This window comes from Tiliqua scincoides, chromosome 3 (genome assembly GCF_035046505.1).
Source record: "Tiliqua scincoides isolate rTilSci1 chromosome 3, rTilSci1.hap2, whole genome shotgun sequence".
In the NCBI taxonomy this organism is placed as follows: domain Eukaryota; kingdom Metazoa; phylum Chordata; class Lepidosauria; order Squamata; family Scincidae; genus Tiliqua; species Tiliqua scincoides.
The window spans coordinates 14,749,040-14,875,928 of record NC_089823.1 but is presented as its reverse complement, the minus strand read 5'-3'; the positions used below and the strand labels follow the sequence as shown (position 1 = coordinate 14,875,928).

General features: G+C 44.8%; 3 protein-coding genes across 6 annotated transcripts; 2 read left to right on the top strand and 1 right to left on the bottom strand.

The window, feature by feature from the left end:
• The first annotated feature begins 6,053 nt into the window (after nucleotides 1-6,053).
• MTMR2 (myotubularin related protein 2) lies at nucleotides 6,054-49,995 on the top strand. Its single transcript, XM_066619457.1, has 15 exons — nucleotides 6,054-6,127; nucleotides 12,815-12,920; nucleotides 26,973-27,048; nucleotides 29,174-29,268; nucleotides 30,636-30,746; nucleotides 34,470-34,571; nucleotides 35,518-35,601; nucleotides 36,955-37,104; nucleotides 41,035-41,223; nucleotides 42,277-42,462; nucleotides 42,973-43,179; nucleotides 44,299-44,391; nucleotides 45,355-45,468; nucleotides 47,349-47,525; nucleotides 48,428-49,995. Exons 3-15 carry the CDS (start codon nucleotides 27,003-27,005, stop codon nucleotides 48,587-48,589), a joined length of 1,716 nt encoding a protein of 571 aa, XP_066475554.1. The 5' UTR covers nucleotides 6,054-6,127; nucleotides 12,815-12,920; nucleotides 26,973-27,002; the 3' UTR covers nucleotides 48,590-49,995.
• Nucleotides 49,996-55,006: 5,011 nt separating this feature from the next.
• CEP57 (centrosomal protein 57) lies at nucleotides 55,007-78,793 on the bottom strand. 2 transcript variants are annotated; one of them, XM_066619785.1, is made up of 11 exons: nucleotides 78,687-78,793; nucleotides 74,169-74,325; nucleotides 70,107-70,286; nucleotides 67,302-67,423; nucleotides 65,915-66,031; nucleotides 64,688-64,765; nucleotides 63,267-63,383; nucleotides 62,050-62,130; nucleotides 59,887-60,113; nucleotides 58,570-58,714; nucleotides 55,007-56,412 (listed from the first exon to the last, which is right to left on the bottom strand). In XM_066619785.1, the coding sequence occupies exons 1-11, from the start codon at nucleotides 78,744-78,746 to the stop codon at nucleotides 56,194-56,196; spliced, it is 1,503 nt and encodes a 500-aa protein (XP_066475882.1). In that variant the 5' UTR covers nucleotides 78,747-78,793; the 3' UTR covers nucleotides 55,007-56,193. The 2 variants fall into 2 exon arrangements, with proteins under 2 accessions (XP_066475882.1, XP_066475884.1); XM_066619787.1 differs by lacking the exon at nucleotides 63,267-63,383.
• A 391-nt stretch (nucleotides 78,794-79,184) lies between these two features.
• Nucleotides 79,185-97,082, top strand: FAM76B (family with sequence similarity 76 member B). 3 transcript variants are annotated; one of them, XM_066619862.1, is made up of 11 exons: nucleotides 79,185-79,360; nucleotides 82,201-82,265; nucleotides 84,511-84,565; nucleotides 85,003-85,158; nucleotides 87,224-87,420; nucleotides 88,298-88,345; nucleotides 88,509-88,589; nucleotides 89,848-89,983; nucleotides 93,126-93,227; nucleotides 93,914-94,040; nucleotides 94,403-97,082. In XM_066619862.1, exons 1-10 carry the CDS (start codon nucleotides 79,214-79,216, stop codon nucleotides 94,001-94,003), a joined length of 1,077 nt encoding a protein of 358 aa, XP_066475959.1. In that variant the 5' UTR covers nucleotides 79,185-79,213; the 3' UTR covers nucleotides 94,004-94,040; nucleotides 94,403-97,082. The 3 variants fall into 3 exon arrangements, with proteins under 3 accessions (XP_066475959.1, XP_066475958.1, XP_066475960.1); XM_066619861.1 differs by having other exon boundaries at nucleotides 93,914-97,082; XM_066619863.1 differs by lacking the exon at nucleotides 79,185-79,360 and adding an exon at nucleotides 81,417-81,480 and having other exon boundaries at nucleotides 93,914-97,082.
• Nucleotides 97,083-126,889: the final 29,807 nt, after the last annotated feature.

Below are 126,889 nucleotides of genomic sequence, written 5' to 3'. Positions count from 1 at the left end.
AGAAGTATGCTTTTCTCTCCCGCTTGCGGACTTCCCAGTGGCTGGTGGGTCACAGTGGGAAGCTGGAAGCTGAACTAGGTGGGCCTTTGACCCGATCCAGCAAGATTTTTCTTATGTTCACAGTGTTCACACTGAATGTGGCAAAACGTATTTAACCATGAAGCTCGCTGAGTGGCCTTGAACAAACATCAACTGCCAAACATGAATTTACTTGTGGAACCCCCCTCCAGACAAAGTTGCCAGGCAACGCCATTACTGTCTTTTAGGGCCAAAACATTTATTCCACCGATTTCTGTTGCTATGGCCTTCCATGGACTCTACAATTTCTTTTTCTTTGAAAGTAGGCATGAAGGAGAATTGATCCAGCTTGGGGTCGTGGGAGGAGGAGAGTGTTTAACCCTTTACCCCCAAGTTGATTCCCTGGCTAGAATTGCCCACAGGTTTTTGCTGATATGATAAAAAAGCAGTTATGCATGTGTGTGTGTGGGGGGGGGGGTAAATGTTGGCAACCTTCAGTCTCGAAAGACTATGGTATCGTGCTCTGAATGGTGGTTCTGGAACAGCGTCTAGTGTGGCTGAAAAGGCCGGTTCGGGAGTGACAATCTCTTCCACATTGGGAGCAAGTGCAGACTGTCCCTGGTCTGTCTCCCTGGCTATGGGCCTTCCTTCTTTGCCTCAGACTGTTGGCCAAGTGTCTCTTCAAACTGGGAAAGGCCATGCTGCACAGCCTGCCTCCAAGCGGGCCGCTCAGAGGCCAGGGCTTCCCACTTGTTGAGGTCTGCTCCTAAGGCCTTCAGATCCCTCTTGCAGATGTCCTTATATCGCAGCTGTGGTCTACCTGTAGGGCGCTTTCCTTGCACAAGTTCTCCATAGAGGAGATACTTTGGGAACCAGCCATCATCCATTCTCACGACATGACTGAGCCAACGCAGGCGTCTCTGTTACAGCAGTGCATACATGCTAGGGATTCCAGCTCGTTCCAGGGCTGTGTTGTTTGGAACTTTGTCCTGCCAGGTGATGCCGAGAATGCGTCGGAGGCAGCGCATGTGGAAAGCATTCAGTTTCCTCACCTATTGTGAGTGAAGATTCCATGACTCACTGCAGTACAGAAGTGTACTCAGGACGCAAGCTCTCTAGACCTGGATCTTGGTATATTCCATCAGCTTCTTGTTGGACCAGACTCTCTTTGTGAGTCTGGAAAATGTGGTAGCTGCTTTACCGATGCGGGGTGTGTGTGTGTGTGTGTGTGTGTGTGTGTGATTTAAGTTGGGAAATAAATGCAATGGTTAAATCCCCCTCCACCCTGTGCTGTGGGCTCAGGCTGGATCAGTCCCTCCCACAGCAACATTTTGAACCAAATATATATATATATATATACTTGTAGAGTTCCAGTTATGTATGATATGTAGTTTGGCTCTCAGATGCCAGACCAGAAACACAATCCTAGGCATGTCTTAGAAGTAAGTCCCATTTATTTTAATTTAATAAATCCTACATGAACTCTTATAACTGAGTTCTATTGAATACAGTGGGGCTTAGTTCTCAGCAGACCTACATAGGATTGTACTGTCAGAATGCCAGAGGCTACACATATTTTGATATGCTGCACAACTGTTTTCCTACTGTATATATCCCTTATAGCAATTTAGAATTTGACATTTGTAAACAAGGCATAAAAATAGGCATTTCTTTAAGAGTCACAAAGACTGCAGAGTCTTTGCAATGTAAAGATGCAACACATCTTTACACTGCAATGGAAGATATAATACACCAGGGCAATGAAACTTCTTATGAGGAAGTCTCTTCAAGTTGCCAAGCAACAAACAGATATTGAAGGGTGGACAGTGAACAAAGCTTGGACAGGATCTCCTGTTTAAAGTGTAACTTGCTCTGAACTGGTGGGGTACAAGCTTGAAGCACAGTATATAAGACTGCAGTGGTGTTGCTAGCAGGGTGCGGGGGTGCGGACCGCACCGGGTGACACGCATAGGGGGGTGACACGCACTGGGAGGGTGAAATGCTAAAATCGTGGTGGTTAGGAGTAATACAATCATATTATATACCGATGGATGCAGAATTTCAAGAGGAATGCAATGCAAAAAACCACAGTAAAATATCTCCTTTCTATCAAAAGTTATGGCCAAAAAACTGGAGAACAAAAAAATGCATGGATCCCTATGGAAAGTGAAAGTGAGCTGTATTGCGCGTTTACTCATGAGTAGGCGAACGTGCCTTAGACCATTGGAAAGGGCAGGCTGAGAGGAATCCAACACCAGAATGGTCCTGATCCAAAGAATGCAGCCCCCCAAAACATCTGAGAAGGAAGTCCCTTCCTCCAAGCAGATGAACATATTGAGCCCTATGGAAAGTGAAACTAAGTCTCACGGTTGAGTTTACTCATGAGTAAGTCATTGTGCCTTGGCTGGTGTGGAAGACCAGGTGAAGGAGAATGCAGGGCTACCAGAATGGTCCTGATCCTATGCACCTGGAACAAAACAAGTGCTCCAGAAGGCAGCCTCCCCCCCCCATCCACTAAAAAGGATCAAAACAGAGGCTGCAGCTGATAAGGGGAACGTTTTTGAGACTTGCAAAGCCAGGTGGATCCTGACAGTGATCTGGTTTAAACAGAAGTTCTTAAATTGAACTGGGCACTGGGTAGGGCTGAAAACCTTACTGGTTTTGGAGGGGGGGGGGTGTTATTGCAGGCAGGCTACAGAGGAAATTCACTTGGTGGAACAGGGCTGGTTTCTGCTTATTTAATTATTTGTTTTACCTTTAATTATTTATACTTATTTATTTTAATTTGCTTGATGATGTTACTTCCACCATGACATCACTTCTGGTGGGTCTTGTACAGATTGTCATTCTAAAAAGTGGGTCCCAGTGCTAAAAGTTTGAGAACTGCTGCAATAAGGTGTTAGTAAGTTGACACCCTTGGGCGTGTGTGACATCACTAGTGACCAAAATCACTAAAATCATAATTTGGAAGAATAATACCATCATGTTATATATCAGTCAATGCGTAATTTCATGCAGAACGTGTTCTATCTTTGTCCTATCAAAAGGTACAGCCAAAAAACCAGTGGGGGCAGAGTGATGGTACATCACCACGCCACCACCTGTGGTATTGCCCTGCCCACTGCATGGGGGGGGGACACGCTGGCATCCCGCACCGGGTGACACGAACTCTAGTGACACCACTGTATAAGAGTACAGTATAGAGACTCCCAAAGCAATGCAGAAACTCTTTGGTGTCAAGAAATGATGTCCATGCAATCAATCAAATCCCATTTCCTTTTCTCCTCCTACTTCCTTTCATCTCCCTCTATCCAAAAAGCTTCATGTGGAGAGATTGCCAGGGCCTCCTGACCTCTCTTCTGTTGCCTGCATCCTTTTGCAACAATACCGTCTCTGTTTCCGACTTCCTTCCACTTCTCCCTTCCTTTTCCTGAAACCTCCCTGCCCAAGGCAATTGTTCAAATGTTACATTTTTTCTGTGAGGGAACACAAGGATATATATGGGAGCATGTCAGAAGCAGCCTTCTGCTGTGCTAAACCACTGGTCTAACTCATAAGAAGAGCCCTGCTGAATCCACCCAATAGTCCTGTTTTCCTGTTTCTCACTGTGACCCACCAGACAGCCTCAAGGAACACACAAGTTAACAAGATACCTGCATCCTGGTGCCAACTCCCTTGCACCTGGCATTCTGAGGTAGCCTACTTCTGAAACCAGGAGGTTGCACATACCCATTATGGCTTGAAACCTGTGATGGAACTTTTCTTCCAGAAATCTGTCCAATCTCCTTTTAAAGGCATCTAGGTCAGACGCCATCACCACATCCTGTGGCAAGGAGTTCCACAGATTAATCACATTCTGGGTAAAAGAAAAATATATTTTGTCTGTTCTAACTTTCCTGACACTCAATTTTAGTAGATGTCCCCTGGTTCTGGTGTTGGATGAGAGAGAAAAGAACATCCCTCTATCCACTCTATCCATCCCCTGCATTATTTTGTACGTTTCAATCATGTCCCCCCTCAGGTGCCTTTTTTTCAGACTGAAGAGCCCCAAATGCTGTAGCCTTTCCTTGTAAGGGAGTTGCCCCAGCCCTGTAATCATTTGACTACTCTCTTCTGCACCTTCTTCTGCACAACTCAGCATTGTCCACTGAATAGGAGTCACTCTCCAGGCTTTCAGACAGGTGTCTTTCCCAGTCCTACTGGAGATAGCAGAGACTGAACCTGGGACCTGCTGCACGCAAAGCAAGTACTGTATGTGTGAATCAGTGCAAAACAGCCAGGCTGTAAATATACTCAGCCTTGTCTGCTTGAAGTTCTTTATTAGTGAATGAATTTCTGCACACTCAGCTTTGTCTGTCTGAAATTAGTATTAACTGTATTAAAAATTATTTAAAAGTAGAATAATGATTTATATTTCTGTATTTTAAAACATTTATATCCTGCCATGTCCTGTTCTGTGAGGGAGGTTCAAGGTGGCTCAGTTTCAGATCATTCAGTACAACAGCAGTTGCATCCAATCAGTGGTGTAGCTAGAGGGGGTGCAAAGCCCTAAGTTTTACAGGGAGCCTTACTGCAGCATGCAAGCGGCCCCTCCCCTTGGAGCCATTACTGGCAGTGGGGGCAAAATGGAGGCAAATGCAAGGCATGGATAACATAGTTTTGCATAACAAAATTATACAAGGTGTGGATAGAGGAATGTTCTTTTCCCTCTCACACAACACCAGAACCAAGGGACATCCACTAAACTTATAAATGTCCTCCTGTTCCTTGTGAGAGGGCAGCACATAGCCTTCTTATAATTAATGAATAATGCAATATAGTATAGGTAATATAGTTTTAAAATTAATTATAAGTACAAAGATGGTTAAATTAACCACATGAAAGCAATACAGCTGTGCACCACTTATTGACAGAGATACATTCTCCTAACATGTTATTATGTGATTAGGTCATTAAGTGAACATTCAACTATTCCTAGTGCTTTTGCTGTGTAAACAGACACTCCCTGCCAGACATTAGCCGTCTGTACAAGCTGTTGGAGATAGATTGCCTCTTCTTTACATTAAGAGGCTCTTTGTTGTGTAAACAGACTCTGCTGGAGGCTATAGGAGACCTGATTGTCTCCATAAGAGCCTCTTTGTTGTGCTGTGACCACCGTCATATATGCGGTCTGTTGTTAAGCAAATGGTTGTAAAGTGGCACACGCCTGTAGATGAGTGTTTCCAGCTCTCATTTTCCTCATGTCCTACATTTTCTCTTAGATGTCCTACATTTTGGGGTGCCTTGTTCTCTTTCTGGTTATGACATCTGGTCGCCCTGAATCCTCTGCCTGACTACTCAGAAGTAAGTTCCATTTTAGCCCATGGGGCTTACTTCCAGGAAAGTGTGAAAAGGATTGCAGCCTCAGAGCCCAATCCTGTGCGTGTCTACCCAGAGGGAAGTCCCATTGTGGCCCATGGGGCTCCCTCCCAGGAAAGTGTGGACGGAATCGCAGCCTCAGAGCCCAATCTTGTGCGTGTCTACTCAGAGGGAAGTCCCATTGTGGCCCAGGGGGCTTACTCCCAGGAAAGTGTGGACAGAATCTCAGCCTCAGAGCCCAATCCTGTGCGTGTCTACTCAGAGGGAAGTCCGATTGTGGCCCAGGGGGCTCCTTCCCAGGAAAGTGTGGACAGAATCTCAGCCTCAGAGCCCAATCCTGTGCGTGTCTACTCAGAGGGAAGTCCCACTGTGGTCCGTGGGACTCCCTCCAGGAAAGCGTGGGGGACCGCAGCCTGCAGCCGCGGCCGTGCGGTCTCCGGTGCCGGCCCCTGCGCTGCCGAGGTCCGGGGAGCGCCGGCGCGGAAGGAGCGCCTCCCCTGCGCCTCGCCGGCTCCTTCTCCGAGGGGCGGAGGGCGCCTCGGCAGCATCAGCACCAGCCGCAGCATCCTCGTCATCCCGGGCGGCGCGCTGCACTGTGGGCTGACATGGCAGCTTCCTGCGCTCCTGCCGGCCGCCCGCTCCTCTGACCGCCGCCGGCCATGGAGAAGAGCTCCAGCTGCGAGAGCCTCGCCTCGGCCTCGGCCAGGCAGGCGCCCGCCCCCAGGCAGCCCAGCGTCGACTCCCTCTCCAGGTAACCGCGGGCGGCGGGGCTTGGTCTGGCAGGGGCGCGGGGGAGGCACTGCTGGAGGCAGAAGCGCCCTCGATCAATCAATGGAGACCCACCTGAAGCATCCAGACCGGCTGGGTGGCTGGATGTTCCCTGGACGGGTGGAGGGGAGGCACGTGCAGGTGAAACTGACCAGGCTTTCCAGAGGGCAACATGTTGGCCTTTTCTGTGCCACCCCCTCCATTCCCACCCCCATTCTGGTGCCACCCCGTGCAAGACTTTCTCCTGCGCAAAAAATGGATGGTGAGGATACTGACATGAGAGAGGTGCTCAGCCCAGGCTTCTAGGAAAGAGCAAGTCTCCTCTTGCCACCAGCGCTCAGGTTAAAGGGGCAGTAGCAGGAGAAACAAATCCATCCATCCATCCATCAAGGCTGCCATTGATAGATAGATAGATAGATAGATAGATAGGGGAAGCAGAGAAGAGGTAGAACGCCCAGATAGATTGTTTGGTACCATGTTCATTTTGCCCTTTTTCCAAGGCGCACTGAAAAGTACGTGCAACAGTCCCCTTCATCCTCACAACCACCATCCAAGGGAAGATAGGCTGAGAGACCAAGGGGGTTGCCAAGGGAGCAGCACAGCTGTGTGAGGATTTGAACCCCAGCCTTCCGGACTTAAGGCTCATGCTCTAGCCTCTTCTTAATATGCTGTGCAAATAAGATCCACACCCCACAGTCTTCCTCTCTTCCCTGCTGCATTTAAGGAGAATTGCTCTGGAATTATGAGGCTGATTGACATCCCTCATTTTATCTTTCTCTTTCCTTTCTCAGTGTTCTTCTTCACTCAATGGTTTTGAGAACTGTAGGTAGAGATGTGATGTTGTGTTGCTATAGAAACCACAGTCAGGAGAGCTTTATGCCTTGAGAGTGACAGCAGTGATTTAGGTTGAGGAGACATAGTCTCTAACTCATCTTAGCTGGAGATGCTGGGGACAGGGTTGCCACTTCCTTCTGTTGTGATAGTTTGCTCAAATTTATTTTGTTCTGTATGCGCTTCCCTGCCTGCATCTTTTTTTTCTGGTACAGGTGGTTCTGTGTACCAGATTGTGGGTGTTGATTTAGCAAAAAGCTGGTGTCAAGAAAGCCTTGCTTTTGGAAAGGAGGTTGGACTCGCTGGCCTCTGGATGGAGAGTCTATATAGCTTAGTGGTGTAATGGATGCAAGGTACCTCCAGCTAAACGGATCTCTAAACAGATAAGGCTGAGACTGGGAAAGGCCTCTGCCTGATACCAAGGGCAGGTGAAGAATGAGGTCAGGTGAAGCAGCTGCCTCAGGTGGTAGATTGGCAGAGGCAGTGTCTCATGTCTGCCTGTTACCTCCATGGCAGCCTTGTCAGACCTCCACCATCCTCCCATATTGCACAACCTCCCACACAACTGCTGCCACCATCATTTCTCCTGGCTGCCTCCTCCACACTCCCTGCTCTTTGCAGAGATCAGGACAGAAGAAGGAAGTGGGAAGCAGTAGAGACTAAAGTGGTAGCCTCGAGTAGTGATTTTCAACATTTTTCTTTTCAAGGCACACTGACCTCTATGGTCTTTGCTTCTCGTGATGTCATTTCCAGCTTCCGGGAGTCTCTTCCAGATTCTGCAACTCTTGTACTAGGACATATGTCTGTAGTAACAAATTATCTGTCCCTCTTCTCTCTGCTGGCTTGCCACGGTGCTCCAAACACCTGTGGTACACCTATGGACCTTTCACAGCATATCCATGTGTCATGGCACTCTGATTGAAAATTACTGGTCTAGAGCAACATTTGGGGGAGGGGGAGAACAAGCCAGAGACTGGAATGGAGTGGGGGGGAGAGAGAGAATGGGGAGGAGGGAAGAGTGAGTGAACCAAGAGTTGGAAGAACAGAGAGAGAGAGTTGTGAGGAGGGTGTGAGAGAAAGCATGAAGGGTCAAGTGGGGGAGGCAACCTACCATGCAGTCCCAGGCACTGTGGGGGCCTGGTCTGGGCCCCCTGAACATGGAGACCTGGTGTCAGTCAGAGTGGGCAATCTTAGATGTCTGTGTGGATCAGGTTTCATAGGAGTTAGCTCACTGCCGGCTCAACCAGGAGGCAAGGTGAAGCAGATTGCGGCAGCAGCAACTTGGGAGGAACCCAAAGGGGTGTAAGATTCAGGGTGCACTTCCCCCTGAGACTGCCACCGCTTCACTTCAGGCTGCCACTGATGTGAGCCTCAATGTCTGACTTCCCACTCCACCAAATGAGAAGTGGATCACCTCTCTCCTTAACTTGCTCTTTGTACAGTGTCCTCAAAGTCAGAAGTGCAGGCATCTTCTTGCTTTATTTACAGGGAAACCATGGAAGAGAAGCTCCTTTGCTTACAGCACGCCTTTAAATAAGTAGGGTCAGGAGCTTTTTCTCTTCTAGAGTACCATGGAGTTGGCATGGGATGCTGCTCCAGGTTGCGCTGCCCCTGGGTCAGTTTCATAGTCCCAACTACCCCTTCAAAGCTACCTGAAAAAAAAAAATGTCCCTCCCTGGGACTCCTGCAATGTGCCCTGGAATGTTATCTGTGCTTGAGACATTTGTAAAGCTAATGACTAAGTTAAAAAACTACAAAGAGTGCTTCCAAAATGCTTCCACCTGGATGGAAGGAGGCGAAGAGGAGGAGGTGGCTGTGATAGTGGTGTATCTGTATTCGAGAGCAGCATGGTTTGAAAACATGCCATCTGCCTTTCTATTTTGGGCCTGTGGATGATGTTTCATCTACTGAAGGCTTGACCGAAGATGCTCTTTCTCATGCATCTTGTCTGTTCCAGTTTTAGGCAACTGCAACTTGACTGCATAACCTATACACAAGCACATAAGAAGAGCCCTGCTGGATCAAGCCAAAGGCCCATCTAGTCCAGCTTCCTGTATCTCACAGTGACCCACCAAATGCTTCAGGGAACACACTAGACAACAGACACAACCTTCGTCCTGGTGCTCTCCCCTGCATCTGGCAGGGGTTAAGTTAGCCTGTGCGGTTAAGTGGGTGTTACCAAACTGTATAATTTGGCTTAAAAAAAAATAATGCCAAGCTGAGTAAAATGGACTGATGCTTCAATTATGCAAATCAAGCAATTTGATCTATATACTTTATTATTATTATACTTTATTTTTACCCCGCCTTTCTTCCCGAAGGGACTCGATATATAGATATAGATATAGATAGATAGTTTGGATAGGGAACATGGCCTGAAGTCACATTGCTGGTTTTGCATGAGCTGTGAAGCCATGAAATGTTCAGGTGCACTCAAGCAGGCAAAGGCAATATTTATTTATTTATTTTCAGAATCTATGTCCTGTCCCTCCTTGCATACAGTCCAGAGCAGCAAAAAAAAACAACCAAAAAAAAACACCATGAAAATAAGTGATAAAAATAACATGCAAAGCTTCGCTTTCCACCAACTGATTTAAAATGCCAATGAAGACATAAAAACATTTGGGTCACCAGCTCAAGATGGCAACAGAGGTAGCCTGTGGCATCTCTTATGAGAGGGAATTCCACAGGTGTGGTGCTGCCACTTGAAAGGGCCCCTCTCTGGTTTCTGCCAACTGGATATCAGTTACAGCAGTGATGTTCAACATTGTTCTTCTCACAGTACACTGATCTCTGGTCTTCTCTATGGTCTTCACCTCTTGTGATGTCACTTCCAGCTTTTGGGAGACTCTTCTGGGTTCTGGGCCTCTATTTCTAGAGCAATTGAATTAATGAATTGTATGTTCCTCTGCTGGCTGCAAGAGGAGGAGGAGCTGGGACAGGCAATTCGCTACTACAGACAGTTGCTTTAGAACCAGAGCCATGGAAGCTGGAAGAGTGTTTCGGCACATTAATGTGCCGCAGCACACTGGTTGAAAATCACTGGAAAGTCAGAGCAGAGGGCCTCCAACCTCAACCTCTGCAGAACTTGGTAGTTTCAGAGGGAAGTAAGTAGTCCTTATGGTAGCCTTTAAGCTTCCTCCAAGCCCATTCAAGAAGAAGAGGAGTGCTGGTGAAGGCTGGCAAAGATAAAGCCTCTATAACAATGCTTTTAAAAGTCATTCTCATAACTGGTGTATGTGCCGATGCATGATTATCCCCTGACCTCCTGGCACCTGATATGCCAAATGGTGCCCAACCAGTACCTGGTGATATGCTCGCCTCTGCCCCTCCCACTCCCTGCACTGGAAATGGAAGAAGGGGATGTGCCCATTCTTCCACATTTTATATTTCCGTTCCCTCCGCCTCTTTCTTTTCCAATTCAGGAAGGAGTAAGAGAGGCTGTGGATACTAGAAATGGTATAGCTCTGCTGCTGTTGCTTTGCAAAAGACAAACACAGAACAATATGTAATAGTATTACAATATCTTTTTTTTAGGCATTGCCTGTATACTCTCAAGCCTCTCCTCACAGCCTTAATGTCTAGCCAGTGGTTTTCAGACTGTGAGTCTGTGACCCACCAGTGGGTCACAACCCCATTTTTGATGGTTTGTGAAACAGATGGGACATATTAGGCTATGTGCATCAAGGTTTAAACAACCTGTTGCCCAGTCTGCTGCCCAATCACCATTATAGCCACCAAGGCTTGAGCGGCTGGCAAAGTGAAACTTTTCTTTTAAGTGGGTCCCGATGCTAAAGCGTTTGATAACCGCTGGTCTAGAAACATGCCCTTTAAAAAAAAAAAAATGGAAGCTAAAATTCTTTGGAAACCAAATTCTATAGCCTGTACTGACGGCTTGGGCTGTTGGTATGCTTTTGACTCATAAAAGGCATGATTCAGTCGAGGCTGAGGGTTGTTCCATAGGAACACTGGATTACATTTCAATGGCTGGTTGGCTTTCTGTTCTTGGAAGTGTAGCAAAAGATTCCAACAATCCATGCTTTGTTTACCAAGCGCCTTGCACAGACTGCAGGTCTTTTGTCATCCCCCCCTGTTATAAAAAAAAAAAAGAGTAATAGTGCATGAACACTGTTTGGGACACTGTAGGCTATTGTGTGATGATGGAAAGGAGAACGGACCCCCTTAGAAAAAGCTCACTCATAGCCTGAATAGACGGCGTCTTTCTTGATTCCTTGTGGGAATATATATCCTAGATATAGGCTTGTGTTGTGTGTCTAGATAAACTTTCCTATGAGGAAAGCCTACAGTGCGTGGGGCTTCTAGGATAGGAAAAGGGGAGGGCATAGTTGAGGCTTATAAAAGTATTCTCTCCACATGGTGTGGAGAGAGTAGATAGAGGGATACTTCCCTCCCTCTATCACAACACTAGAAGCTGAAGTCATTCGATGAAACTGAATTCAGAGAAAAAGAAGTGTTTTTGTTTACAGCATATAATTCGTTTATGGAATTCAGTGTCCCAAGCATGGTAGGAACATAAGAAGAGCTTTGGATCAGGCAAAGGATCAGATGCAAGGAATGGCACCAGGATGCAGATCTCTTGTAGTTTTGTGTGCTCCCTGCGGCATTTGGTGGGCCACTGTGAGATACAGGAAGCTGGACTAGATGGGCCTATGGCTTGATCCAGCAGAGCTATTCTTATGTTCTTAGGCCAAAGGCCCATCTAATCTAGCTTACTATATCCCACAGTGGCCCACCAAATGCCTCAGGGAACACGCAAGACAACAAGATACCTGCATTCTGTGGTGACTCTCTTGCATCTGGTGGTGATGGCCATTAGCTGAGATAGCTTTAAGAAGAGACTAAACAAATCAATGGAGAGCAAGGCCAGGAATGGCTACTAGTCATGATGATTATCTGCTACCTCCAGGTTCCAGGGACTACCTCCAGGTACCTGTTCTTCTGAACTAGGGCTGACCCAAGACTTCCTAGTCCCTGAGGCAGCCTGCCAAATGCTGCCCCCCTTCCCTGGTGATGAATCAGCTTCTGTTCCTCCAAGTCTCTAGCCTGAGTACAGCACACCAACCTATTTACTTGGAAGATCCTTTAAATTTAGGATTACCTTCTTATGCCCCCATCCTATCTCCCATTTCTGGCAGCAGATCTTGCAATTCACTGCCATAAGTACATTTACAATGGCTGGAAGGGTGTGCTTCCATCAGTCACCCCAGAGCTGCTGGCAAGAATGGCCAGAGGCTTTGCGTGCTCCCTAACGACCCGCCCAGGCTGCACCGGAACAGGTAAGGTGGCACCAGGGGCAGGTCATTGGCGGTTTGGAGGAGGATCAGGGTGGATCAGGTGAGGAACTAGGGGTGGTTCAAGGGAGAGGGTGAAGTGGATCTCAGTGGCAGCATTGTGCACCAGATCCTATAGCAAAGTAGCTGGTGTGGGTCCAAGGAGATCCACAGGGGATCAGGTGGCCCACCGGAAAGTGAACAAAAAAATATGTTTTTCAAAAGTAAGCTTTTTACTTACCTTCTGTTTGGCCAACTGGTCGCCCTCTCCCCTGCCATAGCGTGCAGCATGCCATGAACTGGCGAGGGATAGGATTGAGTTGTAAGTGTTCATTCACATTGGGCTGCCTCCTGGGCAGTAAATCCCATATTGTGCTCTGATGAGATCTGACACGTCTTCAGCAAATTTCTCCACATTACAATAGCTAAGGATTAAGCACCAATTTTTGCTGAAACACTTGATCAGGGCAAGGCAGGGGGAGATTTCTCCAGGATATTCAATTCTGAAGAAGCAAACAAGTGTCTTCCCCTCCCTTTTGTTTCCCTAGTGCTTCCACCTCTCATTCAGATCATTCAGCACGAACGAAATCTGCATCAGTTGTGTCATCAGATTCCATCTCCACCTCCGCAGAAAATTTTTCTCCAGATTTAAGGGTAAGTCTTAAAGCCGGTCTACAAATGCAGCAAAATCTTCTGGTATAAAATCTTCTCAACCATACCATTTTTCAGGTCTACTTCAAGTGGGCTGGCCATGTGTTTTAGTTCTCCTCCATGAGGAAAAATTTCCTGTACATATGTAGAAACTTGGCATTTCAAGATGTTGCGTTGTTAAAACTATTTATGCACCTCTGTTTGATAACAATAAAAATGTTCATAAAGTGGTTTACACAGAAAAATAAATCAATAAATGTCCTCATAGGGCTCATAATATATATAAAAAATGTAGTTGCTCTCCCCCTACTAAATGTAAGAAGATGCTTGCATGTTTACAATGTTTAAATTATTATATTGTTTTATTTCTTTTATCTGATATTTCATCTGTTTGATCAAGTACTGAGCTTTTGAAAAGACAGGGCATAAATGTTTTAAATAAATAAATAAAATGTTAGCCACATGTAGAGAAGCTGGTGGTCTTGCCCTGCTGAACAAGAACCAATAGTTCTTGGTCCTTGTGGGCTTCCTTGTGACCACTGATTTGGCGGATGGAATTCACTCGTGAGGTGTATCCACTCTCTGCAGGCGCACGTTATCTCACAATGGTCTCCTCCTGGTTTGCACAACCTGGATGGCTGAGACTACTGTGGCAACAGAGTCCCCACAGCTGTCTTTATCCTGGCACTGGTACTATATGCACTGAAGGAAAAAGAACAGCTGCCCTCTCTGTGCTGCTTTCTGTGATTCCTGTTACATGCCACATTGCGAAGTGGCCAGACATGACATGCTCCTATGGCTAATTCTTACTTAGACTTTTTCTATATGGTATGATGGCCGGATCCCAAAGGATCTCCTCTATGGAGAACTCGTGCGAGGAAAACGCCCTACAGGTAGACCATAGCTGCGATACAAGGACATCTGCAAGAGGGATCTGAAGGCCTTAGGAGTAGACCTCAACAAGTGGGAAACCCTGGCCTCTGAGCGGTCCGCTTGGAGGCAGGCTGTGCAGCATGGCCTTTCCCAGTTTGAAGAGACACTTGGCCAACAGACTGAGGCAAAGAGGCAAAGAAGGAAGGCCCATAGCCAGGGAGACAGACCAGGGACAGACTGCACTTGCTCCTGGTGTGGAAGGGATTGTCTCTCCCGAATTGGCCTTTTCAGCCACACTAGACACTGTTCCAGAACCACCATTCAGAGCGCAATACCATAGTCTTTCGAGACTGAAAGTTGCCAACAGTACAGGTCCTCATGTGGGGGCTGTACCACCTCAGTTTCATAGGGGAGCCATTTTATGTGAACTGCCATGACAAGAAAATTACTGTATTGGAAAGTATGTCCATTTTAGGGTTTTCTCCTTGATGTGGTTTGTTTTCACCTGAGAGCTGTTTTGCACAAATACCTCCCTCTGTGACATTGAAATGGTAGAGCCCCACGTGCAAGTCTTGACGTTCACTTTTCTCCTTTTTTTCAATGTTTTTGTGTTACTTTTTTTTCTATCTCACAGCACAATCTTGATTTTTTTCCCCCTCACTCAGCTCTATTAGTTTTTAGTAAAGCACAAGGCTGCAAAGAACAAATGCTCAGGTGTCATGTTAATGTCAGCAACCCAGATCCCAAAGTAGCTGAGCTGTGCTCCTAGTTGTACTCTGGTCTTTGGGGGCAGAACCAAAACTGGCCTTACTATCGGGCTTTGGATAATGTTACAAAATCCAAGTGGCACACATCTCCTTGGGAAGGAAGTTCCATAACCTTAAGGACATAAAGAGCCCCGCTGGATCATGCCATAGGCCCACCTAGTCCAGCTGCCTGTATCCCACCAAATGCCCCAGGGAGCAAGCAAGAGACCTGCATCCTGCTGCCCTCCCTTGCATCTGGCATTCTGATGTAGCCCATATCTAAAATCAGAAGATTGCACATACACATCATGGCTTGCAACCTGTGATGGATTTTTCCTCCAGAAATTTGTTGAATCCCCTTTTATAGGTATCTGAGCAAGATGCCATCGCCACATCCTGTGGCGAGGAGTTCCACAGACCAACTATATGCTGAGTAAAGAAACATTTTCTTTTGTCTGTCCTAACTCTCCCAACACTCCATTTTAGTGGATGTCCCCTGGTTCTTGTGTTGTGTAGGAGGGAAAAGAGCATCCTTGCTGCATTGTTGCAAAAGCTCTGTCCTGAATCACCGGTCAGTGTACCTGAGGTATCAGAGCAATGCAAAAGCCTCTGTCAGCTTTCCCTCCTCCTCCCAAGGAGTCAATTCCACCTCCAGAGGGTTCTGAAAGGCTATGTGAGTGGATATTGCACCCAAGAAATGACTTGAGGCCATGACTGGTTAATCAGGGCTTTATTGCCAAACATGGACACAAAAAAGGAACAAAAAAAGGCTGCTTCTCCTCCGGTCAGGATGTTCTCCTCCTGGGAAGGGTCTGCAGGAATAGCAGAGCGCCCAAGCTTTCTGCTGCCAGATGGTCTTATCCAGGTTGGACAGGGTTGAGAGCACTGTTGAGAGCACCTTTGCCCACCCCCAGGGCACCAGGGCTGTGGTAGTCCCAACTCTGGCCAAGTCTCTCTCAGGCTACTAAACTCTGCCCCCCCCCCGGGGTCAGACTGTTGCAGGAGCTCACCACCTTTCCACAGTCTCTATCACCTCCTCGGTCTGCTTCCCTCCTGGCTTTGGTTTTTCAGCACTCTGTTGGCCACTCCTGCTGTCACTGACTCTGTCTCCTGTCTCTGTCTGCATACCTCTTTGTCCTCCTCACCCTCTTCCAGCTGCTCCTCCCTTCCAGTTTCTCTCACCTCCTGCCTCACTCCTCTCACTCCTGTTTCCTCCTTTCCCATGTGCTTCCTTCCTTCTCCTCCTTTTACTTCCTCAGTATCCTTTCTGCAGTCCCCTGCACCACAACCCCCGAGGCCTACTTTTCAGGGCTGCCTTGTGCCACATCTCCTACTCCCCAGCTGATCATGCTCATTGGTAATCAGCTCCAGCTGCAAATGGGCACAGCCCAATGATGTTGCCCCCCAGCAAACCTCGTCCCAACAGGGTGGTGTCTCAGGGCCACTGCACCAGGCTCTGTGGGGTGTACATAGCTGCAGCCTCCATGGAAGTTCTCAGTGGCTGAAGACCGACCTTAATGTGCAGCTCTGACAGGCTAGAACGGCCATGTGGCATCCTCTTTAAATCATTCTGCTGTTGGACAGCTGTAATCAAGCAGTAAATGCTTCATGCGCATCTTCAGGAAGTATTAAAATGCATACAAGCAATTGCAAGGTGATCTGAGTTCAGGCTGTTCTGAATAATGCAGTGATTTGACCCCCAGTGTCATGTTTAGTTATAAAGAGGATAGTCATGTGACAGTGAGTGCCCAGAGCATGTGTTCGAAAGTCACATTGAAATATGTGCCTCTCTTTCCCCCTTGCTTTGCTGTAAATCATAGCTGATAGGTTTGGAAAGGACCTTGGATCATCTGGCCAATCTTCTTGCCAGCTTGGAAAATGTATAAGGCTGTGATTATGTTTAACATATGTCTTGTAGTACTTGGGTTCATGGTAAATGCTTGATATGTTTGTTAAAATTTGACTTAAGCTGTCTTTTCCTTTGTAATGGTTTCAAGTATGTGCAGAATTGGGGTTATTTGTACCGTAAATGTAGGGTAGCAGCAGCATTCTAGGACTGTAATTATAGCAGTGAAAACCTTCCCCCACCCCAGGGGAAAATCCTTAAAGCTCAATTGTTTCCCCCTGTCGCACTGTAGCCTGCAGCCACCCCAAAAAGACACACACTGCATTCTGTGTGTGTGTGTGGGGGGGGGATTACCCGTAGGCAAATGGGAGATAAATCAAAAACATTTTTACTTACGTCCACATAAGCCTATAGCCCACCTACGGGTCTCCTAGGATATACACCAACCTTTTTGGTGGCGTATATCTGGGGAGAGAAAAGGGGGTGAGGTTTTAGAATGAGGGGATAAAATCGTGTGCACTGGATCCACACCCCGCCCCCCCCCCCCCACAAATTGACTCCCAGTTCTTCTCCCAACTTGCCTCATTACTCCTAATCCCTGCCCATGAGCTGCCTCCTGTGCTGGTTTACCTGCATTCAAGCAGGTTGTCGGCCATGACAGCAGTGTGCCGATACTGCCACAACTTTGCAGCAGTGGTTTGGAAATGGCTGATGGCAGTGCACTTCATGCAGCCAATTTATGGCAGTGGGACAGCAGTAGTAAGTAGTAAGTAAGTAGTAAGTAAGTAAGTAGTAAGTAAGTAGTAAGTAGTAAGTACAACATGCCATGTAAGCAGCCCCTCTCACTTGCTGTTGGAGCCATTTCAGGCAGCGACAGTAAAGTGCTGGAAACACCATTCGGCATCTCAGCGCGTTGCTGCTGCTGCCTGGAATGACTCCAGCCATGAGTGGGAGGGGCCACTTGCACAGCACATTGTGGTGCCTGCAGTACTTACCTCATCCCTCCCCCATCTACGCTACTCAGTGCCTGCTTGGGCTTTCACCATCCCAATTAATTTGGTACCATCTGTGAACCTTGGCAACTTCACTCTTCACCCCCACCTCCACATATTGATAAGTTCAGTCATTTTGGTGCTTATACGGATCCTCTGGTCACCTTGCTGCTTCTTTCCCTCCACTGGGAACACTATCTGTTCATTCCTAGCCAGTTACTGATCCATAAGAGAACCAATCCTGAGATCCTTTATTTGCTACATTTCCGCAGGAGCCTTTGGTGTTACAAAAACTTTTTTGGATGTCCAAGCACCCCTACCTACATGCTTGTTGACCCGCTCAACAAATTCCAAGTGGTTGGTGAGCCAGCCTCCACAAGGCTTGCTCTTCTGTGTGTTTTCCTATTCTGCCTTTAATCATGGTTTCTACCAGTCTTCCTGATAACAGAAGTTAAGCCAATACATCCATAACTTCCCAGATCCCTTTTTAAACACCGATGGCGCATTGGCTATCCTCCAATTCTCTGGTAAGGATCTTTTAGTATTTCTCATTTGGCCAAAATTTCCACTCTTTAAAGGAAGTCTTTGTACCTTTTTACGGATTCCTGCTCTTAGTCTTGTTTGTACTTTTCCTAATCTGTTGTATATGGCCTGTGTTATGGTAGTTTTAAATAAGCTCCAGGCTTCCTGAAGGGATTTGGCCCTCCTGAATTTCCCCCTCAACTGCCTTTTAACTAATCCCCTCAGTTTTAGGAATTCCCTCTTCTGACATTAACTGTGACTCTGCTGAATTTTGTAGGTAGTTTTCTACTTCTATGTATGTCAGTTTAGATAGTGTTCCCCTACTGTTCAGCAATTCCTAAATCCCTAACCTGATCCTAGACACTTATTTACCTGTAATTGTTTCTTTTAAAATCTTGTATCCCATTGTTTCTGTCCAAAGACAAACCAAGCCGCATTACAAAGAAAATCTGGTCAAAATAAAATAAACAAAAAAATACCATAAAGCAATCAAATAAATAAAAATGGGAATCAGTACATAAGCAGTGTATAAAATTCAATCAGCTGGCAAAAGCAAAAACAACCAAAACCAGGCCAACTTGGAGCAGAATAGAACAAAGTCAGCTTTATTAATAACCCAGCCTTTCTATTTTAAAAATAATGTTCTGCCCTAAAGCTTTCCATAAGAGCAGATTTAGCCTTGGGCTTGAAAGTGTATAGTGCCTGTCACACTTCTCTGGGGCAAGTGGGCACACACACAAGCGGCAATCCTATGCCATTTATTGGAGGGATTGTCCCCTTCTTAACTGGGCAAGAGGCATCTTTTTCAAATGGTGTTCCTTTTATATATAGCAGGGGGAGAGGAACTGTTCCCCTTCACCCCAGCTAAGTATCTTTCCTAGTGGCTGTTTGCTGGGGTTCTTCGGCACCTTTTTAGATTGTGAGCCCTTTTGGTACAGGGAACCATTTAATTTGATTTATGAATAATAATAGTAATTTGAAGGGAGGTGACCCTTGGGTGTTCTGGGAGGCAATTTGAGACATAAGGGGCAGTGGCATTGCTAGTGGCTTATGGGCCACACCGGGTGACGCGCACAGGAGGGTGACACCACTAATGGCCAAAAATTTTTAAATCTTGGTATTTTTGAATAATATCATCATGTTCTATATCATTCAATGCATAATTTCATGCAGAACGCAACGAAACAAACCACGTTTAAATATCTCTATTCTATATAATGTTATAGCCAAAACCCAGAAGGGGTGGAGCAATGGTGCATCACCATGCCCACCACCTAGGACATTGCTTCACCCATTGGAGGGTGAGGAGGTCTGTCATGGGGGTGCATGGGAGGAAGTCTGTCATGGGGGTGATGTGCTGGCATCCTGTACCAGGTGTTGCAAACCCTAGTGTCGCCACAGATAAGGGGCAACAAGGAGGAAAGGGCAGTGCTGTGTGAGGATTATTGCTTTCATTTTTATTCCAAACTATAGCCAGGCTTTAAATGTGTGTAGTGGTCTTTGGCCACATTCTTTCCTCTCTCCATGTCCGCTGTTTGATCACATACCCATCTCCCTTATCTCTAACCCTACTCGTGCATTTATCTCCCTGCGGAGACGAATGCGCAAACAGTTCCTGGGAGGTGTCAATGACACATGTGCATAGCCCTAACCCTCCCACCATTCATTCCTGCATTCCTGGTGAACTCAGATCAGGGCTACTGACATTGAAAGCAGCAGACATGTGCATGTGGGATATTCCTATTTTCAAACATGGAAATGCCCTCAAATGTTACAGAGAAGGCCCGTCCTTGGTCTGTGCATAATGTAGAATAAGGTGTCGGAATGCTGAAGTCATAGAATGGAGCATGCCACTTCATACTGCAGGTGAGGAGGTCACATTTTCCTACAAGCTGAAAACTCACGCTGGGCTAGAACCTCTCGCTGTTGAGCAAAACTTTCCCCCCAGAACGTTTTTCACAAGGGTGTGCTGACCAGGCCATAATCAATCACTTATGGATATGCGGAACCCTAACTTTTCTGCAATGTGTGACATGGCCGTGATAACTGTGAAGGTCATCCAGTAATTTCTGTGACACATCAGTGCTCTGGTCACACACTGGGCCTTCTTTGCGTTTTCTTTTCCAAAGTCAGCACATTTCATAAGCTTTGCACTTTCTGTTTCTCTTTGTCCTGTACTGCCACCCTCCTCCCCCTACCCCAGTCTCCTGATGTGAAAGAATTCTGCTTATTTGAGCTGGATTCTCTCTTCATTCTATCCTTCTCTCTCCTCTATTTATAGCCTACTCGTCATAGACCCGTCAGAGCCCAGGTTACAATATATTGATTTAGTGCAAATTAGATGAGGGAAAGCCAGACTCGGTCAATCTTCTGTCTCCGAAGCAAGGAAAACGGAAGCCCCTTGAGCGAGTTCATGTTTCAAAAGACAGCCAAAGGAGAAGGTGATCTTAATAATGTTCAAGGTCCCTCGATGTTTGCATAAGCATTAAATGCACAGCGAGGATGCGGTCCTGAAACTATTTATGATTGTCATTCGTGAGGAATGGATGGCTTAAGGGAGTCAGGCAGTGGCCTTGATATGTCCTCCTGAGAGATGATCAGTTATTTCCTAGCAGGCTGCGGTATTTCTCCTCATTGTGAACCATCTGCAGGCTTCTTTTTGCACAGTGCAACGGGGTAAGAGATATTCTTCTCCCTTTTTTTTTTGTATCATAATTCCAAAGAGTAGCAATTGGGACTGAGTTTTAGACAGACCTGTTCAATGCCTGAACAAAAGTAGCTGGAGGATATTATCGTTTGCCAAATCTCTGCAGGTTTTGTGTGTCTTGGAACAAAGAGAATTTTAAACTCCTCTTTCATTAGCTTTTGCAAAATCCTTCTGCCCTCTCAGATCTGGGACCTCTGCTGGGTGTCAGCTCAAAATTCCTGAATTCATCTTTCAATTGTAAAGGCGCAATCCAAACTTTGGCACAGTCCTCTCTTCCCCTCCCCCTTTTATAGGGCCATTTCTTGGCGTACATCATTTACAGTGCAAACCTATGCGTGCCTACTCAGAAATAAATTTTACTGAGTTCCATGGGACTTACTCCCAGGTACGTGTGTATAGCATTGCAGCCTGTGTGTGTGTGTGTCCACTGCTTCATACATGCCAAAGATGCAATGAGCAAGGGTAGGGATCTGTTTTGTGCTTCCTTTCGCCATGCTTTGAGGTCTCAAACAAAGCAGTTCTTTGACTGCATCTATGCAGGTGTGGGGAATTCACCTGTTGGATGGGTGAGGGCTTCGGATTGCCTCAGGTACAACAGGGTTTCTGCTTTTTAAAAGAGGATTGATATGTGTTTAAAATCAGGTTTATTAATGGCAGTAATTCATCTGCCAGGAGGCATGGAATATAGTATATGAGCAGTGTTTGTCACTGAACCCTGGCAGCAAGGATGAGAGGTAGTGTAGATTTCCTTCCCAGGTAAAAGCATGATGATAAGAAGAACAGGAGTAAATAAAAAAGGATGGGAAGGCTAAGGCACTTCAGTGAATGCTGAAATTATTCTTGAGACTGGAGCCAGCTTGGAGTCAGGATCATTTGATTTTGAGCTCTGTTTGAATATTCAAGCTCTTGTATAATTGCACGGGCTGGGATGTATATCTTGTCATGAATAAACACCATTGACTTTGTTACAACAACAACAACAAAATGGTGCTTACTCAATTGGATTTTTCTGATAGTATGTTTGGGTTGGGTAGCTCCAGGAAGCTGTCGGTTGATGACGTGCTAGCAAGTCCCAATCGCACACATGCACATTTCATTGTGTACAGAGGATCTTAGAGATGTATCCGCTTAAAAATTTCGAGGAATAACTGATTTGACTACCGATAGACACATTTTCACTCTAGGCTGCCGTTTAGACTGCAGAACTTGAGCAGGAAGCACCAACCGCTTAAGTTTTTCTGTATCTCGCCATCTTCTATTGTTTCAAGGCATGGTGTTGGATTGTCTTTTATGCTTTTTTTTTTCTGTAGAATGGAATGGTAAAAGATGATCTGCATGATCTGATTGGCTGGCTAATCTGCCCGGTGTCATCTGTGAGAGTTCTTCCATATGCGCTATTGTGGAAGAGTCCATCTGCTGTTTCTATTTTGTTTTGTTCCCAGTTTTCTGAAACTCATACAAGCCAAAAGATTAAGCATGTCGTTTTCTGCAGGATTAAGTAATTTTACTGGCTTCAGTCATTCTGATGTGTTATTCACACACACACACACCCGTCTGTTGATTTAATCTTCAGGGAAAAGTTCCTTCGCTTCAATAAAGCAAGATAGTTGTCTGGTGGGGATGGTGGTTTTGGTTTGGTTTTTGCTGCTACCCCACTGAGTCATTCATGTTGCAATCTGTGTGAATCCTGCCCATTGATCATCAGGTGTGTTGCTCTGAGGCAGGTGCAAATATCCTGCAGTTTACAGGTGTGTAAAATCAGAGTGCGACAGTAGGGTAAGATGCCAAAGAAATGACTCCAGTGTGGCCTTTGTGTTGCAGTTGTGCTGTTAACTCCCACACACAGACTTGGCTGTATGTATGTAAATTTGTTGAACATAAGAGTCTATGTGTAGAATGACTGCAGTTTCTGACAACGAAGTGGCTTCCATGCAGGAACAGTGGCGTCACTAAGGTTTGCACCACCTTGTACAGAAGGCCTGTGCGCCTCCCCTATGCTGGACCTCCTTCCATGCAGTGGGCGGGGCAACACCCTGGTCGGTGGGTGTGGTGATGTACCATTGCCCTGCCCCACCGGTTTTTTGGCTATAACTTTTGATAGAATGCAGCTAGTTCAGTGTGGTTTGTGTCATTGCATTCTGCATAAAATTACACATAGATTGATATGTAACATGATGGTATTAGAAAATTCCAAGATTTAAAATTTTTTGGTGAGTAGAGGTGTCACTCCCCTGTGTGCGTCGTCCGGTGCAAACTGCAACCCCCTAGCAACACTATTGTGTAGGAATCATGTGATAATTAAGCAGACTGAAGGAGCTGCCTTAGGGGCCATTTTTAAATGCCTTTACACAGTGGCACATTATCAGTTATTCAATTATTGCATTTTTTTCCTTTTACCAGGGTAATAAACAGCCCAATATTACCTAAATCCCCATGTGGTGATGCAGTAGTGCAGATGCAGCTTCCACTGTATCCCATGGGGGATTTTGGACTGCTGGAGGTCTCCTCAGTGTAAGAGAACATTTGCTACTTGCCCCAGGTTAAGCCCAGCAGTCATTATGGGGCAACTTTACCCTGCGCTGCTCAATCGCTGGTGCAAGTCAACATTTCTCCGTGAAGGCAGATCAGGCCCAGGAAGTGGCTTGGGACTCGGTGTTCACTGCTGCTACCGATCATGACGCACTCCTGGGCCTGATCCAGCCTCCTTCTTGCCCAGTCACCATCCGTTCGGCCCACCCCTCCCCTGTTCCACCCTCCCCCAACCCCATTCAACCCCTTCCCTGTCTCCCTCCAACCCACTGTGCCAGCTCACCTCCCCTGGCGGGCATTGGGCATTCATTGGCATGCAGAACTGCCACTTGTCACTTCCGGCAGCACACAGCCTGTGCACACAGCCGACAGCCTGTGGCGACAGCCATAAAGAAGGTGTCACGGGCAGAATGTGTGTTCTGCTGGCGTAATCCTTCAATAAAATTTGGCCATAAGAGCCATCATTTGAATTTATGACTGCCCTCTAATAGTGGAATATCCGTCACAGTAATATTCATCTGGCATGCACTCTCCCTTTTTAAAGGCACCAAGTCAAAATAATCCTCTTTTTGTTGTCATTGTTGCTATTTTTTTTAATTTGCTGGAGTGAATTTTATTTATTTATTTAATATATTTATATCCCGCCATTCCCCACTAGGTTCTCAAGGTGGCTAACAATAGCAGCAAAATACAATAAACACAAGATATAAAATAAAGCAATAATCTACAAAAGGCAAAATTCTACAAATATAATAAACCAATAAAATACACAGATAAACCAATAAACCTTGACTTCCGACGGGCGGACTTCCCTCAAATGAGGAGGCTGGTTAGAAGGAGGTTGAAAGGGAGGGTAAAAAGAGTCCAGTCTCTCCAGAATGCATGGAGGCTGCTTAAAACAACAGTAATAGAGGCCCAGCAGAGGTGTATACCGCAAAGAAAGAAGGGTTCCACTAAATCCAGGAGGGTGCCCGCATGGCTAACCAGCCAAGTTAGAGAGGCTGTGAAGGGCAAGGAAGCTTCCTTCCGTAAATGGAAGTCTTGCCCTAATGAAGAGAATAAAAAGGAACATAAACTGTGGCAAAAGAAATGTGAGAAGGTGATAGGGGAGGCCAAGCGAGACTATGAGGAACGCATGGCCAGCAACATTAAGGGGAATAATAAAAGCTTCTTCAAATATGTTAGAAGCAGGAAACCCGCCAGAGAAGCGGTTGGCCCTCTGCATGGTGAGGGAGGGAAAGGGGAGATAAAAGGAGACTTAGAGATGGCAGAGAAATTAAATGAGTTCTTTGCATCTGTCTTCACGGCAGAAGACCTCGGGCAGATACCGCTACCCGAACGGCCCCTCCTAACCGAGGAGTTAAGTCAGATAGAGGTTAAAAGAGAAGATGTTTCAGACCTCATTGATAAATTAAAGATCAATAAGTCACCGGGCCCTGATGGCATACACCCAAGGGTTATTAAGGAACTGAAGAATGAAGTTGCAGATCTCTTGACTAAGGTATGCAACTTGTCCCTCAAAACGGCCACGGTGCCAGAAGATTGGAGGATAGCAAATGTCACGCCTATTTTTAAAAAGGGAAAGAGGGCGGACCCGGGAAACTATAGGCCGGTCAGCCTAACATCCATACCGGGTAAGATGGTGGAATGCCTCATCAAAGATAGGATCTCAAAACACATAGACGAACAGGCCTTGCTGAGGGAGAGTCAGCATGGCTTCTGTAAGGGTAAGTCTTGCCTCACGAACCTTATAGAATTCTTTGAAAAGGTCAACAGGCATGTGGATGCGGGAGAACCCGTGGACATTATATATCTGGACTTTCAGAAGGCGTTTGACACGGTCCCTCACCAAAGGCTACTGAAAAAACTCCACAGTCAGGGAATTAGAGGACAGGTCCTCTCGTGGATTGAGAACTGGTTGGAGGCCAGGAAGCAGAGAGTGGGTGTCAATGGGCAATTTTCACAATGGAGAGAGGTGAAAAGCGGTGTGCCCCAAGGATCTGTCCTGGGACCGGTGCTTTTCAACCTCTTCATAAATGACCTGGAGACAGGGTTGAGCAGTGAAGTGGCTAAGTTTGCAGACGACACCAAACTTTTCCGAGTGGTAAAGACCAGAAGTGATTGTGAGGAGCTCCAGAAGGATCTCTCCAGACTGGCAGAATGGGCAGCAAAATGGCAGATGCGCTTCAATGTCAGTAAGTGTAAAGTCATGCACATTGGGGCAAAAAATCAAAACTTTAGATATAGGCTGATGGGTTCTGAGCTGTCTGTGACAGATCAGGAGAGAGATCTTGGGGTGGTGGTGGACAGGTCGATGAAAGTGTCGACCCAATGTGCGGTGGCAGTGAAGAAGGCCAATTCTATGCTTGGGATCATTAGGAAGGGTATTGAGAACAAAACGGCTAGTATTATAATGCCGTTGTACAAATCGATGGTAAGGCCACACCTGGAGTATTGTGTCCAGTTCTGGTCGCCGCATCTCAAAAAAGACATAGTGGAAATGGAAAAGGTGCAAAAGAGAGCGACTAAGATGATTACGGGGCTGGGGCACCTTCCTTATGAGGAAAGGCTACGGCGTTTGGGCCTCTTCAGCCTAGAAAAGAGACGCCTGAGGGGGGACATGATTGAGACATACAAAATTATGCAGGGGATGGACAGAGTGGATAGGGAGATGCTCTTTACACTCTCACATAATACCAGAACCAGGGGACATCCACTAAAATTGAGTGTTGGGCGGGTTAGGACAGACAAAAGAAAATATTTCTTTACTCAGCGCGTGGTCGGTCTGTGGAACTCCTTGCCACAGGATGTGGTGCTGGCGTCTAGCCTAGACGCCTTTAAAAGGGGATTGGACGAGTTTCTGGAGGAAAAATCCATTATGGGGTACAAGCCATGATGTGTATGCGCAACCTCCTGATTTTAGGAATGGGTTAAGTCAGAATGCCAGATGTAGGGGAGAGCACCAGGATGAGGTCTCTTGTTATCTGGTGTGCTCCCTGGGGCATTTGGTGGGCCGCTGTGAGATACAGGAAGCTGGACTAGATGGGCCTATGGCCTGATCCAGTGGGGCTGTTCTTATGTTCTTATGTTCAATGTACAATTCAATGTAAAAACCAAACTTTGGCAACATATAAACCCGCAAGACAGACCACAAGCATATGATTTTAGTTTGCTTTTATTTGGAATTTATCGGTGATGGTTTTATTCTGTTTTGGTTTTTCTGTTTAGCAGACGAAAAGAAAAGTTTCACATTTAATCATTTTTAAAAGACCTTTACAAATTCCTTTTCTGTGGAACTCCTTGCCAGGGGAATTATTTCAGCCTCCCCTTTGGAGTTTTAAGCTGCCTCTCAAGTGATTTTTATTCCTCTTAGCTTTTAGCTAGTTTTGGCTTTTAATGGATTTTTCTGATTTTTATTCAGGCTTATAAGTCACTGCTGATGCTGATGATTTTTTAATGTTTATGTTCTATTTGTTGTCTTGTTTTAGACCTCTTTCTTATAATTTAGAGGTCTTATTTTTACCATTTCTATCATTTTAACTATTTACCTCTTAGGGATAATGCTGTACTTCAAAAAGTGGTACATCAGTGCATTAAATAATAATAAATGAATAAAATATTTTAATTAGCGAAGCTTTAAAAAAAAAAGACATCTGGATCCCTTTTAGTCGTGAACAAAATTTTGAATTAATCAAAAGGTTTTTCTTTTTTTGTAAATCATGAATGGAAAACATCACAGCCCTAATAGAATAAAATAATTTCTGTATGGCCAATGTAGGTGTCACTAAGCTGGCTTATGAAAACCCAGCACTAACGTCACTGCATTTGTTTCTGTCTTAGCTCCTTAGGGAATCAAATAAGTTGGCTGAGATGGAGGAACCCCCTTTGCTACCTGGAGAAACCATTAAGGACATGGGTAGGTGCAAACATTTGTGTTTGACTGAGTAGGTTGCATTTGTTGAAGAACCTTATAATGGCCAATGTTGTTGTTTTCCTCCATTTCTCTTAGCACTGTTGGCCCCTTCTTCCAAGGCATGTATATAGTCTTTCCATGCCCGATCTCGTCTGATCTCAGAAGCTAAGCAGGGTCAGGCCTGGTTAGTACTTGGATGGGAGACCGCATGGGAATACCAGGTGCTGTAGGCTTATACCATAGTCTTTCGAGACTGAAGGTTGCCAGCCATATTTGCCTCTAAGATTAGCCCCATGTTCCCAAGCAAAAAGCAGATCTGATCCCTATCTTCTGATAGCAGCCTTCTTGTTCAACTGGGCATGGTCACAAATGGCCTTCTACATATTCATAAATGTTCCATAAACCCATCCTCAGTGGGCCTTGGGGTTGCCATACTCTCTCTTGCCCTGCTGCCTCTCATCAGGAATCCAGTGTGGCCTTGCAGCAGCTAATGACCACATGCAGCCCTGATTAACTTGTTAGGGGCACAGTCCTAACCAGGTCTACTCAGAAGTAAGTCCTATTTTGTTCAATGGGGCTTACTCTCAGGGAAGCGTGATTAGGATTGCAGCCTAGGTGTAGTTCAGGTACAAAGTAGTACTTTGTTTAGAGGGCTTACAATCATGCAAACATTTGTAGGACTGCAGGCCAAATAACTGACAACTCGCTATCTTTTAATAGTGTCCCAAAACTCGTGACATCACCATACCTAGTAAAAGGACCACCCTAGTGAGCAGGTGAAAAGAAAGTCCGCCACGGAGCATGAGCTCTGGCAGTTAAGTGAATTTATTTCTTAGCACAAAAATCTCAGTCCAGTCTCTGGAGTGTTTGTTTGCAGGTCCTGGGTATGGAGAGCTTAATGTGATAAATATGTGCATTAAATACATGATGTTCTTGCAAGACTATCCCCTCACTGTATTCCCATTCCTCTTTTTTTTTTTTTAAAGTGGTGAGCAGCCCAATCCTATCCAGTGCTGGTGCAGTGGGGAAGCTGGGCCCAAGCTGTATCCAGCATTGAATCTGAACAGGCAGAAGGTCTACTCGCAGTAAGGAAACTACCCCATGTAGCGCCCCAGCTTGCTCAATGGGGCTGCTCAGATCTGTGCAAGCTATTTAAGTGGCACATAGCCAAGGAGCCTTGTGTAGGGCTTTCAGGGCCACGATAGGGATTAGGATGTGGCAGAGGCCTGAACAACCCCTTTCCCACCCCCTGCCCCCCAAAATCCCCTTCTGGCCTCCAGAACTCCCTCCTTCACCCAGCCCCCACCACTCCACTGCCTAGCACAGCACTTACCTGCCCTGGAGGCTGTTGGGCAGGATGCAGTGCCCAGGGGGTGGTACAGGCCTTCCTGCTAAAGCTGTTTACTCACTGGGTGTTGGAAAGCACTTTGTGGCGCTTTTACAACACCCATTGCTGGTGCTGCTGCAGCAGTGTCAGTGTTCACACACCATAGGATTGGGCTCTGATGTACTTTCTTGCACATATCGCATCTTTGCATCTGCACGTGTGCATAAACTATCTCTGCTGAAAATCAAGACGAACACTTGACTCATTCCTGCAACCCAAATGTTTGCTGAACAGAAAGTCCTTTCTCCCTTACTGAAATGCCTTTAATGTTCACAAATATCAATGACTAATAAAGAATTATATACAATCTCCTGAGCCCCACATGGCTACACATGTGGCTGGCTGTTAAGTAACTTCAGGTTGGGAAGAATGATTGAAGGCAACATTTGTCCTCGATGTCCAAGGAAAATAACTGCAGTAGGTTAGCCGTGTAGTCTTCAGGTCTGACTATAAAACTCTTAGGCTAAGGTTATACTTTCACTGTTTTCCTTGCATTTTTTCACGATGAGGTTTGAAATCCCCTGTCATTCTTCTTTGATGGTTATTCATATCACTATACCCTTCTTTTGGTGAAAAGGGAGAATGAATGAGAAGGGATGGGGAAGTTTTTTCCATGGGAGAAAATCCACAGCTGTATTTTTTTTTTTACCTCTGAGAAAGTGGGAAAAGAATTTCAAATCTCATTGCAACAGTTCCCTGTGGAAATATATCTATATAACTTTTATTAACTTTCTTTCCCAGCAAAAGATGTTACTCATATCTGCCCGTTTACTGGAGCTATTAGAGGAACCCTGACAGTTACAAATTACAGGCTCTATTTTAAAAGCATGGAAAGGGTAAGGCTCCGTAAGTTTCTTTTTATTGTTTCTTGCCTATTGTCCATGTTGAGGAGGGGCCAGAGCTCAGTGGTGGACCATAAACTTTGCCCAAAAAAGGCCTCAGGAACTTAGGGTTGAACTTGAGGGCTTTTTTGGGCAAAGCTTATGGTTCTTTGCATCTTTAGGGAGCAGGCAGGACTGCATGATGTGATGGTGCAGCTCATGGATGGGGAAGGAAGTGGCAAGCTCAGAGTACCCCTTCACCCCCAAGTCTGTCACCACCTATCTCTAGCCTGCCACGAACAGATCCACCTCAATCCATGTCCCTGCTCCTTCACCTCACTCCTTCCTCACATGGTCCCTTCTAAGTTTAAAGGGGCTGTGTGAGGAAGGAGCAAAGTAAAGTGGTTCACTGCTGCCTGTATGGTCCTTTCAGGTGCAGGCAGTGGCAACCCACTTCCTTACTCATTCCCCTCTCTCCTTCCTTGCAGTCTGTTTAAATACCCCTGGGGGCTGGGGGATAAGAATAGGCCCTCAGTTTGGCTGTACTTGTCGTAAGAGGCGACTAAACAGCCACCGGATAGATGGGACTCATTAGCCTGGGAAGGCAGCTCATCTGAGAGAAGGAAAACTCTGATCCCAAACCTCCACTGCCTTGTGGCTACATCCAGTTATGGAAAAGGCTTCAGGAGTCAACCTCGAGGCAAAATCCGGAGCCAGAGTCCCTGAGGCAGTTCATGGCTGAACACAGTCACGTTCTGGCAACTCCTACGACACTGCTGGAACCAACCTTATTGGCTTCTGCCTTTCCATTGGACCATTTCAGCGATGTGGAGAGGGGGGATTTGCTGCATGGGTAACAGCCTATCCTCCATACCTACTTTACCCAGGCTTCGCGTTCTGGAGAGGACACTCTGTTCCAGCACCACCATTCAGAGCACAATACCATAGTCTTCTGAGACTGAAGGATGCCAACAACAGTTTAAATAAAACAGGAAGTGGGGGGCAAGCTAGAAATTCCCAGCATGATTCGCACTCATGTTCTGTTGTAAAGGATTGTATGGGAAAAAGCAAGAAAAGTGACTGTTTATTTCTGGAGTGCTGGGGCAGGCTGGCACCAGCGAATCCAGGGTGGAATGAGGTGGTGGGCTGCCCTTGACAGAACGTCTATGAAAGATATCTACATAAGATCCTAGGGAGCTGCTGTCAATTTGTGTATACTAAGCCAGTGACCTGATTCAATAAAAGACAGCTTCTTAAGTTTATTAAATAACTAATTGTCTCTATGAGCTTGTGGCCACCACCATCCTCACAATCTGTATAGCAGCGCTTATTTGTTGCAGAAAGCTTCAAACATTGCATTAACACATTGCAACTTTCTCCAGGATCCTCCTTTTGTTCTTGATGGCCCTCTAGGAGTGATCAACAGAGTAGAGAAAATTGGAGGTGCATCTAGCCGGGGTGAAAATTCCTATGGGCTAGAGATTGTATGTAAGGTAAAGTGATTCATCTACAAATTACAAATCAAGCGTGGGTTCTTTATCCACAGGGCTGATCTAATGGTCTTAAAATTTTAAAATATTATAGAAATGTGTGTATTAAATTCCTCTTCAGTGACTTTATATAGGGCGTGCTGCCAAGAGGCTACCACAGTAGGAGCCAAACCAGAGATAACTAATCCAAGAGATGAAATTTTACTGCTTGGGCTATAAAGCCATGACTTCTCAGTTGCACTTAACATTTACAGATCTTGATGCAGAAAGCACCGATATGAGGCCTTGTAGCTACTGGGTCCATAAGGGTGATCTCATTGTGGTTTTATGGGTATTTGTGTAGTTTCCATGAGAACTTTTGAGTCAAAACACAAGATTTTAAGGTTATTGATGATGCCATCTAAACTACTGATTAATGTTCTAGGCCAGGATTCTTTTTTATTTAATTTCATTTATTTATGATAAACTCAAAAACTCAAACAGACCTTTATTGGCATATAATACAGATACAACAACAAAAACAGCAGATGCAGACCTAAGGTAATTAATATTAATACAAAGGCTATATGATGATCAAGGAGGTTCAGAGTATTTGCCTCATAAAGATATACTGTCAGTTAAGTGTTATCTCTTGATTCTTTTTGTCACCATTTGCTGTAAACAGACCACCACCCTCTCAGTTACGTTGTTGGAAACATCACTCAACAAATGCTGTATTTTAACATCACCAGGGTATTCCTTCTTAGATACTAGAATCGGGTTTAAGTATTTGGCTCTGATATCCTCATACATAGGGCATCGCAGTAGCATATGTTGGAGCTATTTATGATAATTAAGGGAAAAAGAAAGAAACAGCACAGTAAAAGGGAAAAAGGCAACAACATTAAAGATACATAAAAATAACTATAAGAAATACAAAAAGTTGTGTACAGTTGTGCGCCACTTAATGACGGGGATCAGGATTGCGATCCCTGTTGTTAAGCAGCGCTTGACACAATCTGAACTCTCCTCAGGGAAGGGGATGCTCCGCTCCCCTCGCCTCCAGAGGGATTTCTGAGCCTCCCAGAGGCAGCGCACATCTGAGCGCTGCCTCTGAAAGGCTCAGACTGAGGAACGGAGAAACCCAGAAATAGCACAAGAGACGCAATTTCCCTCAGTCTGAACCTTGCAGAGGCAGTGCTCAGATGTGCACTGCCTCTGGGATGCTCAGACTACCTTTTGGAGGCAAGGCCTTGCCTTCAGAGGGTGGGGGTGTGCATCCCTGACAACCACATGATCACATGTGGTCGTCGCATATGCAATCCCAGTAAGATCATGAGTCGAAACACAAGATTTTAAGGTTATTGAAGGAGCCATCTAAACTACTGCTTAATGTTCAGGCCAGGATTTCTGACCATATGGAAGAACCTATCATGCTTACAGCTTTATTGTGTGTTCAGCTCCACTTCATGTGGCTGCTGGGGTGGGTGGGTTAGTGAACATATCAGTGCCACAGTCACTGGATGTCATACCATTTCCCCGCATATATTTATGGAATGGTTGAGAGGAGGCGAGTGAACGCACTGTTTCTCATACTGTTCCTGTTGTGAAAAGGTATTGCAGTCCTGGGTTGGATTTGGATGGGAAAGAAGTATAAACAAATAGCGACATGCAGTTAATAGCCTGGCAGTCTGGAGTTAGTGGCATTTCACGGTAGCCCAAGTACTATGTTATGCCACTAAGGGCGCAATCCAAACCTTGACTTGGGCCAGCCAAAGTCCCTTGGGCTAGCCCAGGAGGGTCGCAAATGTGCCGTAAAGCATGTTTGCAGCTCTGTGGGAGGAAGCCGTGGCAGCGCATCTAGATGCACCTCTGCGGCAGCTTCCTCGCAGCCGCTTGTGTCCGTGTTGACACAAGCGGTGAAGGTAGGCGTGGGGAGGCTCAAGAGGAGGCAGGAGGGAGGCGTTTCTGGGTGGGGGGAGGGCGGGCAATGGATGGCCCTGGGTGTGGGCACGTGGGGAGCTGGAGGTGGGGCTGGGACCCAGCAGTTATGCTGGATCCCAACCCCTGTCCCTGCGGAGAACAGAGCGGTTTCAAGCCGCTCCGCTCTCCTCAGACTTGCGCTACCTCCAGAAGTGGCGCAGGTCCAAGGAGACCCATTGGGGCCAGCAGCCCTTACCCAGAGGTAAGGGGAAGAGTTTCCCCTTGCCTCTGGCTGAGCTGCTGCTGGCCAGAAACCTGCCTTGGATGCAGCGCAAGCCTCCTGGCCTGCCTACTCCAGCACAGGTTTGGATTGTGTCCTAAGGCTGCAATCCTAAGCACGCTTTCCTGAAAGTAAGCCCTATTGAAAAAAATACGACTTATTTCTGAGTAGACCTGGTTAGGATTGTGCCCTAAGAAACCTGCTATGTTGAGTCTATTGCTAGTTTGTAACTGGATTGGTAGGAGCTGACTAGGAGCTAGGCAATCCTAGTTGAGCTTAGTGCCGCTCAACTAGGAAGTGGAAGAAGTACTGTGGCAGCATAAGGCACTTTCCAGCTGTCACAAAACATGACATACTATGCAAGGCCTGGCTGTCGCCGCAAGTGGCAAGCGGCCAATTCCGCAGCACACAATAGACACCCACCAGACACCCAACACGTTCATGCAGGGGGTGGAAGGGAGGTAGAGTGTGAGTGGAATGGAGCAAGCAGTAGGCAGGATGGGAGTGGGGAGGGGGGGGAGGTTGGGACCAGGAATGGGGTTGGCTGCAGTGGCACATGCCAAAACCTAACCCTCTTCCCTATCTCAGTCCCCAACCTGGGACAACACAGACTTGCACCAGCTGCAGAATCATAGAGTTGGAAGGAAGGTCCAACTCCAGACTAGTCACCTAGTCCAATCCCCTTCCTGTAGCAAGAAGTCCTCCTAGAGCAATCTGCAGTATGTGCTTGTCACGCATCTGCTTGAAGATTTTCGGTGAGAGAGAATCCAGCATCTCCCTCGGCAATCTGTTCCACCGCTGATCCACCCTAACTGACAGGAATTTTTTCCTGATGTCCAGTCTGAATCTCTTCTCTTGCAGTTTGTACCTGTTGGTTCTAGTTCTACTTTCAAGGCAGCTGAGAACAAATTTGTCCCTTCTTCATATGACAGCTCTTAGAAGAGCGCCACCATATCTGCTCTCAGCCTCCTCTTCTCCAGGCTGAACATACCAAGTTCCCTCAACCTTTCCTCACAGGACTTCTTCTCCAGCCCTCTAATCATCCTCCTCTCTCTCCTGGAGTTGCTGCAGATTTGAGTAGACCCAGGAGGCTGGCACAGGCTTACCCCAGGCCAAGGGAACAAATGTTTGCTTGTACTGAGGAGACTTCTGGATGCTGAAACTCCTTTGTGGGCTGCAGCAGGCCCCACTTTGGCTCTGCTGCGTCACCTTGCAGAGAACTGTATTGGACTGGACTGTGTGAAAGTTTATTAGGAGATCCTCAGTGGCAAACTCAGTCATAGCAGACAGCCATCCCTAAAACACATTTTGACCAGCTTCTCCTGTAATGCAGAGCCACATCTTCCAGTCTCCCTCTGCAATGTGCAGCCGCATGAGAATGTTTGGCATGTTATGGGACATTTCAAATGGGGCTGTAGCCAGCCCCAAAAGTATTCTGCACATACTGAAAGTTTGCCCAGGATCCTCTGGAGCACAAAGTTCCACCAAGGAAATGCTACAGTTCTTTAGCAGACAAATTTAACGTTTTGTGGAACATTTCACAGGATGTTCGGAACCTGCGGTTTGCGCATAGACCTGAAGGTCGCACGAGAAGATCCATATTTGAAAACTTAATGAAATATGCATTTCCAGTGTCAAATCACCTGGTAAGTGCTTTCTACTGCTTTTAGGGCATCTTATTATCCAGGCTACCAAATATTATCATAGGATGAAAGTGCAAGGGGCCAGGCCTGAATTCAGAGGTGGGTTTGTGCTCAAATCATAATTGTGTGCCATATTCCAGACTGGTGCTGGTGATGGCAACTGGCCTAGAAGCCTTTAAAAGAAGACTGGGCAAATTTCTGGAGGAAAAGTCCATCACATGTTACAAGCCATGATGTGTATATGTAACCTCCTGATTTTGGAAGTAGGCTACCTCAATGCCAGGTGCAAGGGAGGGCACTAGGATGCAGTTGTGTCTTGTGTATTCCCTGAGGCATTTGGTGGGCCACTGTGAGATACAGGAATCTGGACTAGGTGGGCTTTTGGCCTGATCCAGCTGGGCTCTTCTTATGAGTCCAACTCCCCCTCCCAAGTTCTGCATTTTGATACCATTGTTACTTCTAACCTCCACATATCCAAAAACAATTCAACAAACAAAAATGCTTGAGCATGCCATGGTTCTTAATGGAGATGATAAAATGTACAGTTTCTTACATGGATGTGGACCTGGGTGTGGAAAAACCAAACCTGAAAGGCAGTCCAATGATACTTGTGAGAAAGGTTATTCTAGATTTGTACATTATCTTAGGAGAGTATTTTCCACACAAATCTCTCTTTAGAAACCCCCATCAGCTCCCCTCCCGTCCCCTCCTCCCCTCTTCTGGTGATTTTGTAGTTAATAGATCAGTGAACAAAGGAATATGTACATTGATGTGCTAATTACAACGTACAAACACAGCTTGGGTTGCTGCTTCTGTCTGCTTTTCTTTCATGCTTTAATAATATAGAAATTAAAAAAAGTCTTCAAGAAAATTGTTGTTTGAGATGCCAAATAACATGAAAAATGAGCTGAAAAGAACTAAGCATTCTCTCCCTCTCTTTTGTTTTAAGTCCCTTTTTGCATTTGAATACAAAGAGGTTTTCCCAGAAAATGGGTGGAAGGTTTATGATCCCATTCTGGAATATAAAAGACAGGTAAGTGCCTCCATTCTATCTCTGACGTGTTGCAGCGCCTACCTATGCATGGCGTATAATATATCCTGTGCATGACTAACTCAGGTTTGAGAGGGCCCTTGATAAAATGCTCTTCATTCTGGCCTCCATCCATCCATGTGGATCCATCCATGTGGATGTCCTCTGCACCCTCAAGTTCATGACTTATCCTGGCATTGTTGCTTAATGGTGGCTTTTGTTTTGTTGTTTGGGGTAGGGATTTTTGTGGCTGTGGCAGTCCTAAATCACCACTTCCATACCCCCTTATACTCTTCTCTTCCCTCCCTTTCCTGTACCCTCTGTGGGCTCCCCTCCATTGCCAGTGAATCTAAAAGGCCTGCCCAACCATGAGGTGAATTGAGGTGAGTTGGGACAGGCAACACGTTGGCCAGAGGGGGGCGGTAGCGCACAAGAGTGTGAGGAGAGCTTCTTCAGTGCTGCTATCCCTGCCACTTTTTCTAGTAGCATGGGTCGGACATTCACAAACACCAGAGGAAGCGGTGGAGGCAGGAATACTGACAGCGGGGAGGTTAGTGAAGCTCATGGGGCAGGAGTGGCTTACCCCCCTCCTCTGACACCAGTACTCCACTGTGCCATTCCCTCCACCAGCCATTAGAGGAAGCAGCAACACTGCTGAAAAACACTACCTGAATCCCCCCCAATTTTACCACTCACACCCCCAGCGCACATGTGCACCTCCCAAGCATGCATCACTGATGATGTGCACTGAGGGGGGGGGGGTCCATTTGGCCACCTGTCTTTTGCCAGATCCTCGTGTACTGCATGAGGAGCAATTACTTCCTCAGTCCAGTGCCACTGCCCACACCATTGCTGGGCAAAGATTTAGACCCCCTCCTACCCACTGTGACCCCATTCCAAATTATGGCCCACACTGCTGTCTTTGAAAAGGAAAGGGATGTCCACCATTCCATTCCAACCATGTTCCTTAATGGCCTTATATATTTCTTTACCCAGTGTGTAGTTAGTCTGTGGAACTCCTTGCCACAGGATATGCTGAAGGCATCTGACCTGGATGCCTTTAAAAGGGGATTGGACAAATTTCTGGAGGAAAAGTCCATCACAGGTTACAAGCCATGATGGGTATGTGTAACCTCGGAGTAGGCTACCTACTCAGTACCTCAGAATGCCAGGTGCACGGGAGGATACAGCTTGTCTTGTGTCCTCACTGAGGCGTCTGGTGGGGCCACTGTGAGATACAGGAAGCTGGACTAGATGGACCTTTGGCCTGATCCAGCAGGGCTCTTCTTATGTTCTTATGACCCGTAACCACTTCAGCACAAACAGTTTTCTAATCTGCTGCTCTTTCTAATGCAGGGGATTCCTAATGAAAGCTGGAGAATGACCAAGATTAATGAGCATTACGAGCTTTGTGACACTTATCCTGCCCTGCTGGTTGTCCCTGCCAATATTCCAGATGAGGAATTGAAGAGAGTGGCCACGTTCCGGTCACGGGGGCGCATCCCAGTAAGTAAGGCAGAACTTTGACTTGGTTCTGTCGGTACCTTGATAAAAGTGATGCAAGTGAGAGAGAACAACATGGAGCACAAAGAGAAGTCAATCCAGCAATGAGGGGATTGGGTTGAAAAACTGAAGACCAGTGGATCTAGCAAATCAGCCCACTGACAAATGGAAATTCCTAGGAGAAACTGGTTGGAAGGCTTTGGCTGGGGTCCAAAGTGTTACTTTGGGTGCACCCAATGACTTGAGCAGTTTTTGACTTAGTTTCTATTTGAACAGGAGGGTCCCATACTATATGAGCACCACTATGAGGTATATGTTAAAGCAGCATTTTTCAATGTTGTCCCCTGCCATCCCTAGTTACTGTCATCCCCAGTTACTTCCAGATTGGGAGGCCAGACACAACATGGCAAATATCAATAAGAAGCTCAGGACAGGAGGGCTTTTTAGAGTGCACACAGGAACTGCCAAGCTGAGCCTCCTTCTGTTGCTTGTTGCATTGTGTTGCTGGTCTCACTGCCAGGTGGTGGAGGTGTGGGGATCCCACAAGTACCAGCGGACACCATCTCAAGTACCACCAGTGGTATGAGTGTCACTGATTGAGAAACACTGTATTAAAGGATTAGGACTGAGGAAACCGGGGTTCATCCCCACTTAGCAATAAAGTTCACTGGGTGACCCTGGGCCCCAGTCACACACTCTCATTTTTAACGAAATCCCAAGGTTGTTATAAAATGGAGGGAATGGGAGAGAAAGAGCCATGTATGCCAGCATGAGCTCCTTGGAGACAGGATGGGATGAAAATGAAATTAAAAATGACGATTTAAATAACATATCGCAACGTGCTTTTGAAAGTCTTCACAGTTTTCAAAGCCACTTGCCAGCATGGCATGGAGGACTACCATTTGAAAACAACAACAACACAAATCTTGAGTCCCCTTGAGTGGGTGGAAAAAGTTGTGCACCTTTCTGGATTTCAGGTGTAGCTTTATTAGGGGGATAGATAACATTAGCCCATTTTTGTTCTTTGCCTTTTAGACCACAGTCCAGATGTCCGACTCATGACGTGTATTCCTCAGGGCTTTGAGCTTGAGCTTCTTGATCTCTCGCCTCCCACATCAAGGGCCAAACCACTTTGGAATGTCTTGCTATAGCAGTGCCTTGTGTTGCTGATACAAGGCTGGAATCCGACTGGATACAACAAAAATTAGTAGCTGTCTGAATTACAGGCTTAAGCTCAAACCAACTGATATTTATTGGGTTCCGTGGGACATATTCTTGGATAAGTGTCCAGAGCGGGGGTCTCCAAACTTTTTGGCCAGAGGGCCGCATCAAATACCTGATGTGGTGTGGAGGGCCGGGAAAAAAATTTAAATATAAAATTTAAATAAATATATTAGAGATGGAACTTAGATGAGTGAATAAATGAATGGGCTCATTCATTCAACCTCTCTGGCCCTCAGAACACCCTCCAGACACAATCAGAGCACAGTTCTGGTCATGTTCCGTTGAGTGGGACAGAGGCTTTCAAGGGACAGGAGGTTGGACGTGGGCCAGAAAGAGGCTTGCTGCAGGCCGCATCTGGCCCCCAGGCCGGGGTTTGGAGATCCCTGGTCTAGAGCAGTGGTTCTCACACATTTAGCATCAGGACCCACCGGGTCAGAATGAGAATCTGTTGAGACCCACTGGGAGTGATGTCATGACCGGAAGTGACATCATCCAGCAGGAAAATTTTTAACAATCCTAGGCTGCAATCCTACCCACACTTACCCAGGAGTAAGTTTCCTTTACTATCATTGTTAAAAGAATACACATAGTAGTTTGTTAAAAGTACGGGTCTATAACATTTCCCCAAATGCAGTCATGTATCATGGTAGCATCGAGTCTAATATATTAAAAATAAAATATTGAAATGACTGGGAGCCCACCTGAAATTGTCTCACGACCCACCTAGTGGGTCCCAACCCATAGTTTGAGAGACACTGGTCTAGAGGATTGCCCTAAAATCTCAACTCCGTCACTAATTTTGAAGTATGCAGGAGAAACTCCAATCAGGGCTGGCCTTAGGAGCTGTGGGGCCTAATTGGATACATTTTTTGTGGACCCCGGGTTCACAGCTAAGGTGTGTAGAATCTTAGAGATATAAATAACATTTAGTATAGACTTTATATCTCTATGATATAAACAAACGCTACTGACTTTTGAAGAATTCAGAAGAAAATGTAAATTGTTGCTGTTCTCTATAAAACCTGCAATGTGTTGTTAGGTGTCTGTTGCAACGTGGTGTTGTGCGTGTATTTGACAAGAATAGATTACCCTAGCACAGAGGCCTCTTAGGCATGGAGCCCAGTTGGAGGAAATTGGTCAAAATGGCTTAAAGCCAGCCCTGATTCCATTGGAACCCATCTGTGCCTTTCAGCCTTTCTCAAACCTTATTCCAGCCATTGTTCATTCATTACTTCATGCCCCTTTTGTTCCTATGGTTATATTTTAGCCCAGTGGACCCTGTTCTTTCTTAATAAGCATTATATTACTTTGCCTCCTGCATTTAGAAGCACCCTCGATTTGCTGTCCAACTCCTTGCACCGTCCCTGCAGTCCCTGCACAAACCTGCCACCTCCATTGCTATATTCAGGTCTTCTGAGCTGGCACGGGACTCTGCACCAGCCCAGCCAGCTTCCGAGGAGGCTCGAATGTGCTTTGTGGCATGTTCGTAACACTCCTGGGTCAGTGCAGGGGAGGTGCACCAGCCAAAGAGCTGGTAAGGTTTGCTATCGTGAGTTTCAGCCATCACGTGATGGTCATCACTGCTATCACACGTTTCGTCCAGGGATCTCTAAACAGCAGCCCACAGGCTACATGCGGTTCACCAAAAACTTTTGTTCAGCCTGCTGATTCCAGCTGTGGCCCACCACAGCAAGATGCGGCTCTTACAGGTGAAAGTTTGGGAACCCCTGGATTAGATTCACTATTGTTACCTGCTTATTATTGGTTTCTACTAGTAGAATATTGACCCTTGCTTGTGTTTGGTCTTGTTAATAGTAGAAAAGTCTTCCTGTGGAACTGAGATCCTCTTACCCATATCCCCAGTTACTTGTATCACCTTTCTTTTGTTATACACTCCTTGAGCATTGGTAATAGCAATAAAAGAATCAGTAACCAACATACCTATTAATATATCTAATAGCACAGTCGTATAAATGTTTTACTCAAAAGCAAGTCCCACTATGTTCAGTGGGACTTATTCCCAGGAAAGTGTGCCTAGGATGAGTTCCTGATGTGCAAGCTTCAGTCTATTCTTGATAACCCCTTTTTCTCTTCGGTCACTGTCGCAAGGCATTTTGAAACAGTCCTTGCCTTTAAGTGCTTGCAGTTGAAGTGTGGCTGTTGGTATGTGTGATTTGGTCATTTCTGTAGCACATTTTGATGCAGTTCCCATCTCTGTCTCATTTACCAAGAACAGTGATTTTACTCAAAGCCCCCTACTTAGCTCCATAGCTCAATGGGATAATGAACCTGGGTCTGCAAGGCTCTCTACATTGCCTACGTGCAGATTTTAATACAGTGTGAGTTGTACTGAACTTATGTAGCAAGTCTCCTTAAAACAAGAAATAGCAGCTTGGAGAAATGAGAAGCGACTATGTAAACCCTGGGTCAGGAACTGTCCACAAATTACATGGTGCTACTAAGGGGAGGATGATAGATTTGTGTGTGTTGTGGGATGGGAAGATGGATCTTTAAAAAGACCAGAAAGAATGGTTTCATAGTTTGTATTATAATTTAGTTTGTCCTCAGCAAGGCTGCTTGTAGTGTCATTACAACAGCTGCAGTCAGATTGGTTAACAAACAGAGCCCACATTGAGTAATGAAATAATATAACTTCCTGACTTTGGCACTGTCCATGCTGTTAATTTTCAGTCTGGTTTGTTCCTCAAGGTTTTGTCCTGGATTCATCCGGAAAGCCAAGCCACAATCACTCGCTGCAGTCAGCCGTTGGTTGGAGTGAGCGGCAAACGGAGCAAGGAAGACGAGAAGTATTTGCAGGCCATCATGGACTCCAACGCACAGTCCCACAAAATATTTATCTTTGATGCCAGACCAAGTGTGAATGCCGTAGCCAATAAGGTTGGATTATCATGCCACATCAACCCGCTAAGGGAGGCAGCATGTTGTAAATGGAACGTTGTAAACTGGAATATTGTAACTTGCTGCGAAACTGACTTACGTTTCATTGTTTTCAAAGGTGCTTAGTCAACCTTTTAGTCAGTATTTTAATGTGTACCTCCTGGTCTTCAGGGGACTGAATGGTTCTCTTATCCATAGCCTCACTTATTTCTTCTATACTACATTTCCTTTGTATACCACACTGAGCCCTGATAATACCAATTTAAAAAAAAATTAATGACCACCATAAGCATAAATACATCTAAATATCCCTAAAATCATGTCACTTCTAGTACTGCAATAACAGTGAATGCTAGCACCTTTCAGATGGGCAGCCCAACCCTAACCTGTGCTGAAACAGGCAGGCCAGGTTGCTGCACTGTATCCAGCACAGGTTAGGAGTTGGCTGGAGTGCAACTTGAAGTAAGGGGATATTTCCCCTTTAACCTGCACTGCATGGGGCCAGCCACCCCATGGGGCGAAATTGCTGGTGCAAATCTGAGCATCCCATGTAAGATTGACTGGGAATGGAGGTTAGGATTCTGCCTAAGGTGCTGTGGCTGACCCCACCCCTCTTCTGGACCTGGTCTGCCCACCCCTGCCCAAACCCCATCACACCCCCAGAAGGCCCTCCTGCTGCCCTCTCCAACTCCCTGCACTGGCCTATCCAGTCCAGCACACTGCGACCTCCAATGCTAAATTCAGGTCATCTGAGCCAGTGCAGGATTCTGTACCAGCCCTGCTAGCTCCTGAGGAGGTGCAAATGTGCTTTATGGCACATTTATAACACTCCTGGGCTGATGCAGGGGAGTTGCGCCAGCCAAAGAGCAGGTAAGGATTGCTCTCTAAAAGGCTTAGTGGAAGCTGATGTCTGCAAATAGAGTGGACCCCTTCTTTACTATGGTAATCCATTCCTTGTCCTTTTTTGGCTGGTGTGCTGGGTGCTGCTTCTCTTCTTTACTCTGTCCTGTCTTACTTAAACAGAGATGATCTAATGTACATATCCTTTTGCAGGCTAAAGGGGGAGGTTACGAAAGTGAGGACGCCTATCAGAATGCAGAATTGGTCTTTCTGGATATCCATAATATCCATGTTATGAGAGAGTCATTAAGGAAGCTGAAGGAGATTGTGTATCCCAACATAGAAGAAACTCACTGGCTCTCTAATCTGGAATCTACTCACTGGCTAGAACATCTCAAGGTACTGTGCGTGTGTCCCTTTATGCATCTCAGTTGTTTCCATACCAGCCAGAGAATTTTTAAAGACCTATGCTGTGATTAGCCATGGAAGTGAAACCATGCAGGCACAACCTACAACATTTCCCCTCCATAGTTAGCAGCTGCCCCAGTGGGAAACACTGTATAAAAACACTGTATTGGGACTTACAGTTCGAGTCACAGATATAACATAATGCTTCATTTAGTCTCAGAAGAATATCTTAAAGGGAAATAAGTTAATGGGGCTTCCATAATTTATATATGAACTTGAGGAAGATGAAACTGCCATTTCACGATTTCTTGTGAAACACCCTTTTTTTCCCCCCTGGTCTGTTTTCTCTCTGTCTGATCTAAGCGTCCTGGCAACACCTAAATAATTGCTCCTATTGTTAATTATAACTATAAAGTAGATAGGACCTTTCCATCATCTCACGTTAGGCCATTCCCCATTCACAATGGATAATGCAATAACACAAATACACTTTTAACCCAGCTGATCCTTGCTGGTGCTCTTCGGATTGCCGACAAGGTAGAATCGGGGAAGACCTCGGTGGTTGTGCATTGCAGCGACGGCTGGGACCGAACCGTCCAGCTCACCTCTCTCGCCATGCTCATGCTGGACGGCTACTACCGAACGATACGAGGCTTTGAAGTGCTGGTGGAGAAGGAGTGGCTGAGTTTCGGGCACAGATTTCAGCTGGTGAGTCAGTAACCTCTGGTGTGACAGCAGTGGTTGCCTGTGGAACTCCAGAAGAGAGTTTGGAATTACCCACTGAGGTCAGATAGCCCAGATGGTCTTCATTTGAAACTCAGGTCAGCCATAAACATGCACAGCTGCTCTCAATGGGGGGAGTGGGTGTCACACCCCCTCTGATAGGTTATTTTACTCTTTTAGTTAACGCTCCTTTTGATTTGTTTTCCATATAGTAATCTTTTGGCTTATTTTGCTTACTTCACTGCGTATTGCTTAATTTTTGGCCTCATATGCCCCTTCAGCCACAGTTGTGGCCTACCATAACTCTTTTCCCAGGCACATCATTTTCTGTATTTAGGAAGTTGTTTGTTTGTTAATATGGTTGGTTGGCAACCTTCAGTCTCGAAAGACTATGGTATAAGCCTACAGCACCCAGTATTCCCAGACGGTCTCCCATCCAAGTACTAACCAGGCCTGACCCTGCTTAGCTTCAGAGAGCAGACAAGATTGGGCATCATTTAACAAACCAAGATAATTGTTTGTTAATATAGAGTTGTGCAATGTCCCCCACCTGCAGTCTACAGTGGTGCAGTCCAGGAACAGTTTAACCTCTTTGTCTACTGTTGGAAAATAAAGCCTCTCCACAATCTTTTCCTTCAGTAAATGGGCCTTCCGCTTTTCTCATGTTTGCTGCCCTGTTACATCCCAATCCTATCCTGCACCAGCTATTCTGCTGATGCAAGTCAAAGCAGAGGCAGGAGGCACGTCAGACCAGAAAATGGGGATAGCATTCCCTGCTTCCACTGCTGTCACTAGGAGGCAGCTATTTAGCTAGCACTGGTCTAAATAGACCACAACCACCCCGCCACCGCCATGGAGCCTTATCCTCGGGTAAGGGAATTAAAGTTCCCTTCCAAAACTGCCCCTCCCCCACAGGATGCAGTGGTAGCCATTTCAGTGCCACTGCATTGATGGGGGGAGGGGGAGAATAGGATTGGGCTCTTAAATTTGTTTTATGCTTTGGTACATTGATGTTTTGTCTAATTGGATCCCTTATCTATCAATGATGTCAAGTTACTATGTCCTCCACCCCCCCCCCCGACTATTTCTCTTGCTCTGTTTCAGAGACTAGGCCATGGAGATAAAAATCATGCCGACGCGGACCGATCACCTGTCTTTCTCCAGTTCATTGACTGTGTCTGGCAACTGACAAGACAGGTAGTTTTCTAGACTTGTTTAAGAACATAAGAACAGCCCCACTGGATCAGGCCATAGGCCCATCTAGTCCAGCTTCCTGTATCTCACAGCGGCCCACCAAATGCCCCAGGGAGCACACCAGATAAGAGACCTGCATCCTGGTGCCCTCCCTTGCATCTGACATAGCCCATTTCTAAAATCAGGAGGTTGCACATACACATCATAGCTTGTAACCCATAATGGATTTTTCCTCCAGAAACTTGTCCAATCTCCTTTTAAAGGCGTCCAGACCAGATGCCATCACCACATCCTGTGGCAAGGAGTTCCACAGTCCAACCGCATGCTGGTGTCTAGCAAGTTGTGGTTGGAAGCAGAATTCGTTTTATTTATTTTTCACACGTTTACACATCCCTTCCTCCAAGGATCTCAGAGTGGTGTACATGGTTCTTTCCCTCTTTTTGTCCTCACAACAGTGAGACTAAGAGACAGTGCCAAGCCCAAGGTTGCCCAGGAAGCTGCACGGCTGAGTGGGGATTTAAACCTGGATCTTCCAGAGCTAAGTCCAGTGCCTGAACCACTATACCATCCTGGCTGTCCAGGGTGGTCCAGAATTCAAAAGGTTCAGACCTTTTGGTCTGATGCAGCAAGGCAGTTCCTGGGTCATTTCACATGGCTGCATATAGAGGGTGTCTGCAGCAGTAATACATCTTTCTGGCCTCTGGCTCTCACTCAGCATTCCTTGCTGAATATGTAAAGCAGTCCGTCCTTACCCTTGGGAAGCAGGAATATGTTTCCAAAAAGGAGACGTTGCCAGACAGTAATGCAAGCAAATTCTTCCCTGGGAGTCAAAAGAAGGTTGGCGCATTTACCCATCTCCTCCTGCCTTCTGTTCCCAATGTAAACTCCTTCCAGGAGTGAGTTTTCATGTGCCCGGGAAGGCATGTCCAGTGCAAACAAACAAATTGCCCTGCTTGTCTTTTGAAGTTTCCCACAGCGTTTGAATTCAATGAGTGCTTTCTGATCACCGTTCTGGACCACCTCTACAGCTGTTTGTTTGGGACGTTCCTGTGTAACAGCGAGCAGCAGAGAGTAAAAGAGGTAAAAACCCAGATGCTCTTCAAAATCCTTTGCTCTCATCCCCCAGCCTGCTTCTCTGGTGCCCCTTTTCAAATGGGTTCAATGTGCTAATAGAACTTAGATGATGATAATGGTCTGGTGGTGGTGGTTACAACGGCAGTCTATATGGTGCAGTACAAGAGGGCTTGCCCCAAGGGGCCTAGAATCTAAGCTTAGTTGCAGAAGGGGAGGAGGACTAACAGGGTTGTGACAAAACTTTGATGAATTTTGAGAGCAGATTTGAAGGAAGTAGGAGCAGGCACCGTACAAATGTTCTGGGAGGCAATTCCAGAAATAAGGGGCAGAGAGGGAGAAAGGGTGGAGATAATTGAGGGAGTGTGAGATCTTCAGGACGCCAAGAATGGAGTTGTTGGAGGAACAAGAGTTCCTCCGGATGCACAGTTGCATCCAGGTATGAGACTGGAGAGATTATTGTAGGGTGCCCTGTAGAATGGCCTGACAGAGTTGCTTTAGAGGTGATACACACAAATAAAAGCCAGTGCAAGCTAAAGGCCCATAATTATTTCTGTCTGAGACTAGAGGTATTTGAAGTGGCCTTTAGAGGCAAACATGTGATTCTGCTTGTGGCACATCCATGCTAGAATGAATCAAGGACATGTTGGAATCTGTTGGATTCTCTTACCAGGCTTTGGCAGTGCAGTATGAGTTCCTGCACATGTGCAGAGGCTTGCTGTACCAAAGAAGCATGATGCTGCAGATATGCAAAGACCTTGTACCAGTCTGTAGAGATGCTGGAACCCATGAGATTCTGGAGGATCCTGAGGCTCTGAAATCTAGGGCAAATTTGCCAGACATTAGGATTTTAAAAAATCTGGGTCTGTTCACTTTTTAAGGAACAGAACCAGATGATTCTTTCCATCTCTGCTTGGGCACAGCGCTGCATTCTCATTAATTTCAGTAGGGCTTTGCAGGGGTTTTCATGGTAGATTGTGCCCTACCGTTATTATAAGGTGCCGGATTCCGACATGTTTGCTAGCAAGGAAGACATAGAAGGGAAGAATCATTGTGTCAGGTGTAGAGATAAAAAAACTTATTTCCATTCATTATAACCACTTGCTGAGGACACATGAGAATTGCTCGACATAGAAAATCATAGATATGCGTTGGTGGTACAGTATAATATGGGTGTCAGATAACGCTAGGAAAATATTTTTCACTATGATGGGCTCAAGATGGGCTTGAATATTACAAGGATCCTGTAAGGAAGCTGCAATACATCTCTGTGGCTGAGTAGAGAGACACACTGCATCTTCCTGCAAGATCCCTGTCCACGAAGGCCCACGTCACTTGGTGTTAGGAATGGGTCCAAGTTATGGATGCCACTTTTGCCCTTATTGCACTCATTTTCCCAGATACAGCTTCCCAACTAGTACTTGATATTTTTTTGCCATAGAAATGAATGGCAGCCATTCACTTAGAGCGAGAGTCAGATCTGCTCCCTGTTCATGGTGGCTGCAGTCATTGAGAATTAAGCCTATTTCTGCTTTCATGGCTTGTCCTTAATCTGCATAATCCCATCTTGGGTTCTCTTGCCTTGATCTTGCTGAAATGTGACAGAATTGCAATCTTTTTAAATAGGAAGATATACTTACCTACTGATTGTTGTTTTTCCTAATCTCTGATTTGTAAAATGTATAATGAGAGTCCTTTTAAATGCATCAAAATAGAATGTAAGGTTGTTGGTTTTCTTTTTTTCTGTGTGACTGTTTTCTAAGGTTCTCATGTCCTGAATTCATGCCCTAAAGAGGTTCTCATGTCCTGAATTTCACAGAACTAGCGACAACAATTAATATTGCCTTGTGTGTAAAATAAAACTATTTTCCCTTTGGTTTTCTTTGCAGGGCCTTCCAAAAAAGACAGTGTCACTGTGGTCCTACATAAATAGCCAACTCGAAGACTTCACCAATCCTCTCTATGCCAGTTATACCAACCATGTCTTATATCCTGTGGCTAGCATGCGCCACCTAGAGCTTTGGGTAGGATATTACATCCGATGGAATCCGCGGATGAAACCACAGGTGGGTTGATGCCTGGGAAAGATGTGGAAAGCAGGGCTGGCATCAGGGGGTCACATTGGCAGACAACTGTTTGAGGGCCCAGGGCCCTCCATAGATTGCCCTGCAGATCCCTGAGATCAGCTCTATGCTCAGTGCTTTTGTGTAGGGATGGCAGAATGAATTTCTCAGGGATCATCCAGATGGGAAAGGGTGGTTCACCAAGAGAAACAGTTCACCTTGAGAACTGGAGCTGGCCATGAGCAGAGGGTTAAGTAAGAATCACAAAAGTCAGACTATTTCATCATTTTTTGTTTTGTTTTTTAGCATGGTGCAATCAGCAGACTTCCTGTTCCATGGAGGCTGCAGCACTCAGAGTGTCTGTGTGTGTACAGTGGGCCCTCTTTATTCAGATTTGAATATCCACGGATGCTGAGCCTGTGGCTGGAGGATCCTGAGGCTCTGAAATCTAGGGCAAATTTGCCAGACATTAGGATTTTTAAAAATCTGGGTCTGTTCACTTTGTTAGGAACAGAACCAGATGATTCTTTCCATCTCTGCTTGGGCACAGTGTTGCGTTCTCATTAATTTCAGTAGGGCTTTGCAGATGTTTTCATGGTAGATTGTGCCCTACTGTTATAATAAGGTGCCGGAGCGAACCTCCCAGACACAACCAGAAGTGGCTTCTGGTCGTGTCCAGGAGGTGTTCTGAGGCATGGGGAGATATCAGAAGGTACTTCTGCTTTGTGCTGGAGATTGGAACAGACCCCACACAGATACTGAAGCCCCCCTGTGGTTCACGTGTCTATAACAAGACCACGTGTTTTCTGTGTAATGAGTATGATCTTGAATGTCTGTGGTTGGATATGGCAGTGGTTATATGTTCCTTTCCCAGCCTGCATCTGGTGCTTCTTGTTTTGTCACAGGAACCAGTGCACAGCCGCTACAAGGAGCTCCTGGCAAAACGGGCAGAGCTTCAAAAGAAGGTCGAGGAACTCCAACGAGAAATCTCCAATCGCTCCACGTCGTCCTCCGAGAGAGCTGGCTCTCCTGCTCAGTGCATCGCCCCAGTCCAGACTGTGGTGTAATATAGGACAGACTCTGTGATTACAAATCCTCCAGAACCACTTTGTAAGGGCAGCTTTTCTAAGAAAGGAAGATTAGAGGAGAAATTCAGAAGGCAGTATCTTGGGGTCAGATACTCTATTTATTATGCCACAACTCTCTAGGGGATGTTGTTGCTATTACTGTAACACTACAGGAAGTGAAAGTTTTTTGTTTTTCCCCTAAAGGCCTCTTACACAGTTTAACCTTCTCGGGGATGAATTGCGAAGGATGGTCTCCCAAGATAAAACTAAAGGCATGTTTGTTTTGTTTAAGGTGAAAAGTTTTTTCCTGCTTTGAACTGGAGAGCATACACTTGCACTGAAAGTATGCAAGCTTCAGACAAAGAATCCTGAATCCAAAGGGCCCCGAGGGGAATATCTGATGTGCACAATGGGGCTGTTGATTTCCTCACCCCACACCTGCCACCCAATGGATTCCCTAAAACTTTAAAGAAATTCCAAGGCAGACTGCAAAATAGTGCAAAGAAATGCAGTCTGGGGGTGGGGTGGGTTTGGAGAAGACATTCTGAGGTTTGCACGCATTTGTGCACGCCTAAGGAGTTCTTTGTGTTTGGCCACTGCCAACAAAGAACTTTTCTGTCCCCCATAATGGAGAGAAGATAGTTTCCAAAGAGTTAACATCAAGAACCCACATGGTGTCATGTTAGTGTCACATCTCAAGTGTGGTATACTTGAGACAGGCAGGCAGACTTTAGAGCCCATTTGGTCCCCAGCCGTAATGGTAATGCCTATGTCAAATGGGGACAATCTTTGCTTCGACATGAAACAAGCACAATATAGGCACCATCCTTAGATAGGCACCGAGCATGCCTGCACTCTTGCCAAAGCTTAACACCCCAGCAGGGATCCACCTACCAAGCCCGAGAAGTCTCCCTGGTTCTGTGGCTTCTCCTCCTTGCTGATGCTGTTTCTTGCTCACCTGCCATCTTCAAACAAGCAACGAGAGTGAGGCGGAAGTGTAGCTGCCACCACTTGGCTCTCCCTCTCTGGTCATTACAGATTGGACAAGAAACTGGACAGTAAGCAGAAGTAAGGATAGAAGGTCCACTACAGCAAGGGGGCATTCAGACCATTCATCTCCCCCCCCCCCCCCCCGCTCATGGATTTGGCGCTGTATTGTTCATGTCTTTGGTGAGAGATTTCCTGGCTGGATTAAACCAGAGGGACTGCTGGGGTGCCAGCATCCTGTCAATAGATCACAGTCAACTTCTTACCCACCTCCGATTTTTGAGGCAGCTCACACAGAGTTTGTAGCCTTCATCACTTATGTTTTGCCAAGAGAAATGCAAATTCTCTTTAGACTTGGAAAGACAGGCAATGGCTCCATATAAAGATTTATTTCCTGTCATTTGGATTAAAACAACAAAAAGGGAAAGTTGTTGCATGTTTTGCAGCTTTGTGGTCCTGAAGCTGTAGGTACTATTAGCCAGCAACTCTACAAGAAATAAAGCATTCCAGTGCTAAAGCCAGTGGTGTAGCTAGAGGGGGTGCAAAGTGCTAAGTTTTGCAGGAAGCCTCACTGCAGTGTGCAAGCGGTTTTGCGTGCAAGCATACACCTCCATTTTGCTCCCAACACCTGGAATGACTCTGAAGAGGAGGGGCCGCTTGCACGCTATGGTGAGGCTTCCTGCAAAACTTAGCGCTTTGCACCCCCTCTAGCTATGCCACTGGCTAATTTGCCTTTATTTAATAGGAACAGAATAGAAACGTCTTATTGTTCGGAAGTATATTGAACAGGGTTTCCACTGTGCATACTTCTCTCCCTTCCTTTTACGTAGGATACCCTTTAGTTCTTACTACTCTTAATAATTATAACAGTGATGATCATCAGTCTCTGTGACAGTAGGGTTAACACTAGCTCAGGAGTGCTGTTAATCTGCACCCCCATTTTCACCCTCCAGGACTCTTTTATTTTCCCCCGAGTTTCCATTGCAACGATTGGCACAACCAATAACTACACAACTTGCTGAAATGGTGACTTCTGAAAAGGGGGATATAATTCTGTTTAATATAGTTCACATTTTGTTTTCCCCGCCACCACACCAGCATTAGATATGTTAACCGGAGAGCTTTCTGGGGGAGGTGGGGAAATGTATTAAAATCCCATTGTGTAGCGGTAGCTTTTGGGAGGCATAAGTTTACTTTCTGATATCTACTGGTCTATGGCATTGTTGCGGTGACTTGGAAAGGGAGTGTCATGTGTTGGACAGACATACTCCTGATGCTCTCCATAAACCCAGCATTCAGCATTTTGTGTGAGTTTCCTGATAGACATAAAGTCCCACCCCTTGTACCAAAGTAGCTTCCAATCTCCAGCACAGTTTCTGTGCATGAAAGAAGCCAACAGCATCACAGCTGGATTTCTGTGTAGGAAGGCTTTTCTCGTCATATTGAACATGTGTTGCTTCAGTGTGGTAAAGCTAGTCTTATGCAGGTAAGAGAAACCAAAGCTTTTGAGATTAGGGAAAGAGCTGGAACTCAAGTCACCAGGTGTTGCCTGCTAAACCTGGACTGTTGAATTCAGGTTCCACATAGGCATCATTAACTTAAATGTATTTACAGAGCTCCTAAATCATGCCTGTAGCAGGACTAGGCTCAGGTTCAGCTAATTCACTGTTCCTGAATACAGCAATTTAGCTTCTGCTCCCCTTGTGGTGTGTAGAGCACACCTCCTTTTTCCCCCCTTTCCATATAGCTGACTAGTTGCTGTTTACTGATACAGGGAAAAATAAAGTGCTGAAACCCCACTGTAGTGGGGGGTACACTCACCACTAGAAGCCTTGACCTCTAGAGCTGTGGTTCTCAAACTTCTTAGAGGCTCTGTTAACTGATTTATAAATGCCAAGGGGTTTGGCTATAATGGTGACCGGGCAGCAGTGCTCCCCTCCCCAAGTAGCAGCTTGTTTAACCCTTGATGTGCATAGCCTAATTTTCCATCAGTTTTGCAAACCACCAAAAATTGGGCCATGATCCACTGGTGGGTCCTGGACCCACAGTTTGAGAAATGCTGCTCTAGAGGGATCCAGTTTTGTGTACACACACGTCACATGCCTCTCTTTATGCAGCAGTGCATTACTGGCCTGTTCCCTCCACTCCCTGGCCTGACATGATGATGAACTTTTTATTAATACAAGTGAAAAGGTAGTCAAATACTCCCTCTCTTCTGCTGACACTGGTGCCAGCAGAACAATTGTGTGCTTTGGACTGGAACTAAAAGGGCACAGCAGCAGAGTGCAGCAGGAATTCAGAATTTCTGAATCGGGGCTGTGAATTGCCCAACACTTGTGCTAAGCAAGCCTGACTCTTTCATTTGTACCTTTTCTGGACTTCCTCTTGCCATTTTTCAGTCAACGTCCTTTTACTGCATCTGTGTGCAGAAGTGGTGCCCAGGCCTTGCTTCTCAGTTGAGGGTGAGGTCTTAGTAGACAAGTTGAGCTGTATGGGAACTGTGCCTGCTTTATTGAACTGTAATATGTTTCCTTATGTTAGCCCATAGCCTTGTTTTTAATGTTTGAAAGCAAAATGCACAATGTTTGTGTGTGAAGTTGTGATGATGCAGAAAACTGTAATGACTGCTTGGGGCAGGACAGAGGGTTTACCTAGGCTTACACACACCACAGAACAGGAAAAGTAGATAACACCATATCAGATGGTAATATATATATATTAATGCTTTCCTATAGAAAAGCTCCTTAAAAGTAAAAAAAAACAACCCAGCAGCTCCAGCCCAGCCTTTGCTGTGCTTATTTTCTATTTGCAGGGTCCTTTTTTTTTTTGTGAAGGAAAGCATTCAAAAATATGATCCCCCAGCCTGCAGCCAAACAATCCATTTATATGGATACCAAATTCTATTAAGTGGCCCTCTTTATAAACTTGACCTGGATTATGGCTTTTCTGTACATTACTGTTTTTTTTTAACATGGTTATTATGTATTGTCTCAAGGAAAGATGTATTATAAACTGGATACCAAAATATTCTCTGCCACTTTATTGTTAATGTTACTATTTACATGACAATTGATGTAAATTAAATATACAAGCATGTACATCATCTGTGGCCGATCCTCCTGAGATGGTAAGCCACAAATGTATAATTATGTCACTCGTCTATTTGATTGCCTGTCAATCCTTTGGTGGTATTTAAAATATTTATTTCATTCTGTGCTTACATGGTACTCCCAGGGGTCTTTCACCCTAGAGCAGGGGTTTCCAAACTTTTTGTCCAGAGGGCTGCATCAAATGTCTGGCATGGGTTTGAGGGGCAGAAAAAAAATTTAGATATAAAATTTATATAAATAAATGAGAGATGGAACTTAGATGTGTGAATAAATGAATGAATGGGCTCATTCATTCAACCTCTCTGGCCCTTAGAACACCCTCCAGATGCAACCAGAGCATAGTTCCAGTCATGTTCAGCAAAGTGAGCCAGGGGCTTTCAGGGGACAAGAGGCTGGCCCTGGGCTGGACAGAGGCTTGTTGCGGGCTGCGTCTGGCCTGCGGGCCAGGGTTTGGAAACCCCTGCCCTAGAGCCTGATCAGATCTACACCCCCTTAGCTTCAGCAATGGGACACCACCAGGTCTTCTCAAGCCACTTACTGGCATCTGTGTGAACGTTGACATTTTATTTGGCACAGTTGCTATGAATTTTGAACCAGTTTGGATGAATATTTTAAGTGCCACCAATTGGCAGACAATCAAATAGATGAGTGGCATAATTATACATTTGTGACTCCAGTTTGGGGGGTGATGATAGTTTAATGAGGAGATTGGCCATTTAAAATATTTCTCCTCTAGGGCTGCATAGAACAAGTTAATTCCATATGTAAGGATAGATCACAGGGCAAGTCTGTATTGCTTCAGGTAGGAAGGGATACCTAGTTTTGGTACAGGTAACATGTTACCCATCACTTCACATCAGGCTGGAAATTAAGCTGTAGTAATACAGCCCTAGTAATCCCCATTTACTACAGGTTCTGTAGCATTTTTTTAGTAGACAAAATGTTTTGCAACCCTTTTTTCTCATAACATTCAGTAGGAGAGAGAGTCTGAGAGTGAGTTCCTTAAGGCAGCCTTCATGGCTGAGAAGAGCTCAAGTATTGTCTAGTACAGTGGTTCTCACAACATTTAGCACCGGGACCCACTTTTTAGACTGAGAATCTTGTCAGAACCCACTGGAAGTGATGTCATGACCAGAAGTGACATCATGAAGCAGGAAAATTAACAATCCTAGGCTGAAATCCTACCCACACTTACCCAGGAATAAGTCCAATTTACTGTCATTGTTAAAAGAATATACATAGTAGCTTGTTAAAAGCTACTTAGCTTTTAAGTAAGTAGCATTACTTACTTACAACATTCCCCCAAATGTTGTCTGCAACATTTCCCCAAATGGAGTCACATACCATAGTAGTATCAAGTCTAACATATTAAAAATAAAAATAAAATAATGGAGTGAATGGGGACCCACCTGAAATTGGGTCCCAGCCCACAGTTTGAGAAACACTGGTCTAGTATGTATCCAGAGTAATAGAACACCTCTTCACACGAGGCAAATTCAGGGCCTCTGCTTTTGATGTACAGTATTTCACTGTCTTCTTCCAGCCAGGTAATACAGTGACAGAACTGAGTTACTGCCAAATAATGGAGCTGGATCACATTTTGCATTGCTGGCTGAATAAAGCCCATCTGTCAAGTTTTTTTTTTTTACTTCACTAGTGTTTGCTACCCACCAGTCATTGATTGCCAGGAGTGTTGATTCAATTGTTCTAGAAGAAAATTATTAGATGAGTGGATGCAACCTTCATCAATTCAGCATCACTCAAGTTGATTTGGGTTTCCTTCTGGTCCATCTCTTTTGTCTTTAATAGTAACCTAAGGTTTTTTCACCACTCATTTCCAAAGCTTTCCCTCTTACATACGTGCATGTCAGACTGGTGTTAAAGGCACAGGGCTAAGGCAGTTCAAAATGGAGCAGAATGGTTGCTGTCTCTTTTTTGCTACAACCCAGAATTGCAGCTTAGCTCTATTTCCCATTAAGGCAGAAGGCCAGGCAGACAGAAGTTCTCCTGCACAACGTTTCCACAGTCCTGGCTCCTGTTGAGTTGCAGCCTACCTAGAGTCCTGCTCAAAGAAGGTAAAGGAGTACAGCAGAACAGGCATGAGGAGAAACATGGCTGCCATCTCCTCTGCTGTAGCAAGAAATTCAAAAGGCTATCTATGCCCAGCATGCAAATTGAAACTCTGGCTCCAGGTGGCACAGGCACTACTTAAATGTAAACTCCAATCCAGGTTAGTCTGCTTTTCACATCAGACAGATGCATTCTGGTTTAGAGTAATGCTTGGAAAGTGGATGTTCAAGAGAAATGCTTTCCCTCTTAATGAATTCAATTAGCAAGTTGCCTTTATTGGATTCCAATCATATCTCAAAAAGCACAGGCAATTTCTGAGTTATCAGTACATTCCAATCATTGGAAAAATCTTTTACATTATTAATGTAATAAATAAGGTAGGGGTGCGTGTGTACATGTTTCTTAGCATTACTATAGCCACCAGATAGTCTAGTCCAGTGAATAATTAAGTTAAAAACAAGCTGCCAATATAAAACCAGCATGATCCGAGCATTGCTTCTTGTAGAAAAATACATAAACATTGACTTCACACTTTTCTGCAAAGATAATACATGAGGAACACAGAAAAGCAAAATGGCCATTTTGTTCCACACTGAAACCACACTGATTTAAAGGATAAAACTCCAGGGACTGTCCATAAAAGCAGAGGTAAAAGCCCACAGCATTTCACTGCATGTCAGAGACTGCTCAAATCTGAATGAAGCAGACATTTCAAGCAGGAAGAATTTTTCTGAGATATTGGCATAAGTGGCTAAAGTGGGAAAATGTTAAAAAAATGCCCTCCATGCAGAAGTGGTAAGAACCTTTTGAAAAGGCAAAAAACTGTTTAGACCCTGGAGACAACCCCTCCTTTTTAAAAAGCCTTTTTTAAAAAGTTGAAGATGGGATGACAAGAGCCATGGGTGCCTGTCATCATGGCAGTGTTCCTTTCTTTTGTCTCATAGCTGTCTCCCGTCAAGACATTGTATGGACTTTTGTACCTGGATAAAAACATGCAAAAGCTGCACACCAAAGACAACGGAGGGAAGACCAGGCGCGTACCATCTGCAATTATTTTTTCATTGTACCACTTCAACTCTCTGGGAAAAAAACCCTATTGTCTGCCTCCAGCTTTAGAAGACAGTCACCACAGGTGAGCAACTGAATTCATTGCCTGAGGCACTGTTCGCAGGGCAAGAATGAGACTTCAGAGCAAGTAGAAATGACGATACAAAGGGCACAGCCATGTATTAAAATAATGACGCCCAGGCTGCCTTGTTTCCTTCTCCCCTTCCCCCACAGGAGTCGGGCTGTAATGTGATCAGGCACACAGGTGGAAAAAGGATGCTTTCCTTTAGAAAGTGCAGCTGTGACAAGTCTTTTGCTCAGCAGGGGAGCCAACTGGGCAAGAGCCAGAACAAGAAAAAGGTGCAAACACAAATCACACAATCAGACATCTCAGTAGTCCCAACTGACATCATCTTTCTGAAGGGAGGTCTGTATACTTTGCATGTCTCTCAGCAGCTGAAGGCTCTTCTTGCCCCTCTCCCCAGGGTTCCCCTTCGGTCTGATGTCTTTCACCTTGACAGTCACAAATGTCGTTTTCACTTCGCCGCCTCTGCCTTGCTCTGGCGTACTACACTGCTTGGACTTGCCTTCTCTCTTCTGTCTCTCTAGCTGGAAAGCAAAAAGCTTTTAAGACCACCTCCTTTTACTTCAAACGTTTTCTTCCTACCTTTGAATCTACTCCCAGTCCTAGCATCTGTCACTCTCATCCAATTCTCATACCTGTTACTAGAGTAATACTTTTTTTGGCCTAACTGAGCCACTTCATTACATTTAGTACTATGAATCACATCTAGAGCTATTTCCATCCCTCAGAGCATTTTACAATCCTTCTCTCATTCATTCAACTGGCAAGTTTCCAGGATGTATAACATCTAAAAATAAAAATCCAAGTTTCTAGAAGGCATTGTTGAAGGCTTAGACTGGACATGGCATGAGAGTTTTAACTCTAGAATTCCCTGCGCTTTTTTCAAAAAGCAGCCAGATAAGATTTGATTTGTATTGGGGTTGCAGGGGTGGGGAACTCATTGTCCCTGCGCCAATTCCTCAACATAATGGCTTTCCCCAAGCTATTAGCCAGGTAGGAGAACATTTACAGGCACAATTATGGGGTTAAAAAAAAAAATCAGCTTGTGGCAGGAGGATTTGTGTTAGACCAGAGGGGAGGTTCATATACGCCCTCCTTTCCCAACCTTGATCTAAAAATTAACCACCTTCTGCTTCCCACAGCCCTCTTGAAGATGAAAAAGATGTTGGACGTTCCAGTGAACTGTGTCACATCCAAGTTGGCCCTCACAATCTTGAAAAAATATGCCAAACTCTTGAACACTGCCATCTGTGTGTGTCAATAGGACTGTCCAATAGCTTACCAAAGAAGGAAAATGCAAACAAGTACAACATTCAACTCAGTGATGATAAAAACTAGAGAGGGTCCATAGATCCGTGACAGAGCACTTGCTTTGAATCGACAAGTCCCAGGTCCAGTAAACATCTTGAGTTCAAGGTCTCAGGTACCCAGCCTTGCTAACTAAGATCCTTGAAGAGTCACTGCTGCTCAGACCAAGTGGCCCTGGGCCAGACAGATTCATTCCCCAACACTATGCATCAGTTGTTCTCAAACTATGTGCTGTGGTGCCTCAGGGAACTGTGACAAATGCACAAGATGTGAGCGCTGCAGGATGTCCCCGGCAGCCTTTTCTTCCCAGCTCTCCTGAGCACTGCCATCTTGGATTGTGCGAAATCTTGTGCAATCCAACATGGAGGCACCCGGGGGAGCTGGGAAGATTGACCATGAAAGAAAGGCGCCATGACCATGTTTGAAAACTGATATATAAACACACAACTGCAAAACTGAAAGAAGACTATAATTTCATCTAGTTCAATGTTATCTACCTGCCAGCATGTTAAAAAAAACTACTTCCTGACATCCTTTGAACTGAGAAAGCCAGAGACAACTCTGGACTTTGTGCATGCACAGTACGTGCTCTACTGTGAAGCTGCTTTAGATTTTCAGAGGCATGTGTGCCCACTAATACTTTTGGGTAAGGCCAAGTCAGAAATTCTGAGTGAAGAACTCTCAGCGCAAGGAAGGAAGGAAGGAAAAGGAACTTTCAACTGCCCTGGTTCATTCTTCATCACAGCCTCCATTTTGCAGCACTCTTAATAGCCACCAGTTTACAACCACACCCTTCCCTTCTGAATAATGTTGCATCCATTCAAAGAGGAATTACAGGAAAACTCGTGACCCTCCCCCCCATTGGTGGGAAATCTGGTTGGCTTTTGCCACCCAACATCCCAAAACCGAACCCCCCCCCAATTTGCCACCTACAAATATGGCAGCAAACAAGGGTGGGGGAGAGCCATTGCAGCTCACACTAAGTTTTGGGCTTTCCCTGGGAGTCACTGAGCATCTCAAAGTTGTTTGCCATTGGCCATTATTAAATACACCCGGCAGTTCAACCATTATGGACTTTCCTCTTTTGCTCTTCATTGATATCTTTGCAAACTGGATTTTCAAGAGGAATCTTTAAATGGTGGTTCACTTATATGCAGTAGGGGAGGACTGTTCCCTTAGGCATAGTGTGTTTTCACCTCTCTCTCTTGTAGTGCCATGTTTTTTAGATTGTTTTGTCTTCTGACTAATGAAAGAACTTTTTCTTTCATTTTGCTATGCAAACCACTTTGAATTTTTGTTGTTGTTGAAGAGCGGCATATAACTATTTTTATTAACCATAAAGATGCTTCCATGTAGCCGGCAGGCCAACTCACCCAAGCCCGATGTCTCTGAATTTTGGTGATTTGTTCAGCCTTGGCCTCCATCTTTTTCACCAGCACTTCCAGTTCTCGCTCCAGGTCTTCTCTCAAGGCAATTGTTGGTGCTTCATGGATGAGTTTTGCCAGCTGCTGGTGATCACTTGCACACAATGGAAAGATTGGGGGTGGGTGGGGAGAATGCTTGGCTCATTAAGAACCTCCTTACTAGACACTTTCAGAGTGATTTTGTAAGCAAAGTGAAGGGTAGCATCCTGAACAACACTTTTGTGGACAGAAGTTCACTCTGAATGTGAACTCCCCTCAGAGAATGGAAGAAGAATCCCCCTCATGCAAAGAGCCGAAGATTTTTAAATTCCCCCCCCCCCAATTAAAAATCCTTGATCGGTCAACCAAATAAATATTTACTAATCCTTTTTTTAAACCAGTTAAAAAGCATTGAATAAAGAAATATTTCTGCATGTCACCAAAACCAAAAGATGCCTTTCTGAGAGATTGAAGAAGTGGAAAACGATTTCTGGTTTTCCAGGGTTCCAAAAGATTACTTTCAGTGTGCCAAAGGACTTGGGCCTGCCCAGTTACATTTCTGACTTAACCCCCTTTCAACATTAAAAACTCTTACACCATCTTACAAACAACTTCTGAGAGTCCTCAGAGGTTCAAGAGAAGTTTGCTATATAACAGGGTTGGGGGGGGGATAGCATTCATGAGTAGAGCCTTTGATTAAATTAGACTTTCACCATCATCAATTACACAGGCCAACACACATTTTGCTTCCTTAAACGTTACACCAATTCCTGGGTATATTTGGGGAATATACCTACACCATGGCTTCCTCATGAGGAAGCTGCTTGAACCATTCACTAATGAGGCTATACTATATCTCAAAAACTAGACGTGAGAGGGCAAAACAGATGCCATTTTTGGAATTGGCATCCCAAATTCATATCAAACAGCCATAAAGTTTGGGAAAAACTTTTCTGACACTCAATTTTGTAGGCCTGCTATCTTTTCACAACACCAACACACCCCCACGTGCTCCAGCACACCCAGCCCCAGGTTTCAAGGGGCCACTGGCAAATTGCCCTGCAATGACCTCCTCCTAGCTAGGTGGCCCCAGGAGAGTCACTCTGCCACCAAGTCCATGCACTCAGTCTATGAACTTAGAGGATCAGCAGTGAACCCTCCTCAGGACCTGGGGCCTCCAGCAACTGCCTGATGATCCCCCCCCCCCGACAAGTTCTTAGAGTCATCACAATTCTCAAGTGGTCTACAAAAGGGTCCCAAATTAAATACTTGCAGGTTTTCACTCACCAACTCATGTTCCCAAGTTCATCTTGCAAAGTCAGCAACACTTCAGAAAGGTCTCCTTGGGACGAGGAAGACATGGAAGATGTGGAGGCTCTCCTGCCTTTGCTCAGCTGCTTATCCAAAGGGACATCACTGAGCACACGATCGTTGCAAAGGGCTTTCGAGTGATGCTTCATTAAGTGCAACACATGCTGAACATTGGCTCCGACTGAGTGGCTAGGGCTGGTGGACTGAAGGCAAAGGCAGAAAGGAGGTGAAGGCTGCGAGAAAGCTTCAAGAATTTGACAGTGAACTAGAACATACCACTGATTCAGTCTCTGAGCATATGAAGGTACCTGACACAGGAAGACAGACCATCGGTCCATCTGGCAATGGATCTCCACAAAGCAGGAGGTCTCTCTCTCTCTCTCTCTCATCAGCTACCACCTGATTATTTTGGACATGCTGAAAACTAAACCTGAATTCAGCTACAGACCATGCATATGCTCTACAAAACAGAGATAAGGCCTCTTCGCATATGACAACTTGAGAATGACACATCTTAGGAAACCCTCAGAAGTCCTAGTTTTCTGGGACTCAGATCTTCACTGTTCCCCTGCCACAAACCAAGTGCATAAAGAGTGTAAAGCAAAACTAGGATTGGCTTTCACTTTCAAAACTTAGTTTGGTCTTCAAAAGAAATCATAGCACAGCACAGAATCCCAGTTTTGCATGCAGGAGGTTCAATCCCAGATTCAATCCCTCGCATCCCTTGGCAAAGGAGAGATACAATTTGAAACCATGGAGATCTGCTGCAAAGCAGTGTAGATCACACTGAGCTAGATGGAGCAATGGTCCAACTCAGCAGAAGGCAACTTCCTATGAATGGCAATTTCTCTTGTAGCTAATAAGGACTAGAACCACTAAAAAAAAAAAAGCTATGAAGAATCTCCAGATCAATGCAAACTGTCTTGCAGTCCACTGGGTTCCCCATCTTTGAATAAGTGTAATATCACCAGCAGTGTTGAAACACAGGATGCGGTTTGCAGTTACCAGAAGCCAAATTAGCATTCAATTAGGTACATTTACAAGGTTGTCCTTCCATTTATTTCTAAGAATTTATTCACCTTGCACTGTAAGGGCACGTTCAGAGAGACATCCAAAAAAGGGCTGAAGTACATCTAGGTCTGATTCAGGCCTCATTTTAAAAAAGCTATTATTATGAAAACAAGCAGATTCGAGCCTCATGTGCTCCCTCCTTCCTTCTTGGCACATGAGAAGACAAACTAGTTTTGTCTTGCAAAACTGTTTTGCAAAACAGCTAGTTTACTGTTTCATCTGCATATGGAGAAATCTGGTTTGTTCAAACCATAGTTTCTTCACAGACCTAGATATCTAAATAAGAAATATAATTTGCAACAAACCACAATTTCTCATAGGGCACAATCCTAACCAGGTCTACTCAGAAGTAAGTCCTATTTTGTTCAATGGGGCTTACTCTCAGGAAAGTGCGGTTAGGATTGCAGCCTTCGTTTTATTCACAAACTAAAATCAGAAGCTTCTCACCTCCTCCCTGCACACACGAAGAAGGCAGCACACATGAACATGAGGCTTATGTCTCATTCTCATGGCAACAAGCCATGGTTTGTCACCATGCCTCAAAATGCACCTGAGATGCATGCAAAGGAACAGATGCCACTCTTAACAAATCACATGTTACCTGACAATTCACACCAGAGAACAGTATTGGCCCAGCATTAGTATTGGCTATGCAGTGTATACAGTCAGCTTTCAATTACTGCCAGTGTAAAAAGGGTGGATTTTGCCTTATCAGACTTCTTACATTTCTGAATTAGCAACAAACAAGAGGCTGCAATACAGACATGCCCTAATTAATAAAATGTCACTGGGATGAAAGTATACTTATTTTGAGACCAACATTTGGAAATCCCAAAAAAGTGGCCTCAACTCTTGGCAAGTACCACCTATCTGAATGGAATAACAGAAACCTACTTGAAAAAAAATTAAGACCAATGCTAGAACAGAACCATATGCCTCATGCAAGCCCACAATCATGGCACAAAGCCCTTCCTTGTTTACACCCAGCATCAGTATTTAGAAGTGTACTCCCTCTGGCCACGATCTTCCATTAAGCTATTGAGCCTTTCAAAGTTATTGCCCCCTTACCTTTCCAGCTACAAACGGCACATCTCCCAGGCGCAATCTGTAGTGGGGCTGTGTGTGGAAGTGGGTCGTTCCAGAGTCATTCTAAGGGAAAGAGGAGAAATTCTCACATTAAAAGAAATTGGGCCAAGCTCCACTCCACTATAGTTCTTCTATACAAAACTGTCAGAGCATTACATTCAACCATCTCCCACTGCAGACATACACGACTGGACACACAGGGAGCTAGCATGGTGTAGTATAACAGGTGTCAAACCCTGGCCCATGGGCCGGATCCAGCATCCTTCCCCTGGGTGATCCAACATCCTTCCCCTTCCTGTTGCAATTCTTCCCCTGGGTGAACAGAGCTTACCATTCTGCCAGGGAGCCTCCTCTCAGTGCTGCCAACTGCCCCCAAACTTTGTGCCAGCCAGCTGCTTCCAGGTTCCATCGCCTCAGCAGGAGTTGGGCCCAGATGCAGCTGGCCAACCCAAGACTTGGGGGTGACTGGCAGCATGGAGAAGAGGCTCCCTGGCAGAATAGTAAGCTCTGTTCATGCTCAAAAAAGGATTTTCTGATGTGCAGTAGTCTCCAGTTTGGAGACCACTGGTGTAGTGGTTTGAGTGCTGCATTAGGAGCAGGAGACATGGGTTTGAATCACCACTCAACCATGAAGCTAACTTGATCTTGGTATAGTCACCCTCTCTCAGTCTCACCTACTTCCAGAGTGGTCATGAGCAGAGTTTTCGCTAAAGATCAGCACCACCAAGCAAAGCCCTCCCACAGTTGCACAGAGACATCTTCCCAGAATTTGGTGACAACATCATTATGTTATTATGTCAAGGAACTCAGTTGAGAGCTGCATGACCCTTCAGCTTAGCAGGAACTCTGGGCAGGAGGAAAAAGAGGTAACGTAGGTACACCACTCTGAACTCTTTGAGCAAGAACAGGATAGAAATGTGCGTAATATATGCATCATAATCTCCAGCGCATCTTAAGAATGTAAGGATTGTATTGCAGAATTAGATCAGACATACATCTGGGTCTAGCATTCAGTTTCCAGTAACAACCAGACAGATGCTCCTGGAACCTCAAAAGAAGGCCATTCACTGCAGTTTGTCCCCACAACTAGTATGGAAAGGTACTTCTACCCTGAACATGGAAGCCCCCATCCGCTGACCATGACTAACAGGCATTGACAGATCTCTCTTCCATGAATCTGTCTAATCCTTTTGCTCTACCTTGTCCTGTTGCTTGGCTTTCTTCTTAGTCTTTTTTGATTTTGAAGGCACTGACATTGGCGCTGATTGTGTTTTTGCCTGCAGCAATTTCCTGTTTGTCTCCAGTCCAACCTGAAGCTAACAAAATAAACCAGGGAATTATTTATTCAAAACAGAAGACTTGGGCATGCTCACCAAGGAGCAGTCCTTAGCTCAGTCATTTTCAACCACTGTGCAATAGCACAATGGTGTGCCACCAATGGACTGCACATGTGCCCTGGGCATCTGAGGGAGGGTCATTTATTAGTAGGAGCAGTGGGGGATGTGAGCCCCCCACTGGCAGCACAATGTGCCTTGTCTATTGTCAAAAAGCTAATGATGTGCTTTGACAACTTTAGCACATTGTCAGTGTGTTGTGAGATGGAAAAGGTTGAAAATTGCTGATTTAGCTTTTAAACTCTGGATCACAGTCATTTATTCCCAAACTGGGAGAGAAAAAAAAAAACCAGGGGAAGGGATCAGGTGGAAGTCTGAACAAAGCCTTTTTGGCTCCCCCTCCCTCTCCATTTTCCCTCCACACATTGGGAGAACCCCAATTAGGAGAAAAGCTGCTGGGAAGAGGAGTGCAGGAGAGAAGTAGCAAGCAGGCGAAAAGCTAAGCATCTACTCCCTGCTTCTCCTCTCCAATCTGCACCCCTACTGCTTTTTAGGGCGCAATCCTAACCAGCGAGGTAAGGGGAATGCAGTTCCAAGGTAAGGGAACAAAGTATTTCCTTACCTTGAGGAGGCCTCCATTACTGCCCCCCAACTGCAGGCTGCAGCACATGCCCCATTGGGAGAGCTATGTCAGAGCTAGACAGTTGGTTAAGATTTTGGCCTCAGGAGTCTCAAGTTTCCAGACCCGTTTTTCCCACTGAATGTCCAGCTTGGTCCCAAATAGCACAACAGTCTCATTTAGGGCCAAACCTGCCACACTCAAGCTTCGGTTCCACTACTTTAGATGGAAAAATGGAACTTAAAAGCATCAAACGTTCACAGATTGTGTGTAGTTTGGAACCATTTGCATGTAAACTACAGAAGAAAATTCTCATCCCACACAGAATATTCGGGTTTTCATCTGGAAATGGTTGCTGCCCCCCTCCCCCCCAGAATAATTTGCAGATCAAAGCCCACACCCACTACAAATAGATCAGCAGCTAAGTTTGACAACCACTAACAGACCCACCTGGATTCCAAAAGTTTCTCTGTCATGCTGATAGTTTGAGTCACCTGCTTTTGGCAGTCAAAATGAGGTTTCTCCTCATTCCTTGCCTCCTTTTGTCATTCTTCTGCAAGAACCCTTGAATCCCATGACAAGCCATACTATTCAGCACAATGTCCCTTGAAACGAGCAGGAAGTTGTTTCTGCCACAAATACTGCCAACCACTTGACCGTAATTTACCTTTGCTGCTTTTTCCTGCACCAGTTTCCGTGCTTGTTCTTCCTCTTGGAGCTTCTCTTCCAGTTCTTTCATTTTCTTCTAATAAAGAAAAAACCAGGAAAAACACTCCACTGGCAAAATATTCCAACCAGCTGAGACCTAGTATAGTGCAGTGAACAGTGTGGAAGCCACAGGTTTGAATCCACACTCGGGCAGTGCCTCACTCTCAGCCTAGCCTGCTTCTTCTGCCGTGACCCACTATTTTCTGTATTGCTCGAATTCTATGGGTTGTGTTTTTCGTTTGTTTTTTTGGCAGGGTGAGTGGCCCAACTGCGCCTGCTTCTAATTGACGCTCCCTCCATGCCATTCACTAAGTACTGCGGGATGGAGAGGAAAATCTCCAAGGAGACCAACTGCATTTTCGTTTTAAAAAAATAAGATAGATCTGCTGCTCCTATGAATGCTCCAGGAACATACATTTAAAATCAATCAACTTTTTTTCTTAACTAATCAAACACGGCAGCTCCACTGTTTACTAAGCAGAACAGGCAATTTCAAGTATGATGCATGAATTGACAAAATATACAGATAGTCCTTCTATATCAGACCTGCTGTCCAATCTTGTAAATGTTCACATAAGTTCTATTGCATTTCTCAGCATCCAAAGACAGCAGCCCACGTATCCATCTAGTCCAGGGGTGTCAAACATAAGGCCCAGGGGCCGGATGCAGCCCGTGGAAGCTTTTTATCTGGCCCTCAGGTTCTCAGCTGCCGAGCAATGCTGAAGTGTTACTGCTAAAAGGGCACCCCCCATGAAAATTGGGCTCTCCCATATCTTGAGATATGATAAAGATTTTCATGTTTTCTTTTCGGGCATTTGAAGTTAATGAATTCCTAAGTGAGAAAAAGTGCTAATTTTTGGTTCTGAGTTATTTAATGACATCACTTCCTGCCTTAACGATGTCACTTCCGGCCCTCAGCAGGTATCATGAATACCATTTGGCCCTCGGTATGAAACAAGTTTGACACCCCTGATCTAGTCCATCATCTCACGGCCATCAAAGTGCTGTTAGGAATCCTTTATGCAACTCGCATAGTGAGCAGTGACCCTCCCCTGTCATTCAGCTCTCTTGGTTCAAAAGCTGACTTAAAAGGTTTATGTACTGTGACAGGGCAGGAGCTAAATGGTAATAAGGATGCTCAACACCCATGAGGAATTCAAACCTCATCTCAAGGAGCTAGACTCACTTCTGCTAGAGACTGCATCTCAGTAAGCCTCGCGTATTCCTTCTCAAGCAGGTCCAGCTTTTCTAGCTTAGATTTCACATGCGAATGATCAAAGTTTTTCTCTCTTTCTACTGTGGCCTGGAAAAAGAACAAGAAAAGCAAAGATCTTCATATCATGGTAAAAAAAAAGGGAAGGAAAGAATTCTACCTGTTGAATTTCTGAGTATCACTTAACAGCACCATGGCAAAAGCAGCAAAGAAATGTCAGCAACCCCAGACAGTTGCCATCTCCCCGACAAACAGCAATGTATGTAAGAAATAACACGCTGGAAGAAAAAAATTCCCCAAAGCCTCTTGTCAAACTTCATTACTTAATTCACACCAACAACATACGAGCTGGTGAAGCTGTTCCTAGACTATACCATTCCAGAGTGCAGGTGGAAGAAATTGCATTATTCTAGTACAGAGGGAACATAAGAACATAAAAGCCCCATTGGATCAGGACAATGGCCCATCTAGTCCAACTTCCTGTAACTCACAGTGGCCCACCAAATGCCTCAGGGAGCACAAAAGAAGGCAAGACAACCTGCGTCCTGGTGCCCTTCCCTCCATCTGGCATTCTGAGGTAATCTACTTCTAAAATCAGGAGCTTACACATACCTATCATGACTTGTAACCAGTGATGGACCTTTCCGCCAGAAATTTGTCCAATCCCCTCTTAAAGGCATCTAGGCAAGATGCCATCATCACTTCCTGTGGCAATGAGTTCCACAGACTAATTACATGCTGGGTAAAGAAACTTTTTCTTTTGTCTCTCCTAACTCTCCCAACACTCAATTTTAGTGGATGTCCCCTGGTTCTGGTGTTATGTGAGAGGAAAAACAGTGTCTCTCTCTATCCAGTCTATTTTGGGGGGGGGGGGGGAGAACATTTATTTTCCTGTGACCTTGGAATTTCTTAAACATTTTTCTGTTTCAACCAAGACAGCAACCAGTACAGCAACCTATCACTTAGTTCTTAGACCAGAAAGCCCAACCACACCACCTCCTGTGTTAAATACATTCTCTTATACATTCTGTTATTTCTTCTGACTTATAGCATTTCAGTTTTCTATTCCCATGTCTTTAAAGAGTACCACACTATAGAAAACAATCTTCATTTCTTCTTTGTAAAGGTGTTGTCATTAGCTTTGCAAAGTGATGCTCATATTTTGATCTTGGTCCCAGCCTAACAGCTCTTACTTATTTTTCACATTTTTATGCCACCCTTTTGCCAAGGAGCTCAGTCGTTAAAGGCATGGGATAAATTTCAAGACCTAGTGCTTACAATTCTTCCCACAGCAGAATCCAGAAAAAAAAAAACTAACTTGCCAGAAGAAGTAAGGCAAGGAGAAGTAAGACAGACATACCTGTTTCTCCAAGACACTCGTCTTTTCCTGTTCAGCATGTTCAATCATTTGCTTCATGTATTCTAGTTGCTTCTCTAGAAGGTTACAGCGAGCCTCAGCACCTCTCAGTTGAGATGCCAACTCTGAAGGCAACGCAACAAGAGAAGGAGAGTTACAGAAGCACTCAGAAGTTAACCACTGCAAAATCAGTTCTGTTCCATTATTGTTTGAGAATGACAACACCCCTTAAGTTCTATTCCATCTGAATTCAAACAGGTTCTGTAGTCCACAATTCCTAACAGACTTCAGGTATATAACAATAATAATTTTTTAAAAGCATAAAATCCTCTCCCAAAATGTATGCTTCTGTGGGAAGTATTTTTTTTTTAATTGGGAAAGAAAATAAATCATATAGAACTCCAAAAACTATTTCTGGTTTCTAAAAGTATTCATAGTTTAAAAACAAGATCAAGGTAATTACAAAAATTTACAATTCTGAAAAAATGAAATAACTCTCTCCCCCCCCCCACGTAAAGGATTTTTCCATCTTTATTTTTTGAAATGTTTCACAAAATTCCAGAAGATCCATGGGTTCCAATATTCTGAGTTCAGTGTCAGTAAAAAGATCCACTAAAGCTCAAGAACTGGAGCTAAATCCCGCATAGGTAGAATCCATAAGCACCCCTACAATAAACTCTCCTCTCTAAATGGAAAGATGTTTAAAGCTTAGGGTTCAGGCTAGAGAGACCACACACGAAGCCCACACAAACACTGAAGATTACTTACCAAATGTTTAGACAAGGGATAGCCTCCTCTAAACTATGAAAGGTCTGACAGAGAAAGGAAACGACTCCCAGGAACACCTGACAGAATGCTCTCAAAGCCAGAAAGGATAATTCCAGCACCAAAAGGGGCAACATACACCTGTGTGGCAGATTCAGGCTATATGATGCCCCAAGGCCCAGATATCCAAGCAGCCTTGAGTAACTGAACATGCATTTCGACCATCAAAAAGCCTAGAAGAAGCAGTAGCCAAGTTCAGTCAGACTTCAGCCTCTGTTCCTGGTTTATACAAGGAGCCTTATGGAGACATCTGTCAGTTCCACAGCAGGTAAGAACAATCAGCTACTGTGATATGTGCAACGCTCCCGGAACAGCAGTTTGCATTCCAATTCCATTTGAGCTAATCAACAGAGTAAAAGAGCTGCAGAGCCAGACAAACATTTGTGGAGTTTTCCTGGGCAACAATGGTCCACAACCCTGAACAGGTGAAGCTGCCTCATACCAAGTCAGATCCATCTAGATTAGTACACTGACTGGCAGCCACTCCCCACAGATCAATCTACGACTTCACATCCTGATATTTTAACTTGTCCTGGATAATCAAAGAAGAAATGAATTTGGTTCACACCTTCTCTTTTGATTTTAATTCAACTTGTCCAGTTCTCCCTTTGCCCTGTGTTTAACTCTTCACCTCTCTACCTTACCTTCCTTCTCTGCTAGGAAAAACAAGAGTTGGTACACGTCTGCTACACCTCTGGTAAACCAGTTTATTTATCCCCTCCTTATAAGAGGACTAAGTAGGAAGAAAGGCTAGTTAATCTCGTAGAGAAAATCCAGGAAAAGTACATTTTGTTTGAAGCTATTAAGTAAAACTTCTGTTTTCCTACCTAGCTCTGAATGTAGCTTACAATACCTGAGGGTGAGACACTGTGACTGATTGCACAATTCAAAGGTTTCCCTCTGCCAGTGCAGCAGTCCCTGAGCCAGCCGAGGGTGTCACAAACATTCTATAAAGCATGTTTGCAGCACCCAGAGAGTAAGCTGTGCCAGTGGGGAGGCCTGCACCACCACACCAATACTGTATCCAACATCCGAGGGTAAGACTCTGTGACTAAGACTATGATACCCGAATCAATACCTTGACATTATCTTTGCAAGTGTGGTATTACATCTATTTTAGCCTGTATTATCCACTCTTATTTGTCAGAATGCTCGCTTAGAATATTTTGTCTCCTGAACTTGTGGTATAAATTTAATTGTCTAAACCAGGGATGGCCAACCTTTCAACTTTAGGGCTCCTGGACCCTTAACATTCGTGGAGGAGGGAATTTCAACAGATGCAGCTTGTCATCTGTGAGATGTCAAGGTGCATGTGTGGAAATTCTTTTCTACAAAACTATGAGCAACCTTAGAGCCCTAAAGTTGAAAGACTGGTCACTCCTGGTCTAAACTACAGTATTCCAAATTCACAATATGTAGATCTTTAACCCATTTCTGCCCAGCCCGTAGGTGTACACACTTGATCACTGTCGCATATGTGCAATGTTGGGCAAAAATGGCTTTAATGGAAGTTTCACATTTTTTGTTTCCTGGGTTATTAAAGGCTCATCTACATACTGGAAAGATGAATGCCTTGCCTTTAAGAAGCAAAGGCTGCAATCTTATCCACACTCTCCTGCGAGTAAGTTCCATTGACTATAATGGGACTTACTTCTAAGTAGACAGGCATAGGATTGGGCTCAAAATGTGATAAACAAGCCATAGTACCCCAAGTTCAGACACAACAGAAAACATGTCTGTTCATACATGTCAGTTTTCTATACACAGAGGAGTATGTGTGTGTATCTGACTCCCCAGGATACATTCTCATATGATTCAGCAATATATCTGAACTGTCTGGGGTCAGTTCACAAATTGAAACCAAACCAATCCTTGTTAGCAGTTCATGATTTACAATCCAATAAACCCCACAGCCCAACTCAAAAGTGAAACTACCCCAGTTACCTCTCTGTGGTTGGCCAAAGGGGAGAGTTACCAGCATACCTTCATTTTTCCGGACCACTTCCAGCTTTGAATTCTCCCTTTCCAGCAATTGCTCGCTCAACACTTTCTTGTAGTCTGAAGTTTCCCTGGTAAGGCTTTCCACGCTCTCCTCTGCCTGAAACCGTTCCAGCTCCAACTTCCGTATTTTCTCCTGCAGGTTCTTCAGAGCTGAGAATATCGCTAACAAGAGAACAAGTCAAATACAATAGAACTGCCTGTTAATGAGCTGACATGACACACAGGAAAGAGTGCTGAATATGAATGGGCAGACACAACTTTACATTCCCATTCATCACGAAACTCATCATTATGTCCTTGGACCAGTCATGATCTCAGCCTAACCTATTTTGTGAGGAATGAAAATAAAATTGGATAACTTCATCCACGTTGCCCTATGCTCCTTGGAAAGAAGCAAGATACCTTTTCCTCTAACACAGTGTTTCTCAAGGTTTGATCTCCCCCATATCACCTCACATGGTCTACCTATACAATGTACCACCGGAAGTAACTGGTGATGACATCATCGCCAGTTACTTCTGGTTGGAAGACCAGATGCGACATGAACAATATCAGTAAGAAGCTCAGGGTGGATGGGACGGCTGTTTTGAGTGCAGGAAAACATGCTTTGGAGCCCTGGCCGATAAGCTGAGCCTCCTACCACTGTTTGTTGTGTCACACTCCAAGTCTCACTGCTGGGCAGTAAGTGTCCAGGAGTCCCGTGAGTACCACCAGACACCACCTCATGTACCACTGGTTGAGAAACATCGCTCTAACATGCAACAAAATGTAGTTATGAGATTCTCCCCACTCTCAAAATTTCAAAAATGATCTTCAAGTCTTTACATGCAAACTGCATCAATGCAAACAAACAAACAAACTACAGAGATGACTCTGGAGAAAAGAGAAAGCTGTTGACACAGCTTAGTATTCTTGCACCCTGACATCTGGTACAGCTACAAGGAAGCCATCCTCATCAATAATTAGGTCTACATTTTGCCATAGGATACAACAGAGCTCTTTGCCAGCATAATCCTCTTTTAATTAGGTTATCTGCAGCTGTTTCAAAAGAGATATAATTAACATCCCAGAGCACACACTTCGCTTCAGAGGTTCAAGTTTCATAGAAGCAAGTGCTCCCAAATCAAGGAAACTATTATTTGAATATCTGCTCCAGTATGGAAGAACAGCCAATAAAAAAAAATTAGAAAGCAGAATTTGCACTAAAACTTGCAAATGACTTGGTCAATTCAAAGCAAATGGGTATAGGTGGGAGGAGTGAAGAAGAGCCATAGAAGCCCATACAGCAGTTTAGCAGCCCCAGGCATCTCTCCAGGTAAGGAGAGAAAAGGTAATTCTTCCACCACCATAGTCCCACCACCATGGATGGTAAAATGCCATATAGCTGTATGAATTACTTCAAAGGAAGTGGTGGTGTGAATATTTCAAAAGTTTTACACCTACAACTTTCAGATCGATGTCCCTGTAAGGCAGCTAATAACAATAATCAGACCAAACAACAATTAAAAAACAGCAATAAAATAAGTCATGGAAAAGATCTCTAGCTCTATGCTCTGATCTATAATCAAGTTAGGACAACAAGGTAGATAAATTAGAAAACTTGACACAGTGGCAGCTAGCCTATGTTGTATCAATCATGCCATGTAACAATTTTTGGAAGACAGGAAAAGAAGAGGGGTCAGAACTGCTGCTACAGCTGCAAGTTTGTCTCTAAACTGTGCCTGGAGATAATTCATCAGAGGTAAGCAAGAATCTATCAAGGAGTAAGACGGGAACTACCCCTGCGTAAAACTAGTAAATCCTCTGGGTAAGTCTAAAATGCTATTTAGACACAAGAAGGAGAGAGGGATCATGTCCACTGGTCCTGTTTGTCTGCTGCATCCATCTGACTTCATGCCTATTTAGGCATAGTTTCTCTCCAGGTCTACAGAGCTTGCGTCTTGAGTACACTTCTGTACTGCAGTGAGTCCTGAACTCTTCGCACACGACAGGAGAGGAAGCTGAACGCTTTCCACATGTGCTGCCTCTGACACATCCTCGGTATCACCTGGCAGGACAAAATTCCAAACAACATAATCCTGGAACGAGCTGGAATCCCTAGCATGTATACACTACTAAAACAGAGAAGCCCGCGTTGGCTTGGTCATGTCATGAGAATGGGCAATGGCCGGATCCCAAAGGACCTCCTCTGTGGAGAATTAGTGCAGGGAAAGTGCCCTACAGGCAGACCACAGCTGCGATACAAGGACATCTGCAAGAGGGATCTGAAGGCCTTAGGAGTGGACCTCAACAAGTGGGAAACCCTGGCCTCTGAGTGGCCCACTTGGAGGCAGGCTGTGCAGCATGGCCTTTCCCAGTTTGAAGAGACACTTGGCCAACAGGCTGAGGCAAAGAGGCAAATAAGGAAGGCCCATAGCCAGGGAAACACACCAGGGACAGACTACATTTGCTCTCAGTACGGATGGGATTGTCACTCCCAAATCAACCTTTTCAGCCACACTAGACGCTGCTCCAGAACCACCATTCAGAGCGCAATACCATAGTGTTCTGAGACTAAAGGAATGCCAACTGAACTCTCAAACTGATTGCACTCTGTATTTCATAGCAATTAAAAACACCAAGCCTGAGTGCAAGCATTCAGGAGTGCCACACTCAAGCATTATGTTGAAAGCACATAGGAAACAATCCCACTCTTGCACTCAAATGTCTGATCCAGTCAAATCAAAATGCACAAATAAGACCTTAGAAAGATGCACTTTTTAGAGCACTCCTTAGATTTTCTCCGCTGTCAAAAGACTGCTACACTACACAGGAATTTCTACTGCAAAGAAACTAGATTGACATTTGATTCCTTATCTCCCATCTTCAAACTTAGGACAGTTAACCCTTACTAATTGGGTAAGAGGTACTTTTTCAAGTGGGTGCTCCTCTTTTACTTAGCAGGGGGAGAGTAACTGGCCCTCCTCACCCCAGCAGTGTCTTTTCTAGTGGCTGTCTGCTGGTGTTGCATCTTTTTAGACTGTGAGCCCTTTTGGGACAGGGAGCCATTAGTTGTTTGATTTTCTCTGTAAACCGCTTTGCGAACTTTTGTTCAAAAGCGGTATATTGTTGTTGTTTTGCACTTCTCTCAACTTTATGGCATAAACAGTAAAACTCATGCCAAACTGAGCATTAACTCAGTGCTGAGCAGACTTTGCAAAATGTGCTTTTTGCTCCATTGTATCTAAAAGACGTAGGTTAAATGCAGATGTGGTGCAAATCCCTATCTTCTCCCTATTTTCTATTTTTTACCTTCCTGTCATCTAGGATGCTCCTGTTTGGAATTACTGAAGTGATGATGAGTAAATCCAGACACAGTAGTCGTTGTTTCTTTATTGTTGCTGACCTTCCCCCTGCCCGCCCCTACTAACTGGTGACAAAACTTGGAGCTGAACAGGAAATTGGACCAGGGAGCCTGCCCATTTCCCAACCATGAAGAATTCAACTGGCTCAGGCAACCTCAAGTCTCCAATACCACAGGTAAAACCTGGTTAAGAGCCACAGGTTATAAGAAGCAGGGCAGGCACCCACCTCTGTGCACTGACTCTCCACCAGCCTTTACAAATTTCCAAGGAAACGGGCCTGATCCTTCAATCAAAAATTCGAGAGAAGACACAGTTACAGAGTAAGCTCTATTCTTCGTAACCAACCTTTCCAACTTCTAATTGGGGACATGATACTCTGCAACTATTTTTTCTCATCCTTGGGAAGAAATGGCAAAGAAAACGAGGGCAACATATTTTTTAAACACCAGTCTGAAAAACGCATAGCTATTAGGGCTATTAAAATAAATTTGACAAAAATTTTTTTTTTTAAAAAACCACATTTTAGATTTCTTTGGATTAGCAAAAGAATTGTATAAAGAAAAAAGAAGCCCCCCCCCCCACCATTCCCCAAAAAAGCGCTAGTGATATCTTATTGAGCAGGTTATGGACCTTCCAGACTGATATACAAACAGGATTCTATTCCCAAGTCAATCGCATTTCCTCTGGGTTGAAATATTACCTCTGCTGTTACTCTCTGGATATGCAATTACTGGTCTGGCAGGGGATCGTCGCACATCGGAGTTAATGAAAGGTTTGTGCCTTGGGTACTCTGTGAACGAAGCTGCCGACAGCCCATCTGTGAACGATGCCGATTTGTGACTTTCGTGAAGAGCACCCTGAAAACAAAACAAAATTGGCATTTTAACTTTGTCTTAAAGGTACAGGAAGTGCTTCCTCTCATCAGCTCCTTCCACCCTCACTGGTTTTCCTGTAAGAGAAAGATCAGAATCTTCAGAGGCCAGGAGAGAGAGAACACAAATGGGTGGGGGGATTAGAAAGCGACAGCTAAAAAAAGACATCTTTAGGAAGACTTAAAAAGCAAAAACCTAGACAAACAGGCATAGGGACAGCATGACAGAAAGCACAGGTAAGAGTGGGAGAAGGAGGCAAAAGGGGCTAATAGCTGATGAACTTCTGCCTAGCTGCAGGAATGAGTAAGGGGCAGATACAGTCAGTGACAGAGCAATGGCTCACATACACACAGGAGCCTGTGCAGAATAACATCTAGACTCAAGTATTCTTCCCCAACATAACCTGCATCCATTTTCCTTCTTCTGCTGCTGTCTTCCCTTGAGTCAGTTACAGTATTCTAATATCTACAGTAATTAAATATCTAAATTATAGATTGCCTCAGGGCAGAAATTTATCTCATTCTTTGTAAAGTACCAGATAAATCAATCGTGCTATACAGACAACATGTAAGGGCACTAGATTTAGACTGGAAAGATCGGCGTCAAGTCCCTTCTCAGACACAAAGTTTACTGGGTGATCCTGAAACAGCAACTATTAAAAAAAACATACATTACTTGAAACCTGAAGTAATTCAGTTACACGGCTGTTCTTCCCTGAAGAGCCCTGCATTGGAGAGGATACAGCATTTGATCTTGGATGGCTGAATGATATACAGGCCTAATTCAGGCTGATTTCAGTTTTGTATCCTGGCTTGCGTGCAAATTCTGGGTAGAATGTACAGAGCTGGGATCTGATGGGTTCAGGTGTTATAACAACAAATTCTGGTTTCCCCTAAAACCAGGGTCAAAGTTTCAAAGCTTCCTCATGCACAAAGAGTAGGGATAAGAGTGACAGCTGAAGCTCCACAAGTGTCACCAGGAACTAGGATTTGAACTATGGTTCCAAATGACATCACCATAGGATCACATTAGTTGCTCCTTAGTAAGGCATAAATCTTGAACTTGCCTTTGCAAACCAGTCCATACAAAACCGTATGTACAAGAAGCTTTGAGGCGCCTCTTAGTTTTAGCCAGATATAGCACGGATTGGTTCAAGTACTACACCGTTTCCAATACTGAAGGGCTTTCTTAATCCATGAATAGTTATCATCTGCTCTCTTATCACAATAGGATTGTGCTGCAGCAGTTAACACTAATAAGTACATTATACATATACATTTTTAGCAAGTGCCCTTTTAGGCCACAAAAGAGATACATGTGGATGAAGAGGCTACTAAAAAAAGCAGGAGAGTGAGTCTTATTTATCAGGCTGCTGCCAAGTTAACATGGAAGGAACAAGGCTGTCAGTTCAGGTTGTCAACTACTGCTGGGTTGCCATGATGCTATCTTCCCAGCAGCTATTTTCAGCTCCTTCTTCTACCTGCCTCCCACACCCCCTCCGCAAAAGCTTAGGTCACGCAGCATGGGGTGTCCAATTAATCTTTTGCAGTCCGTTGCAATTCTGATTGAATCTATTTTGAGTGATAAATGCTCAGCTTAAACATGTTGCTCAACTTCCATACAATATTGTGGATTAAACTATCCTCCCCACTCAGACCTGTTCCAAACTCTGCGTTAGTACAAGTAGTACAGGGAGAAGTACAAAACAGGGAACAGGCTTCCTTGCAAGAACTGCTAACAGTTGTTCTACAGAAGCACTGAAGCGAGCCCTGGAAAACATGAAGGTAATTCAAAGACAACAATGGGATGGGGGTGTTGTGAGCATTTTTGGTTCAAGATTGCAACTTCACCGCCATAGAAGCAAAATTCCAGAGAAAAAGAAATGGGAACATAATTTCTTGCAAGTGTATTTACAGTATGGATTTAAAAGCCCAATGCTATGCACAGTTGATTGGAAAAAAGCTCCACTGACCTCCAAAGAAAGCCTACGTACGACTGATGCCTAAGTTTGAGATGAGAAGTGTAGTAATTGTTGAATGGCTTTCCCCAAGTTTGTGGTATATGCTGTATTCAATAGAGGACTGAGAATTTATTCTTAAGACCTTTATTACAAACACTGGGTGATCTCCTGCCCTGAGTTGGGGGAAAAAATCCTTGGAACCTGTGCATTCCTTTATGAGCCTACAAGGACGAACTTTTAAAGTGTAATCTATACATGATTACTCAGAAATGGGATAACCCTATTTACCCTACTGTGGTTCTTAGAGGAATGCTGGTATATGTTCGATAACTAAATAAAATTTTTTTAAAAGAATGTTAAGTTACGCCTTTCTGTTTCATATATTCAAGTGCACCCTCTGTTTCAAGACCATTTAACATATTTAAATCCCACCCTGCCTCCAAAGAGCTCAGGTGGCCTACATCTTTACAACAGCCCAGCCAGGTTGAACAGGCAAAAAGACAGCAACTGGTCCACCAAACACAGCTCTACGACAGTTTGTTGGAAGCCAACTATTCCTCATTTCTAACTGCAGAAGAAATAAAGAACTTTTAAGCATTTATACAACAGGAGAGCATATGACGCGCACACAGAAGATTCCTGCATTCAAGCTTGGACAGTCCCCAGTTAAAACAGATCACAGGTAGGGCTTGGAAATGCATCTCCCAGCGACCCTGGTGAGCCACTGTCAGCCACAGATCGATGTGGATACCCCTGGGCCTAATGGAATACAAACCTAACAAAATGACATACAAGGCAGCTTCATCTTGCAAGATGTGCTGAGCAAACCAAAAAGTGCTTATTCAGAACTTACTCATTTAACTTAACCAGCGGGTTTATAGTCCCTAGTAAGCAAATTCAGGATCTGAGGAGGAGGGTTGTAGCTCAGCAAGGTGAGCTGCTGCTTTGCATGCAGGTGGTCTCAGATACAGTTCCCTCAAAGCAGCACTTAGAGGAAAGAATCCTGCCTGAAAAGTCGGTGCCAGTCATGGTAGCAATTCAGCAACCTTATGAGGTTCATGAGTGGTGGGTAAAGGGGGTAAATTGTACCTGGCCCCAGGGTCAAAAAGGGGGTCCAAGAGCCAAAAGAGGAGGCCAAAAACGGTCTGGGATCTTACATTTTCCTATCATACCCGAGCGTCCTGACTGTGTGGGTTGCTGGGTGCAAAGCTGCTGCTGTATTGAAAGCCATACATGCTGGGTCAAGAAATGCACACATGACACTCTTGAACACTGTCAAATCTGCTGCTACAGTAACTGGCCTGCTACAGTAGCTCTTCGGCTGGTGGATCTGTTTACCCTGAAGGAGTGTATCAAGGACACAGCCGTGGAACTACAGCTGCTACAGAAGTGAGCGTTGGTGCACGCAGGACACTTTCCATTCTAGTACAAGTCTAAATAGGATGGTGCTATTTTCTGCTACGATTTCCTACATTTAGAAGATTGTAGAGAAACTTAGAAGTGTACTTGGTTTTCACTATTACTGCATCTAGCTGCCAACGCTGCACATGCAGGTAGACCTGAGCTCTGCACTGGGAAGCCCAGTAGATCTGTGCTCCAAAGACTTCTCTGGCTGATGCCACCCTCCCCCTGCCCTCTTTTGCCCCCTCCTTGTCACCCTCACCCTGCTCTGGTCCACCCCCCACCCTTTTGGGAAGGGACCCAAAAGAATAATTTGTGCCCCACGATAAAATTTTCTCATCCGACTCCATATAAAGAGTCCGACTCCATGTAAAGCATCCACCCCATTGCACGCCTCCAATCCCTGCGGACCCCTAAACAGCGCTGAGTTTCAGACAGGGGTCCTTCGAGGCGACTGCTGCCTGAAACTATTTCCACTGCTGTAGAACCTCCACAACCCAGTTAGCAGAAAAAGAGTGCCTCTGGGCACGTAAAGAGTGCCCCACATAAAAGAGTGCCTCTGGGTGCATGACAAGTGCCTCGCAGAAAAAAAGTGGGTGTGCAGAGTGTCCCAGATGAAAAGAGTGCCTCTGAGTGCGTGAAGATTGCCCCACATAAAAGAGTGGTTCTAGGTGCGTGAAGAGTGCCCCACGTAAAAGAGTACCTCTGGGCGTGTGAAGAGTGTCCCAAATGAAAAGAGTGGGAGTGTGAAGAGCTCCCCCCAGAAAATGGAGGGCACGCAGAGTGCCCCAGAGCATATGAAGAGTGCCCCACAGAACAGAGTTCCTCTGGGCGCATGAAGAGTGGGCCCAGACAAGAGTGCCTCTAGGCGTTTGAAGAGCGCCCCAGAGAAAGAGCGGGCCTGCAGACGGAGCGCCCCGCCACCAGCAGCAGCCCTCCCTCCTGAGGCGCCACGGCCCGGGGGGAGAGGGGCGCCGCCGCTCACCGTGTGCTGCGGGTCCCCGGCCACGGCCATGTCGCGCAGGGGCGGCCGCAGGAGGTGCATGTCCCTTTAAGGACGGCGGCCCGGCCCGGCCCGCCCCACCTCCCCGAGCCGCCCCAGAAACGCCGTGCCCACAAGGCGGCTCTGTGAGTGACAGGGCATCCGGCCAACCGCAGCAACGCCCTGCCCCCGGGCGCGTGACGTCACAGAGGCCGAGGGCGGCGATGGGCGCGCAGGGCGGCCAATGGGGAGGCGCTGTGAAGAAGGCGGCGGCGGCGGCGGCGGCCTCTGCGCAGGCGCGGCTCCGCCGCTCTCGGGCGGGCCGATGAGGGGAGCGCCGAGGCGGCCACTGGGCGGTGGTCTGAAGCGAGCCGCGCGCCGATTGGCGGAGGCGGAGCCTGGCGTGCTGCGGAGGAGGAGCGGGGCCGACGCGGGCCCGGCTGGGGCTACCGCTGTGCGCGTGCGCGGGGCGGGCTGTCTGGCGACCGGTCGGGCGGCGCTCCTTGGGCGCGCGGAGCGAAGGAAGGTGGATGGCGGCCACATCCGGGCCCTCCGGGGCGGCGGCCGTGGCGGCGGCGGGGCCAGGCCCAGGCGCGGCGCCAGCGCTCTATGCCTGCACCAAGTGCAACCAGCGCTACCCCTTCGAGGAGCTCTCCCAGGGGCAGCAGCTCTGCAAGGTGCGCCCGTGCTCCGGGAGGGGCCGGCCGAGGGTGCGCGGGGGAGGCCGGGGAGACTGCAGGGGAGGGAGAGGCGTGCGCCCCGAGGTGGAGGGGGTCCCTGTGGCGCTCCAGGGCCCTCGCAGGCGAGCCAGGAAGGGCGCCCTTCCCTCTCCAGCACCAGGGCACGGCCGCTGGAACACTCGGGGCACGCTGAAGGACGGGTGTTGAGTCTTCCCGTCACTTGGTCTGTGGAACTCCCTGCCGCATGATGTGGAGCCTTAGAACCGAAGGGAGCGTTTCTTTACATCGAGTGGTCTGTGGAACTCCCTGCCCCAAGATGCAGTGTGTTAGGACAGAAGGAAGTGTTTCTTTGTGTTGAGTGCTCTTTGGCTCCCCTTGCCACAGGATGTGGGGGCATTAGGAAAGACCAGAGGAAGTATTTCTTTATACTGATTGGTCTGTGGAATTCCTTGCCACAGGATAAGGTTTGAGGCTCTTCGGTTTAGAAAAGAGGTGCCTCGAATGCGGGCATGACTGAGACATACAAAATTATTCAGGGAGTGGATAGAGAGATGTTCTTTCCCCTCTCACCCAACAGGTGAGAACACCACTAAACATCCACTGGTTTAGTGGATGAGAGCACCAGGTTTAGTGGATGAGAGCACCAGGGAACATCCACTAAAATTGAGTTAGGTGAGACCAAAGGAAGTGTTTCTTTATATTGATTTGTCTGTGGAGTGCCTTGCCACAGAAATGGGGCTTTAGGCTTTTCAGCTTAGGAAAGAGGCACCTGATGGGTGGCATGATTGAGATGTACAAAATTATACAGTGAATATAGGGATGTTCTTTTTCCTCTAACACAACATCAGAACTAGGGGACATCCACAAAAATTGAGTGGCAGGAGAGGAGTTAGAACAGACAGAATATTATTTACCCAGAGCGTAATTTGTCTGTGGAACTCCTTGCGACAGTTAGTAGTGATGGCATCTTACCTAGATGCCTTTAAAAGGGGGCTGGACAGAAAAAGGGGGCAAAATCCATCACAGGTTACAAGCCATCATTGGTGTGTGCAACCTCCTGATTTTGGAAGTAGGCTGTCTCTGAATGCCAGGTGCAAGGAAGTGGCACCAGGATGCTAGTCTCTTGTTGTCTTGTGTGCTCCCTGAGGCATTTGCTGGGCAGTTGGGAGATGGAGAAAGCTGGACTAGATGGGCCTATGGCCTGGTCCAGTGGAACTCTTCTGATGTTCTTATGAACCCTGATCCACCCAGAAAGAGCACCTTGTAAGAAATCCCTCCACATTTCTTAATAAGGGCGGTAGGACGTGCCACACCCAGTGGAGTATTGGTACCTACATCAGATTCTTTCCTATAATTTGTATGGTCTTCTTCCCCTATGTCATAATGTCACTGCACTGCTTTTCTCTTCCTTGTATTCCCCTCCCCCAGCAGTAATGGGGAAATGCTCTATGTGTTGATATTACAACACTGGGCATATGATCTTAACAAGTTACTGAGTAGGGGAAACTAGGCTAGAGATACTTTCAGTGACATCCCCATGTCAGGTACAGTACAAGGTAGGGTTCCACTCTCTGTTTAAGACAGCCATTTTCAACTACTGTGTCATGGCACACTGGTATGCCACGAGTGGTCAACAGGTGTGCCACAGGAATTTGGGGGAAGCTGATTTATTAATAGGGCCAATGGGAGATGTGAGCCCCAACTGGCAGCATGGTGTGCCTTGTCAATTATCAAAAACCCGGTGGTGTGCCATGACCTTTTTAGTGCCTTGTCAGTGTGACATGAGATGAAAAAGGTTGAAAATCACTGGTTTAAGATAACACGGTTGTAAGCAAGATTGTTCACGCTTTACATTTTGACTTATAAAGCATGTTAGTTGCACACATAAAACCCTAACACGTTAATTGGGTCATAGTCTGCAAAAAGAAGCTTTTTAAAAAATAGTTTCCAAGATGGTGTAACTTTTCTAATTAGTGAAGGATGGCAAACAGGAGCAACCACCCAGTCTACTTTCTAAGCTGATTGAAGGATTCAAGATGGCTTCAAGACTTGATGATACCACACTGTGTTCATAGACTGTTCACCAAATGATGGTGGCAAGACCGCACAAATATAAAGTTTGTATATAAAGATGGCTTTCCTGAGACGAACAAGTCTATTCAAGTGAACATCATATATTTTACATACTCATAATTTTCTGTTGTGTGACCTAGCACGTAGCTGTATATTGCATTCAGGATAGGGTTCCAGTTCTAGCAGTCTGTGTGTTTGGCACTGGTTATCTTTAATTTTACATTTCCTTTTGGTTTATCCTCCACTGTGGAGCAGCCACTGTAAGTATCTGTTGACAGACTTGTAGGTCCATTAATGCATCTGATGAAGTGACATAAACTGAATACGAACCCAGATAAGGATTTCTCTTGCTCTAGAGATCACGAGAAATGAAACCAAAGTTCCAGCCACTCAGGGAAGGACAGAGCAACTCATCATTCAACATCAAGGGTGTCCTATGGATTGGGAGCACTTCAGACTATCCACAAAATATGTTTTCAAGCTTTTTTTGTTGTCCATGAGACCAGTTTCTTGTGAGGGATCTTCAGAAAGATCTGAGATTATTTTCTCCCTTGTTAAATACATCCTGATTGTTGTGATTGTTATCACAATGTTACTATTAGATTTTCTAGTTCTGGAAGTTGAGGGGAATCATTCTTGCAAGCAATTGGTTGATAAATGTTGTGGGTAATCATACCTGTTCCAGTTTTCTATAAATGACAGCAACATGATTTTCAAATGTTACTTTATTGCGCTTTAGTAAAACAATTCTTTTTTTTTAATAGGAATGTCGTATTGCTCATCCCATTGTAAAATGTACTTATTGTCGATCGGAATTCCAGCAAGAGAGGTACATTTTCCCAAGTTATATTTCACAGTTGTAAATAAAAGGACAGCTATTGTTTATGTCATAAATAGATTCTGTTTATCAGCAACATGTGAGTGGGCTGAAAAGTCTTCTTTCCCAACTTAAATGTAGTTAAACAGTATACTGACACTCACAGTAACAGCAGTTAAGAAGCTAACCAAGCACCTCATTTAATGAATTTGAAACCACAATTTAAAATTGGTTTCATGTTCTGGATGATGAGGAAACCTAGTTAATTTTAATTATAGCAACATCAGTACTGATACAAGAAACCACGAATGAACCTGTGGAGGGCCAGATCACTTGTGATAGAAAAGGAATCTGGGGGCAAGAACTGATAATCTTGTAGTCCGCTCACTATCTTGTAACCATTGATATGCCAGCAGCATCAGTTATTGCTGTTCATTCTATTTTGTCTCACCAGTGCAATAGGTCAGCGGTTTTCAAACTCTCAAGGAGAGTTTGAGCCACTCTAAGTACTTGCGGGAGCAGGGGGAAGGCAGCGACACAATCCCCAGGATTGCGCTGCTCGGGGCTGCAGGGGCTTGGCTGTACTTAACAGAGCCTCCTGCAGCCTCCTGGGGGTGCGGGGAGCCCTATGCCACCCACTGCAGGGCTCCCTGAAGCTTTAGAAGTGAAAGTGGAGCAATTGTGCTCCACTTCCAGTTTTGCGGAGGCGGAGTGTGATTGCTCCACTTTCGCTTTCTAAGCTTCAGGGAGCCCTGCAGACAGTTGCACAGGGCTTCCTGCAACCCCGGAAGGCTTCAGGAGGCTCTGATAAGTACAGCCAAGCCCCTGCAGCCCCCTGAACGGCACTATCCTGGGGATCGCGTCGCTACCTCCTCCCTGCCTCCTCGCTGACCCCATCCCTTAAGGGGGCAGGGGCCAGGGCCCTCAGGCTGAGGCATCGTGACACCCCAGTTTGAAAAGCCCTGCAATAGCTGATCAGGTGGTTCTGCAGAATTCTTTACTCCCTATTTTTATCATAGATAATATTTTCATTGGTTTAGTCAGCCAGCTTTGTGGTTAATGTAACAAAAGTTGCTTGTCTGCAAAATTTTTACCTCATTACCTTTCCAAGTGTGGTGCCTGTGGCTGCATTTTTTTTTCTTTTGTCTTGGAACATAAGCAGTTGCCTTATACTGAGTTGGACTATTGGTCCATGTAGCACAGTATGTTGGCACTGACTAGCAGAAGTGCTCTGGGGCTTCAGACAAGAGTTGTTTTCAGTCCTATCTGGAGATTCAATCTGGGACCTTATACTTGCAAAGCAAGTTCTCTACCACAGCCAGGGTCTGGTTTTTTGCCCCTCCTGCCAATTGCTACCCTTCAGATATGCTACTGCTCCTGGTGTCTTTAACAGTTTTTTTTAGTGCTTCTGTAGACAGCAGCAGCTTCAGCATTACTTGAAACAGTGCAACTGTTTTCTGCCGATCACTAGGAAATATTTCCCATGGGAAAAGTTATCAGCACTTCACATGATGCTGTGCACAGAAGCTCAGACAAAAGATTAAAAGAAGAAAAAGAACAACCAGTATCACTCACCAGGACAACAGTTTCATGTTGCTCGTGGTGACCAGGCCTATGCTTAATGCCAACTAGGGTAGTTGGCAGATTTCATCAACACACTTTTAATTTTCAATTTTAATTTTTCAGATCACTAAGTGAAGAATTAACTTAAAATGAGTTTGAGCAGAGTTCTTATGGAATTTCACTTATTAATGCTATTTGAAATTAAAGTTAAGTTGAAATTTCAGGATAGCATATTAGAATTGCCTATTTGCATCTTCCTGCCTATGTCTTTCATCTTGAACATTAGTTCTTGTAGAACTTTATTGCATACTGTTTTGTAATCAAACAACCTAGACCAGTGGTTGTCAAACATTTCAGAAACCCTAGGCTGCTGCCCGATTTATAAATGCCAAGAAGCTATAATGGTGATTGGGTAGCATTGCTCCCCGCAAGTAGCTGCTTGTTTAACCCTTGATGCATATAGGCTAATTTTTCCCTGTTAGTTTTGCAGATCACAAAAAATTAAGTCAGGATTCACTGGTGGGTCCTAGACCCACTGTTTGAGAACCGCTGACATAGACCAGTTCTCTTTTTCTGAGCTAGAAATTGGTTTCTACTTCACTTGTGTCCTGTACAACCCTACCTGTTTGAAAGCTTACAAACTGCTTACAAAAAAAATAGTTGAAATACTGAATGTAATCTGTTTCTTTTGCAGCAAAACTAACACAATATGCAAAAAGTGTGCCCAAAACGTGAAGCAGTTCGGAACGGTGAGTTAGCATCTGTATCTTTTGTGACAGAGCTATTAAATTGATGGTTAACCATAGAGAGTATTACCAAGAGGCATGTCCAGATGGATGGCATTCATATTGGAATATATTTAAAAAAATAGTAAAGCAGTATTTTTGTATACTGATTGTGGTGGCTTTGGGCTCTGAGCAATAAATTTTGAAAACATTTTAGGCAGCAAACTACTGTTTCTCTTGTGGCTTATAACTGAGAAATTTGAACTCTGAGCTGTTTAATTTCTTTTTCTAGTTATAAAGCGTAACTCCATGGAAATACATATCTTACTGAGGTCTGTCTAAAAGGGCTTGTATGGAAGGTGTAGTTTTACCTTATTTCCGGTGACTTGATGTTGCTGTTATATAACATGCTGACAAAATTTATAACAAAAAATAGCACTTTTCTTTTTTTCTTTTTTCAGCCAAAACCTTGTCAATATTGTAACATTATTGCAGCTTTTATTGGCACAAAATGTCAGCGCTGCACAAACTCTGAAAAGAAATATGGACCTCCTCAGACATGTGAACAGTGCAAGCAACAGTGTGCTTTTGATCGCAAAGAAGAAGGAAGAAGAAAGGTAGACTTGATATTATTGGTATTAAACCTTTGTCTAGAAATGGTAGTTAAATAGATTTTAAAAGTTAGTGGGAATTAACTTTTATCAATTTAAATATATAGCAGTTATTAAGAAGCTGCCGTATTTTAAATCAGGCTAATGATCTATTTGAATCACGCTGTATAGACGATATGCATGGGGCATGGGATTACAGGATCCTACCTTTCGTGCACACAGACATAACATGATTATGGGGCCTGTTTGGTGGGGTTCAGGCTAAGTAGATCCACCATTTATTTGACTTTCTCTGTAAATTGCTTGGTGAACTTTAAAAAAAAAGCGCAGTATGTAGGTATTCTTATTAATATTTAATGTCCCCAGGTTTTGAAGGGGACATGTTAGGTGCTATAAGCGCAGATCTCATTTCAACATTGCATTCAACATATGGATGGAAGGTTGGTTCAAGTGGTGAAGCAGGCATGCTGGGTGTCTGATGTTAGTGTGGGCATCATATTTCATCCTTAGACATTTAAAAAATGAGTTCTAACCTTTTCCATTATGTCTTATAATAAGAGGGATCTCCAGTGCGTAAGGATTATAGCCTATGTCTAACTGAACACAGTGGGCTTACTTCTGAGTAAAAGGAATAAAACACTGTTTTCAAATATCTCTACTTAATTGGATGCTAGCTGCATTGCTTACATGAAGTAGAAAATAATCTTTCTTTTATATAGTCTGAAAGTGATCTTGCTCGTTAGAGAAACAAAACATTGACAAGTTATTTCAAAATTTTAATTTCTTAAGAGCCAATTGCCCTTGAATGCATCAGTGAGTGCATCTGACATCACAAAATTGTGAACAGCGTAGATGATATGTGTGTTTTTGATAGTACTAATTCAGAAGGTATCAAAATGCTAGCAAGATGAAAAGTCCATGTAGCTGGTATCTGAAGAGTATATTAATTATATCCCAGTGTTATTTAAGAATCTTATAATGACGTACATAGGGGTCACCAAGCAGTTTCCCATTCAGCCACTGACCGAATCCAAACCTGCTTAGTTTCAGTTTTGTTGCTTCATTATGTCCCAGGGCATGGCCCATAGTAACCTTTAGCTTTAAAAAAGTTCTAATCTAGCCCAGCATTTCTTACTCATGGTGTATGACTTCACATATGTTGGCTAAGAAATAATGGCCAGTTACTTCCAGGTTGGGAGGCCTGCAATACCGGGGCATGAAGGACCAAACACTGGTAAGAGGCTCAGGGTGGGCACGAGGGTTTTTTCAAGCACACAAGAACAACACACTGGAGTTCCGTCTGCCAAACCAAACTTCCTACAATTGTTTGGTGCATCGCATTCCAGTCTTGCTGCCAGGCAGTGAATGTCCTGTGGTGTCATGCATATCACTGAACCTTAGCCAGTCTCAGTATGGTTCCAAGATGTTCTTTAGGATGCATTATTTCAAGAACATGAGTATTGGAGACTGGTGAAGACTCTCAGTTGACACCAACCTACCTCGGATCTCCACTGCCTTGTGGAGTGCTTCAGGACGTTTCCATGTTGTAAAACATAATAGAAAGCTGGGTTATCTGTTGAGGTGCTTGATTCCAGACCCATCATTGGGGAAACCAAAGGAAAGCTATGGTACATCTTAGAAATGGGAAAGCCTGGCAAACATAGACATTATGTTCACCTTAAAAATGTATTACAGTAATGTTTGCCCAATTTTTGGCACAGCCGAATAGCAAGCTGCTTAAAACTGAGTCAGACCATTGGTCCGTCTAGCTCAGTATTGTCCACGCTGGCTGGTGGTTGCTCTCCAATTTTGACCTGCGTTTTTCTCTGTCCTACATGGACATGCTGGAGATTTTACCTGCAACCTTCTTCCACTGGTCTCTGTAATGTCTGATGCGTTTAATTTTGTGTACTGTTGATCTCCACTATATTTGTAAGTTGTTTATACTAAAATGTAAAACTCACATGCAAGAATAACAGCAGTAGTATTTGATAATTTTATTTTGGATGTTGTATGTCTTTTTAGCACTGAGTACGTGTAACATAACTTGCTGCGAATGATTTCCCAAAAGGTTGATGGGAAGCTGTTGTGTTGGCTTTGTACTCTGTCCTACAAGCGAGTACTTCAGAAGACTAAGGAACAGAGGAAGAGCTTAGGGTCCTCCCATTCGAACTCCTCCTCCACCTCCCTTACTGAAAAAGACCAGCATCATTTGAAGCACCACCATCGCCACCACCACCACCACCGTCATAGTGGGGGCCATCACAAGTAAGGACTCCAAAACTTCTCCGTGGAACTGATTTGCCCGCCTTTATATGCTGTAATTAAATCAGGGTTGAAGTAATAGAAGCATTGCTGTGCTGTAACCATAAGGCAGTAAGAACAGCTTTGCTGGATCAGGCAAAGGACCCATCTGTGCTATCTTCTTGTATCTTACAATGGCCCAGCAGATGCCCACCAGATACTTTTATCCTGTTGTCACCCTCTTGCATGTGGCATTCAGAGATAAGCTACTTCTAAAGCCCAGAAGTTGCATTCAGTCATCATGGTAACATGATCTCCCCAATCCCCTTTTTAAAGGCAGCTAGGACAGGTGCCATCACAACATCCTGTAGCAAGGAGTGGATTGATTACACACTGGGTAAAAAAATATTTTCCTTTGTATGTTCTGATTCTCTCACCAGTCAGTTTTAGTGGATGACCCCAGTTCTGGTGTTGTGCAAGAGGGACAAGCAATTCCTTCTATTCCCCCATGCATAATTGTGTACGTCTCAATCGTAGCCCCCCTCAGGCATCTTTCTAGACTGAAGAGCCCCAAACACTGTAGCCTTTCCTCATTAGGGAGGTGTTTCAACACACTAATCATTTTTTGTGTGTGGAACTTACTATCTGTGATATATTCTCATTTTAAGAAATGCCAGCTTGCAAACTCAGCTCTTGAGAGCATTGAAAGTTAACTTTAATGTTTGTATTTGTAATAGGATTATTTAAAGCATGCTCTTTTCCTGAATAAAAAAAAGTTACATAAATATACAGTTGCCATTTGCAAATAAATATTTTGTAGTGGAAGAGGCAACCAGAAGTGTAAATGGTAATTTGCAATAGTGATTGGAGTTGTTAAGCCTGTTTTACTTATGCATTTCAGAATCAGTAGTTTGAGTCCAGAGCAAGATCAGGGATTGTGGAAACAGAGGTAAGTGCTGACCAATTTATGACACTTTCCGTTTCACTTAGGTTTTTCTTTTAATTCTTGTTGTCAAATTGTTCAGAAATCCACCGCCTATCCTATTTTTACATTTTACGTAAGAGTTTATGTATATTCACACAACTTATGAAAGCATCTGGTGTCTTTCCAGCCATAAATCCTCTGCAGCTATTCAGAATGAAACTCCAAAGAAAAAGCCCAAAATGGAATCCAAGCCATCTAATGGAGATAGGTAAAAATCTACGGTTTTGTATGGATACGGTTTTGTATATTTGGAAGTCCTTTTTTCTATATCTGTATATGTCTTTGTTAGTGATATCTCTTTTACATAAAGTTATTTTCATTCTTATGTTTATATTGTAGTCTTTTTTCTTTTATCTTTTTATTTTTTCCTTTTCCCTTACCATTTATATAATTTATATTACATTTTATGGTTTTATTATTGTACATATTATTCATTAACAAAGGAAAACTTTTAAAAAATATAGTCCCTCTAATAAATTTTCCCATTCATTTTCTTATACACGTTTCCTGACAAATGAAATTTGGCTGTTTGTCCTTTTCATTTCATTTTATATTTTTTAAAACAGAGGTCTCCAAACTTACTTCTGGCAGCTTTGGGCATATAGAATAAAGTTATGGAAAATAAGTGCAGTCAAGCATAAAATGTTCCTTTTTGCTTCTGCAGTTTACTTATACGTAAATTTGAACCTGTTGTTTTGGACTGGTTCTTAACAGTCTTACAGCCCAATCCTGAGCTTCTTGGAGTGCAGGGCTGCCGCGGCCCCAAAAATGGCTGCCGCAGCATCCTAAGCACAACCAGGCAGCTGCCGGCAGCTCCTTGGGGGAAGGGGACATTTGTCCCCTTCCGCCAGGTAAGGAAAGTAGTCCTGCAGTGGGGCTACTTGATTCTGTGTTAGCTCTGGAGCTGCCGCATAATCAAAGAGTTCCGTGTCGGGCCACGTGGCCCAACATGGAGCTCAGAATCTGGTGGAGCTGAGCTCCACCTGCCCCGCTCCCTCCCCTGGCATGCCCATCCCAGAACGACTCCTTCCTGCCTTGCCTCACACCCCTACTACCTCTCTGTCACCCCGCAGTTTGGGTGAATAACCCAGCACAAGCTCGCACTCGGCTAGTTCTGGTGCTGGGCCAGCATTAATTTCCGCAGACGTGCCTTACGGTGGTAAGCCAGTACACTGAGCTCAAGATTGGGCTCTTAGTTCTTAGAGAAGAGAGACAAAGAGTTGGAATTGATGTCAAAATGGCTGCCTCATTTAGTAAGTAATTAGACCTTTTGAAAGCTAATGCTTAATTATATTTTTGTAGGTATATATAATGTGTGCCATTAGTAGTCTAATTGGTCGGTTTTCATCTATTTCTGTCAGGTACATATTTTTTGCATTAGTTCTTAAGAAAGTTTTAAGACTATTAGTTTAAAATATGTGCAGTTTTTTCCTTATTTGATCATAATTGATGGTATTCTTTTACAGTAGTTCTATTAATCAATCAGTGGACAGTGGAGGGACTGACAATTTTGTTCTCATAAGTCAGTTGAAAGAAGAAGTGATGTCACTGAAACGTCTTCTGCAGCAAAGAGATCAAACAATTTTGGAAAAAGATAAGAAGGTTAAAATACTTCCATTTGCTACTTTGTAAATGTTCTGTTTGTACCCAAGACTTACGCAGCTTGTCAAATTTCCACTGGATTACAACTTTAAAAAGCCAGATCTGGAATTACTTGGAAACTGATTTTGTTCATATGTTAAGAAGAATTAGATTTAGGTACAGGTATGCCCCCATATCCACAGATCCAGTATCAGTGGTCTCAGTTATCCACAGATTCGGGGGCACACCCATTCATGTTTTTAAAGGCTTACCAGGAAGTGTTTCATGCTTTATATGGGTCGGTATAAGCCAGGGGTGTCCAAACTTTTTGGCAGGAGGACCACATCATCTCTCTGACACTGTGTCGGGGGCTGAATTAATTTACATTTCAAATCTGAATAAATTTACATAATAAATTTATTGGAGATGGAACTTGTATGACTGAATGAAGGTCTTGCAATAGCTCAAGGCTTATAAAACATAAGAACAGCCCCACTGGATCAGGCCATAGGCCCATCTAGTCCAGCTTCCTGTATCTCACAGCGGCCCACCAAATGCCCTAGGGAGCACACAAGACAACAGACACAACCTGCCTCCCGGTGCCCTTCCTTGCATCTGGCATTCTGACATAGCCCATTTCTAAAATCAGGAGATTGCACATACACATCATGTCTTGTAACGGATAATGGATTTTTCCTCCAGAAACTTGTCCAATCCCCTTTTAAAGGCATCTAGGCTGGTTGCTGTCACCACATCCTGTGGCAAGGAGTTCCACAGACCAACCACACGCTGAGTAAAGAAATATTTTCATCTGTTCTAACTCTCCCAACACTCAATTTTAGTGGAATCCTTGCACAAAGCAAGGCTGACCTTTCCTTTGCTGCTACTGTTGTATCACAGATGTGAAACAGCAAGCAGTGGAAGGAACCCTCATCCCACAGCTCAGGTGAGAGGTCAAGCAGTTACCTTCACACTGAGAGCAGTTGCATCGGGCCAGCATGGGCTCCAGCAAGTCTCCAGAGGGCCTGAGGCTCATTGGAGATTGGGGGCTACCCGCAGGCCAGATTGTGAGTTCCTGAGGGCCATAAGTGGCCCCTGGGCCGGGGCTTGGGCACCCCTGGTATAAGCATTCAAGCTTATAGTGTGACGAGAGCAGGCTGCTGGTAGCCTGAATGCCTGGCAAAACTAGAACTAACGCTAAACAGGAAGCAGTTAACTTCCGCTCTCTGTTCAGGGTTTGGTCTAGTTTCGTCAGGCATTCAGACTGCTGGCAGCCTGCTTTTGTGGCACTATAAGCTTGAATGCTTATAGCAACCTTTTAATGCAAGAAACGCTTCCTGGTAAAGAATGCTAATGGGCACAAGGGGAACACATATCGGGGCGCTATTAATACAGGCACCCCCCATATCTGCGGTTTTTGTTTCCTTGAGATCCCTGAAACAGATCCCCTGTGGATATGGGAGCAGCATGCCTGTACAGGTTGAGACTAATTATTCACTGTGGGTTCCATTCCAAGCATTCACATGGATGGCCAAAAAACGCATTATAGCAAATCAATTTAAAAAACAAAGTTTCTTTGTTCCAGTGATTTAAAAACAGCCTTACTGACCTTTGTGATGTAAGATAAGAGTCATTAACAAGACAATCGATCAATCAGTCCTTCTCCAAGAGCTTACAAAGAGCTGAGAGCTTACACTCAGCCCCTCCCTTCACCAATGCAAAGGGATCACCTTTCTTTCATGTCCTAGGGGGGAAGGGAGGGGTCCCCTGGGGAGAGAAGGATTGATGGATTGTCAGCCAGCTGCCCCCCCTCTCTCATTAAGGAGCCTATTGTTAAAGGACTGTTCAGTTTTTTAAATTGATTTTAAAGGGATGCATTTTCTCCTTCTCCAGGGATCAGCACATTCCTTCTCATTTGCAGGGGCCATTCGTGTTGAGTCAAATCCGTGTATAAAAAATCTGTGTATAAATAGGCTTGACCTGTACTTCTATTTGTCCCAGTAGAGTCAATTTCTCCTGGTCTTCCTTCATGTTAAAAATGGGATATTTTCCAGACAGCATGGACAGGAGGAGAGCATTCTTCCTCTGTTATATTTCTCACATATTTCTCAGCCGTTACCAATCTACAGCACTATAGTGTTCAGGCTCAGGAATGTGGCTGCACAGCCTGCTACACATCTAGCCCCAAATTTTCTCTAATAAGAGACACATCTCCCCATATTATACGGTTCATTTGGGTGCTGACTGAGCAGCTTCATTCTCTCAAGCTCTATAAAACTTTCTCCCCCATACTCCCATGCTGTTCTGTTCAGTCTTTCCTCAATACTGCAAGTACCACTATTTCATTCCCCTTAACATTTTTTCTGGGAAGAACGAAAGCTAAGCCTTCCCTTCAGTATCTTGCAGCATGTATGTATTACATTTAATGATGTAGCTGACTGCTGAAATGGATGGTTTTCCCTCAGAATCCTTTCTCTAGATAAATCTTATGTCTTATAGAGATTCTCATGCCCAATATTCATATCTGGGACTGTACAGGACTTTTTTTTTAACTTTTTAAAACTTTAGCTTACTTTCCATTTCACTCTTTGATCAGCTAGTTTGTGTTTCCAAGAAAGTTGTGCAGTGCCTGGTTTGAGTATGCATTGTAGAAGGTGGAAAGCGTGGGAAAAGAGAAGTGATCCATCAGTTCCACTCCTGGTGGCAGCACTAGGAGGGCAGTATTCTGTTGAAATAGGGTCCAATCCTATCCTATTTTCCAGTGCCAGTGCAGCTGTGCCAGTGGGGTATGTGCTGCATCTTGTTGTGGCGCAGCAGTCACAGAGGCCTCCTTAAGGTATGGGAACATTTGTTCCCTTACCTTGGGGCTGCATTGTGGCTGCACTGGTGCTGGAAAATTGGATAGGATTGGGCCCATAGTCTAACAAATTGTAGATGAAATTCTAAAATTATGTTATGTTGTATAGCTATATTCAGCCAGTTTTGCTTGTGCAAATAAAGCCATTTAATGCTAGGTAATACTTTCTTTACTAGTAGAACAAGAAATGTACGTTCCATTTTTTTTTAATTTTCACCCTGCAGACTCCAAAGTTATCTTGTAGACATGTGTGAGCTTTAAAGTGGCATGAAACAATTGTTTTATTGTTTTGTTTCTTTTTTTTAGTTGACTGAGCTGAAAGCAGATTTTCAGTACCAGGAATCAAACTTGAGGACAAAGATGAACAGTATGGAGAGGGCTCACAAGGAAACTGTAGAACAGCTTCAGGTAAGCAGCATACCTTAGCCCAAAACTGTTTCAAGTCCAGAGCTTGCATAATGCACCATAGGGCAGGGCTACACACAACACCAGAACTAAAGAACATCCACTAAAATTGAGCGTTGAGAGAGTGAGAGCAGACAAAAGAAGTTAGTCTGTGGAACTCCTTGCTAGAGGATGTGGTGATGGCATCTGACCTGGATGCCTTTAAAAGAGAATGGACTTTTCCTCCAGAAATTTGTCCAATCTCTGTTTAAATACCAAGATGGCACCAAGATGCAGGTCTCTTGTTGTCTTGTGTGCTCCCTGAGGCATCTGGTCAGCCACTGTGAGATACAGCAAGCTAGACTAGATGGGCTTTTCGCCTGATCCAGCAGGCTCTTCTTATGGATGTGTGAGACAGTGCATGCACAAACTGGGTCCTTTCTCAGTGTTTTCATTGAGTGGTCTAGACAACAGCATGGGGGAAACTGCTGTGGGTCTCAGGCCAGTCTGATTATGAGCTGTGCCCAAAATCACTCACTGTGTATTGTATAGAATACCTAGGAACTCTGTTAAAATCACTAGGTAAAGTATATAAAGTAGAACGGAATCAGCTTATTTCATACTTTGCCAAAACATGGTAGGCACTCTGTACAATACCCTCATTTCACAAAGTTATGAAATAACAGAATGGGGTGATATTTTTCTTGCAGGCAAAAAACAGAGAGCTTCTCAAACAAGTTGCGGCATTATCAAAAGGCAAGAAATTTGATAAGAGTGGGAGTATGCTGACATCTCCATGAAGACCTGGCTGCTTCCATGGATTTTAATACTCAAAAGGTAAATGACTCTGTGGAAACCCCTTAGAAACCTGTGTAGTAGAAAAAAAATATTTTTGCACACAGAATAGTTGGCATGTTTCCTACACCTTTTTGTAACTGGTAATGCTGTTGAACTTTTTTTATAAGTTTAAACCATTTGGATTAAAATACTTCAGCTGGCTTGAAGAAAGCTTTTAAAAACATTTTTATATTGGAGGGAACTTTTTGCCAGAAACTGGTGTCAGTGCGTGGTTTTTTGGGTTTTTTACCACATCATGCAATAACAAATACAGTCACAAATATGAATGGCAGCAATTGAGGGAGCAGTCCACCAAGCACTGCTGTTGCACAGACTCATTCATTTACATTGGGTTTATACAGGGGCACCTGGGCAAGAAAAGGACTTGCCTGGGAGTTGGGCAGACTCGAATCAAGAAAAAACCGTCAGCCATATCAATTCTCCAGCAAAAACTAGTTCAGAAGCAGGAACAGTGGATACCTGGCAACCATGCTTTATCTTTTGGTCAAATAAGAGTACATTGCAGATTAAAATCATGGTGCTTTTATTATGGGAATCTTAAACCTATAAATATGTAAAAGAATTTTAACAAGTTTTATTCTTAGTGGAACTGGTGTTTTGCATTTCTTATGATAGAAATTTAAAGAGAGATCCTCTATTGTAAGTACCAGAACAAAATGTGGTTTTTGAGAATTTACTGTAGACTTTTTCTCTTGCAAGTGCCTTTCTCCCAACTGTTTATTTATAGGGATGTTGGTATTTTGTATATAAAGTCTCTTCTTTTAAATCATGTTTAATGTATGTGTGTGTGTGTGTATATATATATAAATGTATGTACAGAAGAATCAAATGTTAAGATCAGAGTTGGTAGGATGCTAGAGAAGGTGCTAAAAACAGGCAGGCAATGAATATTGGCTGTAGATAACAGGTGTGACCATGTAGTGAGTGTTTGTCTTAACACTTGTTGTGCCTAATTTTTTGGCCACACTAAACTGGTAGGGCTGTTTTTCTTTTTTTTCAGTGCTAATTTCCATTGTATTCTCAATGAATTCTCAATGGTGAATCTTAATTTGGATGCTGCAGGAATCGTATTTGAGCAAAATTATTCAAATACTAATTTTAATGGCATTCCATGTAACATGTAATTGCTCGGATAATTTTTCTTTTTACAGTATGAGAAAACAGCAGCCCCCCATCAAAACCTGTTTGTTCCTAAAGTCAGGTTGGCACAGTAGTTCTGTGTTGTGGCAGATACCCTGGCAGCAGAGTAAATTCTCAGTCACCCACCTCTTGCACTGGGCGGGTATTTTCTGCCTCGGTCATTTCTCACTGAGAGCAAAGACTCAACTGTGTGAACCCCAGAGCCTCATTGGCCCAACTGTCCATGAAATTAAATTGAATCAGTGCAGGTTGAAGCACTATGAAGCACCCCTGTAGGAATTGGATGAGTTTAAACAGAATATCCTGTTCCCCCAGTATGAGTGTGTTATAGGCATGTTCAACAGGCATTGCTTTCAAATTTTGTCCCAGGAAACCTTAGGATTTCATGGAAGCTTATCCATTGAAAAACAAGCAAGTAAGCTTGCTTGAATGATTGCTTACCCTGCCATTCTGGATTTTCAGCTGCAATGCGCAGCTATAACCATGAGTTGAATGTGCTGTGGGTGCACTCTTGGTTCATGTAAGGCCACAGTGAGACCCAAAAGGCCTAGCCAGTGCTGCATGAAGTGACTATGCACCCCAAACATGTTCCAAAACTTCTACAGTGCGCAGGAGTCCTGGAGCAGATAGGCAGAAATTCCTCAGCTGGTACAGCAGAGTGGAAAGCATTCCCTAAAGGTGGAAAATTTGGGAGCTGTCCTAAAGGAAATGCACATTGTATAATAAAAAGCTTTTCTCCAGTAAAAGTAACACTTTTTCTCATTGTGTTAATGTTTCCTTTGGGATGCTAAGACAAATGATGGGACAAGGTAGAGCTAATTCCAAACAGCATGTTTTCATCAGCTTAAAAATAGAGATCCTGATTTTTTCCATAAAATGAACATTCTGTTTGATACAAGGTGCTCAAGTTACTATTGCAGGAATTACTTGCACTTCAGCTGGCATTTGTGTTTTGCTTTTGGATTTCCAGCTACCTGAAGACTGGGAGAATTTGTTCCCAATAGACTACTGAATAATTGTAATTTGAAAAGAGAAAAGCTGCTTTCTACAAATATTGAGATTTTTTTTATTTTTTGTACACTAAGCTGAACTTTGTAAATTTATAAATGCTGTTTGCTAATCTGACATGATAACACAGCTAGGATAGAATATACAGGTCGATCTATCGAGCTGTTCTAGTCATTAAGATTTTTTTTCTAATTGCTGACTGTCATTTCAGAATATTTTGATACTTTTCCAGCTGAACAGCCACCTGTCACTGATGGGTTTGGTTTTTAAAAAAACAAAAGTCAGAGCTCTTCACATGACTTAGTTCACTTTCTGATCAAGTCATTCACATTAAAACCTACTTTATGCTGCAGTAGGAAGATTTTAGAGGAGACCACCAGTCCTAATTTTGATTTTGGAGTTTTACAAAGCCCACTATGATAGCATCTGGATACTTCACAGTATTTAGAGAGAAATCATGTTTGGCTTGTAAATTTCCTAACCTCTTTGCAACTTGGAGTTTTTAAAGGCTAGAAACTAGCAAGTGGAATTCTTGAGTTTTAAGGTATTTTCACAAAATGAACTTCGGTTTTTTACATAGATTTTCAAGATGATGCATTGTATTATAATACACATTTTTATCAGGGTTTTCAACAGTTGATTAGCACTGAACAGTACAAGGTTCACTTGGCTTCAGTTATTTATGCATATTAAACCTGTGAATATTGCAGTTCCGTTTTTTTTTTTTAGTTAGAATGTCTATGTCCATTCTGAAGTAAAGATGTTCAGCTTGCTACCTGTGTTGTATATACTATTGAAATTCTGTACTGGCACACATTTGACAGTTGACATTTTTGTACTTTTTTCTAAATTCAATATTTCACAATAAAAGCTTGTTAAAACTTCTGTGTATCCACCTAGTGGTATTTAAAAATGTTTAAGATGATATCTAGAAATCCACACACCGTGACAAGGTATTTGTTTCTTCTCCCTCTGTTGAGTGTATGCCATCATCCAGCCACCAAGCTGTGTGCTCCCATTCCAGGATCTGCCAGTAGTGAGCAAAGGTGAAACCACTTCCCCACCCCAATTTCCCATCACTTTGGAGTGCTTCATGTGAGAGCTGTTGCTTGCCCCCTCAGTAGGTCATTCCATGCCAAATCTTGAGGATTTGGCTTGTTAGTAATGACTTAGGTTATGTCAGTTCACCTACTAGTGCTCGGTTCACCCAGTGCATTCCATTATATTGTCATATATCTGTGATGTTTGGGCTGTTGAATTTCTGAAAAATGCAGAGATCCCTCCCAACTTAACACATCTGCAAGATACAGTAATGTTCAAAATACACTTGTTTGGTAGTTTAGCATGTGTAACATGTATAAAACCTGCATAACAAACATAATCCTTGACCCAGTGACCAGATTTTGTTTCTCGAAAGCAGGGGTGTCCAAACTTTTTGGCAGGAGGGCCACATCATCTCTGACACTGTGTTGGGAACCAGGAAAAAAAATAATTTACATTTCAAATTTAAATAAATTTACATAAATGAATATATTAGAGATGGAACTTATATAAACAAATGAAGATCTTGCAATAGCTCAAGGCCTATAAAAGGCCTTGCACAAAGCAAGGCTGGCCTTTCCTTTGCTGCCACTGCTGCATCACAGATGTGAAACAGCAAGCAGTGGAGGGAGCCCATGTGAGAGGGCAAACAGTCTCCCTCATGCTGAGAGCAGTTGCATTGAGCCAGCACGGGCTCCAGCAAGTCTCTAGAGGGCCAGAGGCTCATTCGAGACTGGAGGCTTGCCGCAGGCCGGATTGGGAGTCCCCAAGGGGTGCAAGTGGCCCCCAGGCTGGGGTTGGGGCACCCCTGCTTTAAAGCATGGCCTGTTACTTTCTACTGATGAAACTTTTGGTTTGCTAAATATCAAATAGGTGGACAAGTCTGGGTTGCGTTCATTTAACTTGCCTGTGAAGAATTAAAGCTCAATACCCTGACATTTGAGTAAATGTTGTAGCCATTTATCTTTGAGTTGAAACTCACAGATGTATTTTCATACGGAATAACTGCGCATTTGGGACAGGCCTAGGGCCCAAACCAAAAATTCCCTTGGCAATATACCAGTCACAGCAGTGATGTGCAGTCACAATAGGCAAAGCCTCACCTGTCCCAACAATTAAAAACGAAATGAACCACCTAGTACCTTTTGCTTTTCCCAAGCTGCTTCTCTCTACTGCAGCACGTAGGCACATCAACCATTTAAAGCAGCACACACAAAAACGTGGAGGGAACAAGAGAGTTGCCAGTCAGCTCAATTGCTATGGTGGCTTGCAAGGGACAAAACAGGCAGGAATGTCTGTGCAATGAGGGAGTGCTTACTTCTGTTTGTCCAGTAAGAAAAAAGATAGTGCTTGTGTCATCAGTCTCTGAGGAAGCAGCAGGCAGATTTGTCTCCAGCAGGTTAAGTTGGAATCATGGGTGTCTTCCAATTTTAAAAAAGCAGGGCAGTTGGCTAGCCAATCAAAAAGTAGTGCATTGCCTGCATAGGTAAGTTCTGGGGAGGCAGCTGGAAGAGTTGCTTCTCTTTTGTTAAAAAAAGACCAATAAAAATACAAGGAGGAGTCTGTGCAATGGACTGGTTCTCCAGAGCACCAGAAGTGACCATTTTCTTCAGGAGGCCTGTGCTGAGCTCTCCCCTGCTCCAAGTGGGGGAAGCAGAGGTGAGTTTGTTTGTTTTTTAATTATTGAGAGGGTTGGAGAGAGTGTTCCAGAGCTTTATTTCTGGAGGGAGGGGGGAGAGTGTGTTTGTTCCCAAAACTTAGGAGGAGAAGAGAAGGGGACACTGCAGGTGTGTGCCTCCCCCAGGCCTGGATTTCACTGCATGTCACTGAGTCACAACTGCTTTTCAATCCCCATGGGATTTGCAACCATATGTGCACTCCAATCCAGGGCTTTCTTTAAAGCGGAAGCTTTGCTAATCCCTCCTCCAGCACATTGCCAATAGCAGACTTCCTATATCCATGTATCCCAGGAGTGCTTGTCAGCCAAAAGAGGTGGAAGCTTCCCCCTGTGGGTTGGAGGACATTAAATGGCCTGTTCGGACCATTGACAGCAGATTCATGTGCTGTTTGTTTTCTGTGCCAGTGTGCATGCAGGGACTGACCTGCTGGCACGAAAGCAAGCTGCCAGCTACTTATTGGGATTCCCAAGCAAGTGGGCATAGGATTGTGCCCCAAAGCAGGCACCATTCCACACCCATTCGCACTTGCACTCAGACAAAAAGACAGAGAGACCACAGTTTAATCCTGTCTCATGACTTGGGCCGAAATCCTGTATACACACTTTGCTTGGAGTAAGCCCTGTTGACAGAATAGGACTTACTATGGAGTTGGCATGCATTGGTTAATCATGACAGAATCCACTCACTTATGAACTGTCCTCCCCATTTAGCATGGGGGGAGAGGAGATGAGGGGGAGGACAGGGAAGGTGTTGCTGCATCGGGTTTTCTGCCTGGACTGCCATCCTGTACACACTTTCCTGGAAATAAGCCCCACTGAAGACAACAGGACTTCTGAGTAGGATGGGGAAAATACCAACAGCAGCACTTCCCCTCCTCTCCAATGGGAAGAGGATTAAAGCATTGACAAGAGGGCTCCATTCACTCTCCCCAGCTGCATCCCAACCAGATAAGCAAAAGATCAAGAAGAAGCTGCTTTTGCTGCTGTCTCTCCTACTCGTCACAAACCAGGAGGAGAAATGGCTGTAACAGATAGCAGACTTTGGGTGCTTCCATCATGCCCTGCATTGTCTATTTGCTCCCTACCCTTTTTACTTTGCTTAACATCTTTTAGCCTGAAGAAGTGTTCTGGAGAATGCAAACTCTTGCTGACTATGTAATATTTTAGTTGGTCCCAATAAATGTTCAGTATTATCCTGCTTAGGATTTTAGATTCTTCTTCCAATGGACCAGCACAACAACCCACCATATTTGGTGCTTTCATCATGTTGGCCACTAGATGCTGCTTAAGTCCCATGTTGCCAGCATCCAACAGCAATAGTAGATCACTGTCCTTACCAAAAAGCCCACGTTTCCAAAGCTTACGGCTTCCCAGTCTCCCTGAAATCATTTTAGTTTTTGATTTCTATATGAATAGATGCAGTGAGACACTTTAAAAAATAATTTTTTATTGCTATGGGGAGGTTCCTCTACCACCTGGCAGTTTCCCATGATAGATTAGTTCTTGCTTCAGTGTTTCCTAGTGTTAAAAGCTGTACTTTTAACAGGCTACTATGTATATGCTTTTAACAATGATAAATCATTGGCGCTTACTCCTAGGTAAGTGTGGATAGAATAGCAGCCTTTGGGGTGTTTGGGGAATTTTTTTTTAACAGATCAGCAACTGCTTGGGTGGGTTAAGGAGGGTTCTTTATTAAGAACATAAGAAGAGCACTGCTGGATCAGGCCATAGGCCCATCTAGTCCAGCTTCCTGTATCTCACAGTGGCCCACCAAATGCCCCAGGAACAAGACAACAGGCACAACCTGCATCCTGGTGCCCTCCCCTGCATCTGGCAATCAGAGGCAGCTTGCCTCTAAAACCAAGAGCTTGCACATACCTACTATGACTTGTAGTAATGAACTTCTCCTCCAGAAATTTGTCCAATCCCCTCTTAAAGGCATCCAGGCAAGGTGCCATGACTACTTCTTGTGGCAAAGAGTGCCACAACCTAATTACACACTGGGTAAAGAAATATTTTCTTCTGTCTGTCCTAACTCTCCCAACACTCAGCTTTTGTGGATGTCCCCTGGTTCTGGTGTTATGTGAGAGGGAAAAGAGCGTCTCTATATCCACTCTATCCATCCCCTGCATGGGGATTGTATGTCTCAATCATGTCCCCCCTCAGGCGCCTCGTTTCTAGATTGAAGAGGCCCAAAGCTGTAGCCTTTCCTCATAGGGAGGGTGCCCCAGCCCAGTAATCATTTTGGTTGCTCTCTTTTGCACCTTTTCCATCTCCACTATACCCTTTTTTGAGCTGTGGCGACCAGGACTGGACACAATACTCCAGATGTCGCCTAACCATTGATTTGTACAACGGCATTACAATATTAGCTATCTTATTCTCAGTACCTTTCCTAATGATCCTAAGCATGGAATTAGCCTTCTTTACTGCCGCTACACATTGGGTCAACACTTTCACCGAGCTGTCCACAAGGACCCCAAGATCTCTCCCCAAGATCTCTCTCCTGATCTGTCACAGACAGATCAGAACCCATTAGCCTATACGTGAAGTTTTGATTTTTTTGCCCGAATGTGCATGACTTTACACTTACTTACATTGAAACGCATCTGTCATTTTGCTGCCCAGTTTCCCAGTTTGGAGAGATCCTTCTGGAGCTCTTCACAATCTCTTCTGGTCTTCACCACTCGGAAAAGTTTGGTATCATCTGCAAACTTGGCCACCTTGCTGCTTAGCCCGGCCTCCAGGTCATTTATGAAGAGGTTGAAAAGCACTGGTCCCAGGACAGATCCTTGGGGCATACCGCTTTTCATCTCTGTCCATTGTGAAAACTGCCCATTGACACCCACTCTCTGCTTCCTGGACCTCAACCAGTTCCTAATCCAGAAGAGGACCTGCCCTCTAATTCCCTGACTGTGGAGCTCCCTCAGCAGCCTTTGGTGAGGGACCATGTCGAACGCCTTCTGAAAGTTTAGTTATATAATGTCTACGGGTTCTCCCGCATCCACATGCCTGTTGACCTTTTCAAAGAATTCTAAAAGGTTTGTGAGGCAAGACTTACAGAAGCCATGCTGATTCTCCCTCAGCAAGGCTTGTTTGTCTATGTGTTTTAAGATTTTATCTTTGATGAGGCATTCTACCATCTTACCTGGAAGAGAAGTGAGGCTGAATGAGGCTGAATTTATTTTACATGAGACTGAATTTATTTTAAATAAATTTTTAAACATATTTCTTGTAAACTTTTAATTTACTTACTCAATTTAATTTTGTTATAAGGGGAGAGCTAAAAAAATTTTCCTGCTTGATGATGTCACTTCTGGCCATGATATCACTTGCAAGTTAATGACCACTTCTGGTGGATCCCAACAGATTGTCATTCTAAAAAGTGGGTCCTGATGCTCAAATGTTTGAGAACCACTATTCTAACCCAGTGATTCCCAAACTGTGGGTCGGGACCCACTGGATTGTGACCTGATTTTTGGTGGGTCACCAAAGGGTGATGGAAAGATCAGATAATTCATTGCCTCAAGCCCTGAGGCTATTCAAAAATCAGATACTGTAGCTGCTAATTACCCCTGCAAAGAGCTCAGCTCCTGCAGTTTGTGTGTAAATATAGGAAGATAAATGTCTGAGGGTCTTTTTTCTGGTTATTGTTACTTATAAAGAAATATTTCTTTCTTGATCTCCTTTTTTTTAAGTTTGGTAAACCTAGGTGGGTCCTGACAGAGTATCATTATAAAACGTGGGCCCGGTGCTAAAAAGTTTGAGAACCACTGTTCTAGCCTGTTAAAAAATGTGAATTTCCCATCCATCTCAAGGACAACTCAAGGACAATATACGCTCAGTATTTTTCACATTTGTTGTATTTATTACAGTATTATACTGTTAGCCTGCCCTTCCTCAAAGGAACTTAATGCTTTTCTCCCCTTCCCTTTATCCTCTTGGGAGGGGGAAAAATCCATGTGCCAAAGTACGACAATAACTTTTTTAGAGCCTGCTGAAAAATCACAGAGCTACAAACTTGTGGTTTCTCTAGGACCCTTCAACAGACAGGATGTTAGACAAAATATCAAGGGGAGGGACATGCAGAGCAGTCATGGTGGAAAGGTCCCCAAGTCTACAGGTTAAAGTGTGGTAAGATGCCAGGCAAGAGTTTATAAACAGGCTGAATTAGATTAGCCACATGGTGGTGCAAGACCATGTTATTTTGCACAGAAGACCTCTGAGATTTAACACACAGAAAGCTATTCCTTCACATTTTTGAAAATACAATATAAAAGCTAACAGGAAGGCAAAAAGGGCATGACCACCCCGAGGTTGCCCAATGAGCTTCGGGGCTGAGTGGAGAGTTCAACCCAGGCAGGGCCCCCCAACCCTAATCCTGTACGTGGCTGGCGATATGGAGAATATGAGAACGATCACCTGCGTTCCCCCCCACCCAATTGGTCCGCAGTCCAGTGTGCTGAACTATGACAACCACTGAGCCTTGGGAGGTGGGAAAAATCAATTCAATCCATTTTCAGGGAAACAAAAGGCCAAGGTTTCAAAATTAGTTCCCAGGGAATGAGCAGCGTGATGCTATCTTGGACGGTCATTCAAACATAATTTTGTGTGCATGTTTATTAAAGGAAGTTAGTGAGCAGGGCTGTTTTTTGGGGGGGGAGGTGTTGTTTACATACATTATATACAGAAACACAGCTGGTGGTTTGCCTACCAAGTTACCACTGCCAGCAGTCAGAGCCACATCCTGCTCTAACCTTCACAGGTCTTTCTGACTTTGTGGCAGTCAGGAGTGACTGAAGCTGTTCCCTCAGGCATCAGATTGGGGAGGGGTGCTGGACTATGTCCACCCATTTGTCTCCACCCCTCCCCATCCTCTTGTCCCCTGGACTGGAAATGGAAAACTCTCCTTCACACTTCCTCTTCCACTCCACCCCCTCTCATGGTGTCCAGATGTCATAACTGCAAAAGAGCACAAGGCACCCCAAAATGTAGGACATCCAAGAAAAATGCAGTACATGACAAAATAAACACTAAAAACATTCATATATTTATTCCATGTGGTTAATTTAAACATGATATTATTATTAAATTTAAAACTATATCACATACAATTTATTACATATAATTTATTACAAGAAGGGCCTGCAGGGGCCTGTCCACGGGGAAAAGGAGGATATTTAAGTTCTTTTCCAGGACACGAGGCTTAAAAAGAGGACATATCCTTGGAAAAAGAGGACACCTGGTCACCCTACCTCCTCTTCCTTTTCCAGTCTAGGAAGGAGCAGACATTAGCGCATGGTCCAATGAGTGAGGCATGGCAGAACTTGGTGCATCACTTGGTGCATCTTGGCACCAAGAGGTTGTGGGCCAGCCTGGTTCTAAAAACACTTCAGTCCAGGGGCTGGGGGTGAACCCTGGCCTTTCTTTTCTACTTTCTCTGCCCACAAAAAGGTCACTAGGAGACTGTGCACCTTGAAAGCAGGTGGGTGTAAAAATTCAGGTGTCTGCATCAACAGCAGTGGTATTTCCATCCCTTGGGAAGTCATAGCACTGACATACCTGCTAGGTGCCCAATATTGGAATGATCTGGGGCCAAGTTGATAGGGAAAGAACGTTTATTGCTTTAATTGTTTCAGAAGGAGACAGCCTTGCTTGCTATCTCAAATCTTGCTACTGTCACTTAACCTGAGGCTAATCAGATGTCCCAATATTGGGAGCTCACCAGTAGCTTTAGCGTCCCACATGTCCCACCATTACTTTGCACTTTGGAGGCAAATGCAGGATTAAGAATTATTTAATTGGAGCTTTAACAGGGCAATCAGTGCCTAGTCATTGTAATGCTGAATGTCAGATAATTTCTGCTCTGGGGAAAACATCATCTGTGTTTCACCAGTAGCATATTCTCAGCCATCTGCACTGACACCCACTTGCAAGCACATCAGAGCACACAAACATGTTTCCTGCAGTCCTCTTCCCAGAAAGCTTATTAACTCTACCAGCTTCTTCAAAGCCTCTGTTGGCAGCAAGGAGGCCTCACTAATCTGGATTTACAGCCAATGGGAGTCCAAAGGAGATGGTTCAGTTGAATTATTTAGTTGCTGCTTGGGCGATTCAGTAACATTTGGATCAGTTTCACAAGAATGACCCCTTGCTTAGTTAGTGGACTTTTGCCATGAAATGCAAATGACCTTAGAAATGCCCCCTATACAAAAAAAAAAAAAAAAATGTATTTTAAGCTCTTCAGCCTATTTAGATTTTTTAGTCTCCTCCATCCCAGGTTCATTTGCAAGTCCTGTTGTTCTGAAACACAAAAATAGTTTTGAAATTCTACTAAAATACTACAAGGATGCTGTCCTCACTTTGAGGTAGGGGCAAAACATATGTGCCACTTTATTTACATGCCTGCTGTATTCAGGTATAAATCAAGGAGCAGGGTAGCTTCTTTTAACACAAAAAGGGTTTTAGGGTTAGGGTCAACTGAATCTTCCCATTTCCTTCCCTAAGGCACTTCTCTACGTAGCTGGCTTTTTTCAGGGATCAGAGCAGACTGGGGAAAAAAGAGTTCGGGCAAGAAACCACCACAATGCAAGGGGAAGGGTTCTACAGCCTTACCATCACAACTCTGTTCATATTTAAACTTGGTTGGCAACCTTCAGTCTCGAAAGGCTATGGTATAAGCCTACAGCACTCAGTATTCCCAACGGTCTCCCATCCAAGTACTAACCAGGCCTGACCCTGCTTAGCTTCTGAGATCAGATGAGATCAGGCATGTGCAGGGTAACAGTTGCTGCATACAAAAATACTTATATGTATGGAGCAGGCATGTGAATACACAACATGTGTGAACCCTTCATTTCCAATCCACTTTTGCCTCAGAAGAGACATTTAAGGAAGATGCTCACCTCACAGTGCCGGAGATAATATGTGATTATTTTACAGCTGACTCTTAATGGTCCCAGTTTTGCCATCCCATTCATTGATAGTAAAAAGGAGCCATTTAAGAATTTTTGAGGGCAGTACCCAATGGTGGTGCTCCCCCCCCCGGTGACTGATTGGCTGTAGGAAATGCTTGGGAGAGGGGCTGTTTGGGGGACATTAAATTTGGAAATTAAAACCTCTCCAACATCACTTTGACTGGTTGTATCTATTGAGCCACTCTTGGAAAGTTAGTTTTTGAAATTTCATATAAGCAAACAGCACCATTTATATACTATTTGTAGGTGGAGGTCCCCATTTCCAGTTACTGCAGTTTATATAATCCTGACAAGACAGGTATGGTTATGGTTCAATTAAAAGAAGCTGAAATGGCAGTCTAGATCAGCAATTTTCAGATTGACTTCTATGATCTTCTCTATGGCCTTCTCTTGTGTGGTCACTTCTGACTGTCGGCAGAGGAATAAATAATAATAATAATAAACTTTATTTATACCCCGCCCTTCTCCTCAAAGGGACCCAGGGCGGCTCCAAAGGGACCAGCATCAAGAGGAAGAGAGACAGACAATTCATTACTACAGACATCTGCCCTAGAAACAGCTGCAGACCCCAGAAGAGTTTTTCAGCATTTTCAACTGCTGAGTTCCAAACTCTGTCTCCCACAGCATGCCTATGGACCTTTTGCAGCATAACAATGTGCGATGGAACACCAGTTGAAAATTGCTGGTTTAGATAGGTGGTGGTTCCCTTGGTTCTTAATTGTTTCATTTGTCAATTCACATCACAGTACAGTGATGAAGTTCTGGATAGTTAAGGCCATAGCAACAGTGAATAACAATAACGATCTACCATGATATTGTTTCTATTCATAATAAGTGTATCATGATTGAATTAGCTCTGTTATTAATGTAGAAACAGATGTTTGCTAATTTTTCCTTTATTGGTTTGATGTGACTGTTTCAGCCTTAAGCTTGAATATTTTTAAACGCAAAGATTAGAATAAAAACATAAGCACAAGCGTTGTCAGTTTATAGAAAATGTCAACATTTTTAAGCAGATGAAAAGATTATGATGTTTCATCCAGTGTTTGGAACAAATATATTGCAGCATTTAAAACACTCCAAAGAAGCCAACAGTCCTGAAAACATACGCTGAAAATATTATAGCTTTTGTGCAACTACAAGCTTTTGCACTCAAAAAGTCTATGCCAGTGGTTCTCACACATTTAGCACGGGGATCCACTTTTTAGAATGAGAATCTGTCAGGACCCACCGGAAGTGATGTCATGACTGGAAGTGACATCATCAAGCAGGACAATTTTTTACTGTACAATTCTAGGCTGCAATCCTACCCACACTTACCCAGGAGTAAGTCCCATTGACTATCATTCTTAAAAGAATATGCATAGTAGCTTGTTAAAAGTACAGGCCTGTAACATTTCCCCAAATGCAGTCACATACCATGGTAGCATCAAGTCTAAGATATTAAAAATAAAATATTGAAATGAATAGGGACCCACGTGAAATTGGCTCACGACCCACCTACTGGGCCCAACCCACAGTTTGAGAAACACTGGTCTATGCAATTCTTCACCACATCCCAAGTAAAGGTACCTTTTCAGTGACCGATATGCTGTAACCCTAGTCCAGATCAAGCACCTCTCTGTTATTATTAACCACTGGGGAACACAACTATAAGGATCCCCCTCTACTTTAACTAGAAGTTTGGAGGGTATTTAAGCTGGGAAACTGTCATGGGGCAAAGGTTTAAACACCTCCCCCCTCCACGGAAGAGTCCCAATGTAAATTGCACTCAACCTGGCAGCTGCTTTTATTAGAAAGAAGATGCTGGGAAGAACTTCAGTCATAGAACTTCCATGTTGCATGTAGCTTGGCCCTGAGAAAGGATGACTTGGCATGAGGCCAACCACACTCCCATGCAAGAGAAGGACGGTGAAGAGAAATTATCTCACTGGAGACCTTTCAGAAGTCTGGTTCTGCCATGAACCAGACAATTAAAGGAAATGAAGTTTATGTTTTCTGTCCAGTGGAGTTCATCCTTTATTCTTTAAACAGATAAGCTAGACCTTGGGTAAGCTGTCAGCCCAAAAATATATGTGCTGTTTAATAGGGAAAGCAAAATGAATGGGGAAGGGAGGGGTGTAAAACACCCCAAGAATTATCTATCTATCTATCTATCTATCTATCTATCTATCTATCTATCTATCTATCTATCTATCTATCTATCTATCTATCTATCTATCTATCTATCTGGTCACACATTCACTGATTTCTATGCAATCAACAGAGCACAAATAAAGCCTTACAGCAGCTTTTCAGTGAATTTTAGTGGTACCATTTGGGTTAAGTGCATTTGTAATTTTATTATTGCATTTGTTTTTACACTTTTCTTCTGTGCTTTTATAACTTCCATAAATTGCTTTATAGGCAAAAAAAATGGGGTACAGAAATTAAATACCTAAAACGTCAAGCAAAGTCCAAGAATTTCTTCTTTCTTTGGCGCCTTCATGCCTTCAATATTCTGCTCTTTGTGCTGGAATCGAACAGTGCAACTCTAGGCAGGTGTGCTCAGAAGCAAGACCCATTGCACTCCATGGGACTTACCCCTAGGTATGTGTGCATAGGATCACAACCTAAGGGCCCAATCATATCCAATTTTCCAGCACTTGTGCAGCCACAATGCAACCCCAAGGTAAGGGAACAAATGTTCTCATACCGTAAGGAGACTTCTGTGACTGCCTCCCCACCACAGGATGCAGTGCATGCCCCATTGGCATGGCTGCACCAGCACTGGAAAATTGGATAGGATTTGGCCTTAAGCCATTAATATTTCCTGCAGCTGAGAGCTTGGTCACTGCAGTGCCCTGGTCAGACACCATCCTGCCTGAGGAACCCAGTTGTTTCAGGACCATATTAGATGTAACACAGGAATTCTGCAATGGAAGCTCCCAGTACGTTTATTCCACACTTTGGCTCCAAAATAATCCCCCCCCCCCCCAAAAAAAAAAACTTGCAGAGGGAAAAGTTGATGAGCACAAATTTATGTTTTACGGATTGAGGAATCGTATGTTTGAATGCTTCCCTATGCAAAACAAACAAACAAAAATCCTTGCAGTTGGAAAACTAAGACCACAGAGACAGGGACCATTTTATCTGCTGTGCATGTGAGTTTTTTTGGTTTTTTTTAACTTGCATGGAACTTTTACGTGGAAGAGTTATTAAAAAAAAAAAACTTTCCTGCATTCATAAGTGATACACTCCACTCTGCCACTCCAGGATTCAACCATCTTATCTTGCTGTGAATGTGTTTAGAAAAAAGACAACTAGGAGGGGTTGTGACTGTAAGTGCAACCAGTGGCATAGCTAGAGGGGGTGCAAAGCACTAAGTTTTACGGGAAGCACCACTGCAGCGTGCAAGCAGCCCCTCCCCCTCCCCTTCAGAGCCATTCTGAGAGGTGGCAGAAAAATGGAGACATATGCCTCAATTTTGCTCCCCCTGCCTGGAATGGCTCCGAAGGGGAGGGACCACTTGCATGCTGCAGTGAAGCTCCCTGCAAAACTTAGTGCTAGGCACCCCCTCTAGCTATGCCACTGAGTGCAACCCTAAGCCTTCACTGGTGCAGTGTGAAGAACATTTATTTTTCATCTGAGAAAGTTAACAGAAGGATATTTGTCTTTGCTCAAAACTCTATCTGCTGTAGAACCAAGAAAACAAAAGCAGAGCTTCTCAAGGAGGAGTGAAAATGACCTCAGGCAATGTGTCTTTGGCTGTCTTTTGAATAATATGTTGAGAAATGAGCTGGAAGGGGTAGTGCCCTAACCTGCTGAGGCACCTTCCTATGATAGCACAAAGGACTTCAGAGGAACAACAACAACAACAACACCCTGTAAATGCTGTTATAAAATGGACACCAACCCCTGGAAGGCAGCTGGCCTCCAATTACATGAGGACACACCTGTCAAGAAATGAGCTAACAACTCACCTACCTGAGTTGCCACTGCAGGTCCGAACCCATCCTTGGTAAACATCTCTGAGGCATTTGCACATTGAGAATCAACAAAGGATGCCTTGCAAAGGCCATCCTCAACAACTGTCACTCCCACCTCCAGCTTACTTTTGGGGGGGCGGGTAGAAAGGAAAGGGCCCTTTTCGTTGTTCGCCTCTGTTTTGCTCCCACTGCCCGGAACCGCTCCGAAGAGGAGGGGCTGCCTGCATGCTGCAGTGAGGCTCCCTGCAAAACTTAGTGCTTTGCACCCCCTCTTTGCACCCCCTCTAGCTATGCCACTGCCTTGGGCCATTTTGGTTTGAGGACAAAAGTCAGGCAGGATTTTTATGTGTACAACACTGATATGATTTCACCATGCAAGCACACATCAGAACTGAATATTGCCCACTTCAATCACTTCCAGGTTAAGGACATCACTTCTGGTGGGTCCAAACAGACTGTCATTCTAAAAAGTGGATCCCATAGCTAAAAATTTTGAGCACCACTGCTCGACACCAATGTGCAAAGTATGGGGAACAAACAAGACGGTCTAGAATGGTTGCTAAGGGAAGGTGAATTCAATCTAGTAGGCATTACTGAAACCTGGTGGAATGAATGCGTGGTGGGTGCAGCAATCAAAGGGTAAACATTGAAGAAAAACTGCAAAGAAATCCATGAAGGTGAGTGGGAAAGGCCAGATGAAAGTGTATCTTAGAGCTCATTCTCACCCATGCAAAGGAAGTGGTTGATGAGGTGAAGGCAGTAGAAACCTTAGGAGAGAGTGACCATACCCTCCTGGGGTTCACGAAGTGGATTCCTGGGAAAGCTGAGTGGAGTCAGATGTGCCCTGTGGACTTTAGGAAGAATTTGGAAAGATGAAAGAAATACAGAGTAAAAATCAGTGGGCAGACACCCTCATGGAGGACGTGGTTCAGGATTGATGGGCCTGTATGACCTGTTGGTTAGTGGACCAGTCTGCCTCAGGCTGTCCATCTTTGGAGGTCTTTAAGCAGAGCTAGCCATGGAGGTTTTTAAGCTGGCTAGTCATCACTTGAGGATGTTGTATATGTTGACAGCCTGCACTGGCAGGGGGTTGAACACAATGAGTTTGTAGGTCCCTTCCAATTCTATGCTTCTATGATCATGGCAAGTTGCTATTGACAATCTTGTCCATGAATTTGTATATACCCTTTCAAAAGCCATCTGAGCAAGTGGACATCACTACATCTTGCGGCAGCAATCTTATCCACCCTTTCCTAGAAGTAAACCCCACTGAACACAAGAAGATGCACTTCTAAGTAGACCTGCATCAGACCCTGAAACAATGAACTCTTTAAATCAGTTATGCATTGTGTGAAGAAGTTCTTCCTTTGATCTGGCCTGAATCTGGAGCCAAGCAAGTTCATTGGATGGCCCTGAGTATTATGAGAGAGGGAGATAAACTCTACCCACTTTCTGCATATGGTGCACCATTTTATAAAACTCAAAGCACAATCCTGTGCCTGTCTACTAGGGATGGGAACTTGGCACCATGGCAAGACTCGAGTCGAGTCCCAAGTCTCTGCTCCCCCTGCAACTCGACTCATGTACAAATCTTAACAGGTACCCTTTACTGATTTGCCCTCTGAAATTCCCAAGTCATTTGGATTCGAGTCAGTGTCTTTTAGGTCAGACACACCATGGTCAGGCATGCCATGACACGGACCAAAAGGGACTGGGAGATGACTGAGCTTAGCAAGGTAGGAGGAGGCGGGAGAGGACAGAAGTGGGGAGAAGAGTCAAGGGGAAAAGATTCACAAGGCAGCAGCTGGGAGTCTTACTTTAAGAGTACGATCCAATCCTTGCAGCTCTACTCAGAAGTCGTCCCATTGCCTGTCATTCAGTTAGGCAGCTTCTTCCTCCCAGGTAGTAACAGCTGGAGCCATGAGGAACTGGCTTCCTCACCTCCTTTTTCCCCCTTTCCAGCCAATCCTAAGGCAAGAACCCCTTTGAGTTCCTCCTTCTGCCCCCCCCCATCCAGAGGGAAAGAAAAGACCACCCATTCTTCATCCAGTGATCATCGGTAAAATTGCAACCTTAGTCATGTCGCCCCCCCCACTGCCATCATTTTTCTAAACTAAGACGTTCCAGATGTAACCTTTTCCTGTCAAGAAGGTACTCCAGCCCCTGATAATTTCTCCACTATTTCCAGCTCTACAATATCATTTTTGACATGGGGTGGAAAATTTAATAACCTGAAACATCTCAGTATTTGCTTTTTAAAAGCAAGTTTCTAGCCCTTAATGAGACTTCTGTGCCTTGCAAAGCAGTTTTATGTGTGCGCGCGTGCAAGAGAAGCAAATATGTACACATATTGTTTGGCTGCATAATATACACACGCTGCAGAATTCTGCTGTGAACACTTTTGAGTTAATGTAGTGCAAAATTCTTACACTGTTGTGCAAAGCACACCCAGTTCTGAGGAGTGGGAGGAAGCAGATTTAGTGGTTACCTCTGCCTCACATCTTGGGCATTGAGCCAGACCATTTTTGGCATCCAACACAACATGTACGAGACCCGCCCACACACACACCCCATCCTGTTAGAATAAACAGTTGCATGAGAAGTGGCTTTTGTTGTGTTGAACGCTGAAACTCTTTTTGCTTGGAGGCGCAGAAGGGACTGTCATATTAATGGTTCACAGAAAAACAGGAAACCATTCATATTTTGCTGAACTGCATGTGCATTACTAATAGGTTTTGGAACCGCTGTTTCTTAAAATTATAGGAATTGGATGTCCTACAGGCTGAGGTTTGGGATCTTTTCCTTGTTATATTACGTGGAAACTGTGCAATCTTTAAACATGGGCAATGGTGGTTTCAGAGTGGAGGATGTCTCTTTCAAAATTGTGGGAAGGTTGTGGTGGAAGGAGCCCAATAGGGTAGGTCAAGTGGACAATCCCTAAAAAGCATCAGAATCTGACCCTCCACAGCAGCGATTTTCAATCTTTTTCAGCTCATGGCACACTGACAAGGCACTAAAATTGTCAAGGCACACCATCAGATTTTTGACATTTGACAAGACACACCCATGTTGCCAGTGGGGGACTCAATTCCCCATTGGCCCTACTAATAAATAATCTTCCCCCAAATTCCTGTGGCACACCTGTAGACCACTCACGGCACACCAATGTGCCACAGCACAGTGGTTGAAAATGGCTGCTCTACAGTGCTCTCCATGTCCATGGGGAGTCGGTTCCTGGACCCTGGAAATACCAATTTCTGGGAATAATTAAATCAAGGGCATTCCAGTCACATCCAGGTGGTGTTCTGAGGCACAGGAAGCCTGTGCACAAAAACTAGGGATTCCCTAGCATGTATGCACTGCTGAAACAGAGACGCCTGCGTTGGCTTGGTCATGTTGTGAGAATGGATGATGGCCGGATCCCAAAGGATCTCCTCTATGGAGAACTTGTGCAAGGAAAGCGCCCTACAGGTAGACCACAGCTGCGATACAAGGACATCTGCAAGAGGGATCTGAAGGCCTTAGGAGTGGACCTCAACACTATCCTCCATGATTGCTGCTCTTCCTCTTTTTGGAAGGGATTGGAAAAGGAAGAAGGGATGGTGTAGAAGAAGAATCTGGAGGAGAGGAGAGTGGAGGGCTAGAGTGTTGGTGCTTTACCCACTACTTTACTCTAATTTCTTCTTCCACTCTGTCATCCTCTTCCTTTTCCAATCCAAAGACTGGGAGGAGGAGACACTGGAACATCACCAGTTTGGGGGGTGTAATGGTAGCATTTGGCTACAGGTAGACCACAGCTGCGATACAAGGACATCTGCAAGAGGGATCTGAAGGCCTTAGGAATGGACCTCAACAAGTGGGAAACCCTGGCCTCTGAGCGGCCTGCTTGGAGGCAGGCTGTGCAGCATGGCCTTTCCCAGTTTGAAGAGACACTTGGCCAACAGTCTGAGGCAAAGAGGCAAAGAAGGAAGGCCATAGCCAGGGAGACAGACCAGGGACAGACTGCATTTGCTCCCAGTGTGGAAGGGATTGTCACTCCCGAATCGGCCTTTTCAGCCACACTAGACGCTGTGCCAGAACCACCACCCAGAGCGGGATACCATAGTCTTCCGAGGCTGAAGGTTGCCAACTTGTTGCACAAAAACTGGAAGTGCCATCTGGATGCCTCTGGGAGACTTTCTGAGGCCTTGGGAGGCCGTGCACAGCCTTCCTGCACTTCAGAACACCTCCCAGATGTGACCAGAAGTCCCTTTCCAGTCATGTCTGAGAGGTCCTTGAGGCCCTTCAGACACAGGTTGGGCACCTGCGTTATAGCAAATCTGCAGGTGCCAAACCTGTGGGTGAGAAGGGGCCAGTGTATTGCACAGTTTCAGACAGGAACATATTTGGGGGAAGACCTTAATTAGTGGTAGAGCACCTCCCTTGCACGTGCCAGCTCCCAGGTACAGTTTTCTCTGTTTTCAGATGGAGACGACTGATGGATCCCCTCCCCAACCACTCAGAGAGGTCACTTCTAGAGACCCCAGGGGGCAGAACATTAAAAGAGCAAAACTAGGGACAAAGCAGAGGCAGTGATTGACCAGAGACAAGACAAACAGGAATAAAGACCGTCAGTGGTAAAAACAGGCTTGTTACCAGTGGGGTGTAGAGGCTAGAGGGGGTGCAAAGCACTAATTTTTGCAGATGCACGAATGCGCCATGCAAGTGGTCCCTCCCGCTCCCCTTCGGAGCCATTCCGGGCGGTGGGAGCAAAACGGAGGCATTGCAAAAATTAGTGCTTTGCACCCCCTCTGGCGACGCCACTGCTTGTTACCGAAAATGCAGTCAAGCTTTTTGTAGCCAGCCAGTCAATTAATTCAGATGTCATTTTTGCCAGGGCGAGCTATTAGGCAGGATTGCCAGCACATTAAAGAAACCAAAAAAACCAGCTTAAACAAGCTAAATCAGGACCATTTATTAAGAGGTGTGCCTCATCAAGGAGCAAGCGGCTCCTTCCTTCATTTCGAGGCCCTGATATTGCATGCAGCCTCTTCCGCACAGCACAGCTGAAGGGAAAGGAGGACCAAACTCGACTTTTGCAGACTTCAGCAGCAACTTCTTCTGGAGATAGCTTGAGATGTAGCTTCGCTGCTGGCTCGGCTCGAGTGCTGCTGAAGTAATTACCGCATTACCTCATCCTTGGCTTGCAGCCCTGTGTTATCATGCTGAGCAAGTTTTTTGGGGAACATCTTGAGTGGGCTAAATGTTTACAGCTCAACAACGGTTAGTCACTGAAGCAGGCTCTTATTTAAATCTATCTTTCATCCTTTTTTTTTCTTCTGTCAAGGCTTGAAAATTATCAAGATGAATTTTAATAGAAGGCAAAGGAGAAAAAAATGTGGAATAGGCTGTTAAAGAACAAAGTTCTAAGCTTCTCTCCCCCACGGCAGAGCAAAGAACTGTGGGGAAGAAAATTATTGTAAGAAGACCAGGCAAGACCATTCTCCAGCCCAAGTGGTGGAAATGGACCTCAGATGCTAGCTAAAGAACCCCATGTGAGCGCCAAAGGGCCCAAACCTATCCAACTTTCCAGCACTGATGCAGCCATGCCAGTGGGGTGTGCGCTGCATTCTGTGGTGGGGGAACAGTAACGGAGACCTCCTCAAAGCAAGGGAACATTTGTTCCCTTACATCGGGGCTGCATTGTGGCTGGATCAGCACTGGAAAGTTGGATAGGATTGGGCCCTCAGGGTCCAATCCTAACCAATTTTCCATTGCTGGTGCAGCCATGCCAATGGGGCATGCACTGCATCCTGCGGTGGGGAGGCAGTCACAGAGGCCTCCTCAAGGTATGGGAACGTATCTTGGGTCTGCACTGTGGTTGCACCAGTACTGGAAAGTTGAATAGGATTGGGCACTAAGGGCACAAGCCTAACCAGGTCTTCTCAGAAGTAAATCCTATTTTGTTCAATGGGGCTTACTCTCGGGAAAGTTTGGTTAGGATTGCAGCCTCAATCACTTCCATATGTGCATGGCATGCTCTGGTGCTCATGAAAGTCCCCTCAACCCTTTGGCTTTCCACCATAACTGTAAGGTGAAGTTCATGTCAGTTCTAAATAATGGTCAGAATGGAGCCAGAGGACAAGCCAAGAATCAGTAGGCAGCTGTTGCCCAAGCAGTCGAAGCTTAAACAGGAAGCCTTTATAAGGCCTTCCTGTGTGGGGCAGGCCTAATGGCTAGCATGGGTGGGTTGAGCCAGCCAAGAACCAAGGAGACATTAATGCCTTCAAACACACTTTTAACTGCATTGTGGGGAACTCATTGAAGATGAGATGAGATGAGATCTCCTCTATGAGATGAGATGAGATGAGATCTCCTCTACCTCCTCTATCTCCTCTATGGAGAACTCGTGCAAGGAAAGCGCCCTACAGGTAGACCACAGCTGCGATACAAGGACATCTGCAAGAGGGATCTGAAGGCCTTAGGGATGGACCTCAACAAGTGGGAAACCCTGGCCTCTGAGCGGCCTGCTTGGAGGCAGGCTGTGCAGCATGGCCTTTCCCAGTTTGAAGAGACACTTGGCCAACAGTCTGAGGCAAAGAGGCAAAGAAGGAAGGCCCATAGCCAGGGAGACAGACCAGGGACAGACTGCACTTGCTCCCGGTGTGGAAGGGATTGTCACTCCCGAATCGGCCTTTCCAGCCACACTAGACGCTGTGCCAGAACCACCATCCAGAGCGCGATACCATAGTCTTCCGAGACTGAAGGTTGCCAACACATTGCAGATGGCAGCCCTGCCAACCAGGAGAGAATTCCTGATACTAGCCTGGAGGGAAGGGGACCCTGACAATTTCGCCATATCATGATAACTATCTCCCCTTTGGGGAGAAGGGCGGCATATAAATAAAGTTTATTAATAACAACAACAACAACAACAACAACAAAAACAACAACAACTAGTAGCTATTTAGTGCTTTCTCAGTATTTGCTCTCTTCCCAACAAATCTTTGAGGTAGGTCAGTCATAATTTATAAGAACAAGATGAGCCCTGCTGGATCAGATCAATGGCTATTAAGTCCAGCTTCCTGTATCTCACTATGTATCTGTGTATCCTGTATCTCACTGTGGCCTACCAGATGCTACAGGGAGCACATGGACAAGAGGTACCTGTGTCCTGTTGCCACTCCCTTGCATCTGGCATTCAGAGGTAGGCGACCTCTAAGACCTGGAGGCAGCATATAGTCAGCATGGCTTGCAACCTGTGATGGGTCCAATCTGTCCAATCCCCTTTTAAAGGCATTTAGAACTTTAAACATATTTCATATTGTAGAGGCAAATGTAAATAGAATTCTGTGTGGTAGAGTGAATTTTCCAAACAAATGTGATGACCACATTAAGACAGGGCTGGGGAACAGAAAACTTAGATCATGCCAGTGCCTTGGTTGTAATGTTTACAGTGATCTGATGCACTGTAACAATTTTGCAACCTGAACATACCCTCTTAGCTCTAACCCCCAAAAGCCAAGCTCAGTAAACTGCTGGTCTTAGAGCATTTGCAAGATTCCAAAGGTCCCATTTAGATTTGCGTCTTGAGTACACTTCTGTACTGCAGCGAGTCATGGACTCTTCACTCACAACAGGAGAGGAAACTGAACGCTTTCCACGTGCGCTGCCTCCGACACATCCTTGGATTGTCACTCCCGAATCGGCCTTTTCAGCCACACTAGACGCTGTGCCAGAACCACCATTCAGAGAGTGATACCTTAGTCTTTCGAGACTGAAAGTTGCCAACAAAATTTAGATTTGCACCAGACAAGCAGAAGCCCAGGGTGAGATGCCTTTGTGTTACTAGCATGTACTATTGGAGTTTTGGACTGGATGGGCAGGGCAGGCAAGTGCTTGAATGCTAGCATGGCAGGGTGAAAAGCTGTTTGGAACCTTCTCTCTGACCTGTTAGTTTCACCCATCTAAGGGCAATTTTATCTAGGAAAGGAGTTACGCGAAAAACCCCCACCCACAGTCTGAAATGGTGCAGCCAGGGATTAGACATGTCATCACCAAGGATTTTGCACTTCTGTCATAGACCAGTCTCTTATTTATGAATGCTTCAGACAAAGGGGCTTCAAAATTTCTTCTTTCAGGAAGCACATTGCACATGCACTTATCTATCAAGAAATTTTTGCATGCTTTATACATTGCAAGAATGCTATCGAATTGAGTGCACAGAGCTCCCTGGCCACATACTGTATTGGCAGGGAGCAGGGGGTGCAGTAATTGTGACACCACCACGATCAAGGGGCTTGAAACATTAGCTGGGGATAGCGCTGGCGCTGCAATTATTGCAGCCATTTCTGGGCTACTTCCCTTAAGGGGGAATGGCCCTCTTCCAGATCTCTTGGTGGGTCGTGACCCACCAGTTTGCGAACCACTGCCCTAGAACAGGTAGACAGACTTGAGGTTTGTGAGATTTACTTTAGTCTTCCCTATAATCCTAAAGTCCACCAACCAGAGATGGCTATAAAATAGTGTGCAGTTAATCTGGGGAACTCCTTGCCACAAGATGTGGTGATGGCGTCCGGCCTAAATGTCTTTAAAAGGGATCAAACATATTTTTCTGGAAGAAAAGACCATCACAGGTTAAAAAGCCAGAGGGTACGTGCAACCTCAAGTTTTAGAAGTAGGCTACCTCAGAATGCCAGATGTAAGGATACAGGTATCTTGTCCTGTGTGCTCCCTGAGGCATCTGGTGGGCAACTGTGAGATACAGGAAGCTGGACTAGATGCAAAGCAGGGGATCAGAAGGGTGCAGTCTATTACCTACTGCACTCCTTGAGTCATTGGGTGGGATAACCTGCAGATATGGGGCAGATATGGGGCAGGCAAATCTACATCTGAAAGCCCACCCCTGCCATGGATGCGGCTGTGCCAAAATGCTGCTTCTGCATGCTGCAGATGGGAGGCAGATCCTTGGAAGAGGTAAGGAAAAATATTTTCCCTATCCCCCTGCATGCTGTAGCATGGTGGTGGGGCAGGATTGGGCTGATATTGTGAGAATAAAGGCAGTGGAACCTTGCATTTTATTGTAAGCTCCTGGGAAGAAAGGTGGGGTGAAAATATAATGATTTAAAGAGGGTCATAATTTGGCTAACACAGGAGACAGGGAGAGAAGAGTCAGGCCTGTGGTTTTAATTAAGGGTCCACTCTCTCCAATAATTCAAGCACTACTTAGAAGAATGCTATTTGAAAACCACTGATTTGTACTGTATGATGTGTATTCATACACAGGGAATCCTCTGCAAGGGTCCTGTGTGGTCGAGTTGTACTGATTTCCTCTTGTCTAGAACTGGCTGCCAGAAAAACATCTTATCGTCTGTGTGACCACTGGCCTGGCTGCTGAGGGGGAACGCTTTGTACACTTATTTACTGTGCGGTTTTCCTGTTGTTGTGGCCGAGCTTTTGCTCCATCTTTTCATGGGAAAACAGCCAGATAACCTGCTGTCCTGTCCTTCATGACGGGAGTAGATGCCAAGTGCATTGCCGATGAACTGCCTTCACAAGCCATAGCACTGACTCTCCCTTCCAAAGCAACAGAACTTAAAAATGAGCCGCAGGCAGAATCTAGAATCCCAGGAACTACCTGCAAAGAGTTCAGCCCAGTAGCATAGCTGGGGAGGGGTGGCAGCATGGTAAGTATTGCAGGCACTGCAATGCACCATGTAAGCAGTCCCTCCCACTCTCTGTCAGAGCCATTGGTTCTGCATTGCCATCACTGCCCAAATGGCTCCAACAGCAAACGGAAAGGGCCACTTACATGGCACATTGTGGTGCCCACAATACTTACCACACCCCCACACCCCAGGCTAAGCTACTTGTTCTGCCAGAGCAAAGAACATAAGAAGAGCCCCACTGGATCAGGCCATAGGCCCATCTAGTCCAGCTTCCTGTATCTCACAGCGGCCCACCAAATGCCCCAGGGAGCACACCAGATAACAAGAGACCTCATCCTGGTGCCCTCCCTTGCATCTGGCATTCTGACATAACCCATTTCTAAAATCAGGAAGTTGCACATACACATCATGGCTTATCCCGTAATGGATTTTTCCTCCAGAAACTTGTCCAATCCCCTTTTAAAGGCGTCTAGGCTAGACGCCAGCACCACATCCTCTGGCAAGGAGTTCCACAGACCGACCACACGCTGAGTAAAGAAATATTTTCTTTTGTCTGTCCTAACCCGCCCAACACTCAATTTTAGTGGATGTCCCCTGGTTCTGGTATTATGTGAGAGTGTAAAGAGCATCTCCCTATCCACTCTGTCCATCCACTGCATAATTTTGTATGTCTCAATCATGTCCCCCCTCAGGCATCTCTTTTCTAGGCAGAAGAGGCGCAAACGCCGTAACCTTTCCTCATAAGGAAGGTGCCCCAGCCCAGTAATCATCTTATAATGCATAGACTCACAAGCATTAAGCATGACGTTTTGTTTCTTTTCACAGGCTTTTGTGGGAAAGCAGTTTTGGCATTTATTGAAGCAGCGAATCACTGGTGAGCACTTCATGTTGTCAGCAGTGCATTTCTCTGTGCAAGCCAACCCCCTCACAGATGCCCACACTCCACAAAAGCCGGCACTCACAAAGGAAACATCTGAGTTCCAATCATCTGAGTTCATTATTCAAGTATTGATTAAGAGATGCCCAGTACTTGTTTTTGAGGGTGCACAAGGAACTGAGCCTCCACCACGAACGAACACCAAGCTGCAGACGTCCTCCAGGTCGTGCGCAGGAACTTGCAAGGGCAGAGCCTGAGCTCTGAGCACGCAATTCAGGAGGGATGATGGTTTAAAGCTTTCGCTGGGATTAAATAGGATTAGAGAATTTGAGCACAGCCTGGAACAAGAGCAAACAGAAAAACAAAATATCTTTTCTCAGCCTTTCCTTCCAACCTCTGAATGCATTGCAGGCATAAGCACTAGCAAAGGATCAGAGGCTGGAACGGCCAAGATACAGAGGCTGTATCTTTCCCAGGGTTATTCAGAAGCAAATTTCACAGGTTTCAACTGTGAAAGCACTTGGAGCGCACTTCCAAGTAAATCTATGCTTGTGATTGCATCCAACCAGTCTTTTGCCCGGTTACCTAAAGCCTGCTTACCTGTATGTATGTATGTATTGCTATGGTGAGATCCCCCGGGAGGCCCTAGCATTCTGCTATAGCCCCTACATGAATAATTAGCTTGCACAGAGGTGAAGTGGGAAATGGACCTGCTATTCTTTATTCCATTACAGAAAAAATAATAATTAATTAAAATCTAGGTATATGTGCAGAGGAGATGGCCCAATCCTATCATGCAGCAAGGTCTATCATGCATACATCCTATTTATGGCAGCAAGGCCACTCTCGTGCTGTTGTAAATTGGCTGCCGATGTCATGAAGGAGGGATATAATTGAGACATACAAAATTATGCACAGGAAGGATAAAGTGGATAGAGAGATGCTCTTTATACTCTGACATAAAACCAGAACCAGGGGACATCCACTAAAATTGAGTGTTGGGAGAGTTAGGACAGACAAAAGAAAATATTTCTTTACTCAGCGTGTGGTTGGTCTGTGGAACTCCTTGCCACAGGATGTGGTGATGGCATCTGGCCTAGATGCCTTTAAAAGGGGATTGGGCAAGTTTCTGGAGGAAAAATCCATTACAGGTTACAAGCCATAATGGGTATGTGCAACCTCCTGATTTTAGAAATGGGCTATGTCAGAATGCCAGATGCAAGGGAGGGCACCAGGATGCAGGTCTCTTGTTATCTGGTGTGCTCCCTGAGGCATTTGGTGGGCCGCTGTGAGATACAGGAAGCTGGACTAGATGGGCCTATGGCTTGATCCAGTGGGGCTGTTCTTATGTTCTTATGAAGAGCACGCCACCAGTGGCCATTTTTGAGCCACCAGTGCAAAGTGGTGGCTGTATCAGCAGCCCACTCCCACAGCTGGTGACCTGCTCTGACACAGTAAGCCAGCATGGGGGACAGTTTGTGGGCAGAGAGGGGGTGATGAGGGGGAGGAGTTAAGTAAAGTTTTTTTACTTACCTCCTATTTGTCTTCAATACTTACCTTTTTGCCTTACCTCCTACTTGCCTTTTTGGCATGGGTGCACGTTATCATGTGCTGGGAGATAGGATTGGGCAGTAAGTGCCCTACAAACCTAAGTGACTGGTGTGATGCATCCTGAAAAAATGATCCTGAAAAAATGATTGGGAAAATGTTACCCAAAACAGATGTAACCTGTTTCCTTTTGCATTTCCAAAGTCATCAGCCCTGGGGCTCAGAAGGTTGACAGAAAGCTAAGCTGGCATACTGCCACATGAAGGCCTGCCCCCCCTTTTTCTTCTTTTTTTGGGGAAAGAATGCACTACAGTTCTGTAGGAGTTTGTCCTCTCCCTGACCTTCATTCCCAATTCTGCCTCTGCCCATAAACAGCTTGGGCTGGTCCAATCCCTCAAATTGCAAGCTGTGTTTTCAAAAAAATGCCTCTCAATTCCCTTTGGGGTGAGCCGCAAATGTGCTTTTTTTTCCCCCACACAGGTTTTATTGAAGGGTTCTTAAGAACATCAGAAGTGCCCTGCTGGATCACACAAAAGGGTCTTTCCAGTCTGGCACAGCATCCTGTCACACAGTGGCCACTGAGATGCCTTCAGGAAAACCACAGCAGGGCTGGGCCAACAGCCCTCTCACACTGTTCCTCTCAGACGCCTACTACTCCGCTGAACCACTGTGCCATCATGGCAAACAGCCATTGTTAGCCTCCTCCTCCTCCTCAAATGCGTCTAATCCCCTCTTAAAGCCATCTAAAGCAGCAGCCAGCACCACATTTTGCAGCCATAAATTAATTGTGCATTGTGAATCTCATTCTGAATCTCTTGCCACTCTCTTTCATTGGCTGTCCTTGAATTTCAGTATTATGGGGGGGGGGGATAGAAAAAGTTCTCTTTAGTTCCTTAGTTGATACCGTGCATAATCTATAAACTTCTCACATATGAAGCTGGCTCATAGTGAATCTGACCATCCAGGCTGGCATAAGAACATAAGAAGAGCCCCGCTGAATCAGGCCAAAGGCCCATCTAGTCCAGCTTCCCGTGGTTCACAGTTGTCCACCTCAGGGAGCACACAAGACAACAAGATACCTGCGTCCTGTTGCCTGGCATTCAGAGGTAGCCTATTTCTAAAACTAGATGGCATATCTGCACTTTGGGAGGGGCTCTCCTAGATTTCAGAGGGAGGTCTTTCTAGGTCCTATCCTGAGAAGCCAGGGACTACATCTGAGACCTTCTTCATGCAACACATGTGCTCAGCCACTGAGCCACAGCCTCTCCCTTGAAGCATTCTTTTTCTAAACCAGAAAGTCTAACGCTTCTGCCTTTCCTTGCAGCAGAGGGACTGTCAAACACATGGCTTTCCAGGCAACCGGCCCCAGATTCAGTCCCTACTATCACCAGGTAGGACTAAGAAAGACTCTGTGTAAGCCATTTCTGCCCGATGTTGCATATATGCAACAGGGATCAAATGTGTACACCTGTGGGCCGGGCAAAAATGGATTTAAACCCTGCACAGCTGCTGTCAGTGTATATATACCATTGGTCCACCAACTGTATGACTCAGCAACTTCATTTGTTTATGTGTGTAGGGAAATTGCTCCAGCCCCTGGAGAATTTTGGTCCCCCTTTTCTGAGGGCCAAACTACATGTTACACATAGTCAGATGGAACTTCCCTCTGCACAGCTCCCCATCATTTAAATGAGACTTTGTTTCCTTACCTAACCAGAACCTAATGCAGCACACTTATAATTAAGGAGCAAGGCTCTGGGGCAAATGCTGAAGCTCCCAGGCGTGCTTGATCCCTAGCACCTCTTTTATTTAGAAGTTAAAACCCTGGTATAAAAGTCCACCAGCCTTACAGTCAGTATGGTTCTCATCAACAAGAACAAAGAGCAAAGAGCTTCTGGCAATAGGCCGACTTCTCTCTCTCTCTCTTTTTCTGCCCCAACTGCATTTTTTCTCCATCATTTTGAATATGACCTCCAGAAGACCCACTGCTTTGACTATATAAGGCAAATGTCTAGCCCCACTTCAGGCCTGGGCCAAGGCTTCAAGTTTCAAAGACAACAAAAAACTGCTGTCTCTGGACATAACTAATAGAGCAAATTAGCCAAATTGGTCAGGATCTGAATTTTCACAAGACAACCCGAGGACAAAAATATTCTATGTACCCATAGTGATTGGGTGGAAGAATGGATCTCTCCATGTGGGCATAGCCCGGAACTGCAGCAAAGCCTGGCACGCATGTAGAAGATCTCAGCAGAGCTTTCCCAAAACCAGCCAACATATTTTACTAAACCTGGGCTGAAGAGGCAGATGGTCTTTCAGGGATGAAATCCTGACATGTGGCAATTTCTGGTTACATATAAAAGTGGCACAAGTGTATCTTGTATCATTTGGCTACCTCTGAAATCAGGTGGTATAACCCAGAACGCCATCTGATGCTGTCTTGCCACCTCTGCATTACAACCCACCCACCCCCAATCCTTACCATGTTCCTCATGCTCAGCCAGAAATGCAGAAGTGAGGAACTTCCCATTTCATTTACAGGGACAGGGCGCTCAAATGAATAAGGTAATGTTCAAGTACTAGAGACTGGCATATGGACTTAGGGCCCAATCCTGTGAGCCATTGGCGTAGCTAGGGGGGGCGGCGCACTAAGTTTTGCAGGGAGCCTCCCTGAAGTATGCAAGCAGCTCCTTCCTTCCCCTTTGGAGCCATTTGGGGGGGGGGAACAGAGGCAAATATGCAGTAATGGCTGCCATATACTGTGAAAGTTCAGGTAAGGTGGTAGTGGGGGCATTTCAAGGGCAGGAGAGAGAGGAGTGGGGAAGAAGCAGTGTGAGAAGCAGAGCAGGCAAGGGGTGTTTCAAGAGCGAGAGGGGATGGATCCTGGTGACAGCAGCACACACTGGATGCTATCCATGTTTTCCTGACCCTACCTCTTCTCAGACTTACACCAGCAAGTTATCTGGCATGGGTCTGAGAAGACTCAGTGGTGAACAGGCAGCCTACCAGGAGGTAAATTAAAAATATTTTACGTATGTCTCCCAAGGCTGTCTTGTCGGCCTGACCGCCCCCCCCAGCAGCACATGCTTCGTCAGAAGCACTGCATGCTACGGACTGGCAGAGGATAGGTTTGAACTGCTATTGTGCTCAAGCTACACTGGCGAAGCAGACAGTATTCTAAAAATAAGGTCGGTGTGTAGCGGTTGTTCATAAGCCCTGCTGCATCACACAAAAGGTCCATCAGGACTAGTATTCTGTTTTCCACAGTGGCCAACCAGATGTATCTGGAAGTCTGTAGGAAATAACCTACATCTGCTGTTGCTTCTCCCCCCCCAAGTAGTTGCAGCAAATTTATGGTCCAATCTCATTTGGATGCTGCATTGGCAGTGCATGGACCCTGGCACGATGTCTGTCATATCCTAAGCCTGTCCTGGCAATGCCATGCCAATGGTGCACCAATGCCAGCACAACAAGGGCTGTATGCCAAGCCTTTCCTGGAAAAGTGACACCAGCACAGCCCACTTGGGGTGCATGTGCATACTCCCCAAAGCAATACTGTTTCAGATCTGTGTTCCTTTTGCCCTTCTCAGGGTGATTACTTGAATTCAAGCATCATCTCTTTTAAGGAGAGTGGCAAAATGTAAAAACAGTAACTTTTTAGGCAAGCAAGTCTCCCCTGATCTTCTTAAATGGTTAGAGAGGTTTGTTGCTTGCTGGGAGAACCTGTTAAATCACTTCTCAATCTCTTTGGTCTTAACTGTCCTCTGGGTATTTAAGCAGAGAGGCAAATTAGTGTTTGAAAAACAGGATTAGGGCCTCACACACAAGGAGTTGTAAGAGCTGAAAAGCACCATTATTAAAAAAGAAAAAAAAAGAAAGAAAGAACAAATCCCTTTCAAATAAATCTTCCTGGGTCTTGCTTACTTGTTTAAATGGATTACAGCTCAATAGCTTTGTTCCCTGTGTTTTCCCCTCCTTTGGTTGACTAAGCTGTTCATTACTTTGCTTGTTGACACTGTAAATTGAGAGTTTTGTGGATGCCCATTATATGTTGGGCTTAAAATAATGAGCCACTTGCAATTCATAGAAACATGGATTGCCACAATCCATAGAAACAAGAAGAATTTTCAAGGAAAACCAACTGAGTTCTTGTGAAATTTTCCAAGGGGGTTCTGCATATTCCTAGATTAATGCTATAAGCTTTAATCAGTGGATGAATCAAGTACAGTTTTTAAATGAGCCTGTTTTAATCCACAAGTGCAAGCTCTCTCTCTCTTTCTATACCTTGCAGGTTTGTTGTGAAGTAAAAGGAGGATCATACGACTAAAGCCTTGTATATAGGCTTTAAGCTTATAGCATATTTTCCTCCAAAGTGTTTAAGGCAGCATACATTATGTGCCCTCCTTTTACTTCACAACAAACCTGCAAGGTAGGTTAGACTGAAAGATAATGTCTAAGGTCCTCTGTCTAAGAAAAGATAATGTCTAAGGTGGCTGAAGATTTGGATTTTGGTCCCTACAGTTTAAAAACACCACTATACCACATGGTTCTCGGTTGTGTACTCACCACCACATCCCTGTGTTCTAACTTCAAGCCTGAAAATGGACAATAGCTGTTTCTTTTCTTCTGTCCAGTTGGTTGCTCAAAAAAATGTTCTCTGATTTTACAGGCTATGCAAGATTCGTTGTCTGATGTGAGAGTTTTCACAGGTCTTGGATTGGTTGTTCTCAGAACAAAGGGAATCTCTGGGCACACGATGAGGCTTGGATGATGGTTCATTTGGCCTTGCCCAGAGAAAGAGAGCAAGAGCCTTGATGACTTTAGGTTCAAGTTACATACTCTTTAGGAAGAATGTTGTAAGGGAAATATAATTACTTTTGAAATAAGCAGCTCTCTCATGCTAGTTTCATCAATTTCAGCAAAGCCCTTGTGATTTATTTTATT

What these genes read in the sequence shown, in the direction of transcription:
- MTMR2 (XM_066619457.1), top strand. Translation starts at nt 27,003, where the DNA reads ATGGAGGAACCCCCTTTGCTACCTGGAGAAACCATTAAGGACATGG. An exon ending in ACTGGCTAGAACATCTCAAG is followed by an intron (nt 42,463 to 42,972) that starts GTACTGTGCGTG and finishes CTTTTAACCCAG; the next exon opens with CTGATCCTTGCTGGTGCTCT. An exon ending in AGCAGCAGAGAGTAAAAGAG is followed by an intron (nt 45,469 to 47,348) that starts GTAAAAACCCAG and finishes TTTTCTTTGCAG; the next exon opens with GGCCTTCCAAAAAAGACAGT.
- CEP57 (XM_066619785.1), bottom strand. Translation starts at nt 78,746, where the DNA reads ATGCACCTCCTGCGGCCGCCCCTGCGCGACATGGCCGTGGCCGGGGAC. An exon ending in AAGCCAAGCAACAGGACAAG is followed by an intron (nt 62,131 to 63,266) that starts GTAGAGCAAAAG and finishes TCTTTCCCTTAG; the next exon opens with AATGACTCTGGAACGACCCA. An exon ending in GAACTTGGGAACATGAGTTG is followed by an intron (nt 58,715 to 59,886) that starts GTGAGTGAAAAC and finishes ATTGTGTGCAAG; the next exon opens with TGATCACCAGCAGCTGGCAA.
- FAM76B (XM_066619862.1), top strand. Translation starts at nt 79,214, where the DNA reads ATGGCGGCCACATCCGGGCCCTCCGGGGCGGCGGCCGTGGCGGCGGCG. An exon ending in CAGGGATTGTGGAAACAGAG is followed by an intron (nt 88,346 to 88,508) that starts GTAAGTGCTGAC and finishes GTGTCTTTCCAG; the next exon opens with CCATAAATCCTCTGCAGCTA. An exon ending in TTTTGGAAAAAGATAAGAAG is followed by an intron (nt 89,984 to 93,125) that starts GTTAAAATACTT and finishes TCTTTTTTTTAG; the next exon opens with TTGACTGAGCTGAAAGCAGA.